This window comes from Adiantum capillus-veneris, chromosome 20, assembly GCF_014529385.1.
Source record: "Adiantum capillus-veneris isolate H3 chromosome 20, ASM1452938v2, whole genome shotgun sequence".
Classification (NCBI taxonomy): Eukaryota; Viridiplantae; Streptophyta; class Polypodiopsida; order Polypodiales; family Pteridaceae; genus Adiantum; species Adiantum capillus-veneris.
In genome coordinates this window covers 45,520,775-45,664,953 of record NC_140950.1, presented here as the reverse complement: position 1 = coordinate 45,664,953, position 144,179 = coordinate 45,520,775, and the positions used below count along the sequence as shown (strand labels likewise).

Below are 144,179 nucleotides of genomic sequence, written 5' to 3'. Positions count from 1 at the left end.
CGGCTTTTTCTGCCATAATCACCTCTCAAAACTGCTCCAAAAACTGACTCTGCAACCTTTGCCATGATTCTTGATCACTGCTCTTTAAGCTATCGAACCACACCTTGGCTCGTCCTCGCATCAAGAGCGGCACCATCTGCAACCTTTTTGCATCCATCGACATACGCATCGACAGAAACCATAATTCAGAATTTTCTAACCAATCCTCGGGATCTTCAATGCTCGTAAATACGGGGCCAAAACCTGGTTCCACCATCTCTGTCAGCTTCGAACTTGACGATCCAACACCTCGGCCATCAGCCAACCGCTTTGTCGGCTAAAAAACACCGATTCGAACCTCAAATTGGAGCATCAGAAAACTCCTCAGTGGGGGCACTAGAAGATGGAGAGGGGGAATAGGGAACTCACCCAGCACACAAAATACCTGCCTCTCTATAGTCCAGAGATTCCACAGCACCCCTAACCTCTCAAATAACACCTTCAAATTGGCTAATTTGCACTAACAACTTCACTTTAGCACATAGAACAACTATCTCACACCTTGCAAAAAACACCTTGCAGCACAAATGCACCCACACTGCTCAACTCACCCTTTCCGACTCACAAAACACTCCTATTCTACCCTCTTGGTAGCACCTTTCAAGCTGCAGGCAAGCCCTCTGCAAGCAATGGCCAATACTTGCAGAGGGCTTGCCTGCAGCTTGAAAGGTGCTACCAAGAGGGTAGAATAGGAGTGTTTTGTGAGTCGGAAAGGGTGAGTTGAGCAGTGTGGGTGCATTTGTGCTGCAAGGTGTTTTTTGCAAGGTGTGAGATAGTTGTTCTATGTGCTAAAGTGAAGTTGTTAGTGCAAATTAGCCAATTTGAAGGTGTTATTTGAGAGGTTAGGGGTGTTGTGGAATCTCTGGACTATAGAGAGGCAGGTATTTTGTGTGCTGGGTGAGTTCCCTATTCCCCCTCTCCATCTTCTAGTGCCCCCTCTGAGGAGTTTTCTGATGCTCCAATTTGAGGTTCGAATCGGTGTTTTTTAGCCGACAAAGCGGTTGGCTGATGGCCGAGGTGTTGGATCGTCAAGTTCGAAGCTGACAGAGATGGTGGAACCAGGTTTTGGCCCCGTATTTACGAGCATTGAAGATCCCGAGGATTGGTTAGAAAATTCTGAATTATGGTTGCTGTCGATGCGTATGTCGATGGATGCAAAAAGGTTGCAGATGGTGCCGCTCTTGATGCGAGGACGAGCCAAGGTGTGGTTCGATGGCTTAAAGAGCAGTGATCAAGAATCATGGCAAAGGTTCCAATGGCCAATACACGAACCGGCCACTACCTCACACACCGACAATCGCCTCAGTGTACCGTGCGGAGCGCACGGCAGGGCCTATCCGCCACACGCCATCGCCATGGGAGGGAGCTCCCCTCTCTCCCCCTCTTGTGTACACTAAAGAGCTCACGCTCTTGTATATATACCACAGCCATTAAGCGGTGAATTCGCCTATGGGTTTAATACCCAGCCACGTGGCAGCTCCGGTACAAGGGTCTCAAAGGCTCCAAAAAAAAAAAACATTTTATCTGTTTAAAAAAACTCTTTTTGGCCTTCCTTTACCGGGCTCTCTCCCACTACTCCAATGTCACACTACCAAGCCGCAAAGCCCGGATGAAAGCTTGCAATGCTGGCTTGCTTCAACATAATCCTTGTTGCTTCTCGACTTTTCCAGGCCCGCGATTCGAGGCAAACACTTCATCTTCATCTGCCCAAAGTTTTCCCGCGCCATAACTCGGTGCTCGAGAATCGGAATCACATGCCGTGACTTCGTGCTAACTCCACATGATGTACACTATCATCGAGAACTTTGGCAAGGCCCCAAAGATGCCAGATGGTACGCCCTTCAATGCAGCCAAGTGGGCTCAGACCCGGCCCCCGGAAAAGTTTCAACTAGCCCTAAAATGCAAACCATAGCTCCGATCCGCAACCTAAAAAGACGGGTAGACTCCATGACTTGAGCTCTACACACCTGTACCTCGACTTCCACTTGGATCACCTGTCACCAGCTGCCTTGTCCGGCAAGAATCTGCAATCACCTGGAACTTCAACCTTTAATAACTTGGGCTCTGTAGCTCGGTTTGATATGCCGTTTGGACCTGCTCCTTCAGCACTTCAAGCTCTTCATTCGTGGACCCAAACGACGCACTTTGCATCTCCTTCACCTGCTACCCAAATTAGCCCATCATGGAGCCTTCCTTGGCCTATAAGCCGCATTAGGCATACAATTCCATTGCTACATGGAATCCCCTGATCCTCCTAGCTGCTCCAGCCCTTTGCCATGCTTCTGCTTGCCTGCATATATCTGTCCATGCGACCTTCTAGAGTTGACACACTTTGGTTGCACCAACGTATTTACACACACATCCATTGTTGCTAAAATTTGAGTCTACTCAAATGGCTCAAACAAATGCTTCAGAAAGGGTTCAGGTACATAGGCTTCACTGGGCAATCCCTTTCTAAGATACATTCTTCTCGTTTTAAGCTCCCGTTTTCTGAGGCTCCACACATCCAAATAGGCGTGTCTTTGTTTAACCAAGATGGAAGCTTCGTTTCAGCCAAAGAGATTGAGTCAAATTCTTGTATGGACATTTTTATGACATTTTATAAGTGTGATCTTTTAGATTAATCCTTGTTATTGATCCCACTTGCTTCAAGTATAGGAAATTGTTTCCCCAATCCTAGAAGAAATGTACCTGTCGCATGAACGGTCTTCCCAAGATGATTTCATAATTGAGTTTCTTTCCAAAGTCCGCTATTGCAAAATTATGTTGATAATCAATTGCACAAGAACTATATTACTTTTTCAAGCAGTCTTAAGGGTCTTTTGATGTGTCCATCAACCAATTGCAATTCAAGTTTGTGTAATGGCTGGTTTTCCCCATGATTCCCATACTGCTTTCGTGGCTATGGCTATGCCTACCCCACTATACAGTATTGCCATGGTTTCTATATCATTATATCTCACTGGAAGGGTTATGTTTCCTTCTTCCCCTTCGTAGTATTCTTCGACTTTGTTCATTGCGATGGATCTAATCTCTTTGTTATCCAATTCGTGTTTCAATTTTCCCAATTTTTTTGCAATTAGCCCTGTTATCTCCATCTTCTCTAGAGTTTTCTATAGATCATTCCATAAATATGGTCTGATTTTCAACAGTTCTCCTAAAGTAAGAGTGCATTGAATGGGTGTAGACATGATTGAATGGATGTTGTCTACCTCAAGCGTCTGTTTCGCTCTTTTTATCTGAGTGGTTTTACACACTATGGATTCGTCTTCGTTATCTCCCAAGTAAGAGGGTAGTGTTTTCAGAGTCATTGGTTTAGACATTCCTGAAGCTTCAAAGCCACAATTCCCATACAAGCATTGTACATCCATGTCCATATCAGGAGGTAGATTGTCCAACCAAACTTCCTCTATAGGAGCTAACTTTAAAGTTAGGCTCCCATCATTAATCTCTCTAACTTTTTCCCATAAGTGTTATGGCCAGTCTTCTTCCACGAACGAAATTTCATCTAAAGCATCTTCACTGTCAAGCACTATGAGTTCTGGCTCTTTAGTTTCAAGGTGGGGTTCTACCACCACTTTGGATTTCTCTTTACTGGTTCCTACCACAAGCTCCTCAAGTTTTGCTATACTCTCGAGCTTGGGTTTTTGTTTTTCCAGCATCTCTTGAGTAATTCTTACTAGATTTTGATAAGCTTCAAGCTTAGCTGCTTCCATATCTTGAGAAGGATAGTTTTTTCATTTGTTTTCCATGTTTTGGCATGCTTTAAGTCCCGCTTGGTAAGCTTCCAAGGCTGCATTGATCGGCTCAAAAATTTTGTCTACCAAAATAGATTCTCCAGATTTCACCGTGATTTCCTTGATTTCACTTCCAGTTTCTTTCACTTTTTCCTAGAGTAGTTTATTGGCTTTCTCCTCAATTTCATCCCTTTCTTTCTATTTTCTTATCTCATACCTCTGGCTTCTTCTTCTCTTGGTCTTTTGAGAGGAAATTTTAGTATTCTCTGAGTCATAAGAGGAGTTATGTTTCTTTTTCTTAGCCTGGGCTCTGATGATTACCTTGATTGGAACAATAGGTTCACTCTCCGATGAGCTTCTAGGTATCACTTGGACTACATTCACTATTGTTTTACCTTTGTTTAAAGGATTTTTTGGAAAATCTTCAGGGAAGTGTCCTCCCTTTTTGCAACATTGTATAATAAAAGCTTCAACTAGCTTAATGCTCTTGTCAGGCTCTGGGCATTCATTTTTCCAGTGATCATCTGCACCACAGTTATGGCACTTTTCAGTTCTTGGCTTAATCATGGGTCTTACAATTGGAGGTCTAACATCTTGATTAGCTACATAGTACATCGGTGCAAGATCTAGTGTAGCTACGTCACAGGTTCTTCCATTGGTGGTGTATGTGAATTATACCACTCTCCTTCTACCATTATTGTAGATGGACTAGGCTCAACATAGGGTGTAACAGGCACTAGTGCTTGTGCATCTATGATTCCCTCTGAATGCATGTACTCTACAGGCACTACATTATATCCAGGATATGGAGGTTGTTGACCCAACATGGGTTGAGGTCTTTCCATACCCATTGGTGGTCTTTGAGCTGGGGCCATATTAGGCTGATATCTGTACATGGGTTGTCCTTGTGGCCTCATAGGCACATATTGAACATTTCCATCATACTTTGGTCAGTAATAGCACTCATTAGTCTCATGGTTGGTCCAGTTACCCTCGATTGCACACCATTTTTGCGGCCTAATTTGTTGTCCCTGTTGAGGTATCCCTTGGTCTGGTCCGCTCATAGGTGCTTTTTGCATGTTATTCATCATTTCATTCATCCTTTTGATCATGTCTTCTATGGCTATAAGCGGTGTTGCAGCAGTTGTTCCTACTTGTGTTGGTTTGGTGGATGCTGCTTTATCACTTTGAGTATCCTTAGGGACATCTTCTTCATTGAAAATATCACAATTGTCTCCCAAGTCAATGGCATCCGATACACACTCTTCTAGGGTCATATATTTCTTGTTATACAATATAGCATGAAGTTTTTTGTTTAGCAATCCCTCTAGAAACAACGATACTAATCTTTCTTCTGCAGGTATTTCTAGTTCTGGGCATCTTGCAATGTATTGCTTCATTCTAGTTGCACAATTCCTAACAGACTCACCTTGTTTCTGTTTGAAGCTATAGATTTGAGCTACCATATTATGTTGAATTTTCGTTTTGAAACATGCACCTACAAATCCTTGAGCTAATGTATCAAGTCCATGATTGACCTCGGTGGAATGTTTTGGAACCATGTCAGTGCTTTTCCTTCTAATGTAATTTCAAATGCCTCAAATTGAGTATGGAAATCAAATATGCGTTCAGCTCTTAGCACTTGCTTGAAGCTTGCTAAGTGGTCATATGGATCCCCAGATCCACTATATTTTCTAATCCATTTTTGAAAATCGGCTGGTCTAACACGTCTATTTGACTCAACTCCTGGTCTCCTGGCAGTTGGTCATGTCCCGAGTCCTTGAAACCAGTGTGTTGGAAATAGTGACAAGCAACATGGGTAGCCTTGGGACAAGTGTCCCCCTTTCCCCTTTGAGAGAGAGGACTTGATAAATGCAAAAACAATTACGCGGTTTTCTTTGTGAATGGTAAGTGGGAAAGTTGACCACCAAAATGTTAAGAATGGAGCTTGATTTACCCCTTGTAATTTCTGTGGTAAAAACGCACATTTGTAAGGCCCCCATTATGATGAGAAGCCATCGTGCGTGAAGGAAAATCACTCGCCGGAAACCAAAATTTTCACGGCCAAAATTCCCCCGAGATTTTTTTCCCCTCACCGGAATATTCCTTTTTGCCAAAATATTATGGCCGGACGGCGGCCGAAAAGTGGTCGAAAAACGATTGGTCGGTTGGCCGATGACCGGTAGTCAATGGCCAGTGGTCGGAAGGCAATGGCCGGTGGCCGAATTCTAAAGCGGATTTGTCTACACAAGGGCGGCCACACATGGGCGGATTGGAGGGTGTCCGATTTGGACTTATTCACACAAGGACGGCTACACATGGCTGCCTCTCATGAGAGAGGGCAGCCCTTTTGGCCTATAAAAGGAGGCCATTTCTACACACATTACATAGTGTGAAGTTGATGCAACAAGGTGAGTGTGAGGTGGTGAGAGTGAAGCAAGGCGGGAGCTCCATTAAGGGTATAATCCCTTTGTAAATTACTTCTTGTTTTGAAGTACTAAAGCCATTGAGTGGCTGCTTTCCCGTGGACGTAGCTCACATTGGGTGAACCATGTATATCGTGTGTACTCTCTCTCTCTACTCTATAATCTCTTGTGTGTGAAATCTATCTCTCTCTATTAAGTAATCTACTCAAATATCTATTTAGCTATGTCATATTTCCTAACAACTGGTATCAGAGCAAGGTTTGCTCGTAGCTAAATTATCTCAAGGAAAGGATTCCTTGAATTGAGTGGGAGTTATGGCGGAGGAAGGGAAGCTCAAGATTGAGAAGTTCAACGGCAAAAACTACCAACATTGGAAGATGCGGATTGAAAACTATCTCTACCAGAAGGACCTCTATTTGCCACTAGGCGGTCTTGCGAAGAAGCCCACAACAATGCCAGATGAAGCATGGATTGTCCTTGATTGGCGTCAACAGTGGCCTTCAATGTTTTGGAGATGAAGACCACGGAGGACTTGATGAAGTCACTTGACGACTTCTACGAGAAACCATCGGCATCCAATAAGGTATTTCTTATGAAGCGCTTGTTCAATCTAAAGATGGCAGAGAATGGTTCAGTTGCAGAACACCTAAATGACTTTAACGCAAACATAAGTCAACTTCGATTGGTGAAAATCAATTTCAATGACGAAGTGCGAGCTCTCCTTATACTATTATCTCTACCGGATAGTTGGGATAGCCTTGTGATGGCTGTAAGTAATTCTATTTTTGGCACAAATACTCTTAAGTTTGATGATGTTGTGGGTGTTCTCCTAAGCGACGAAAGAAGGAGAAGCACGTGAGAATCATCAAGTGCTACACTGTGAGTGGAAACAAGAGGAAGGCCTAAGGAGAGGTTCAAAAACCAAAAGGGTCGTGATCGCTCAAGACGGAGCAAGTCACACACAAAGTTAGCTCTTGAATGTTGGAACGACGGCAAGAAGGGCCACGTCAAGAAGGATTGCTGGTCCAAGAAGAAGAAGGAGACTGAGTCTCAAGACAACAAGCCAACATCGGAGGCCAATGTGGCAGGTAAAGTAGAGCAAGATGCTCTAATTCTCTCATTAGACAATGTGTCAAATTCCTGGATAGTAGATTCCGGGGCTTCAATCCATGCGACACCACACAAGCAACATTTCCAAGATTACACCAAAGGTAATTTTGGGTATGTACACTTGGGAGATGATGAAGCTTGTGAGATTGTCGGCAAAGGTACAGTTTATGTCAAAACTGCTAACGGAAATGAATAAAAGCTTAAAGATGTTAGGCATGTTCCTTCTCTTCGAAAAAATTTGATCTCTACAGGACAATTGGATGATGAAGGTCACAACATTGCATTCGGAAACAAACGGTGGAAGATCTCAAAGGGATCTTTGGTGGTTGCCAAGGGAGAAAAGGTCGGTACACTTTACTTGTGTACTATGAGCACACAACCTTCAGCTTGTGCAGCAACTACACAAGTTGACACTGCGGTGTGGCACTACCGGCTTGGGCATATGAGTGCCAAAAGAATGCAAATCCTTCAAACAAAGAAGCTTTTGCCAGGTTTGAAAGAAGTGGACTTAGGGTTCTGTGAAGATTGTGTTTATGGTAAACAAAAGATAGTAAAATTTCAAAAATCAGGAAATGAAAGAAAAAATAAAAAACTTAAGTTGGTTCATTCTGATGTTTGGGGTCCTGCAAGTACACCATCACTTGGTGGCTCATAGTACTATGTAACATTCATAGACGATGCGACTAGAAAAACATGGGTTTATATCATGAAGAATAAGTCCGATGTATTTTCCATATTTCAAAGGTGGAAAGCCTTTGTGGAGAATGAAACACGTACCAAGGTTAAATGCCTCAGATCCGACAATGGAGGCAAATATTGCATCCAAGCTTTTGAAAGCTTGTGTGCTAGCAATGGCATTCGGAGGCAAAGGACAACCCCAAGGACACGTCAACAAAATGAGATTTTGGAAGGATGAACAGGACAATCATGGAGCGAGCACGAAGCATGCGGCTACATGCAGGTCTACCGCTTGAGCTTTGGGCGGAAGCTGTAAGTACGTCTGTGTACTTAATCAACCGGTCACACTCAACGGCATTGGATGGGGGAGTTCCAGAAGAGGCATGGACAGGTAAACAGGTGAATTACACATTTCTCAAAGTGTTTGGGTGTGAGGCTTTCATGCACATAGATAGAAGCCTAAGATAAAAGCTAGATGCAAAGTCCAAAAAGTGTTTCTTCATTGGCTATGGAGAAGGTGACTTTGGGTATCGCCTATGGAATCGTGAAGATGGTAAAATCTTAAGGAGTAGGGATGTAATTTTTAACGAACAAAATATGTACAAAGATTACTTGGAAAGAAAACAAAGAAAAGAAATAGGTGATGAGTACATGGAGCTTGAGGACGGCAAAGACTCAAGGACTACAAACGGTGACAATGTGCAACAACGTCAACCAAATGAGGAGCCACAACCCATTCCCGAAGATCTACAAGAGCAAGTAGACCTCCAGAAAGGTTTGTTCCTTCCTTCAACCATCTATTGATCTCAGATTCTGGAGAGCCGGAATCATACGAAGAAGCTATGCAACATGAATCCAAAGAAGAATGGACAAAAAGCATGCAAGTGGAGATGGAATCACTACATCACAACCAAACATGGGAGTTGGTTGAGTTGCCTAAAGGTAAGTGGGCACTTCAAAAAAAATGGGTGTACAAACTGAAGGAAGAAGAAGGTGGGAAGACAAGGTACAAGTCTAGGCTTGTGGTAAAAGGGTTTTCTCAAAAGAAAGGTATTGACTTCAATGAAATATTTTCTTCTGTTGTTGTAAAAATGAACTCAATTAGGCTTGTCTTAAGCCTTGTGGCTGCTCATGATCTAAATCTCAAGCAAATGGATGTAAATACGGCATTCCCTCATAATGACTTAGAGGAGGAAATCTACATGCTTCAACCAAAGGGGTATGAAGTAAAAGGTAAGGAGAAAATGGTTTGCAGATTAAAGAAAAGCTTGTATGGATTAAAGCAAGCATCAAGACAATGGTATGTGAAGTTTGATCGATGGATGTTAGATCATGGATTCAGAAGATGCAACTCAGATCATTGCATCTACACGAAGAATTTGGGAGATGGGAAGTTCATCATCCTCATGTTGTATATTGATGACATGCTGATTGCAAGTGCTAACATGCAGGACATCAAAGACCTAAAAGAGGAGCTGTCTAAATATTTTTCAATGAAAGATCTAGGTGCTACAAAGAGGATACTTGGTATGAAAATATCAAGGGACAGGACGAAGAAGACAATAAAGCTATCTCAAGAGGATTACATCAAGAAGGTACTAGAAAGGTTTGCAATGCAAAATGCAAAAACGGTTTCTACACCTTTGGCGGGTCATTTTAAACTAACCAAGGATATGTGTCCAAAGAACAAGAGGAAATAGCCTATATGTCTAAAGTTCCATAGGCTGCAGTGGTAGGTTCTCTTATGTATGCTATGGTCTGGATAAGGCCAGACATTGCACATGCAGTGGGAGTTGTAAGTAGGTTCATGGACAACCCAGGTAAAGAGCACTGGCAAGCTGTCAAGTGGATACTTAGGTATCTAAAAGAGACAACAACAAATGCTTTGTATTTTGGAGGAACTGATATTTTTCTAGAAGGGCATGCTAATGCAGATATGGCAGGTGACAAAGATACTCGAAGGAGCACTACTGGCTATGTCTTCACGGTTGGAGGCACAGCAGTAAGCTAGGCTTCAAAGCTGCAGAAAGTGGTCTCACTTTCTACCACGGAAGCAGAGTATGTAGCAATGACGGAGGCAAGCAAAGAAATTCTGTGGCTTCACAGATTCTTACAAGAGCTTGGATTCAGAGCTTGGATTCAAACAAGACAATTGTGTCTTGTACAGTGATAGCCAAAGTACTATCCATCTTGCAAAGAACTCAGCCTTTCATTCAAGGACAAAGCACATTGAGGTGAGATATCACTTCATACGCACTCTTTTGGAAGAGGGACAGCTAAAGCTAGGAAAGGTGTATACAAGTGAAAATCCTGCAGACATGTTTACAAAGGTAGTCAACAAGGAGAAGTTGAGCTTTTGCTCATCTTCAATCGGCATTCAAGGATAAGAAGCCAGGATGGAAAGCAGTCACAGGTTTGGAGATCGGTCTCCAAGTGGGAGATTGTTAAGAATGGAGCCTGAATTACCCCTTGTAATTTCTGTGGTAAAAACGCACATTTGTAAGGCCCCCATTATGAGGAGAAGCCATCGTGCATTAAGGAAAATCACTCGCCGGAAACCAAAATTTTCACGACCAAAATTCATTTTTTCCCTCACCGGAATATTCCTTTTCGCCAAAATATTATGGCCGGACGGCGGCCGGAAAGTGGTCAAAAAATGACTGGTCGGTTGGCCAGTGGCCGGTAGTCAATGGTCGGTGGTCGGAAGTCAATGGCCGGTGGCCGGTGGCCGAATTCAAAAGCGGATTTGTCTACACAAGGGCGGCCACACATGGGCGGATTGGAGGGTCCGATTTGGACTTATTCACACAAGGACGACTACACATGGTTGTCTCTTATGATAGAGAGCAACCCTTTTGGCCTATAAAAGGAGGCCATTTCTACACACATTATATAGTGTGAAGTTGATGCAACAATGTGAGTGTGAGGTGGTGAGAGTGAAGCAAGGTGGGAGCTGCATTAAGGGTATAATCCCTTTGTAAACTACTTCTTGTTTTGAAGTACTAAAGCCATTAAGTGGCTGCTTTCCCGTGGACGTAGCCCACATTGGGTGAACCACGTATATAGTGTGTACTCTCTCTCTCTCTCTCTCTCTACTCTATAATCTCTTGTGTGTGAAATCTATCTCTCTCCATTAAGTAATCTACTCAAATATCTATTTAGCTACGTCATATTTCCTAGCACAAAAGCCAAGCCTTGTTTTTAGAAAAGTCCCAAAAGCTATGCAGCTATTCCAAGCAGAAGAGGTAGCGCTACCTTCTGGCTTGGGGGCTACTCCAGCGTGCTGCACTTACCTAAAATTTATCGGTTAGTGCTCATTTTTCAGTGTCATCTATTGCATCTACTATCGCAAGGCTATACATATCAATTATACGAAGTGGTGCAAGCTCTTCATCACCATCTCCATAAGCTCTTCTCTTCTCTTCTCTCTCTCTCTCTCTCTCTCTCTCTCTCTCTCTCTCTCTCTCTCTCTCAAGACACTCTCTCTCTACTTGCTTACTATCTTCTCTCTCGTTTCACGGTGTGCGCGCTCTCTGGAAGCTTTCGTGGTGAATACCTCTACGTAGCTCTCATCACCGCTCTCTTGTGGCAAAGCAAGAAGCCTTTTGCAAAAGAGGTAGCGCTACCTTCTGGCTTGGGGGTTACTCCAGCCTGCTGCACTTGCCTATAAATTGCCGATTAGTGCTCAGTTTTCAGTGTCGTTTGTTGCGTCTACTACCACAAGGCTATACGTATCTATTATACGGAGTGGTGCAAGCTCTTTATCAACATCTCAAACCGTATATGTAGATATTATTAAAGTGGCTTTCTTTTGGGGTTACTGTTTGTTGTGTGAGTATCATATGGGTGAAGTGATGTGATAGAGTGATAGTCTATATTATGGAGCTGAGCTTGATGCATTGGTTTGATGTCAAATACTTTCATTTGTATGTTTTGCATGCTCTCAAAAATGCCAAAAAGTTGTTTTTGCATATGTGTGAAGTTATGGTTTATAGTTGACCTAAAGGTTGAAGTTGTTTTGCATCGTGTTTATGGTGATGGAATGTTATCATATGATGTATGGGAACTCATGGATTGATGTGGATGCCTCATATGCATGGTTGTGATTGCTTTCCACCTTTCTACTTCAAAACTAGCTCTATGTGTTAGGGAGGTGAAGTGCAGATGTGATGCATCAACTTTGCATGGTTGGATGTTGTCAAAATTGGATTTTTATATTATGATTAGTTGCTGGTCGAATTCTTTTTATGCATGAAAGAATCACGTCTTAAGAGTCACATGTGTGTGGACTCTAATTGATTACAAGGGATATGTCAAACTCCAAGTGTGGGAGTTGGTTCAGTGTGATTATGATTCATGGTTAAGGGCTAAGATTTCCTTATGGATTATGGTTGATATTCTATGGTGTAAGCCGGTGTGATTCATGGTTTTTTTTTGGATATGGTTATGCTATCGAAATGCTACCTAAACTTTTACAGCCATGTTATATTCTAAAGTGGTTATGCAAGATTGGTCGTGCCTCACCCGAGTTGGGTGGAGTGCTCACCCATGTGAAGTGATTGGATTATGGTTTATGGTTTTGGGATTGGATCATGAAGTAATTTGGATGGTTTATGGTAGACATGTAAGGGTAGAGACCCTGTACAGTCTAACTGCTTGGAAAACATTGTTTGTGCATATGGGAAATGCTATTGTGATTGAACTCACATGTTATGTTTCTCATGGTAGCGTCGCTACAAGACTAGGATCACCTACATCGCTTAGCCTTAGAGTAAAGGGTCATTGACCCGGGCCTTTGCTAGATTTGGGGTGTTGCCTAGGTCTTCTTCTTTTCTTTTGTTAGGCTCATCTACACGGTTAGTTCGTCGGGGGTTGAATGACCTACACGGGTAATGTGTCAGGGACCTAATTAATACCCGGTGCTGAGCATCGAAGAGGCGTGGCGCCTAAACTAGTATGTTTAGTGTTGATACCCTACCACCTACTGATACTAGGGATCCTTTCAGAGCTCGGGTTCATGGAGGGAGGCGAAGTGGCCTCAGTCTATGTCTGGCTCAGGTAGGTTGGAGGTGTTATGGCTCGCTCTCGTCGAAGTGAAATTCTCTCTGTCCGTAGTAGAGTAGAAGTGGATGGGTTGACCGATCGATCCCTACAGAGGGTCTGGTGCTCTGCTAGTTATTTTGTCATAAACTTTTTGATGTTATAGTATACCCAGGTTTTGTCATTGCATTAATGCATGGTTGCCCGTTTCATTTAGATGGGCATTTAAAGATTCTTTGTTGTCATTTTCTCATGTCTCTCTATGTACTCTATTTCACCATCCACTATATTCTCTCTCTCTCTCTCTCTCTCTCTCTCTCTCTCTCTCTCTCTCTCTCTCTCTCTCTCCCCTTCTCCTCGCAACGCGGTGTACATATATATTCACCCTCCACAATGTTATATTTTTCTTGAGAACGCTTTCATTCATAACACCCATTCAGGGGTAGCACTAGTCGCTAGGTACCTCTGGATGTAGTTTGGCTCATGGCCTAAACTCCATGCTTGGTCGGGCGCTGAGAACTTCTCCCCTATGTAAATCTTCCGCAACTCTAATGTATATTGAAAATTGTATAAAACTGTAAATTGTATATTATGTGCATAGATCCCCCGGGAGGGGTATTTCTCATCTGGTATCAGAGCCAATGCTTAAGGTTATGGGGATAGCCTAAAGCCTAATACTAGCCGGGTTAGTTATGCATCATGCACGCATTCATGCATGCTATTTGATAAAACATATCGTATTCATGATGCATCTATAAGTGACATTGGTTGGTGATACTTGTTTGACTTGTCTTCTCAAGTAAAAGTGTTTGGTTTGAGTTGTGGTAAGTGGTTGAAGTGTTCAAAGGACGGCGTTGTAATTTCTTTGAATGTTTGTTTTGTAGTAACAAATGGCTGCCAGAGTGACGTCTAAATGCTTTTGCCAGGGGAATGAGGTTTTGGCCATAGTGTTCAACAATATGGAGACACAATTGTCTAGGGATGAACGGGAACTCTTTTTCTTAGAAATTGGGACCAAAGTCTTTAGCATGCCAGGAAGCACAACTTGTTGGAAGAGTGTTGACCGAAGTTACCTCACCCATCACCAAGAACTCTTTTGTCAATTCTTCATCTACATTACGACAATCCAAGAGATTGGTTTGCCAACCTCAGACTAATTCAACTCCGAATATGGTTAGGCCTAGAAGACATGTTCTACTACTTGGCGATGCGTTTACAAATATTAAGGATTGCCAAAGTCACCAAGAAATTTGAAGTTCTTGCAGCTATCATAGGAAAAGAGAAGCTAGAAGATAACTATAGACCACGTTGCCGCGTGGGAGGTTTGAGAGAATATCTTGTTATGAGAGTTCAAAGAATATTTAAAGAATTAGCTCCAAGACACCAATAAAAACATAAAAATCAAATTTTGATGAATAAAAGAAGCGTAGACTTAGTTTTGGTTCACATGTGTACTAAGTTTTCTCTCTCTCATTGTCTTGTTTTAAATGGATCTTGATGCATGGTTTTTAGGACCCCTTCTGAAGATGCAATAAAGGCACAGTCAGTTGTTGGGGAGATGAGGATACTCTAGTCCAAGGGATCTCGAAAGAGAAGAAAAATCTACTTCACAAGCACCAAAGAGTAAAAAGTGCCATGGACAGAAGATACGTGGGAACGAGCTCTTATGCATGCCTACAACCTATATCTTACAGAATAGCCCATTCTAGGTGTGAATTTCTAGTGACATTTACACGAGGATGTTCCTGTGGACTCACAGCACAGCATACTCCGTTTTTACTTTTTTACCGACAGTAAATATTTTTTACCACAGTAAATATTTTTTACCTACAGTAAATATTTTTCACCTACATGGTAAATACAAATTACTTTTTACCTACAGTAACTTTTTTTACCCATGGTAAATATTTTTTACTGCACCATAAGTATTTGGTAGGTAACAGTTCACTGTTACTAGAAGCAGTGATTGGGCATCAACAATGCAGTTACAGGAGGAGAAAAGGGGAAAATCTTATGGTAAAGGTGAGTCAACAGGGATAAAGACTTTTAAGTTGAAAAGAGACATGCTGATTTTTTCAAAGAACACATGTCAAAAGAAGCCATGGTTGAGGATTTTTTGAGAATTTGATATTCAGGAGGACCCAGCTGCCACCTCCCCCCCGCAGGTCCCCCCTTGACATGTGCAGAACCTCCAGTTTCAACAGCCACCTACCTGCTCTTAAATGCTGGTCAAGGCCTTATCCCCATGTGTCACAATCAGAAAAATCAGCATTCACCCTCCCCTCTCACATCACTCTAGAGAATATCTTGATGGTGACATATCAGGTGACCTCAATCTGTTGACCACCCTAAGCAAAAAGTAACCCCAATCAGCGGATTTAAGCATGGTTATCCCTAATCCTAAACCCTCTCAGAAACCTATATAAGGAGGCCTTCTCTCACTCAAAACCAACACTTCACCCACTTCACCAAGCAATGAAGCTATGACGACATTGCTCACAACGAGGAGCTATGGATGGAGCTCTACTCTCTCTCTCTCTCTCTCTCTCTCTCTCTCTCTCTCTAGTATGCTACATTACTAGCCCTAAAACCTAAATAAGGAGTCTTCTCTCATGCTCCATGGCCACCATCCTCGCCATCATTCTCTAAGGTATTGATGTGTTGCTAGTAGGATGTCAAGGCTAGGGACTTGCTACGCGCCGTGTGCGAGCCACAAAGGCTCCTAGCACACAGTCATACAACAGACAAGCTCACAAGGAAAAATGTTGTGTCACTCACCTTCCTGCGTAGTTGCGAATGAAGGATTCCCACGCCGCGAAGAAGAGGGAGACGCCGCTACGCCGCGCTCAACCACCTCGCCGCCGTCGTGCCGCCGCAACGTTCGATCACACACACACTCTCACACTCTCTCTCTCTCTCTCTCTCTCTCTCTCTCTCTCACACACACACACACACACACACACACACACACACACACACACAAGGAGATGGTGAAGGAGAAGGTGGAGATAGAGCAAGAGCAGCTTCCATTGCACAATGAGAGAATGACTCAATTTTAGGTTTAATTGGCTTTTATGTGAGCTCACTCCATTCACACTTGGGCGCCCATGCTTAGCCAACTAACCCTAGCATGTTCGTGTTAGAGTGCGCCTCTCATCGGCGATCACTCTACCTTTCCCTATTGGACCGACAAGCCTGGTGCCTGACTCTACTTAAATAAATAATACGGTTACGGTGTCCGTCGTAGGCGATAGGGTGTCCGTGAGCCACGAGGGTTAACATTGCCCCCCTTCCTGATGTAGATTCCGTCCTCGGAAGCTATTGAGTTGAAGCTTGGTATGTCCATGTTGTAGAGCATCTAGATTTGAATCTGCAAGGCAAAGTCACTGTTTTAGCAAGCGGAATTATATTGCCATAAATCATGAGGGGAATGTAAAGTACATGTGGAAATGAGTAAATGCAAGATTTATGAAATGTTAGACTGCCATTAAGGACAAATAAATTGCACTTTGAGTAAATTAATTAAGCAAGAGTTTTGAGCTTATGGGTGAGTCTATCAATTAGTTAGCTATGACTAAGGTTAAAACAACTACTCTAGTACTAGCTAAGCTAAGAAGATTATCTAAATGCAAGATTCCCTAATTATGCTTTTCAGCTTTGATTAGCCAACTCGCTCTCACAACTGCAAACAAAAGCTTGAAATGTTAACTGTAAGCTCAATGGAAGTCTTTTAATTTTTCTTCTTTTTTTTTTCTTTTTTTAAATACTTTTTTATTTTGGGTCACAATCATGTGACGTGTGTGCTTATTTTGTATGTCCGGGGTTTTTTGCTTCTCAACGAAAAGCGCCCACACTGGGAACCTCTAGGGTTCTAGTACCATAGACAATACATGTGAGTGAAGTACCAATTCAAGCCAGGATTTCTCTTCCAGCGTAAGATTTTTCATTTGTGGCACTTATGTTTTTTTTTGCTTCCATTTCCTTCGTATTCGCACTAGTGTTTTTTGTTGTTTAAGTGAGCAAGCCTTTCTCTGCCTAAAACATTCCTAAGGTCTCAAATACTCGGATAATTTTATTAGCTAGGCCTTGTGGTCAAGTAAATGAGTTAACCTAAAGTAACGGTCTCCTAATCTCCAGGCTCATCCATAAGATTAAACTGGAGTTCAATCAACTTAAGCAAAGACAAATTTATACATCTATAATGGCAGATAACAATCATAACTATTGCACTCAAACAAAGCATGAAAAATCATTATTAGCAATTACACATATCCACCAACATGAATCATGGAAAGTAGTACACCTGGAGGTATGGAGTGGCTCATTTCGTTGAAGCAGATGTCCTCAGCCATGTGGATGGAGATCCATATAAGTCCTACCTAACACATCCAAAAACAGGCACTATACCTCTAGGAGGCATGTCAGTGTGAAAAATTAAAACTCCTAAAAAACAAACTCAAAACACAATCTAGACCCCTAACCTACCTATCTGTCACCCCTTTTAGAATCAAGGAAAGAGGATATTATATAAACCGGGTGGCCACCCTAAGGCTAGGCCTCTATCCTCATCATCTAGATAAATAAAATCGTTGTCCGTGAGGCCATAGTCTTCCTCGGTCTCTATTAGTTCCTCTTCATCATCCTCTTGTGCAAGCATGCTAATCAAGAACCTCGCGATGCGTGGATACTCATCTTGTGCAAAAGAATAAGCATGTGCCACTGGAGACACATTCGCTACTGGGTAGGGATCACTAGTTAGCCATAGACGTATCAGCCATTCTAACTCCTCAAAATTTCTCTCACATGCAAGGCTCTCTATCAAATCCCATTCGCAAGAAAGTATAGGGTAGCATACGTAGAACACTTGAGGAAAAGACAAAGGGTACCTTTCATCAAAAATAGAAGTGCATGCCTCTGGTGAAGTAGCCATTTCTGACAATACAGATAGATTTGGTTAGGCCTTTAAAACATAAGAGTTGTTTTTGTGTGTTGCTTGAATTGACACGGTGAATTTGGACTTATATGTAAGATCTGATAGGGTGCTCTCTCGTTGCTAGTCGCTCTTGCTCTTTACTATTTTTGTTTTTTGTGAGTATAAGGCTATATATATACATTCCCTAAGATTGGAATTGAGAGGTCAGGGAGGAAGGTTGAGAGGGGAGCGAGTGAATGATTGATGTTAGCAAACACTCCCCCCTTCCTTGGGTAGATCATACCTTTTGGAATGAGGTCGTCACCTTTTGAAACCAATTGTTCCAAGTTGTTATGGGTGAAGGCTTTAACCAATAGTTTTCGACCGCCTATGCATTTCATCTAGTTGCAAGGGTGGTAAGGTACTCTCCCATGATTTGATTTGCAAGATTGTTGTAGGTGGTGAACTTACCCCGGGAGGTGCAAACTCTTTCGTGCTTGTATGGATATGTACAGTGGTAGGTGGAGGTTGTGTCGAAGCTTCTATTTGTGTATAGGAACTACATGAAGAGCAAGAAGCTTCATTTGATTTCCCTGTTCCTGAGCTAGGTGGAACAAATCGTTCTTTCTTTGGTACCCAAACTAGCTCTAGAGCGGGTGTGTAAAATTCCATGATTTTTTCCTTTCCGCGATTTTCAATTTGTTTTGGAGCCACAGGATTGGGTTTACATGGGCCAGTTAACAGGTAAGAGTGCACTTTACGTTTGGGCACCCAGATTTGATCATTTCCTTCATAGTATCCTTGGGCTTCCAATAGTCGTTTAGGAATCCAACGCAACGTTTCTTTACATTTCTTGGAGTGAGTGGGACGGTTCTTACGAGGTTTCCGTTTTTTTGCATCAACCATGCTCACTACAAAAGCTTTAGGGACCCACTTGTATGTTTTCTCTGTTATATTAGGATGGTTCTTGTGTGTCTCAAGCTTTCTTTCAACTACATCAGTTGAAGCTTTAGAGAGTTGGGCTATGGGGACGTATGGTTCAACCTCCTGGACATGCAATGTCTTGGGTTTTATTTCCTTAGGCAATATCTCAGGGACTATGGCTTGAGTGGTAGGGCTAAGAGTTGGTTTTTGCGTTGTAACACCCCCGGTCCCCCAATCAATAGTGCATTTGGTGGCTATCATCCACGTGCGGCCTAGGTTTACATTACCCTCCATAGTTCCAGTAGGCATGACCAAAAAGTCTTGAGCTACAATTCCATTGTCATAACTGACAGAAGTGTGCCAGATTCCAAAAACCGTAGTTTTTTTCTTGTTGACACCCTTGACTTGGATAATACTCTCAGATAGAGGTGGCTTCCCTAACTAACACCACACCCCATAGGATAGCAGATTATATTTAGCACCCGTGTCAAATAAGGCGTTATATAGCACTTTTCCATAGGCACTATTTAACTCAATAGGGTATCGTAGAGGTGTGTCAAAGTCCAACCAATCCTCTTCGATTTCCACGTGAAATGCATTTGTGACTCCAAGGTTAACCTCTCGTTTTTGTCTTATACGTTGTTGTCGCTCCTTAGCCTCAGCTTGAGCTTGTATCTTCTTTAACTCGGTTTGTGCTTTGGCGGCCTTCTTTTGATGAATGGCCCGTAGTTCTTCTTGGCTTAAAGGATCATAATATCTTTTGAATTTACTCCCATTGAGGAATCCAATGGTTTCAACTCCATCAAGAGTTTCCACACGAAGGGTACCTTGTGGGGTAATTGCACATACTCTATATGGTCCTTTACCAGCATATTTCAACTTTTTCTTCTCTTTACGTACTCCATACATAAGGACTTTATCACCAACTTTGATGTCCTTATCCTTCACATGGCGATCAAACCACTTCTTTCTCCTATCCTTTTCCACAAGAGCATTTTGCACAGCCAACTGTCTCTCTTCGTCTAGTTTTTCTAAGATATACAAACGCTCGGTTAAGGGGTTACCATTCCATCCTTCTTGCGAAGCTACCCTAAGACTAGGAATGACAAACTCCCAAGGCATAACCGCTTCTTGGCCGTATACCATTTTGAATGGCGTACAATTAATAGCCACTTTATAAGCAGTACGATAAGCCCATAGAGCAGTTGTCAACTTCAAATCCCAATCAGTGCGATGAGCTTCTACCGTCTTGGTTAAAATAGAGATTAGAGTCTTGTTGGTGCTCTCGGCTTGTCCATTTGCTTGCGGGTAATAAGGTGTAGACTTATGGTGGGATATCATAAAGGTCGTGGTAAGCTCTCTTATTACCTCATTTATAAAATGGGTACCATTATCACTAACAATTTCAAAAGGGCAACCAAATCTTGTGATAATGTTCTCAAAAAGAAACTTAGCTGTTGTCCTCGCGTCAGCTTTTTGTGAAGCCTTAGCTTCAGCCCACTTTGTTACATAGTCCGTAGCAACTAGAATATATCGAGATTGAGTGTTGCGAGCTGCGGGACTAATTGGACCTACAAAGTCTAAGCCCCATTTTTCAAATGGTTGGGTTACTTTAATAGGATGTAAGGGCATTCTGTCTTTGCGCTGTGTGGTCTTGTAACGTTGGCACTCATCACACCCTTTTGTAAAAAGTGATGCATCCTTAAATAAAGTTGGCCACCAATAGCCTGATTGCAGCACCTTTCTAGCAGTCAAGTCTCCTGAAAAATGTCCTCCTGCTATGCCCATATGTGCTTCTTGCAAGATATACAAATATTCATCCTTGCGGGCACAACGCCTAAGAATATCGTCCTTGCCTAGTCTATACAGAGTTCCGGCAATCAAACAATAGGGTTCACATTCTTTTACTAGCCTTCGAGCGATATCCTTACGAAGTTCCTTGGGTGGAAAACCATTAACTAAAAAGTTAACAATGTTCTCACTCCATTCAGGCATAGTCTCAACTATGAATAGGGAAGTATCGGGTAATTCATCATCAACTCCTGTAGGGGCTTCACCATTGGGTATGCGAGACAAATGATCAGCCATGACGTGCCTTTTACCAGGTCTCACTACAATCGTGAAATCAAACTCCAGAAGAATTAACAACCATCGTGTGATTCTTCCTGTGGAGCATGGCTTGTTTACCAGATACAGCAACGCTTGATGATCCACATAAAATACAAACTTGTTTGCCAGAAGGTAGTAGCGAAATTTCTTTACTGCATAAACCATTGCCAAACCTTCTCGCTCTGTAGTGGTGTAGTTCCTTTCAGCATCGTTCAATTGACGGCTTGCAAAGCTAATGGGATAGTCCAATTTATGTTCTCCTGGTTGAGTGAGAACACACCCAATAGCAAAGTTTGATGCATCAATATGCACATGGAAAATGACATCCCAGTTAGGTGTCCTTAAAATCGGAGCACTTGCTAGTGTTTTCTTCAATTGTTCATAGGCCTGGTCACACTCTTCAATCCATTTAAATTCAATGAGAAGCTTGTACAAAGGACGTGCTATCTCAGCGAAAAATAAAATAAACCGTCGATAATAACCCACGTGTCCCATGAACCTTTGAACTCCCTTGTAATTGGTTGGTGGTGGTAACTCTAGAATCACTTTAATTTTGCTCTCATCGGTTGAGATACCATTCTTAGATACTATATGCCCTAAAATAACTCCATGCTTGACCCAAAATTGGCATTTGAACGGGTTCAATGAGATACGATATAACCTACACTTTTCAAACACCTTCCGCAAACATGATAGATGTTCTTTCCAAGAAGAGTAAACACAAAGGTGGTCTAAGAAAGCTTCACAAAACTCTCTCAAATATTCTTTAAAAGCAGTGTTTATTAATCGTTGGAATGTAGCAGGGGCATTTGTTAAGCCAAAAGCCATCACACAAAATGCAAACACGCCAAATTCTGTGATGAAGGCAGTTTTAGCTTGGTCCTCTAGCGCTATCGTGATTTGGTTGTAGCCTGAGTACCCATCTAGAAAGCTATAAGCTTCCTTGCCTGCAACTCTTTCGAGTACATGTTCGGAATATGGTAGGGGGTAATGGTCTCTTCTGGTAGCTGCATTAACTTTTTTGAGGTCCACGCACACCCTGAGTTTCCCATTCTTTTTTGGCACGATAACTATTGGAGACACCCATTCAGAGTGTTCAATAGGATATATGAACCCACATTTGATAAGCTTTTCTAGTTCTTCTTGAATGATCTTTGCGTACTTAGGATTCATCGGGTAGGGTCTTTGTTGTACGGGCTTCGTAGTGCTAATCATAGGGATTGTATGTTGGACCACAGAAGGTGGAACACCTTTCATATCATGGTATGTCCAAGCGAATATGTCCTTGAATTCCTTCAGAAGCTCTTTGAGGACCGCCTCTTCAACTTCTGTGAGGTCTTGGGCAATAAAAACAGGTTTTGATTCTTCACCGGGGTCGGCTAATTCTATTTCTTTAACTATTGCCGGACCATCATAGATTCCATTATTCCCATCGATAGGTATTCTTTGGGCTTTTGTGTACACAACCTTTGCTTCCCCTGTGGTGTAAGATTTGAAATTTTCTGGTGCAGGATGCAAGTCTGTGGATTCTGGTTGTGCTTTGGTCTGTGCTTCTATTTCTGCTTTCTTGTGTTGTCGAGCTAACTCTTGGTTTTGACGCCTCCTTGCAGTGCGACTCAACTTTGGCTTGTCTATGATCTCTAATTGGGCTATGTCATGGGGTCGTGGTCTACACCACATAACATTTTGGAGATATTCACCCCAATCGTCTACAAATTTTCGATGAGCATCACATGCTCCTATATAACTGAGCCATTCTGCTGAGGATCTCTTCTTTTTTATCCTAGCACGTACATTGGCTCGATATCGACGCCTCTTAAAGTTTTTCTTTTTCTTATTTGAGACCTGCTTTTGATTTGCATTTAGATCTGGCTCATTAAAGGAGTCCTCGTTCGTGTCCTCTTCACTCTCGGAGGAGCTATCATGGGTTGATGTGCTCGGTCCTTCCGAATGTTTTGACTCTGAACTTGCTCCACTCTTTAATTCATGAGATTCAGAATCCGTTTCACTCTGGAAGTCAGTGTCTGAGTCGTGTTGGTCAAAGTCTTCTATTGAGCTGTCGGTGTCACTGTCAGATTGGTCTACAATTGCCTTGCCCTTAGAAGATGCATGTATGGCACTTATCATGTTCATAGGTGCAATTTGTGGTACCTCTTCCCCTTCTGGTGTGACCCAAGTGGTTCCTCTATTTCCCCAGGTATCTATGGTTGCAGCTAGGTGTACCCAGTCCACGTTGTCTGATTCCGTCATACCCGGTAACACATCCATGTAAGGAGAATCTTGGCCAATGTTTGTATCCTTCTTACAAGTGTAACAATATTGTAGTGGGGCCGAGTGAACTGTGGTGTCAGAGCGATGATCAATAATGGTTTTACTCCCTAAGGGGTGTACCTTACCAGTCACCAAATCCACTCTAAGGACAGAGTCTTGGAATTGCAAATAGACATGATTTTTAGAACAATCATGAACCATTTGTGCTTCCCTCATGAATGGTCGTCCTAAAATCATTTCATATGACATAAGGTGTTTAGAGAAATCCATTACAATGAACGTATGTCTTACCTTGTGTCCTAGAACTTTGATCTTAAGATCCTTGAGCATCCCCATAGGTTTGGCTATGGTACCATTTGCCATCTTTACCACAATGTTAGTAACAATGAGGCGGGGTTTTCCCATGGATTCCCAACAATCTTTTGTAACGATGCTAACTCCCGCACCACCATCAAGAATTCCCTTTATAGTTAATCCCTTGGTAGTGATGGGTAGGGTCGCATTAGACTCGTCGCCTTCAAAATACTGCCCTAATTCGTTAACGGGTACCTCGATCACGGACTCGTGTCCATCTAAGTTAAGTGATTGCACATGATTTTCCTCATCAATCATAATTGAGTCAGGCCTATTTGGTTGCGCAAACTGCGGTAATCCCGTTCGTAGCTCTCCGTTAAGGAATGCTCGAAGTGCAAGGAATAACTCAGGATCTCCATACAGCTTTGCTATGATCGTGGTTCGGACCTCAGAAGACATGAAGTCCACTAGTTTGGCAACATTCATTGGCATTTTGCAGGGTGTAGGTCCTTGACTAGGAACTGGTGAGGATGGAATCTCATATTCCTCAATGGGATCAGGTATTCCTTCGTTAAACATCCTTTCCAACAAGAAAGGTGTATGCTCACTTTCTGATGTCCCGTCCTCACTTCCTATTTGGATGATACTAGATATGGCTAACGGTCTATGGTTCATGTGGGGTGGATGAACTTGCGTGGGAAACACTGTGTCATGAATTTTGACATGCATGGGTTCTGGTTCTAGTTTCCTTTGAGTCTCCTCCACTAAACCTCTTAGTTGTTTCACCTGCTCAATCTCGTCTACTGGGTTTGGGTACGTCCCAATCTTCTTTTTACGATTCTTCCCTTTTTGCCCCTGCGGTTTATCTTGGGGGTCTTGGATTGGATTTGGAAACACTTGTGGTGTTTTCAGAGGCTCTTTATGGTTTTCTCTTATTCGGTTTTCATTTGGTTCCATGTTACGGTTTTCTTTGTCGGTCTTTCCCTTTGTGGTATTGGTTCTAGTCTCCATTGTCTCGATTGAATCTGAATCATCCTCGAGGTCATTCATATACACGGGGTCATCTCCTGTTCCTATGTTTGTTTTGGAACTTGGCTTTGAATTTCCCGTATTCTGCGACCTCTTCCTTCATGTCTTCTTTTTCTTTGCTTGGATAACTGACGCGGTATCTCTCTCTTCGAGGATATGGCCTGGCCCTTGAAGCATGGACCGTATAATCGCATAAGCGGGTGCGACGGGTGGTATTGGCGATGTCACAATAGCAATTTCGACCAAATTTAGGGGTGTGATTTTAGGCGCATTTGGGTTATAGGGGCATTGGGCAATCAAGTGATCTATGCCACAACGATTACATGTGAATATTGGCATTGCAGACGTGCTCCCTTGATTCATTTGCATCTGTGCAGCATTCTTTTGCAGCCTAATAGGGCACTCCGCTGCCCGATGTGGTCCACCACACTCGTAGCATTGAAGAGGTGGCCTCCTAGCCTGGGTGTTGATATTTTGACCTCTGGATGCGAGAGCAGCAGCTTGATAAACCGGCTTGACTTGCCCCCAACAATCTTCCATGTAGTATATAGGACACTCTTCCAATGTATCAAGTCCGTAGGCAATACTAGTGTCTATTTCCTCCTCACAGCCATCTGCATAAGCATTAGATGGCTCGCAACCCACTTGGTTCATAGGGGCGACTCTTGGATGCGGGGTTGCGGTCCTAGCACAGGAGGTGGTAGCGGTGTAGCTTGTACAACATTTTGAGATCTAGGAACCATGTGTTGCGGTAGTTGCTCAACAGGTGGAGCAGGCATCAATACAGGAGCTCGAGGTGCATCCGTCCAGGCTACAGATGGTCTATTTGCCATCATACGTTTGATCATTAAATAATCCTTAGCTTGGTGACCATACCTACCACATGCGTTGCAAGTTCCATTAAATTTTACTCTAAACGTAGGGCACTCACTAGTGCTATGTGGACCTAAGCAAATGGAACACCATTGTTGCTCCCTTCTTGGATACATGTGACTATTTTGAGGGGGTCGATTATCCTTAAGAGACTCTTGGATTGCCTTGGTGAGGTCTGTCAAGAATGTCTCAAATACCTTTGGCTCATTGGCAATGGGCTTTGCAGTCATGGGTTCATACTCAATGGCTTGTGAGCTAGTGGATCTCGTGTCAGTAGACACCCTCATGCCTGCTATCATCAAGTTGTCCTCTAATTGGATTGCATTGGCAGTGACATCTTCCCAGGTTGTGATACCTCTAATCACTAGTCCATTATAGATTCCTTCATTCCCAACCCTCGGATGAATCGATCAAGCAGTTGGTTATTGTTGAAGCGCTCATTTATAGGGCAGCGAGAGTTTAAGTGCTTTAGACGACTAATGAAGTCCCTTACTGACTCTCCTTCCTTACGTTCGGCCTTCTGTAGCTGAGATGCTACACCCCAAAGCACACCTTCTCATATGTACTCCTTTAGAAACAACCTTCGAAGGGTAGGGTAGATTGTTTTCTCATCCACCCTTAGGGTTCTATACCAATCTCCAACCTTCCCACTTAATGTCAAGCTTAAGGCATTGCACTTATGTAGTTCGTTGCGTTCCCCTAAGGAATCACATACTTGTTCAAACACTTCAATGCGTTTTCTAGCATCTTCGTCCCCATTGAATTTTTGCGTGAGTTTGGAAATTTGTACTGCCTTACTTCTAGGCTCTCTATCAGATGCATGACGCATATTTTCCGCGATAGATCGACCTATGGTTTGAGCAAACGCTGCCAAGTCACCTATGTGAGGAGGCAGGGCCAGTGGAGGTACTCTTGGAATCATATGTGGGAGAGGGACGGGTACCGGTCTTGGCATATGTGTGGATGATGCAGGATATGGAACATAACCGGGCATAGGTCCACTCGGATAAGGGCTAGGGAGAGGCACTCGAGGAGCATAAACAAGTGGTACCATTGGAGGTGTGGGGGCCATGTGTGCATAAGGGGCTAGAGGCACATACGGTGGAGGCCCCATATTAGGTACTACGACACTAGGTAGTGGCACTGCGCTAACCGTAGATGTCATCGGTACATTCTCTGTCAGGCTTATCCCTGGAGTGAGCACTGTGTTTTCCTTAATAGAGGGTTGAGTCAAGTTAGGGAAGCTAAAGTTGTCGCTCAGAGGCTCAGATTGCATAGAGACCCCAGGTGAAATGACGTAAGATGGGTCCATGGGACTCATTAGAGGAGTCTCCATTTGTGATAGAGTAGGCTGTTGAGCCTTGCTCGTATCCAGAAATCTCATGGGGCCAGTTGAGAGTATATTTACCCCTCGGTTTTGCCTTTCCGATTGAATAATGCCATGGATAACATTACAGATCATTTTCTGTTGATCTTCGATGCTCGTGGCACTAGAGGTGGATTGTACAATCTCTATCCATCCTACATGGTAGGCGTGGCCAGAGTGTAGATCCGTCAACACCTCAGTGTGGAGGTCGTATGTCCAATGATCGTTAATGAACAATCCTTCTAGAGTTGACGTGTTAACGGTTTCTTGTGAGGTAGAAGCAATGTTGCTCCCCGTGGTTTTACTTGTCACCAACAGTACTCTAGAGGGAACTTCTGAAGGAGGCAGCTCAACAGGGCCTTCTTGGTAAGAAGTTGGCAGGATATCCACATGGACACTCTTTGGTGGTGTGGGGTCCACGTGCGATGTGAAAGGAGAGTCCACTTCCCCACCCCCTTCGTGTGCTTCATTTGCATCAGGTTCCGAGCGAGTAGCTCTACCTAATGTTTCCATGAAACGGCTAAACATACTAGTACTAGGCTGTGGAGCTTCGGGAGGTGCATGGCCTTCCCTCTCAGTGTTTTGGGTAGGGTATGCTTCCATGATTTCTGAGTCGGAGGAGGAATCACTAGCGGCTATTTTAGGGTCTTGGGTGGTGCTACCTTGTGTCCCCGCTGAGGGTCTAGAGCCTATCGTGGATGGGTAATGGGTGTCCGTATGAACAGAGGCACCCTCAATATGCTCGTGTTCTAGCACCCGCCCAGAGCGTAAGTGCATGTGCTTTTGATACCCTCAGGTGTCAAAAAGCTGCTCTAGGAGGCCTTGTGACTAGTTTTTGCGTGTTTTTTGTTTGTTTTTTTGCTAAATTTTTTAGAGCGTGTCGTGGAATGGGCCGTGTGATAGCTCGAAACGAGTGTATCGCTAGGAGGGACGCGTTGTGCTTTACAGCCCACCGTTTGGTTCTATTTTGCTCCAGAAAAGCCCGAAACAGTCTTTTCCTAGCTGGGGAACTAGGCTCCAAATAGCAAGTCTAAGGGTGCAAGTGGGAAGAGAAGGGAGGAGAGTGGAGGACTTGCCCCACATGCTCTCATTCCCTCTTGAGGAGGTAGGGTATATATATAAGAGTGAGTCTAGTATATATCATAAGACTGAGGACTAAGGCCTGGGCTTGGGCTAAGGCAAATGATCCCGATCCCGATCAAAATTTTAGTGATCCCCCCAGTCACTCACGTAGAAATATTTTCGATTTTTTTATAACCTCCCCCTCACTCACGTTTTTATTTTTCGGTTTTTATTTTTCGAATTTTTCCTTTTATTATTATTTTTATTATTTTTTTGGGGATATTATTTGGTACGCGTTTTGGTGCGCGTTGACCTCATCTGACTATTTACTGTCCCACCTACCTACTTACCTGCTAATCAGTGGTTCACCTAATTACTAACCTGCTTAATTAACTAACTGTGCGCCTAACTGTGCACAAACCAAAAAACACAGAAAATGCAGAAAATTGAAACTTGACAGAACTGTGCAGTGCAAACCAGAAAATGCAAAAAACGCAGAAATGCAAGAAATGCTAACTGTGTAAGCTGAAATCGGAGCTTAATAGAACTAACAAAACAGAGCTTAATAGAACACAGAAAACTTGAATGCAGTCAACAACATTGTGTCTTTCTCTACTGTTTTTGCATAACAACAATGATCAAACTTAAGCCGCGCCTTTCCTACATAAAAAATAGCTTCAATACAATTTACAGGTCGCCATTGGAGCTTCACGCGCAGCAGCTCCCCGGCAGCGGCGCCAAAAATGTCAAGGCTAGGGACTTGCTATGCGCGGTGTGCGAGCCACAAAGGCTCCTAGCACACAGTCATACAGCAGACAAGCTCACAAGGAAGAATGGTGTGTCACTCACCTTCCTGCGTAGTTGCGAATGAAGGATTCCCGCGCCGCGAAGAAGAGGGAGACGCCGCTACGCCGCGCTCAACCGCCTTGCCGCCGTCGTGCCGCCGCAACGCTTGATCACACACACACTCTCACACACTCTCTCTCACACACGTACACACACACACACACACACACAAGGAGATGGTGAAGGAGAAGGTGGAGATGGAGCAAGAGCAGCTTCTATTGCACAATGAGAGAATGAATCAATTTTAGGTTTAATTGGCTTTTATGTGAGCTCACCCCATTCACACTTGGGCGCCCATGCTTAGCCAACTAACCCTAGCATGTTCGTGTTAGAGTGCGCCTCTCATCGGCGATCACTCTACCTTTCCCTATTGGATCGACAAGCCCGGTGCCTGACTCTACTTAAATAAATAATACGGTTACGGTGTCCGTCGTAGGCGATAGGGTGTCCGTGAGCCACGAGGGTTAACATAGGATCATACCTACTTGCTGGGTTGATTGTTTTTGACAAGGGATTATGCCATCCTTGGCTTGCTTCTCTATATCCTTGTTATGTATGATCAGATGCCGTTGTATTGTTAAGCTTATGTCTTGTGTATATATATGCTATATAAGGTCCCTAAGCTTCGTTTCTATGTGTTTTGCCATATGTTTTGATGCCATCAGAATGCCATAAGTCTCACTTGCCTATGTGCACTATGTGTGAGGTCCCTAAACCTCTTAATTTAGGGTGGTGCCCCCTTTGTTTTGTTCTTTGCTTGTTTGCATGAGGCGTGGTTTGTGGAGTGTGCACGAGTACAGAGGCCACCCGATTGCACTGCTCTTTTTCCCGCCATCATTTTGGTGCCCCCACTAAGGAGGGCTACACAGACCTTCAGTCCACAAGCAATGAAGATGTGCAATCTACAACATGGACGAATGGCGTGAGGATTTTGCAAATTGGAGAACAGAAGAGGAGGAGGCTTTAGAGGCCTTAAAAGCTTTCATCGAGGTCTTGTTACCAGGTTGCAGTGAAATTCAAGAAGTAAGTTCTTCTACATGCCTTGTTCGTGATCGTCGCCAATGAAGGAGAGTAAGAAGAAGAGCTTGATATACCTCTCCTCTCAACCTATGAGTGCTCCAGAAACCTCCAACGCACACGAGCTTGAAATATTCTACATCAACATACACGAAGGTACTGTGACACACATTAAGGGAAGAGAAAGCATCACCAGACCTCTCTTTCCTGAGGAGCCGACTAAGAGGAGGAAGATCACCTCTACACCTAAGTGGCCCAAGGCCGCAGCGCGTGCTCAAGCGTAAGGTAACATTTGGCTTAATCTCATTAATAAGGGATTACATGACCACTACAGGCAAGAAAAAGGCTAGTGAGCAACCAACTTCAACCTCCAACTTGCAACCACGACTCTCACCCCTAAATCCTCCTGAAGCAAAGAGGCAAAGGCTCGCCTACAAGATTGCCACCCGTCTGCGAGTGCTCCCAGTGCACTTTGTGAATCCAGACACCGCCAATCCCAAGCCAACCTCCTGTCCGCGTGAAGATCACTTTGGATATTGTCCAAAGTGCTTTGGAGACCGGGTGAAAAGCCTCCCTGCCCTACCTTTGCTGCTAATTTTCAAGAAGTTATCTCAATCTAAGGAAATTATCTTAGTTGATGATGTGCTGCACATTAATGGTGTCACTTTCATTCGCCATGCTGATTATGGTAATAGCATCCAATTGTTGCTTGCTAAAAGGCTCAGCATTGTACAAAGTGTTGCCATCACACCTTACGTCTTCACAGATGCATCAGGAAGAGTCGAAGTGATCTGAGGTGCTGACCTTCTGTGGCTGATCAGGCTCATTGGTCCCAAGGTGGTGCAACTAAGCTAGGCTCTTGTGTGTAAGTATGGATGCCAATAATGAGAATGATGATCCCCTCATGTTTCCTTTCCATTTTGTGCGTCATATCCGTGTGAATATTTGTATTGATAGAAAAATCTTTTATCAGCAAAGAATAGCCCTGCTGTTTGGAGCCGAGAGACTTGGGGAAATCTTGCGCTCTCCTCATCCTGTCATTCTACCCTTACTAGACTATTACCATTCCTTTGATGTGTCGATCTTCATCCTATTTTGAGCTAAGTTGTGCTAAAGCTCCAAATTGTAATTACCATACTCTATTTTAAAATAAATTGGAGCTGTTTGTGTAATTGTTTACTCTCTCACTTATGGCCTTCCCTAATTTTTATGGTAAGCCTGGGGAGGTTGCTCTAGACTTTTTGGATAATTTGGAAATGGCCTTTCTGGTATCGGGAAGGGATGACGAAGCTACTAAGTTAAGGGCCTTTCCTTTGGTCTTGAGGGAAGGTGCAAAATTATGGTATCAAACTTTGGCACCTGAAGAAAGAAGAGACTGGGAGTCCTTAAAGATGGCCTTCATCGAAGAGTTTCGCCGCCATGAGCCTCCAGAGGAGATATGGAGACAGCTCTTAGAGCTACGCCAAACATCACCCAATGACTATAGAAGCTATGAAGGAAAGTTTTCCAACCTGTGGGAGAAATGGTGTGCATCACTAGGTGAAGGAGAAAGGGCGCCAGAATGCCTAAAGAAGGATTGTTTCCTGCCAGGGCTTTACCCCATCCTTCGAGAAAAGGTAAAAGGTAAATTCCCAGATACCTTTGATAAAGCTATGAATTATGCAAGGGAGAAGGATAGGAAGTTAAAATTCCAAGCTCAAATACAAGGGGGAATGGAGCCTCCACCGCTAGCTCAACCTACGGTAAGGGTAGTAGCAGGGACAGGAGCAACAGACCAAGAGTCCTCTCAACAAGAATTACTTCAACAAATCACCAATCAACTAGAGAGCCTGTCCATCAATCTGGTTCAAGGTGTAAGGGCTCCCCAGCCAGGAAATGAACGAAATAGACAAGAGGACCAAAGACAAGGCATCAGCAGGCATAGTAATATTAGGTCCAGAGAAGGAGAAGATCTTTGCAAAAGGGTTTCATCTAAAAGAGGTTCATTCTAACAATGAGGCATAGTACCATGCCCTTGTTTTAGGGTTGCAATGTTGTCTTTCTCAGGGCATCACAAAGCTAAATGTTTTTGGTGAATCCATGTTGATTGTTAAGCAAATGGTTGGTGTATGGGCCTGTAAAAATGACAAATTGTCCGTTAAGATGAGGGAAGCAAAGGCCTTGTTGAAGGGTTTTAAAGAAGTTCGAGTGCACTTTGTACCTAGAGATCAAAATCGAGAAGCAGATGCCTTAGCAGGTGAAGAACTACAAACTCTCATAGTAGGTGCTATCCTTGTGAAAAGTCCTTTATACTAGGGAAAGGAGGAGCTGCATGATTTACTTTACTTTCTTGAGCATTGTGAAGCACCCTGTGGTATGAGTAAAAGTGAACGTAGGTGGTTGGCAAAAAAGGCTACCAGCTATAGCTTAGTGAATGAGGACTTGTATTGTAGAGGGAAAGATGCTGTCTTAAGGAGAGTTCCTGCATCCCAAGAGATAAAGGATATTTTGTTTAGTTGTCATGAAGGTGTGTGTGGTGGCCACTTTGCACAAGAGATTACTAGCAGAAAGATTTTACAAGCAGGGTTCACGTGGCCAAGCCTCCATTGAGATGTACAACATTGGTGCTGCACATGTGAGGTTTGCCAAAAAGCTGGACCAAGGCGTCTTACCCATGAAAATCAGCATCCAATCAAAACCTATGGGCCATTTGAAAAATGGGGGATAGATGCAATAGGGCCACTACCTTGCACTCAATCAGGGAAGGAATACATCATTATGGGGGTGGAGTACATGACCAGATGGGCAGAAGCTCGTCCCACAAAGCGCATCACAGCCAAGGGCGTGAGTGATTTCATTTTTGAATGCCTTTGTTGCCGTTTTGGCACACCTTTGGAGATTCTCTCGGATAGGGGACCGGGATTTCGAGCTGATTTAGTCGGGCAATTGATGAGCAAGTTAAAAATCAAGCGCATGCACTCTACACCATACTACCCTCAGTGCAATGGTCTTGTGGAAAAGGTAAATGCTCTTATATGTAAAATCATCACTAAGCAAGTGCATTTACATCCTAAGACATGGTACAAACACCTAGATGTAGCACTTTGGGCCTACAGAACATCCTTTAAAACATCCTTGGGGTATACACCTTTTCACTTGGTTTACGGGCAAGAGGCACTATTGCCTATAGAAGTGGAGCTAGCGAGCCTCCGAGTTCTAAAAGCACATCAAGAGGATAGTCAAGAGAAGCAGGTGGAAGGAAGAATCATCGATTTGGAGAGGTTAGGGCTAGATCGAGAGTCAGCAGTGAAGTACTATGCAGCCCAGGCAGAGAAGAAACGAAAGAAGTTCAATCGCACCCTTGTCAAGAAAGGTATCAAGGAAGGTTCTTTAGTGCTCAGATACGACAATCGCTTTGATCGCAGGAAGGGTAAGTTCTTGCTTAAGTGGGAAGGCCCTTTTGTAGTGATACAGAAGTTCTCAAATGGTAGTTACCAACTAGGTGACCTAGATGGTAAGGTACATCAGACCCCGGTAAATGGTTGGCGATTGAAGGCCTACCAATGTCGTCTTTCACAACCATATGCTGGTGAAATCAATGCTAAGGATGGTTCAGAGGAGAGCTCATCATATTCGAGCTCCAACTAAGGTAACAATCATGTACATAGTCGTTTCAAAAAAAAAAAAAAGAGAAGAAAAAAAAGAAAAAAAGAGAATGCTACCAGTGAAAGCGGATATTGACAATGGATGGGGTATGGCTTTCAAGGGTCTAGGAGACTAGTTGTTAGTCATGGATGGATACAATCATTCATCAGAAAGGACTAAACAGGGTGCATCAGCTAAGAAAGCAGTAACATGGCAAATTCAATTGGTACCAGGTGGGTAAGTATTCAAGAGAACCCTATTGTAGCACAACCTACAGCTAGAGGCATCAAATACCTCTAGCTTAAGGGGGAGGGCTATATGATGCATGGTTTTTAGGACCCCTTCTGAAGATGCAATAAAGGCACAGTCAGTTGTTGGGGAGATGAGGATACTCTAGTCCAAGGGATCTCGAAAGAGAAGAAAAATCTACTTCACAAGCACCAAAGAGTAAAAAGTGCCATGGACAGAAGATACGTGGGAACGAGCTCTTATGCATGCCTACAACCTATATCTTACAGAATAGCCCATTCTAGGTGTGAATTTCTAGTGACATTTACACGAGGATGTTCGTGTGGACTCACAGCACAGCATACTCCGTTTTTACTTTTTTTCCGAAAGTAAATATTTTTTACCACAGTAAATATTTTTTTACCTACAGTAAATATTTTTCACCTACATGGTAAATACAAATTACTTTTTACCTACAGTAACTTTTTTTACCCATGGTAAATATTTTTTACTGCACCATAAGTATTTGGTAGGTAACAGTTCACTGTTACTAGAAGCAGTGATTGGGCATCAACAATGTAGTTACAGGAGGAGAAAAGGGGAAAATCTTATGGTAAAGGTGAGTCAACAGGGATAAAGACTTTTGAGTTGAAAAGAGACATGCTGATTTTTTCAAAGAACACATGTCAAAAGAAGCCATGGTTGAGGATTTTTTGAGAATTTGATATTTAGGAGGACCCAACTGCCACCTCCCCCCCGCAGGTCCCCCCTTGACATGTGCAGAACCTCCAGTTTCAACAGCCACCTACCTGCTCTTAAATGCTGGTCAAGTCCTTATCCCCATGTGTCACAATCAGAAAAATCAGCATTCACCCTCCCCTCTCACATCACTCTAGAGAATATCTTGATGGTGACATATCAGGTGACCTCAATCTGTTGACCACCCTAAGCAAAAAGTAACCCCAATCAACTGATTTAAGCATGTTTATCCCTAATCCTAAACCCTCTCAGAAACCTATATAAGGAGGCCTTCTCTCACTCAAAACCAACACTTCACCCACTTCACCAAGCAATGAAGCTATGACGACATTGCTCACAACGAGGAGCTATGGATGGAGCTCTCTCTCTCTCTCTCTCTCTCTCTCTCTCTCTCTCTCTCTCTCTCTCTAGTATGCTACATTACTAGCCCTAAAACCTAAATAAGGAGTCTTCTCTCATGCTCCATGGCCACCATCCTCGCCATCATTCTCTAAGGTATTGATGTGTTGCTAGTAGGATCATACCTACTTGCTGGGTTGATTGTTTTTGACAAGGGATTATGCCATCCTTGGCTTGCTTCTCTATATCCTTGTTATGTATGATCAGATGCCGTTGTATTGTTAAGCTGATGTCTTGTGTATATATATGCTATATAAGGTCCCTAAGCTTCATTTCTATGTGTTTTGCCATATGTTTTGATGCCATCATAATGCGAGAAGTCTCACTTGCCTATGTGCACTATGTGTGAGGTCCCTAAACCTCTTAATTTAGGGTGGTGCCCCCTTTGTTTTGTTCTTTGCTTGTTTGCATGAGGCGTGGTTTGTGGAGTGTGCACGAGTACAGAGGCCACCCGATTGCACTGCTCTTTTTCCCACCATCAGATCTTCTTAATTGTCTAGATGAACTCTCAAGTGACTTTGCACAAAGAGTTTTTTTCAATTATGCGGTTGGATTCAATTTCCATTGGGGAATTGAAGTGGTTCGAGTTTCAAAGGGGACTAGAGACCACCTTGTACCAAACACTTACGTAGCATAGGAGTTATATGTTGAAGCTCAGCCTGAACATCGAACACAAGTGCCTGATAGGTTTATGACTAACCCACAACTTTGGGTAAATGAAAAGATCCAAGAAGGCGATGTTAAAATACAAAGATATGTTCTTTACCTTAACTTATGCTCTCTTTTGGACATGCTGAGTCGTGAACTCATACTTAGTAAGAAGGCTCTTATGCTAAACCAAAGATACGGCTTTTGTGAGAAGGTCATAATCAGAGTATGGAAGAAGTCAAATGGCAGCAACCAATTCTATTATGTATCCCAGGATTGGTTCAATAGAGTCTATGGACCTATTTTCAAATACAACCCTCACAATGTCATGGTTACCTTTGATGACTACGAGAAACCAAGGTGCATTGGTGACTTTGCCAAAGCACAACCAATGGCAGTAAACTCGAGTAGATACTTCTACAAAAATAATTAGATGAACGACATGCTCATGTAAACTTTTAGTGCACAAGTTGAAGTTCTAAACTTTGACACCCGGGATGTGAACAAATATAGGGATAGAACCTCAGTTTTGCAGGAACCAAGAATTGGTTCATTGGACCCTATTGTATTTATGCATCTCCCTAGAAACACTTTGTATCTTTTTGGTCTTCTGCGACTATAAAAATTTGATTTGATATAACAAATATTTTTTTGAGGATATAATATTTGAGTTTGAATCTTGGGTTTATCATTCTAACTAACTTGAGTGATGGGGTGTGTATTGTAGATGACTGACATGTTACCTCAAGGGATATGGGCGGATATACTCACTCGCCTTATGATGGAGGAACATTTCCAAACTGGAGTGAAAGTACATGGATTGTCACTACCACACATAAGAGGAAGATAAGAAAATGTTGATGTCTACGGATTTTATTGTACCAAATACCTTCCGAGCTTGGTATCGTTATGCTGCAGGGAACCGCGAGTTTAAACCACTTGAGCATAAACCCTTGCCAGTTGGGAGTATCAAGTGGATACAATCCAAGTTGGGAACGGAGATTGTAATCACTAATCAAATATTGTACATAAATGCTTATGAACTTACCCTAAGACCGACAAAGAAAACATGGATGGCCAGGAACATACTTCCCTTAGTAATAGCTACGGGATGCTTTGATATTGTTATGTTAATGTATGGGCACGACAATGTGAAAAAAACGATTGACATTCCTTTAGCCCAATACTTTGGAAGTTATTCTTTGACTTATTTGGGAAGTCACTAATCTACAATCCTCGCAATGTAAAAATTTTATATAATGCCTACAGTAGACCTCAGTACCTTGCAGATTGTGCGAACATTCACAGCTCAGTGGTATGGGACACATCGAATGTGTTTCCAAAATAATCTGCTTTCTTTGATGACTACTTCGGGACAAGAAGGCAATTGTTCACATTGAAATGGGGATACCTGTAACAAACAAATCTCTTACTCAAGAATGGTATGACTCACATGCCATCGAAGAGATGTTCTAGCCAAAGATCACAAAGGATTATTGGAATCGTCCATTCGACATAATCAAGGAATGGGACAAGTATGCTCCATTAGAGGAAGGATGTCACAATGGATATTACCAAGTGCATTATGTCAGAGCCATTAGGATTTATTAGGGACTTTCAAGACACTTTGTAGACTTTTCAGAAACCCAAAGTTTTGCGATATAGAAATTGGGTTAATAATTATTTGTTTTTCTTTCTCCTATTTCTCTCTCATCTTATCTTCAACAGTCTATTTGATTTAAGGACTTCGAGCGGATTATAATATTTTACTAAGTGTGACCTTGGTTGATATGGTGTAGTAAATTACCATGCCTCCTAGAGGAAATGCGACTGTTGCTAACGCAAATGCGCCTATTGTTCCTCAACACACGATCATTGATAGAGACATCAATGCTATGCTTTGAAAGTCTCAACCTGGAAATTGTAGCGGGGAAAGCAAAGATGTAGACAGAGTTCTTGAAGCTTGGATTGGGCGCATGGATGACTACTTTGACTTAGCCCATTCGTCAGTAGTAAACAAAGCTATCATCACTAAATTCAAACTAGAGAAAACAACCAAGCGTTGGTGGAGAGACCATTGCACAAAAACAACGTTGATCCTAATGCTACAACTTGGGATTACCTTAAGACCCAGCTTAAGAAAGAACTATTAAAAAAAAGTCTATCATTCACACCGTATGAATGAGTTTCTTGATTGTACTCAAGGAACCAAAGATCTAAAATCATACTATCAACATTTCTTAACCCTTGTAAAGTATGCTCCAGCAGGGATGACTCAAGAAGTCAAGGTAGTTCGATTCGTGTTAGGGTCACATAATCCAATGAAGGCTAGACTCTAGAGTCTTCGTCTTACCAATTTTGCAGACATCCTTGATGCAGGCAAACCCATCGAAATAGAGTTATCTACTACTACCGAAAAGAGGAAACTAGAACCTGTTCCTTTTCGTGAAATCAAAAGACATCGTCCTAAGGAGGAACAAAGATCTGAAAATCCACAGCAAAGAAGAGAGAACTTATTACGTATGAAAGCCAGACATGATCATTTGTGCTGCACTTGTCTTGATCCTGGTCATCAATCCAAAGATTGTCCATTTAACAACTCAAGCTTCACAGGATTGGTAGACAATTATGAACATAGAAATTTCAATCCGAATCGGAATTTTGGAAGTTTTAGACCTAGACCATTGACAATTCAGAGGAACTTCAATCAACAAAACTTTAACCAAAACCAAAGAGGACCTCAAAACCAAGGGAACTTTAGACCAAGCAATCCACCTTTTGTTTGAAATGGACCGCTTGTCAACAATAACAGTAACGAGAATGTTAATCGTCAACCTCGTCCAGGAGGAGGAGGAGGAAATCAAAGACCTCAAGTTAACAGAGCTCAAGGGGCTAGAGGTGAAAGAAATCAAGCAAACATGTATGTTCATGCTGCAATTGAACATCAGGAAGTGAATGAACAATTTTCAGTAATTCAAACCCCAATAGAGTATCAAGGTAACCATTTTACCTTATTGATTGATTGAGGGAGTACACATTCTTTCATATCTCCTAAGTGCATCAGAAACCTCATTTTGCATGAAGACCCTGATACAGACCTTATAGTAGAATTAGCTACGGGTAGGAAGGTTAGATCTTCTACTTCAGTGGGTAACTTGAATTTTGTTTTGGATGGTCATAATACTTCTGCAAACTTCAGAGTCTTACCCATAGGAATCTACGATGGAATTCTAGGAATGGATTGACTTAAAGCCAATGATGCTCACATACATTGTAAAGACGCTTCATTGACTTTTGAGAATGATCAAAACTCTAGAGTTACAGTTATTGGGGGAAACGGGGGAAGCCTAAGCTCAGACTAGTGAACTTTATCAAACTTATGAAGAGTAATAGAAGAATAAAAGGATTTACACAGTAAAGCTTAACCCTAAGGAGAAGAAGGTAGATTCACTTGAACCCGAATGGATAATGGAATTTGATGATGTATTTTCTGAAGAACTTTCACAATTACCACCCAAGCGTGATGTTGATCATGCAATAGAGCTTACTCGAGAAGCTCAACCAATTGCTCGTAGACCTTACAAAATGTCAGTACGTGAATCTGCAGAACTCAAGGAGCAATTAACTCAACTCCTTGAACATTCGGCCCAACCTTTCTCCATGGAGTACTCCTGTTCTCTTTAATTGAAAGAAGGATGGTACTCTATGTCTTTGTATTGATTATCATACATTGAACCAGGTAACGGTCAAGAATAAGTATGCAATACCAAGAATTGATGAACTACTTGACCGATTACATGGAGCTTCTATCTTCACAAAGATTGATCTTAAGTCAGTGTATTATCAAATCTGAATCAAGGAGGAGGACATAACAAAGACAGGATTAATACTCATTTTGGACATTATGAATTTACAGTTATGCCTTTTGGACTTATGTTAGTAGCAAGCTAACTTGGATAACATTTTCTTGTGAAAACACTTATTATTTTGATAAATCGGGAATGTTATAACTCCTACTTTGCAGATAAACAATGTAAATGATGAGTTGGGGCTACAAGCTTCCAGATTGTATCAACCTATCTTTAGTTAGAGCTCCTAAATTATTAGTTTTGATCATAGAAACTTTGGCTAAGATATAAAAGCCAATTTGTGTAAGTATTTTGGACAATAGAACACAACGTGAGCTAACGACACTCACTTCTCTCCTTCTCGCGCTTTCTACTCCCTTCCCGGTTGTCACATTGCAGTGCCGTTGTTGTGTTGCAACCGTAGGTAAGAGCTCTACGCGTTGACGTAAGTATTTTATGGGAATTTGTAGTTTCTAACAGTGCCAACACGCGGCCTAATTTCATCATAAGTAGGAATTTAAGTTTAAAAATCATAAAGTAAGTATATGCGAGTGACCTAAAGTGATATTTGAGACCATAAGCATGTGTGCTTAGGTCTTATAAACATGTTTTAGAAGTTTCGTAACATTTGGATGTCGTTTGATGCTATAACGATTATGATTTGTTTTTCGATTAGCTACTAGCTCTTGGTGATTTCTGTCATTTGAGTGTAGCTTGAGTTAGATGCGAGTTATCTGTTATTTTCCAAGAGATTGACAACCTCTTGTAGCCTCTATGCACTAGTCAAGTCAGCTTCGTCCCATGGATTGACAATTATATTCGTGGTTCTCGCTATGTTTGCAAATAAGATAGGAGTGAGATTAGACACCCGTCCCACATTTGGCACTGCTGCCTGGGATCAAAGAGACCTAAACTAGGAAAAACATGAGCATCTTGTGTAGGTGTCCTTTAACTTCCTCTAGGATCACCTATAGTTAAAACTTTCTCTTTAAAATGGCATAGCTTAAGATTGTCGTCTTTTGCTGTGTAAAGGTAGCTTGGAAGTAACTGTACTTGCTAAGTATCTTTTAGGATTGTAGGATTGTAAAACTAGAGAATTTTGAGAATGGCTGAGGAATGAGACAAGTCTTAAGATCAAGGCTCTAAAAACCATAAAAACAAGAAAACGAGTGTTTGTGGACACTTTCCACAACCCCATTGCAGTAGAATCTAGGAGTAGGGTAAGTAGAATCCGAGGTGATATCTCAAAACATTGCTTACTCTAGAAGAATCAATTGTGAGTTGTTTATGTGAAGCTGCTGAATTTCAGGTCTACGACTTGAAACAACACCAAATGACTGTCAACCACTGAATCCGATTGGAGATTATGCTTTAAAAGTTGTATGAACCAGTGAGTAAGCTTACGGACGCATTTGAGGTAAATTTCTAAGAGTTTGTAAAAACTCAGATTATTTACTTTTTCTTGACATTTTAGGCCAAATTAAGTTTTGACTTGACTCAGAGGCTTAAAATAGATCCTGAAAAGACTGTCCACTGAAAAAGTTGAAAAAAGTGCTCATTTTAGGCCAAAAGTAAATAATCGCAATTATTTACTTTCAGCTCAAAATTGACCAAGGTTGATACCAGAGACTCTATGCATGTGTACAAACATCTCTGGTAAAGGCCCATAGAATTTGGATCACCAAATAGTTGGTAAAAATTGAAATCTATACTGATTGTCAAGAACTTGAGTGTGAGTTGAAAAAATCTTGTTCAAACTTAGTGAAACTTGACTCAGAGGCTTATATTGAAGTGTTAAATAAGTGTACATGCTTTGTTTAACAAAAAGATGCAAAAATTTACTAGAAGTAAATAATCGTGATTATTTACTTTTGTTCCATTTCTCAACTTTTTTGACCAACCCAGCATACTACTAGTTTTAGCATGTTATATTAAGCCCACAAATCAAATGTGGTAAGATTTGGATCATTGAAGTGAAAATTGTGGCCAAATTTATAAAGTCGGTTTGCAGACACAAAACTGTTGACCATTTGAATAGGTATTATCCAAACTTGATGAAACTAAGCAAGTTGATTACTTGGCAAAACAAGCCTAAAAAGTATGAAAATCGAGAAAAGTAAATAATCACAATTATTTACTTTTGATACACAGAGACAAAATTTGGACTTTTGAGCTTGTACAGTGTTAGAACAACCTAATACAAGACCACCGGTCAATTTTGGATTCAATCGGATCCAAATTAGTACATGTTCACTCAGATTCCAGGTTGTAGATTAGTCCTTTGGCTTTTTGTAAAAGTTGAATTTGAAAGTCTCAATTGCTTACTCACTTAGCTCAAATTGAAGTGATATACATAGACCGATCACAATAGCTAGCAAAAATTGTATAGTCTTTGCGAAATAATAGCTAAGTTGATTAAAACTGATACAAGAATCAGGTTGCAGACAAGAAATTGAAAGCTTGACAGGAGTTGCAATCAAGTCAACTGGAAGAAATTGATAACAAGTCAATCTGATGGTAAGTACTCTATCCAAGGCTTCACAAGTCTATATGAACCTTAGATCTGGTCGTATACTAGCAAATCAAGGCATATTTGGAGAGACCGCTAGTAGAGTATCCACCAAAGAGAGTGTGAATCAAGGTGATCACTTGGACACTGTCTTTGAAGAAGTCTCCGACACTTTTCAGAATCAACATCTAAAATGTCTTCCAATTCGACTCATTCAGGAACCGGAGCACATACTCACATTTTATAAGACGAATGACCATGGAGATCAAGTTTACATGGATCCTAACGAAGAGTATGCTATTTCGTATTGATGACCATGACATAGAGTTTGAAGAGAAAAGAAGAGCAAATAACCAATAAAAAATGTATATAGATAGAAACGGGACTCAATATTTAAAAGTTGGAAACCTTGATGTGATAGACAAATGGGATTAGAGGAGAACACACTCATTTTGGATATGGCAGCAAAAGAAGGACCACCAACTTTAGAGTGCGAGGGATACAATCAAGTTGATTTGAAGCCTTTGAAAGGGACTAGCACGGATAATCCTAGGATCGGAGTCTATTTGTTGGGAGGATAGAAACGTCAAAGATCTTCTATGGACTTCTCATGCCAAATTAGGACAATTAACACCCATGAAGATCATCTATATCTTCAAAATCAAAGACAAGGGTTCAACAGATCTACCAACCTACCTATTTAGGGAATTTTATGACAATAATTTTGTTATGATGAGTCTTGAGTAGGTAGAAAAAACCAAATACCAAGGGTACTCCATAAGAGATTGGATATTTCCTTTTGACCACATTAGGTCCTCTTTTCCCCATATATTCAGCCATGAGCTCTCCCTACATACCTTCCTCTCCCAACCACGATGTGGACTCTCTATTGCGACGCTCGTTTCAACCATTTTTTAGCATCGAGAGTCACTTATGACCTCCACTCACACCACGTGACATGTTCATTTGGTCCCATAGGTCATATTTGACCTTCGAGGATGATAATAGAACTATCTAACTATCTAACTATCTCTCTCTCTCTCTCTCTCTCTCTCTCTCTCTCTCTCTCTCTCTCTCTCTCTCTCTCTCTCTCTCTCTCAAAGCACTGGAAGCAGTGTTCGAGAAAAATGTGTCTCAGCTTAATATCGTGCCGTTTTCAATTTCAAAAATGTCGATTGAGGGCAAGGGGAAAGGGACAAATTTCGACCCAAAATAGAGAAAAATAGTGTAAAAAACTGAAGAAAATTACCTAATTATAAAAAAGTTTCTCTTGACAAAATCGAGGAAAGGAATATTACATGTTTGGATAAAATGATTTTCCTCGAGCACTGGATTCCGCACTTTGGAATTCGTCTCTCTCTCCCTCTCTCTCTCTCTCTCTCTCTCTCTCTCTCTCTCTCTCTCTCTCTCTCTCTCTCTCTCTCTCTCTCTCTCTCTCTCTCTCTCTCTCCGTAGATACCAACGCATAGCTAGAAGTAAAATTCAAGAAAATAGAGTTAAAATCGTAAAAAGTTGGTCTATTTTGAAAAATTTTCTCTTTGAAACTACCCCCCAAATGAAATTTTGTATATTTATGAAATTGATTTTTTCTGAACATTGCTCTCTTTCTCTCACACACACACTCGTTGGCAAGAACAGACGGGTTGCTCTCTCTCTCTCTCTCTCTCTCTCTCTCTCTCTCTCTCTCTCTCTCTCTCTCTCTCTCTCTCTCTCTCTCTCTCTCTCTCTCTCTCTCTCTCTCTCTCGCACAGTTGGCACGTGCAGGGACACTGGCCGGAGGATTCTGCTTTCGCCACATGTATGGGGTGGGAGCCGAAATCCCTTCCCCCCTTATACTTTACTAGTACAACGGTGCCGCCTTCGACGGCCGCATGGCCCCTTTTACCCTCAAACCCCTTGCTCTTGCCAAATTTCATAAAGGCAGATCAAGAAAAGTACTCTCTCTCTCTCTCTCTCTGTGTGCATTTTAAAGAGACGACATCCCGGTCAGGAGGCTCCTCACGCACTTTTTGTGCTTTATGAAGTGCACCACATTTATAGATATATGTCAACCAAGGCACCTCACTCCTTTCTCTGATTACCTTGTCAAGTACCACACCATGCCTCTTGCACCGCAATGTCTCGTGTTGTGGAAAACTGCTTTACCTCCAAACGGCGAGGCTCCATTTGAGGCCCGCTTCTCGACAACTCACCATTTGCAGCGAGCGGCCTGCAACGCGTCCTTTGGATCCTCTATTGAGGCAAGGCATCTCGGCCCCACGGTTGCTCAGACTAGCTTGTGTTGCTCTTCTCTTAAGTCACATACCATTCCTGCATGTGGAGTCACTCGACAGTCCTCGCATTTTGTAGTGCACTGGGTTGCATGGTCGAGCCCCGACGTTCGTGCTTGCCAAGTTTAGGTCACCAATAGTCTTCGCTTTCAAAAAATTTCCCCTTGAAATGGTCCGCATCGGCATGGACCATTTGGCAGCTCTTTTCACGACCTATGCATATCTCTCTCCTTAAATCCTATGAGCCGAGCCACACAAGGTGAACCCTTCATAGCATGCATGTTTGGAGCGCCTGGCACCGCTGCAGACATATGAGAGAGAGAGAGAGAGAGAGAGAGAGAGAGAGAGAGAGAGAGAGAGAGAATTGATCGACAACAACTGACGTGTAGACCTACACGATAGAAAGAGGAAGAGATCAATCCAAAAATTTATCTCACTCACTTGTGTCTCGATCAAACAATTCGCGGCGGTCCAAAAAAAAAAAAAAAAACTTCGGATTCCCGAAACAGTCCGCGCCGGCGCGAACTGTTTCAGGAGGTTTTTTTTACTCCTTTTTATCAAATGACAAATCTGTGTAGCTGTGCCTCCTACATAATTCACTGCATGCAATGGTTTCCAAAGTTACTGAACAACTTCATCGTGAGACTCGGAGCATAGGTTCTAACTTCTAACCTGCATTTGCATCACCAATAATGAATAACAAGCTGTAGTCTAGATAGCCGATATTGCTCAAGACCATGGTTAAAGCTGCATGCTCTGGACAAAATCAAGTGCTCCCCGTGTAGCTGACCTTGCTATGCTTTTTGATGAGAGCATATGTATCTGCTTCCCTACATAAAAGCGACGGCCAAGCCTCAATCTTGCGAGCAATAAAGGAGATTTTTTTTCTGCCTACAAGAACCATCAACTAATGGCAATGTTGTGAGTCTTTGTGCAAGTAGTTGACCGACTTATTTGAAGGCCACTCTTCCTTGCAGCAATGGACTGTAGTCGCAGAGCTGCCCCGCTGTCCCTAACCTACGAGTGGAACTTGCGTTGTTGGACTCCCATGGTCGACTAGAAATCATGTTAGTCACCCTCAAACAGTCCGCGAAGATAGTGCCTCCTGAAACAATCCACACCGGCGCGGACTATTTCAGGATGTTCTAGGATGTTTTTTCTTTTTTGTTTTATCGGTACAAAAAATCATATGTCACCTGTGTCTTGATTAAACAATCTAGGGCCGATGCTCTCGACTCTTGTTTCTGAAAACACAAAAAAAAAACTTCATGAAACAGTCCATGCCGACGCCAACTATTCCAGGATATAAATGAAGGGCCAAGTGGGTTGATAACTTACGGGTAGTGTTGTATTTTAATTGGTTGAAATTTTGAAATCCAAGCTAGATTCTACGCTTGCCTTTAAGAAAACTGGGAAATTTACACAAGTTTAGTGTAATTATTAGCAGAAGCTTGTCACACAGGTCTCAACCTGAACACAGGGTTGAGAATTCCAAGGCCACCTTGGACCAACGGTCGAGCGATACAGTCCCACTTTGCCCATTGCCACTGCGACTAGGCTTTAGTGTTGTTCCTCCATAAGATTAATTTAACTGGTTTCAAGAACTCCTTCCAGTTACATTTGGCAATTTTGAGGAGCGGGCTGATGAAGGCAATATAGGGAAGCATAAATGAATTGATCACTATGAACCGAATCTGGAAGGGAAGAAACACATACTCCCACCTTCCCATTTTCCTTTGAATCTTCTCAAGGACTCACTGGAACCTTTGCTTATGAGTACATCCACTCCCAAGGGGGCCCCCAGATGCCTAAAGATCCTACCTTTAGACATAATCTCCCCTAACCAGACCGATGGGTCAAATGAGTTGTTTTCCGTCAGGGAGATCAATCTAGACTTCTCAATACTACACTTTGATCTAGCTCAGCAGCAGCTTCGAGTATTATTATCAGAGGATGTGACCCAATAGCAAAGAGAAGATGGGCCAGGGGGCATCCTTGCTTGATCGATCTTTTGGCTTCAAAGGAGCCCACAATTCTATCATTGAATAAGAGTTCAGATTTGGCTGCCCTCACCCAAAGTGTGTATAAGCCGACAGAGGTGTGACCCAAAGCTCAGTGAATGCATGACATCTTCAATGAAGGACCATACAATCCTATCATAAGCCTTGTCCAGATTAAGCTATAGCAAAATGCACTCTTGCTTCATGAAGGCTGCATGCTCGATGCCAACCATTGCTGTCAAGATGTCGTAGTAGATTGACCTTCCTTTGATAAACCATTGCTCATGAGGAGAGATGACTCTGTCTGCTAGGAGAGGGACCATTCTAAGATTGATTTCCTTGGCAATGATTTTATATGCCACAGACATCATAGGTATGTGACGCTAGCGCTTCAACTGCGAGCAGCACACCTGTTTCAGGATGGGCTTGATAAGCCCTCTTTTCACATTGGGATCCAAGGACCCCTTGACTAAATCTTGATTAGCCAAGCACGTGACCGGGACCTTGAGGTCCTCCCAGAACTCCCTAAATAATTCAGTAGTCAAACAATCCCAACCAAGGGATTTCTCCTTGCCAAGAGCTTGCAATGCAAGCGAACATCCATCTTCAGAAAAGGCCATCTCAAGGCGACCGACTTTAGGTTGGGAGACTTTCTTGTTGACACTCTCAAGCAAGATCTTTCTGGCTTCACCCACTTTTGAGAGTCGATCTCTGGTTGGCCAATGATTTGTGGCTTAGGTGATCAAGCATCATCCTAGCCATCACGCCTTGGTTTTGCGTATCATTCCCATTATCATCTTTGAGCAAGTGGAGAGAGCCGCAACTCTTCTTGATTTTCAAGGCCCTAAAAAAATGTGTGTTTGATTAGTAGTCTCCGCCTAGAGGAAGGTCTCCGTGGATATCAAAATCGCCCTCTTAACCTCCTTGAGGTGTTGCACAACGAGGTTGGCCTTCGCTTCCAACCACCTTATGTGTTCTTCTTCGGAGGCCAGTCCAACATTTTTTTTGGAAGTCACCTCTTCTTCGAGTTGCTTCCAATGCTCTTCTCGAGCCTTTTTCATCCGAGGATCTGAGCATTTGATTGTTTTTTTTATACTTTGAGTAAAGAGATCCCAAGATTTAGGTTTTTCCAGCTTAACATCTTGATTAAGCTTACTCAAAGATTTTTTTGGTAAGCCTTCTAAATAGAGGGTCTTTGAGCAAGTGTTCCCCAGTAACAAGTAGCTTCTTACTTCCCTTCGGGGTTTGCCCCTGTCCATTGGCTTTCCTGAGTTTCAAGCGTAGCGATATATGGTCCGACATGCTCTTTGATGACAACACCTTCACGTCCAGTAGCGACGAAATCCAATCAGCTTGGTGAGAGCGGTAGTACCTGTCAAGCAGGTAAACCGTGCACGCATACTGCAAGCTTGTGTATGTGCCACAGGTCCATCGTAGCCCATTTCTCAGAGAGACCCAACCATTTAGTTTTTTCAGAGCCTGCTAACAGACTGACTGAGCCTGTTCTATCCTTGCTCTTCTCCACCATATTGAAGTCAACTATCAGTAGCCACTCACCCTCAATAGGGGAGTCTCTAAGGTGCATCCACAATTTGGCTCTTTCCTTCACATTGCAAGGGCCATATATGTTGACTATAGTGATAGGATGATCTGCCCACCTGATTCTCACTCCCAAGGCTCTCCCAGAGGAGTGATTGAGGACCACCTGGGGCTCCGGGTCCCTGTCCACAACAGAGAGGACGCCGTTGAACCCGTCCACTCCCTCTCCATAAAACACCAACTTCTTTTCCAATGACTGCTTTCTTTTGTTGTGAGCATCTAAATGATGTTCTTGGATGGCCCATAAATTAATTTCCTTATCCTTTCTGTGACTTCCTCCCAGAAGAGGGAATGTTTCTTTCTGGTCTTCAATCCTTTCACATTCCATGACTGAATAGCTAAGACTTCCAAAATGTTAGAAGTTTTAAAGACAAAGAAATCATGTCCTTTCAAATGCTATTTTCCAAAGATTCCATTCATGTTTTTGGCATGTTGAAAATGGCTTTAGAGAACAAAGGATTAAAGAGTGTATTCATAGGAGTTTGATCCATAATGTGAAGTATTTTTTTAAATATTTTTTTTAATGTTCTGATTTTGTAAAGAATCCTTTCATTTAAAGACTTTACAAAGATTTATATCATTAAACTATTTTATTATTCTCTATGCTTATTAAATCCATCCTTTTTTTATGAAGGTATTAAAATATTCTTTTGTTTTTGTTTTTTAATGTATTTTTTCTCATTTTTTTCGTTTTCGAATGATAATGTGCAACGTGCACCTTTCACCTTATCATTTTAGTGGAGCCTTTTTTAAAATATAAACCATTGATGTTTATACATGTATGATGTTTGTATAATAAATAATAATAATAATTATATATATATATATAATATAATATTATATATATATGTGTATATATATAATTTTGTTTTCAAATAAATAATGTGCAATGTGCATTTTTCACCTTATCATTTAAATGAAGCTTTCTTTATAATACATAAACCATTTGTGATTATGTATGTAAAATGGATAATATAATTTTATATTAAAACACAACAAAAATTTTCATGTGACTGTAGGCACTCATTCAAATTTACTCTCCATAAATCTCATCCCCTCTTTAACTTAGCAGGTCTTTGTGCCTCTTCACCTTGTTTTATGACATTGATAATCTGCTTGCTCTACAAAATTTTTATGGTGAGGAGTGGGGTGTAGGAGGGCATGTGGCCTAACAAGAGAAAGAGTACATTGCCTTTGCAAGTTTTAACTTTTAACCACCCTACCCCACTGTGGTTAGGGTCGGGGTGCATATGTTCAGGCTTTCCAAATTCCAAACAGTTTAAGCTATAGGAGGCATGTGACCGAGCAATCAAAAGTACATTGCCTTGCAAACCACTTATGGGCCATGGCAGGCCAAAAGGTTCAGAATGCACAAGATTTTCGGATTCTCGGAGAGCAATGTATTAACAAGTTTTATAAAGAACGTTCCAGGCTGGCGTAGATGAAAGGAATGTAATCAGAAGAGGAACCGATCTACGCGTGGAGATCAGCCATGGCAACACGCCCTGGTGACTACACGCATTTCAAATCAATAGTTCCTCTCAAACGTGTCTCGGTAAGCGCACGCTCGCTCGCTCTCTCTCTCTCTCTCTCTCTCTCTCACACACACACACACACACACACACACACAATGTATATTTCGGACACAGACAGCTCGTTTCTTCTGTGCCATTTTTCTCCTGCTTATTTGATTATCTTGCTGAAACAAAAATGCATTTGCTCATGGTCGACATAAATCATGACAGATTGGCACCAAATACTGGCGGTACTACGATTATGGTCCAAAATCTGTCCCACCACTCATCTGCATACCAGGAACAGCTGGAACTGCTGAGGTCTTTTATAAGCAAATCCTTACCTTGTCATCGAAGGTGCTTTTGCTTTTCTCCTATGCATAATTTATGCCTTGCTTGGATGGTCTCTATCTCCATGATGCTAAGAGTGTCTCTCCGAAGTTCTTTTTAGTTAATAGACTGCAGGCAATGAGTGTCTACATAGGTGCGAAATTAATAGGGTTAAAGTTTGCATCAAGCAGATACTAGGAAGGTGCAGCACGGAAATGCAGCAACACTTTGCTGCTGTTGATGCAAACCACTGCGGTTTAGAAGTGTTACTGGGTGGAAAAGTTATAGTACCAAAACATGCACTGCAGGTTGCTGCAATGTGGTAGTCAAAGGTGTGGCTCTTTAGATGCTGAAGTGAATCTTAAGCTCAAGGTATATGATGTGACAGAATGAAGGTGATACCTGCACGATAGGTAGCAATTCATAACCATAAGTGTAATGTGAGGGTCTTTGGTTGTAAGGCTGGCCACAACTGGTGCATGAACTCCCTCTTTATGGGTTGTGAGTGTTCATATTTCTTCCTTTTTTACGTTGTGGGCACTTTTATGAGGCTGCCAAAAGCTGCCCTTCCTATGGATAGGGAGTTTTTGTCTCATGGCATTGTATTGTATAGGGTAAAGCTGACGCATGCATTCCTCTTCTCTCTCTCTCTCTCTCATATGTGAATACTTCTGAATTTTTCCATTTATTGTTTATCTTCTTTTTGTGAACTCTTATTATGGTAGAAGCAGTGATTTGATTGTGCAACAAATGTCGAAGGGGTTGGGTTTTCTTAATTAATGAGAGCACGGTAGTTTTGGCCATCTAGAGGATTTAGGTAGAGGCGGTTAGTGCTGTGTTTTCATCTTGGAGCTTTTCGTTTATGTGTATAGTTTTGCAGATTGGCGAGCCGGTAATGTGAGTGGACTCACAGTAAGAGAACACTGAACAGACTGCATTCAAGGCTGTGATTTCAGCAAGGGAAGTGTGAGGCAGTGTGGCTGACAAACGTGATAAACAATCAGATAAAACACTAAGTTTAACTCCAATTCTTACTCGTTTGCTTAGCTACTTGGGTTCTTTTTTTACTTTAGAGAATGTTTCTTTACCCTTTGGTGAGAGATAAAGAGAGACAGAAAGCGAAGATTATGTAAGGATCCAGAGAGAAAAGGAAGAATCTCTAGATAAGCCCAGAAAGCTTCGAACTTCATGGACATTCTTTAAGTCAGGCCAATCACGAATAGTCTCAATTTTGGCCGCCAAGTGTTACGGGTGTGCCCGGGACACTCAAGGTGACACCTTCACCAAGAGGCCAAGGGCCCGTAACTTAGAGCAGGCGGGCTGGGAGGCTCCCGTCTACTGACTTGAGTCCCCTTTGGCGGCTCGTTGATGGGCTCGCCCAAAAACCGGCCCGAGATCACGTCTAGCTCGACGCGGGCGGGAGCCTTCTTGGCACCACGCGTTCATGAAGTTTAGTTGAGCGCGAAAGCGTCTTTAGGATCAATGTTGAGCGAACAAGGCTATTCGGGCCTTGAGCGCATGCCTAAGAGGTCCCCTTGGAACTCTTTCAAGCCACTTTGGGCTAACTTAAAAATCATCGAAAATGCCCCGAACCGCCTCGGGCCAGGCCGGGCCCCCGAATCTACCCGAATAGCCTCGTTCGCTCAACATTGATCCTAAAGACGCTTTCGTACTCAATCAAACTTCATGAATGCGCGGTGCCACGAAGATTCCCGCGCGCGTTGAGGTAGACGTGATCTCGGATCGTTTTCTGGACGAGCCGCTCAACGAGCCAGGTCATCTGTACTCCTGCTAAGACGATGTGCCCCAAGAAATGTATCTCGAGCAAGAAAAATTCACTCTTCTTCACGTTGATAACCAATCTATGCTTCCAAAATGCTTGAAAGACATGTAGCAGATAACGTCTGTGCTCTGCTTCATTCTTGGAGAAAACTATATTTTCGTCAAAGAAAGTGTCCACAAAAGATCGATACTCTTGGAAAAATCCTATCCATCGTTTGATTAACTGTTGCTAGAGAATTCGTAAGTTCAAAAGGCATAACTAAATATTCGTATAGACAAAAGGTTGTCTGGAAAGCTATCTTGTAGACATCCCCCGGAGCAATTTGGATTTGATGACATCCACTCTTCAAATCAATTCTGCTAAAGCACGAGGATCCTTGTAGTGTTTCGGCTTAGTGTTTGAGTTTGCAGGTGTAATCGAGGGCGATTACAATTCTTTCAAGAGGAGGTATGTCGCAAATTGATGACGTGGCAACTCGGACAAGGTGACGTGGCAATATGGAATCTCACAAATGTCGTTGACTTGCTAACGTGGCAGCAAGCTGCTATATGGATTTCCGCGTTTTGTGTTGTGCCACGTGGCAAGTTGTATTGATTTCCACGAATTACGCTGGTTGCTTTTGGGCTAGTAGCTTTTGAGTTAGAAGCTTTTCATGTAAATTTCTTTTGAGTTTGTACCGTGGCCAATTGTAAGGTGCAGCGGAATGAATGTTGAACTTTGCTCAAGATGAGTGCTCCGAACTGTGCTCAAGGTTCCTTTTACTTACGGAAGGGAGAGCCTTCCGTTCCTTTAGTGAGAGAGTGCAATGGACACAAACAAAGTGGTGAACATTGTGAATGAAGGTGCTGAGACTGAGAGATAAGAGAGAGAAGAATACGACACCAGAATGTTGTCAAAACCCTCCTCCGAAGGCCCCACTCTCTATGGCGAGAGCGGTCTACTATTGATTGCACAAATCTCTACAATGCTTGGACTTGCCGACGATGTCAACGACGGGCTGAAATCTAAAAATGCTAAGGGCTGAAATCTGCAATCTTTATCTGCTGAATTCTGACTCTATGTCGATGACGATGTCGATGGCGACGATGCGACGACGACGCGTTGAAAACGCAGATGCTGAAATCTGCGTTTTCCGGGCTGAATCTGCAAACTACATCTGCTGAATTCTGACTCTATGTCGATGATGATGTTGATGGCGACGATGCGACGACGACGCGCTGAATCTGCAAACTACGCAGGATCTGAATGTGCGGCGAGGATCTGCTGCGGGAAGGTGAGATCTGCGAGGTTCGGGGGTTCTATTGTGGAGTCTGACTGCTGAAAACTGAAAATGCTGATGCTTGTGGATATTCCGTCGCGAAGATTTGCAAAAACGCTAGAGTGTCTTGCAGATGCAAAAACGCTAGGGCTGAAAATGGTCTTGCTGTGGAGAATCTGCTAATGCTGGGGAGTCTGCTTGGTGTGCTGTCGCCAGAAATCTGCAAGAGCAAAAACGCTGGCTGATCTGGTCCAAAAACGCTAGCCTTCTGCTGTGATGCAAAAACGCTAGGGCTCTTGGGGGTTCTGCTGAAAAGTTGCTTGTTGAGCGAGTGCTCTTGCTGCCTCTTCTGCCAGAAAGTGCTAACTTTGGTTTGCTTATGTATTATCTTAGCAAAATTGCCCTACCTAGTTCCCAACAAAAGTCACTTAATAAATAAGTAAAAAATGTCAAAAATAGGGAAAATAGGTTTAATGCACTGGAAAATTCCCCCGATGGATTCTGATGGGAATATTGATGATCATGCTGTGTGCAACCGGAGAATTGCATCTAATCTAAGCGACTGGTCATGCACGGTCTACGAACAGACTCACATAAGTGCCAGATCACTTCCTATTCTAGACTTTACTTGACTGACTGAACCCTGGTCATGCTGTAGCTTGTCGGCGGACACATAGGGTTGGATGTGTCACGTGACATCCCCTCCTTTTCAAAGTGAGGTATTGGTACCGAACTGTATGCTGGCGAGGGAGATCGCCAATAACATCTGGAATCCTGGAAAGGACTCTTGCCGGCCCACTTTGACGTGTGGGTCGTGCGATACTTGAACTTCATAAAGGTCTGCAACGCTTGCTTCTTTGGGCCGTGTCGAAAGTGACACAAAGTCTTCTGTGGCTCCTTCAATGCTTCAACTTCGTCCATAGTCATGGTTCTACCTTCAAGAATCTCTGTGGCTGAAAATTCCTGAAACTACTTCCAACACAAAAACATGAACATACCCATTTTTCCATGTAAAGTGACTGGAAAAAATCTTGTCTTCCTCAAAGACTGTGCATGCAATGTAGATGAACAAAGAGACGGAGTGCCAAACCGTTCACCACACACACGCAAACAATGAGATTGAATCTTGTCGTTTTGATCTAAATCAATCAACTGTGGCAAAACACAATGGAAATGCCCATGCTTGGTGCTCATACTTTCTTGTGCCCTTGCTACAACTGTGTCGTGCCAAGGAAGAGACATGAAATGTGACTTCCTTGAATGCATAATTTTCAGCTTTTCATGAATAATCCGCATACATCCGTGCTCATTCATGAGTGAAACGCGCTCAACGTACAATGTCATGCGTAGGAAAAGGGATCACATAAAGATGCTGACTAAAATACAGAAAAGCATCACGAATGAAACACTCGAACAATGCATGCTGACTTATCATTGGAACACATAATACTTCCTGTGAGGGTTCTTTGAATCTAGGCTCGAGAGCTAAGATCGGTTCCTCCTGAGGGGGTTCTTTTTGAGTGCGTTCTTTCTGAGGGGGTTCTTTAGACCTCGACTCGAGAGCCAAGATCGGTTCTTTGTGGTTGATCGAATCTGCAATGAGGTTAGCTTCGCTAGAAAAAGCATCAACTAAACCATCATCCCGGTGAACAATCACATCATCTTCATGCAAATCATCATGCTCGTGAAAAATCAGATCTTGATCATTCAAATCATCATGCTTGTCATTGTCATGCAATTCTTCATGCTTGTAATTGTCATTCAAATCATCATGCTTATCATTATCATTCAAGTCATCATGCTCATCATTATCATGCAAATCATGTGTGTCTTGCTTTGGAGAAGTAGAGACTGAGAGAGTCTCCTTTTCCTGATTCTGTGCAGAGTGCACCCGCACTCGAGAAAAGAGTCGCAACAACTCTTGCACGTGTCGCGCTTGTTCATGCTCGCTCTATGGCTGCCTTTCTTTCTGCTTGTCTGCGATCCATTTCTGTGTTTCTTTCTTTGCATTCACGATCCAATTTTGCCATTCTTTCTGCTTGTCTTGCTTCGCGTTCTAACTTCCTTTCCATAAACATCTGGTCCATAGCCTCCATAGGAGTTAGTGCAATCCTTGACGTAGATGGGGAAGGGAGAGGGTCAGAAAAACCTCCTTCTGAGGAAAACTCTTCTTCGCTACTCCCATGCTCACCACCTTCATGCGAAGTATCCATTCTGCGTTGGGTGATGACCATTCACTGAAGTCTTGGGTTCTTAAGTTCACGAGGAACTTGGGTTCTTGTGGGTCTTGGTTCTTGGGTGTCTTGAGGTTCTTGGGGTTCGTGAGGTTCTTCTTTCGCTTGCAATTTGTGTTGGTCTTCTCTTCACCCGAGTTCTGCTCTTTTCCGCGGGCGCAACCCTTGGCGGCCTTGCGCTCACACCAAGGTTCCCACCTTACGTCGATTAGCCCGGGCCGCTAAGTGCACGGTCCTCTCTCGATGAGTGAAAAGAGGCACAAGGGGAGGTTGGACGAGCCCTTCTTTCTTGGATTTCTTGTCACTCTTCAAAAGCACGATTAGGAATCGACACGCCCAAGAGGACTTGGGTTATGTGTGACCGCAACAAGTAAAAAAAATTGTGGTTCTTGTGGTTCTTTCCTTGAGTGATACAGAACACTACCAAAGCTCTGATACCAATGTAAGGTGCAGCGGAATGAATGTTGAACTTTGCTCAAGATGAGTGCTCCAAACTGTGCTCAGGGTTCCTTTTACTTACGGAAGGGAGAGCCTTCCGTTCCTTTAGTGAGAGAGTGCAGTGGACACAAGCAAAGTGGTGAACACTGTGAATGAAGGTGCTGAGACTAAGAGAGAGAGAGAGAGAGAGAGAGAGAGAGAGAGAGAGAGAGAAGAATACGACACCAGAATGTTGGGGGTAAAGGCCCATGTGGCCCCCTTTGGTTGTTGGGGGTAAAGGCCCCCTGTGGCCCCCTTTCTTGTATAGTGTACACATACTTATACTTAAAACTCACTTATAAGTGAGTACACACATTTTTTATTAAGTGTCCGGCCACTTTGGCCGGACAACTTATAAGTGTACTTAAATAAAACAAAGAACCCTCAAAATGAAGAATCGTGGGTTTCTTACGCTTGAGCTCTCTCTCTCTCTCTCTCTCTCTCTCTCTCTTTCGATCTGCTGCGCATCCTACTTCCTGCAGTGTGTGTCCATCTCCTCCTGCTCTTACACACTCCCTGCGCTCAACAAACTGGTATCAGAGCAAGGCTACGTGCCTTGGGCGAATCTCTCACGCGTAGGAAGGAGTTTCTCTCTCCTGCACAGATTTTCTCTCTCTAGAAACAGCAGCGCAGCAGCTTTCTCTCTCTTCTCCAAGTACGGTACGTCGACTACCGTTGCTTACACGCTAAAAACAGGGAATTACAGGTCCAAAACAGGTGTTTTTGGGCTGAAAACAGGCCATTTTTTGCATATTCAGGTGTAAAAACAACAAAAACAGGTTTATAGGTTGTCACAGGGCACTTTGGGAACCCATTTTCACGTTTGGAATTGGGGTTTTCTACCACTTTGCTGAAATTTGTCAAATTTCAGCAATTATTCGCGACAAAACTTGGGGCTTTTGCTAATTTCAGCAAAAACTACCAAGTTTACTCCTTATAGGTGCAGGTGGCAAAGCTACAGTGGAGAATTGAGGAGTGAGAATTTAGGGGTTTTGCTGAATTTTGAAAAATTCGGCAAAATTTCACTTATGTACTTACATTTGTGGTCAATTTGAGCAGAGAGATTGAGGCTTGTGGAGCCTACAGGTGTTTATTCAATTATTTGAGCAACTTTCACCTCTTATGTGTATTGCCAAATGTACTTTATGCAGTGAAACTGTGGCATGTACAACATTGGGGTCATTGCGAATGCATTTGGTGATGTATACTTGATGTGAGGTTGTTCTATGCGTTGAGTTTGACATGCTCAATATGTCATCTTGCTGAAAATTTTACTTTTGAAGTAAATTACAGCATTATATTTGCTCTTGTAGACACTTTTACAGTGTATATTTGCATTTGCTTTTGCGGTACAGTGATTGTACTTCTTGGCTGAAAATTATCAATTTTTGTTTTGCCTCATTATGGCTAACACTTCGTCATCCTCGGACTCTAAGAGCCTCTTTGAGATCCGTAGGTTTGATGGTACAGGTTTTGATTTGTGGAAATGTTGCATACAGGGCATTCTTTTCTTGAAAGAGTGCGATGATGCATTGTATGCAAATAAGCCAGAGGGTATGTCAGATGCAGATTGGACTAAGCTTAACAGGAAAGCCATTACTTACATCAAGATGGCTGTGACTGATGATATCCTTGTTGACATCAAGGGACTTGACACAGCTATGGCTGTGTGGGATAAGTTTAAAGCAACTTATGAGAATACGACTCCTGTAAATCAGGTCCATCTCATGAGGAAGCTTGTAAGCTTAGAGCTTGATGAGTCCAAATCTGTCTGATCACTTGAATGCCTTAGGTGTCATTTTGAGTCAGTTGAGTGATTCAGGTTTGAAGGCTTTTGAGGATGATAAGCTCAAGGCTATCTTTCTACCTATGACATTGCGAGAGTCTTGGGAAGTATTGGTTGTTTCTTTGAGTAACAACTCCAACTTGACCTATGATGGTGTGCGTGGTTCTATCCTCAATGAGGAGATTAGACGCAAGTCAAGTGGGAGTGGCAGTGGATCAGTCTATAATGTGCGTGGACGCAAAGGCAAAATGTTGCAAATAAGCAAAGAAATCGCAGCAAAAGCAAGGAAAAACAGCAAGACATCACTTGCTATCAATGCGGAAGAAAGGGGCATAAAAAGCCTGATTGCAGGTATTTTAAGAAAGAGCAGGAGCGCAAGAAGCAAAGAGGGCAGCTCTACCCCTAAGGAAAGTGAGCCTGAAAAGGCAAATGTGATCTCTAGTGTTGTCATTAAAGAGATTGATGAAAATGAAGACACTAGTGATCTTTATGTTGCATCTTTAGATCCACATGTCATGACTGTTGAGGATATGCATATCACTAAGCATGATCTGATAGATGCTTTGCTTTCTACTCATGATGGCCTGTCACAATCTTGGATTGTTGACAATGGTGCCTCTTTTCATGTAACTCCCTCTTTGGAGTGTTTTGTTGCATACACTGCAGGAAACCTTGGAAAAGTGTATTTGGGCAATAACTATGCTTGTGACATTGAGGGAGTTGGCACCATACACCTGGCACTTGATAATGGCCAGGAACTCACTCTTCATGATGTTAGATATGTGCCGGGTATCAAGAAGAGTTTGCTTTCAGTTGGGCAGTTGGATAGCAGAGGCTTCTTCACTACATTTGGTGGTGGCATGTGGAAGATCCAAAAGGGATCTATGCTTGTGACTAGAGGCAGTAAGAAGGGTACTTTATACTATCTGCATTGCAAGGCATTACCTGGTCGTTTTGTTGCAATTGCAGAAGTGCAATCACACATGGAGCTTTGGCATAAGCGTCTTGGACATATGAGTCATAAGGGACTGCAGACTCTTTCCTCCCTTGGTAGGATTGATGTAAAAAGCTCTAAACTTGATTTTTGTGATGATTGTGTACTTGGGAAGCATGTAAAAGCTTCTTACTCTCATGGAGCCTCTAAAAAGGCTAGTATTTTGGATCTTGTACATTCTGATGTATGCACAATGCCAATAAAAACTCATGGTGGTTCTCATTACTTTGTGTCTTTCATTGATGATTGTTCACGTAAGCTATGGGTTTATTTGGTCAAGGACAAGAGTGAGGTTTTAAATGCTTTTAAAAAGTTTTATGCCTTTGTTTGTACTCAAAAGGGTTTGAAACTTAAATGCATACGTACAGATAATGGGGGGGAGTATGTTTGTAAAGATTTTAATGTTTTTTGTGATGAGAATGGGATTAAGAGGGAGCTCACTGCCCCTTATAATCCATCTTCAAATGGTGTGGCTGAGCATATGAATCGCACGTTATGTGAGAAGATTCGGTGCATGCTGTCTACAGCTAATCTCTCGCAATTGTTTTGGGGAGAGGCACTTAAAACCGCGGTGCATATATGCAACCGATCTCCACATCCTGCACTTGATGGTGGCATCCCTGAAGAGGTTTGGTCTGGCAAACCGGCTTCATATGACCACTTGAAAGTCTTTGGTTGTGAATGCTATGTACATGTGCCTGTTGACTTGAGGACCAAACTCGATATGAAATCCTTGAAAGGCATCTTCTTGGGTTATAGAGATGAAGGTGAAATGGGACATAGAGTTTGGATTCTGGGGTCATATAAGGTAATTCGCAGCCGGGATGTGGTATTTAATGAACCTAAGCTGCTGAAAAATGCCACATCCAGTGACTTTGATAAGAAAAAGGTGAAATTTCAGCATGATCAGTCACTTTCACAGCCATTTTCTATTGAAAATTGAGCTCCTTTTGATGCTGGTCATGAGGGTCAGTGTGTTATCATTGAGCCAGATGATAATGGACAGCAAGGGGATGCTGAAATTTAGCCTGAGGGTCAAAATCAGCATGCTGAAAATCAATTACAGCAACCTGAAAATCAATTACAGCAGGGTATAAATGCTGAAAATCAGCCTCTAATTGATGGGGTTAATGTTCCGCATGATGTAGAACCCTTGCCGGTTAATGTAGATCATTGGGTGAGGCGGTCTACACGTGTAAGAAGACAACCAGAGAGGTTTCAGCCCTCTTTGGATTGTGTCTTGTTGACGGATGAGGGAGAGCCTCTTACATACAAAGAGGCCCAGTCATGTGAAGATAAGAGTAAGTGGGAGCTTGCTATGAAATCTGAGATGCAATCATTGTATGCAAATAATACATGGGAGCTTGTGCCTTTGCCCAAAGAAAGGAAAGCTATTCCTAACAAGTGGGTTTATAAGGTCAAATGTGTTGATGACAAACCCAAGTACAAAGCACGTCTAGTTGCTAAGGGTTATGCACAGAAGGAAGGCATTGATTTCCAGGAGCTTTTTTCACCTGTGGTGAAGATGTCCACTCTCCGTGTGCTGTTTGCTTTATGTGCTATCTTGGATTTGGAGCTGGATCAAATGGATGTGATCACTGCTTTCTTACATGGTGACTTGGATGAGGAGCTGTATATGCAGCAGCTTGAGGGTTTTGTCATTCCAAGGAAAGAGCATTTGGTATGCAAATTGAAACGTAGCTTGTATAGGTTGAAACAATCCCCTAGACAGTGGTACAAGAAGTTTGATACTTTTATGCTCAACCATGGGTTCAAACGCAGTCATGCAGATCACTGTCTTTACACTAAAAAGGCTGAGGATGGAAGCCTTATCGTGTTGGTCCTTTATGTGGATGATATGCTACTTGCAGGAAAGCATAGAGCGACATTAGATGCATTGAAGAAAGAGCTGAATTCAGCCTTTTCTATGAAGGATTTGGGTGCAGCTGAAAATATTTTGGGCATGCGCATTAAGCGAGATAGAAAGAAACGATTGTTGTTTCTCTCACAGGACAAGTACATCAAGAAGGTACTTGAACGTTTTCATATGGTTAATGCTAAGCCTCTTGGTGTGCCTTTACCGCCACACACAAAGCTTAGCAAGCTTGATTGCCCAAAAGATGATGCTGCCAAACAAGTCATGAAAGGGATTCCTTATGCATCCGCCTGTGGTTCTTTGATGTATGCCATGGTTGCTACACGTCCAGACATTGCTCATGCAGTGGGAGTTGTTAGCCGGTTTATGTCCAACCCTGGCAAACCACATTGGGAGGCAGTGAAATGCATCTTTAGATATTTGAAAGGTACACAGGACATATGTATATGCTATGGTGGGAGTACACTTGCGCTGCGGGGTTATTGTGATTCGGACATGGCAGGTGATCTTGACACTAGGAAATCTACCAGTGGGTATGTCTTCACACTTGCTTGAGGTGCTACTTCTTGGTGTTCAAGGTTGCAAAAGATTGTCGCACTGAGCACTACAGAGGCTGAATATATTTCAGCCACAGAGGCTTCTAAGGAAGCCATATGGCTTGGCAGGTTGGTCAGGGATTTTGGTCTTCCTGCACATGCTCCAGTGCTTGGTTGTGATAGTCAGAGTGCTGTATGCCTGGCTAAGAATGCCATGTTTCATGCTCGTACCAAACACATAGATGTGCGGTACCACTTTATACGACAAGTCTTGGATGATGGTCTTGTCTCATTGACAAAGATCAAAACACAAGACAACCCTGCAGATGTCCTCAGTAAAAGTCTTGCAAAGTCTCAACATGAGCATTGCATACGCTTAGTGGGAGTTGCTTAAAGGTACCACAGTGGGTCTTTAAGTGGGAGTTTGTTGGGGGTAAAGGTCCCCTGTGGCCCCCTTTCTTGTATAGTGTACACATACTTATACTTAAAACTCACTTATAAGTGAGTACACACATTTTTTATTAAGTGTCCGGCCAAAGTTTGGCCGGACAAAGTGGCCGGACAACTTATAAGTGTACTTAAATAAAACAAAGAACCCTCAAAATGAAGAATCGTGGGTTTCTTACGCTTGAGCTCTCTCTCTCTCTCTCTCTCTCTTTCGATCTGCTGCGCATCCTACTTCCTGCAGTGTGTCCATCTCCTCCTGCTCTCACACACTCCCTGCGCTCAACACAGAATGTTGTCAAAACCCTCCTCTGAAGGCTCCACTCTCTATGGCGAGGGCGGTCTACTATTGATTGCACAAATCTCTACAATGCTTGGACTTGCCGACGATGTCAACGACGATGAGGACGACGACGAGACTGGCTGAAATCTGAAAATGCTGAGGGCTCAAATCTGCAAATCTTTATCTGCTGAATTCTGACTCTATGTCGATGACGATGTCGATGGCGACAATGCGTCGATGATGCCCTAAAAACGCAGATGTTGAAATCTGCATTTTCCGGGCTGAATGTGCAAACTACGCGGGATCTGACAGTGCGGCGAGGATCTACTGCGGGAAGGTGAGATCTGCGAGGTTCGGTGGTTCTATTGTGGAGTTTGACTACTGAAAAATGAAAACGTTGATGCTTGTGTGGATTCCGTCGCGAAGAACTGCAAAAACGCATAAAGTGTCTTGGAGATGCAAAAACGCTAGGGTTGAAAATGGTCTTGCTGTTGAGAATCTGCTAAGGCTGGGGAGTCTGCTCGGTCTGCTGTCGCCAGAAATCTGCTAGAGCAAAAACGTTGGCTGATCTGGTCCAAAAACGCTAGTCTTCTGCTATGATGCAAAAAAGCTAGGCTTCTTGGGGGTTCTGCTAAGAAGTTGCCTGTTGAGCGAGTGCTCCTGCTGCCTCTTCTGCCAGAAAGTGCTAACTTTTGTTTGCTTATATATTATCTTAGCAAAATTGCCCTACCTAGTTCCCAACAAAAGTCACTTAATAAATAAGTGAAAAATGTCAAAAATAGGGAAAATAGGTTTAATGCACTGAAAAATTCCCCTGATGGATTCTAATGGGAATACTGATGATTATGCTGTGTGCAACTTGAGGATATGCATCTAATCTAAGCGACTGGTCATGCGCGGTCTACGAACAGACTCACAAAAGTGTCAGATCACTTCCTATTCTAGACTTGACTTGACTGACTGAACCCTGGTCACGTTGTAGCTTGTCCACGGATACACAGGGATGGATGTGTCACGTGACACCAATGTCCTTTAAATAAGAACCCAAGGCCACTCTTTTTTCTTGAGTTAGTTGACGAGCTTCTGAGCTGAGATGGCCCGCGGGAGTTGTAACTTTATTCAAGCATTAATATAAAAATAAATACCGAAAGGGGCGCCTGATTTTGGGGCTAATACCCCCGGGCATGGAACTACTCAGGGCCGTGTTGCCTCTCTATTCAAGTGTGATTAAATTTGGGAAGTATTTTAAGTGATTCTCTCGTGTGTCGTGCCAGATTTCTGACTTGGGGTGTCCAAGTCTGTAACAGTTAATCATCTCCATATCTCATGGCAAATAAAGAGGTCCTCCTAGACCCCATCCTCTTCCTAATGATTGATGGATCATGTTGTGGTTGGTTACAAACTTATGAAAGGAAAATTCGAATTTGTTACAGAAGAGCAACCGACCGACACTAACCACAAAGAACAAATTCTGGAGGTTCTTGTGACAGCTCGAGTCAATCGGCAAGACCTTGCTTGACTCAAGGCCAATGAGACACCCTACTACAAGAAGGTCAATGCTTTGAGTGTTGTTTAGAAGGGTCACTTTAGTAAGTGTCCTACTAAAGGGGATACGCCTCCAGAACAACCACCAACAAAGAGAACCAAAATTGCGGTGCGACTTGTTCCAGAAATTTATGGCATCGCTCTTGAAGGTACCAATGAATTATGCAGAGCTTCAGGAAAGATCAATGGCTTCCTAGAATTTCTGAAATAGATGTATTTTTAGTAAGATCAACTCGCTGGAGAACTTGAAACCGAGCTAGCCACAGGGCAAACTCAAAGAGTTCTACCCCTCATTGGTGCTTTTTCTATCACCATCCAAGGGCACCATGGCAAAGCAGATTTTCACATCATGCAGTTAGGTAAATGTGGCGCTCTTTTGGGCATGCCTTGGCATAACAAGAACAATTGGCTCCGCTATGAGAATTCATGCCTCACATTTTCGTGGTTGAGGACAAAGGAGACCAAATGGTTCGCCTCATCAATGGTAGGTGCAATTCATGACAATTGCCCCTATGTTCTTGAGAAGGTTGGTGAGGCAATGCAACATGCAAAATGAGAAGGTGATCCGTAGGTACATGCGCTCGATGATAGCCTTGGCTGCCCTATTTGATGCCTTTCCATCTAGATCAATGCCCACCACATTCTCGGGCCAAATAATCTCAACGGTCCTCGCCCATTTGGCCACGTCCATTTGGCTGCAAGCATGCAATCAAAGAGCACTTGCAATGTTGCATAGAACTTGAAGTTTTCTACTCACCCCAAGGTGGTACCAAACGTACTGTACGTGGCGTATATGTATGTACTGTACGTTGCTCCATATAGGAAATTTTTTAATGTACGTAAAAATACGTACTCTTGTAAAAAAACCGCAAAGTACTAAATTTTCTAGGACATTCCCAATAAAAAACAAGGGAGAAGTCAACAACTTATAGAGACATTCAAAGACACGTTTTACAAGACAACCACATACTGTGTAACTACTGCAAGAGACTTAGATTTTTATTTTAAATCAGCACCGTACGGGCTTCCCACCCAAAAAAAAAAAAGAAAAAAAGAAGAGAAGAAAAACGTATGGATCGTTCCGTACGGTAGGATCCGTACAGACGTCCGTACGGTACGGAACCAATCCGTACGTACGTTTTGATCCAACCTTGACTCACCCTGCCCCATGAAAGGCAATGTGGTCGTGGTAGAAGAAGAGGACTACCGACCTATTTACTCTTCCTTCAATCGTGGATTTTAATTCTCGTCGAGGGTGGATTTGTGACGGGGACAGTTGGCAACGGAGACCCCTAATGCGGAAGGAGCATGATGATGTGCTTGAGAACCCGAAGGTTTTGCAAAATTGGAGCCACCCTCCATCTCCTTCAACACCGGCTGCTCTCACGGTCTCGTTATGGTGGAGGATCAATGGCAACTCGTCGGTCTCTCTTCGCCGCCTCGACGGCCTCAAACACCTTGAGCTTCTCAAGAGGCTCCACTCTTTTTTGGGAGGTGACGTGTGTGCAAAACTTGACTTCTTGACCTTCTTCACGCAAAAAGTGTGTGTGATCTTTGTTGGCATTGGCGGCTCTCTTATAGGAGCAAAGCTTGCAAGTCCATGCTCTTTCATTGCCACCCTTGGCCTCAACTGCTTGAATTCACCTCATTTCGCTATGCCCATGTTTGAACGGCGGGCTGTCTTCGAAAGGTGTCGACCTGAGAAGAGGCCATTGATGTGAATCCGGATAGAGAGTTTAGGCATCTCTGACATTGCCAACATTATCTACACTGACAGTCAGAGCGCATTGGCACAAAGCACATTGAGGTGCATTATCACTATGTCAGGGAGAGACTCTCATCATGAGAGATTACTTGGCTTATGTGCCGACAGAGGACAACCTTGCAGATCTGTTCACGAAGGCATTGCCTCGTGATAAGTTTGAAGCGTTCCGCAAAGCTTTGGGCTTGCTTCCCTTTGTGGATTGATCATGTCCTTAGGGCACGATACTTCCCTATACACAATGTGCCAGCTCTCATTCACCCTATCATTCCCAGGGGGGATTTGTTTCTATATATGTGGTAGTGATGTGTGTGAACACACATAGGATCACCAGGGCACTTTTTCCCTCATTATGAGGTTTTTGTTGGGTTTTCAAGCCCAAGTTACCAATCATTTGGTGGCCGTGGGAACACTTCCCTATAGCATGCAGTGCATCTTCAGTGTGCATGGAGTTTTGCATGATAACTTTGCTTTATATATCTTGTAAAGGCTTTTTACAAACTAATACAAGCAATAGCGTGTTATCTTTTGGTCTCTCTCTCTCTCTCTCTCTCTCTCTCTCTCTCTCTCTCGCTTGCTTGCTCGTTTTCACCTCCTTTTCAGCCATACACGCCATCTCCCATGGCTTCTATTCGCTGGCATCCACCCTAGCCATCTCCTTACAAGTGGTCAGGTGCTCCCATTGGCAAGGCAAGCCCACACGGTGAAGAAGGCGATTGCAACATCTCAAGACATCGCTAGTTGTGAGGCTCATCAACGACAAATAGAGCCGCTCTCGTTGACAGTTGCAGATCCCAGGAGGGTGTTGGTAGGTAGCGCAACAAATCAAGGCGTTCTAGCACGCAGGCACCTGTGGACAGTTTCAAGGCCTTTTAAAATGTTGTGTTTTGGAGAGTGCTTTCGAGAGCATATCAAAACGCTCTGCATGTTTTGGTGAAGCTTGTACGGTGGTGCTGCTTGGCAAAAGGTGGTGCAATTAGAGCATTTCAAAACTCTTTCTTTGTGCTTGTGCTGTAGAGCTACAAACAAAGCCTCTCAAAACGCTGCTAGAGAGCAAGGCTTGTTAACGAACAACATATCAAAACGCCATTGCATAGAGTGCTTCTTGACTAGCATATCAAAATGCTGCAGAAAATCAATGAGCCGCCGAGGATGCTTTTCAAAACGGCCTTGTCAATGAAGGTGTTTGTAGCCTTCAAGGTAATGCTCAGCAAAATGGTGGTGATCTTGGTGGTTTTGCAAGCGATCGATTTGGAGTACACAGAGATACTCCGTGTCGTTTTTAGTGCGCAACGTGTCCAAAGGCACATGGTTGTCTTATGATTGCTTGGGATGGTGTGCACTTGCATATATCCATTTTCATCATCAACTCTCCAAAGCTTCACGTTGGATGTGTATGCCATATATGTCAATTTAGTGGTTTTTCTTGTCTATCGGATACAACTAGCATTGAGGCAAATGATGGAGAACATGATAAATGAAGATCTGCTTCAAGAACGTGGTATGCGACTCCAAAAACTGTTTTTCCTTGTTCAGTGGCATAGGCTTATGGTTTGTTTGTTGTCAACAAAATTACCTTTTTCAGTCAAAGCCTTCTTTTAACTTATCAGCCAGTTGTTGCCGTGAGAAATAAATTTGTATGGGTTATAAAGTTATAAACACTACCACGAAAAAAAGTGGTAAGACCTCCCATTTATGTTTGGTTTGAATTTTTGTTCTCTCACTCTGATTGTTTTCTGAGGGAAGTGCACACACACAGCTATGTTGTTGTCCGGGGGGGGGGGGGGACCTTCTACTCATAGTTTTAGGTGATTGAACTCTACCATGGTCTGTACCAAGTCCATTGTTAGTGGTTTGGGCTTGAGGGGGGGATTGCTCGGTTTTCAAGCCCAATCTCCAATCATTTGGTGCCCGTGGGAACACTCCCCTATATCACGCAGTGCACCTTCAGTGTGCATGGAGTTTTGCATGGAAACTTTTTTTTTTCTTTCCGAGAAAAAAATCCTTCTATTAGTTAATGAAAATTGCCCATAGGGCTACAACCACCTCTACAAGAGAGGGCTACAACAAGCATGATGGGGAGACTCTCCCAATGAAAAAACAACATATATACAATGTGGCTAAATCAAGAGATGGGAGGAGGGAAGAGCCACACAGGTGGACGGTAGTGCCATCTGAGCACACCCTGGACAATGGTGTAGAAAGGCCCAGGGCGCCAGAGTCGGAGGAAAGCCTCGCGGCGCTCCCGCATGCGGTCGGAGATGCTCTGTAGTCCCTCAAGCTGTCCTCTGAGAGTATGGATCAGCTCTAGCCAAAAGTCACGAACAGTCTCTGCTGGTGGCACAGGGCGAGCCTCAAAGATGCGGAAACAGCGGGCCTGCCAGATGAACCACAGTGTCAGGCCACTGATGAGCTCCCAACACTCCTCTCTCTCACTGCACCACTCTTGTGGAGTACGCTCTGTAGCAGGTTGGAGTGTAGGTCGCTCCCCCTGTATCACTATTATCCTGCTGGTGGAAGATAGCTCAAACTGAAGTGCCGGGCCCGTGAGAGTGGACCAAGCCGCTGGCCCCCAAGTGTACTGTCGAGCCATGGAGAGAGTAGGCATCAGCCGAAGAACTCGTAGCCACACCTGCTGAGCCGAGGGACAGTCCCAAAGACAGTGACGCTGACTCTCCACCAAATGGTCACAGGCTGTACATGCGGCCGAGAGACCACTATGCACTAGCCAGCTCCCCACTGCTGTAGCTCTGTGTGCGACCAGCCACTGGAACAAGGTGACGCACCTCGGCTGTCTGGAGTCCCACAACCTCTCCCAAAAGGCTGCCAAGAACTCGACTGTGAGACCACCCTCCTGCCAATGACGTGCTTTTGCATGACAACTTTGCTTTATATATCTTGTAAAGGCTTAACACAAGAAATAGCGTGTAATCTTTTGGTGTCATTCTACTCTCTCTCTCTCTCTCTCTCTCTCTCTCTCTCTTTTTCGCCTCCTTTCCTGCCCTGCACGCCATCTCCCATGAGTTCTATTCTTTCTACCCTAGCCATCTCCTTACAGTTTTTTCCCCCGTGCATTGTTTATACACCCACCACTCTAGGGCTAACTTATCTTCCTATTTGCGCATTAAGCAATACACTCTTTGTTGTGTGCCTTGAGCGTATTCATCTTCTCCAAGTTGTGTGTGCATGCCTGCAACCCTAATTCCAACAGGAGCGTCCGAACTTGCGAGAGTAGACTCGAGAGGCTTGCCGGCTGTTGTTACTAGATAAGCATGATTTCAATTCTGCTGTTTTTAATATTGCGGATCTGATCGTACCAACCTGTTTTTTGTCTGTTGCGGCTGTAGGGCTATCGTGTAATTGCTGCAGATGCTCCACCAGTGTGGAGTCACCAAGAGTGGGTCAACTCTTTCGAAAAGTTTTTGGACACAATTGGCGTGCATCATGTAAGCTTTGGCATCCACCTACATTGGCTTTTCCATTTTAAAGTAGAATTTTCAACTCTACCACAAGCATCATGTTGAACAGTTAAGAGAGGACAGCTGTAGCCATTGTTACCTATTCTTGATCTCTAATGGTGGTTGCATGCTTTCAAAACATTAATATGCCTTGTCTATGCTCAAATGGCCAATTCTTCGCAGTTGTTTTCTTTGAATGGGTAGAGTAAGCATGATCTTAAGGTGCGGAATTGGGCCTGGAGTTGGAGCGTTACCTGTGCATTATAATCACTGAGCTACAATCTAGTTTTCATCTTTTTACATCTGGCAATAGCTGTAAGCGAATGGATGATCTTTAGTCTTGGACATAAGGCTAGGCCTTTGCTGTTTTTCATGTAGTCATGCTCAAGTCCTGGGATTTTTCGTCCGCTTCTAGGCTCTAGCAAAAGCCTAAGGAGAACCAGTTTGTGATCAGGACATTACTTTCACCTTTTGCATGTGGGGAGTTTCTTCTTCTGGGTCACACTCACAAGAATAGTACTGAAATTTGGTGAAGCCATACAAATTGATTGCTCAGGATGGTTGGATCCAGGTACATATTTATGGGACCTCTCTTGGTGGATTTCTTGCACAACTCTTTGCACATTATCGTCCACGGAGGGTTCAATCTTTAGTACTCTCTAACACATTTCTGGATACAAGAGAGTTTGCTGCCGCAACAACTTGGTCTTCATTGTGGGTATTGGGTTTTTTTATAAAAAAAAAAGTCAAAATCTGCATAGGTTCACAGCTTTTGAAAGCAGCAAAGTTGAAAGGGAATTTTTTTTGGCTTATTCAGGATCACTTGGACTCCAGAGTTTCTGTTGAAGCGATACATCTTGTCAGGAATTCGTGATGGACCACAGGAACCTCTCATAGCAGATTCTATTGACTTTGTAGTTAGTCAGGTGATTTCTTCTGTTTAAAACAGAGCACATCTGTCAGTAATCATATGACCTTTTCGAAGCTGCTATTTTTTTTAACTTCAAGAAAAGGGTCCTTCTATTAGTTAATTCCAAGCTGCTAATTACCTGTTTTTCCCCAGCACTCTCTCTCAGCATGAACAACTCCTCAGTAAATTTGTGCAGACAATACTTAGTTCTGAACCACACATAGATGTATGTTTTATTGTATGTAAACACTTTATTTATAACATAATGCTGCATTTCCAGTAAGGAAACCTCGCAGAGAGGGAAAGGTGTGCACAGGGAAGGAAGACATCCATCAAACCGATGCATGCTGAAGGGTTGCAGTTTGCTCTAGAAACAATTCAAGAATGCCACCAATGTATTCCAAGTAATCTTCCACCATATTAAAGGAGGTTTGTAAACTTTAGCCTAACTGCACCAAAAATGTCAATGGGAGTCTGCCAAAGCATTGAACAGTTCCAGCAGTCCCAGATGCTCCAACACATTGGTCAAAGCAAACCCATGTGAAGAACACAATGTGTATTCTCAGACTAACAAGAAGTACTCCAATTAGCCAAAAATGTCTTCCAAACTTTTGTTAAAGCAGTGCATTCAAACTCTCAGAAACTAAGTGAATGAGATCTTTGGTATCTGAAAGCCACAGCAAATGAGCACGAGTCTTAGAAAAAAAGAAGGGACAAGAACTTCCTTTGACAAGAGGGGAAGATTGTTGCCCTAATGTGTTGTTGGGTTAAAGGCCTAAATAACCCCGTTTTGTACATTTTTATACTTTGTCCAGGTTCACATTTTTTTAAAGTCACTTATAATAAAAGTGGGAAAACCCAAAACTCACTTATTGAGTTTTTCCCAAAAACATGAGCTCTCTCTCTCTCTCTCTCTCTCTCTCTCCCCCTTCCTTCAATCCCTAGCGCTTCCTCTCTGCTGCACTCCGCCTCCTGCATCTTGCCCCAATCCTGCACTACATCGTGACGCGCATCTACCGGTACCCTTTGCTTCGCGCTTTCAATTGGTATCAGAGCCCTAGGGTTTCACAAGGACCTGCGCAGGTGGCCGGACAGCAAGCAAAAGGTGTTTTATTGTGACAATCTCCACTTCTATCGCGAACCCCCTTGCTTCCGAGGTCACCGAGGATACCTAGAGTGCCAAAGCAGCCCAAAACAGGCTGTTTTTGGGTCAAAAACAGGTTATTACAGCAAAGTGCAGGTTCTCTCATGATGAATAAGTTGTGGGAACACTTGTACATGGTCCCTACTACCCTAAATCAACCAATTTTGTTGAAAAACAGGTTCTAAAACAGGTTTTTACAACAAATTATAGATTTACGCAGGTTTATGCAAATGTACATTTGATGTATTTAGATTAGGGAAAGTATTAAATGCTGTAATTCCCGAGCATTAAGCAAGTTTTGGATGCAAAATGCCCTTTTCAAGTCAATTTTTTGCACTTCTATGCTAAAAATTGGGGCTTTTGTCCATACATGCTCCCAAAGGCTGTGTTTTTACATTATGTACATTCTTAGAGGTTAAAAACAACAACATATGTTGTTTTTGGGCATAAATTTCCTTGCTGAATTTTCTGCACAAAAAGTTCAGAAATTGCTATTCTTGCCTAAACTTGCATATTTTTGGCTCAAATTGCTTCTGTGACACTTTGGAGCTGTTGTGCACATTGCGGTGAGGTTATATTTGGTGCATTTTGCCGAAATTTTTTAGCATTTAAGCCCTCTTGTTTGTGCAACTATGGCATCGACTTCCTCTGACGTTAAGAATCTCTTCGAGATCAAGCGGTTCGAGGGAACATGTTTTGATCTTTGGAAGGATAGGATTCAAGGAATCCTCTTTCTTAAAGATTGTGATAGGGCACTTGAAGCAGAGAAGCCAAAAGATATGTCAGATGCAGCATGGCTTACATTGAACAAGAAGGCCATTACCTACATTAAAATGGCCGTCTCTGACGAGAATTTGGTAGATCTCAAGGGTCTTGTCAATGCGTTTGAGTTGTGGGAGAAATTGAAGGCAACGTATGAGAATACGACCCCAGTTAATCAGGTGCATTTGATGCGGAAACTTGTTGGCATGCAGTTAGATGAGTCCAAGAGTGCTGCAGAGCATTTGTCATTGTTTACAGGCGCTCTATCTCAGTTTACAGGACTCAGGTTTGTTCCCTTTTGATGATAAGCTCAAAGCCATCTTCTTGCTGATGACTCTATCTGCTTCTTGGGAAACATTGGTGGTCTCATTGTCAAATAATCCCAACTTGACTTTTGATGGAGTTAGGGGTTCAATATTGAATGAAGAAATCAGGAGGAAAGCAAGTGGAGAAGGAGGTGGCTCAGCCAACATGGTTAGAGGCAGGATAGAGAAGAAGAATGCCTATGCACAGAGAAGTAAGAGTAAGAGTAGAGAAAGGGGAAATGGCAGCAAAGGCAAGGGTGATGTGACATGCTATCAATGTGGCAGGAAAGGTCACAAGTGCAGGTACTATAAGGCAGAATTGGAAAGGAAGAAGAACGGTGGAGACAAAAAGAAAGAGAAGAAGGAGATCAAGAAGATGCACAGGACAGTCTAAAGGACAAAGAGAAGGCAAATGTGGTCTCTAGTGTTGTTATTGAGGAGGTGTCAGATGTTGAAGATATCTTATGTGCCACTTTGTCAGTTGATGATGCTCATAAGTCTGATGCCTCTCTCAATGTTCATACACAGGATATACAGATCACCAAGAGTGATCTAATTGATGCTTTATTGACTGTTAATGATGCATTATCCTAGACTTGGATAGTTGATTCCGGTGCTTCATTTCATGTGACTCCTATCAAGGAGTGCTTTTCTACTTTTGTTACAGGCAGCCATGGCCATGTTTACCTTGGAAACAATCATGCATGTTCCATTGAGGGTATTGGCACTGCGCATCTTTCTATAGATTGCACAAATGAGCTTGTCTTGCATGATGTTAGATATGTGCAAGGAATCAAGAAGAGTCTGCTTTCTTTTGGTCAGATGGATATGCATGGTTATAGCATTTTGTTTAAGAGAGGATCATGGAAGATGACAAAAGGTCCAAGGCTGATTGTAAAAGGTACAAGAAAAGGACACTTTACTCCTTGCATGGAAAGGCCTTGTTGGGCAAATTTATTGCTTTGGCTGAAATTAACTCACATATGGAGTTGTGGCATAAGAGGCTTGGCCATATGAGCCAAAAAGGCCTTATTAAGCTTTGTAATTTGAACAAGCTTGATGCTAAAGACACAAAGCTTGATTTGTTAATGAATGTCCATATGGCAAGCAAGTGAAAAGTTCTTATTACTTCCGTGTCTCTCTCAAATCTAATGTGCTTGATCTTGTACATTCTGATGTTTGTAGCATGCCCACTAAATCTATGGGGGGTGCATATTATTTTGTCTCTTTCGTTGATGATCATTCTAGAAAAATATGGGTTCATTTGCTCAAATCTAAGGATGAAGCCTTTGCTACGTTTAAGAAATTTCATGCATTTGTGACCACCCAGACAGATAAAAAGCTTAAATGCTTGCGTACGGATAATGGGGGTGAGTTCACAAGTGGTGAATTTAATAAATTTTGTGAAAATTTGGGCATTAAGAGGGAGCTTATTGTTCCATACAGCCCCTCTTCTAATGGTGTGGCTGAAAGATACAATAGGACTTTATGTAAGAGGGTGAGATGTATGCTGTCCATAGCTAATTTCCCTCATGGATTTTGGGGAGAAGCTCTAAAAACTGCAGTGCATATATGTAATCGATCCCCTTACATGTCTTTGAAAGGTGACATCGTTGAAGAGGTTTGGTCTGGTAAACCTACTTCATACGATCACTTACGCGTCTTTGGTTGCGACGCGTTTGTGCATGTAAGACCTGAGTTGAGGAGTAAGCTGGATGCAAAGTCCATTAAAGGCCTCTTCATCGGATATGGTGAAGAAGGTGAAATGGGCTACAAAATTTGGTTACCTCAGCTCAAAAAGGTTGTACGCATCCGGGATGTTGTTTTTAATGAGGCAAGGCTGCTTAAAAACAATTGTGTGCCTTTAATGGTGACCATAAGAAGGTCAAATTTCAGCATGTACAGCCACGTATTAGGCCTAATTTTGACCCTCAGGATGCACCATATATGGCTAAAAATGTTGATGAGCGAGTGGTGTTTGAGCCAGATGATGTTGGATAGCAAATGAGGCTCCTGAAGGGCATGTGCAGCCACATAACAATGCTGAAAACAGGGCTGAAAATGATGTACAGCAGCCCTTTGTTGATGATATCATTGTTTCACCTGATGTAGACCCATTTTCAGATAATGTGAATCATTGGGTGAGGCGTTCTACTCGTCCAAGGCGGAATGTGAGTAGATATGATTTCTCTTTGCATTATATTATGCTGACAGATGAAGGGGAGCCTCTCACTTATAAAGAGGCTAAGACATGTGAGTCAAGCAGTAAGTGGGAGCTTGCAATGCAAGAGGAAATGAAATCCTTGTATGCAAATGATACTTGGGATCTTGTGCCATTGCCTAAAAGGAGAAAGGCTCTTTCTAACAAATGGGTATACAAGATTAAGATTGTGGATGAAAAACCCAAGTACAAGGCAAGATTGGTTGCAAAAGGATATGCATAGAAAGAAAGAATTGATTGTCAAGAAATCTTTTCTCCTGTTATAAAGCTTACAACTTTACGTGTCCTTTTTGCTCTTGTTGCGGTGCTTGATTTGGAATTGAATCAAATGGATGTAACGGCGTCGTTTTTGCATGGTGACATTGAAGAGGACATATACATGAACACAACCTTAAAGGTTTTGTAGTTCCTACACGTGAGGAACTTGTATGCAAACTGAAAAGGGCTTTGTATGGTTTGAGACAATCATCACGGCAGTGGTATAAGAAGTTTGACAGTTTTATGTTGTCTCAAGGCTTTAAACACAGCCATGCAGATCATTGTTTGTATACAAAAAGGGATGAAGATGGTATTCCCATCATACTTGTTCTCTATGTTGATGACATGTTGCTTGTCGGGAAACATAAGACTAGTCTTGATGCTCTGAAACGTAAGCTAAATTCAGCATTTGCTATGGAGGATTTGGGTGATGCAGAGCATATTTTGGGCATGCGTATTAAAAGAGATAGAAAGCTGAAATTGCTCTTTTTATCTCAAGAAAGGTACATTGCAAAAGTACTTGCCAGGTTTAATATGACTGATGCTAAACCTCTTGGAGTACCTTTACCTCCATACACTAAGCTTAGCAAAGCAGATTGCCCAAAGGATGAGGTGGCATTGAAAGCAATGAAGGGAATCCCATATGCATCAGTTTGCGGTTCTCTTCTGTATGCTATGGTTGCCACTCGTCCTGACATTGCTTATGCAGTGGGAGTTGTTAGTCGATACATGTCGAATTTTGGCAAAGTGCATAGGGAAGCTGTCAAATACATTTTGAGATATTTGAAAGGTACACACAATCGAAGTGTATTTGTTATGGAAAAAGTGATTTGAAGTTGCAGGGATATTGTGATGCAGACATGGTAGGTGACATGGATACAAGGAAATCTACCAGTGGATATGTATTTGCGATTGCTGGTGGTGCAGTTTCTTGGTGTTCTAGGTTGCAAAAAATTGTGGCATTGAGTACTACTGAGGCTGAATATATTTCAGCCACAGAGGCTTCAAAAGAGGCCATTTGGTTGGGCAGACTTGCAAAAGAACTTGGCATGCTTGCTTATACACCCATGTTGGGTTGTGATAGCAGAGTGCTGTCTATTTAGCCAAAAATGCCATATTTCATGTGCGTACCAAACACATAGATGTGCGGTACCACTTCATACGTCAGGTATTGGAGGATGGTCTAGTCACCTTGACTAAGATCCATAAACAGGATAACCCTGCAGATGTTCTCATCAAGAGTCTTGCTAAAGCTCAACATGAGCATTGCATACAGCTGGTGGGAGTTGGTTAACTTAAAGGCGTCATTTATGCCTTTAAGTGGGAGGTTGTTGGGTTAAAGGCCTAAATAACCCGGTTTTGTACATTTTTATACTTTGTCTAGGTTCACATTGAACCTGGACACATTTTTGTAAAGTCACTTATAATAAAAGTGGGAAAACCCAAAACTCACTTATTGAGTTTTCCCCAAAAATGTGAGCTCTCTCTCTCTCCCTTCTTCAATCCCTAGCGCTTCCTCTCTGCTACACTCCGCCTCCTACTTCTTGCCCCAATCCTGCACTACATCGCGACGCGCACCTACCGTTACCCTCTGCTTCGCACTTTCATGTGTGACATCTACCGATGACACTGGGTATCTTCTTTGCGTGCTGGCTTACATCCACATTTTGCTTAAGGGGAAGGCTTTGGAGTTATGTACCAAAATGCGTTCATATTAGCAAAGAGGAACAAATTATCATAAAGAGATCAAAGAGTAGCTTTAAAATTTATGAACCCGGACATATTATATGAGGCAATCAATAAGCTGAAATCTTATGCTTTGGAGCCTATTTGCATACCACAACCTTAATGTAAGATACATGAACAATTTTCAGTCTCTCCTAGGGAGACCACTGTATTGTTGCCAATTATAGAGGAAGGATCCATGATATCATTACCAGATGTCGGGCGAGGCCTACTTCTTTCTAGGGTGTAGATAGATAGCATATTATAGAGACCCATGTGGCCGTTCATGGGGTGACGCCTCCCTCCTTGTATTGTACCCTCCCCTTTGCAGCTTGATTCCTTGTTTGTACCTTCCTTTTATGGTTCGATTCCCATTGTCACACTTGTTTTATATATTTTATTTTACTAGTTTTACGTAAGCTTCTATTTGTTCTAGACAGTTGTATCACATGTATGATGGTTGTAACTTTTGGTCTCATCTCTCTCTCTCTCTCTCTCTCTCTCTCTCTCTCTCTCTCTCTCTCTCTCTCATACACATACATGAACTGGCAGCTAAGAACGATTCTTAGGAAAACCATAGCAATACACTCAAGGATTTAAAATCACCCTATATAGAAAGTGAGCGATCGTAAGAGAGCTAAGTCTTAATAATAAGGGATCCTAGGTATCGAGATTAAGACTTGGCTGTGTTCTGCATGGCGGAAGCCTCATCAAAACGAAGAGAAATGGAGGCGATTTTTCAGAAACGGGAGCGCACATGAATAATCGATAAGCTGAAAATAAATAGAATATTGACCAAAAGAGACGAGGGAGAAGATCGATAGGATTGGGGACTAGAAGATGGACTTGTCCCCGCCCTTAAAGAGAATCTTTATTCAGGAAGAATCTTTTTTACAAACACAAGAACCAGAGAAAACCCTGCGTTCTAGATCTTAGACTCAATGGTCGTCTCCTTCTCGTTAGGGAAATTCCGAGAGACGAGCTCCCAATTTTTTTCCTTTGTGTATTCGGAGCGTAAAGCTTTGCAAACCGTTCTTGATGAATCCCAGAGCGTAGGCTGAAGCCTCCTTGCTCTCTTCTCCGAAGTGGAGTACCTACAAAGCAAAAACATAGTAGCAAAGACTTGCAAAACTCATGAACACTATTCACCTGTTGCTCTTGGCATGGAAAACAACCTTCCTTCGCAGAGTGGTCACAAACACTCGTAGTTTCCCAGCGGCGGCAGAGTCTCCTCCAAGTCCTAGCGCCAAGTCCTAGTGCTGGCTTCTTGTGAGTATAGAGAGGGGGCGTTGGCTGTTTTAATAGGCCTTGAGGGCATGTAGGAATAGGGGAAGGGTAGGTGCTTTTCCTTGTGCGGCTAGAAATAGGCCTAGAGAGAGAAGAAAGGGCTGGCGGCAGATTTAGAGAGAGGAGAGGGAGAGATTGCAAGCGGCTGCCCTATTTTTGGCAGATTTGGGGGCGCCTCTGTAATGGCATGGCACCATGTGCCAATGGAATAGAACAGACTTTAGACGCTTCAAAACAATTGAAGTGAAAGAGATACACAGCACACGAGACACAAAGTGTTGGGAGTTCCATTCCGAGAGAGCACTGACCCAAAATGATTGCGTCTCTTTCGGTATTTCTTTATATTGCTTCAACACGGTACAACTATGGCAGCACTCCTCTGCACCTCCACGCGATAGGATGCCAAAGAGTAGGCCCTCATCTCATATTTTAAGGCCCTTGGCCCTCAAAAGCAGTTTACATGAAAAGTTGATTGTCTAAAAGCATCTGGTCTCCCAAAAGCTAACGCTCATGGTGATTGTCCATACAGTGGCGCCACATTAGCAGTCATATAAAACGTGAAATAGTCTGTACAGTAGTGCTATGTGGCAGTCATCGCAAGTTGCGGCGTCAGCACTGCCACGTCATCAGGTAGTCAATGCAAGTCATGGTGTGTGAGTGTGTTTGCTCTATTTTAGGCCCCATTGGATGGGGTCCTATAAGTTGCTGGGGATTAGGGTTTTAATCCAAACGCTATAGGCCACTAGGCGAGGATCTGTAAGTTCGTGAGAACTTTGTCTTCTTCTACTTCTGCTAGGATCTAGGCCCTTCGGCCAGGATCTGCAGGCTGGCTAGGATTAGGGCTAGGGTTCCCAACCCTCCTTGTCTTTGGTGGCTTGACACGTCAGCAATTTGTGACGTCCCCCCTTCTTGGAAGAAGAGTAATTGTCCGCGATTACATATGCAAAACACCTTAAGTTATCAAAAATATCTGAGGGTCATTAAGTTTTCCATATTGGAGTTCTTGATATTCCGGCTAGCAAAATTAACCATTACACCCAAATCGTGTTGATTTGTAACGACTAAAATCACATACCTCGGCAATCTCAGTCAAGCAGGATAGCACATCACAATGCAACACAAATGCTTATGTAAAGTGCAGCAGAAGTGAATGTTGAACTTTGCTCAAGATGAGTGCTCCGAATTGTGCTCAAGGGTTCCTTTTACTACGGAAGGGAGAGCCTTGTGTTCCTTAATGAGAAAGTGCAAGTGGTCACAAACAAAGTGGATAAACATTGTGAATGAAGATGCTGAGACTGAGAGATACAGAGAGAAGAATATGACACTAGAATGTTGTCAAAACCCTCCTCCGAAGGCCCCACTCTCTATGGCGAGAGCGGTCTACTATTGATTGCACAAATCTTTACAATGCTTTGACTTGCCGATGATGTTGACGACGATGAGGACGACGACGAGACGGGCTGAAATCTGAAAACGCTAATGGCTGAAATCTGCAAATCTTTATCTGCTTAATTCTGACTCTATGTTGGTGATGACGATGCAACGATGACGTGCTGAAAACGCAGATGCTGAAATCTGTGTTTTCCAGGTTGAAACTGCAAACTTCGATGGATCCCACCGTGTGGCGAGGAACTGTTGCGGGAAGGTGAGATGTGCGAGGTTCGAGACTTTTTCTACGATGTCTGACTGCTGAAAACTGAAAACGCTGAGTCTAGGGCTGAATCTGTCGCGATGGAATTGCAAAACATTGAATATCTTGCTGCTCCAAAAACGCTAGGGCTGAATTCTGCTGTCGCTGGGGAGTTTGCTAACGCTAGGGCTGATCTTCTATTTGCGGGGGAATCTGCTAACGCTGGGGCTGATCTAAGGTCGTACTGTTGCCACAGGCTACTGCAATGCAAAAACGTTGGTTGATCTGGGAGCAAAACGCTAGGTCAATGCTGATGCAGAAAACGCTAGGCCTGCTGTCTTGTGGGGTCTTGAAGGTGCCTGTTGAGCAAGTGCTCCTGCTGCCTCTTCTGCCAGAAAGTGCTAGTGCTAGGTTTTCTTATGTATATTCTTATTGAATTTGCCCTATCCAGTTCCCAACAAAAGCCACTTAAAAATAATAAGGAAAAAATGTCAAAAATAGGGAAAATAGGTCTATGCATTGTAAAAATGCTACTGATGGGTTCTGACTGGAATCTGATGGTCATGCTGTGTGCAACCAAAAATTATGCATCTATTCTAAGTGTTTGGACATGCACGGTCTGCGAACAGACTCACTTCCTATTCTAGACTGACTGAACTGAACTGAACCCTTGTCATGCTCATGCTATAGCTTGTCCACGGACACACGGGGTTGGATGTGTCACGTGACGTCCCCTCCTTTTCAAAGTGAGGTACTGGTATCGAACTTTATGGCGTAGAGGGAGATCACCAACAGGGTCTGGAATCGTGTGAAGGACTCTTCATCGGCCCACTCTGATGCGTGGGTCATGCGATACTTGAACTTCATAAAGGTCTGCAGCGCTTGTTTCTTTGGGCCACGCCGAAAGCGACACAAAGTCTTCTGTGGCTCCTTCAATGCTTCATCTTCGTCTATAGTCATGCGTCTACCATCTTCAAGAATCTCCGAGGATGAAAATTCCTGAAACCACTTCCAACACAAAAACATGAACATACCCATTCCATGTGAAGTGACTGGAAAAATACTATTCCTTCGAAAAAACTGTGCATGCAATGTAGATGAACAAAGTGACGGAGTGCCAAACCGTCCATCAAACACACGTAAACAATGGGGTCGAATCTTGACTTTAGGATCTAAATCAATCAATTGTGGCAAATCACAATGGAAATGCCGATGCTTGATGCTCAATCTTTCTTGTGCTCTTTCTGGTACTGTGTCATGCCAAGGAAGAGACATGGAATGTGAATTTCTTGAATGCAAACATTTCATCTTTTCATGAGAAATCCGCATACATCCGTGCTCATTCATGAGTGAATCGTGCTCAACGTACAATATGTCATGCCTTGGAAAAGGGATCACATAAAGCCGCTGACTAAAATACAGGAAACGAGCACGAATGAAACACTCGAACAATGCGTGCTGACTAATCATTCGAACACAATACTTCCTGTGAGGGTTCTTGAGACCTAGGCTCGAGGGCCAAGAGTGGTTCTTCCTGAGAGGGTTCTTTTTGAGGGGGTTCTTCTTGAGGGGGGTCTTTGGACCTCGACTCGAGAGCCAAGATCGGTTCTTCGTGATTGATCGAATCTGCAATGAGGTTCGCTTCACTAGAAAAAGTATCAAGTAACACATCATCCTTGTGAACAATCACATTATCTTCATGCTTGTGAGAAATCATAGTTGTATATGGTAGTGCCATGGCATACCTAAGATGATATCACATCCCTCGATGGGTGCCATCAAGAATGATTCGTTGTCCTTGTACACGCCGATCCGAGGATATATATATATATATATATATATATATATATATATATATATAGAGAGAGAGAGAGAGAGAGAGAGAGAGAGAGAGAGAGAGAGAGAGAGAGAGAGAGAGAGAGAGAGAGAGAGAGAGATTTATATATCTATGTATATATATCACACACGCACGTATGTTTGTATGTTTCAGATATATGTGAACATTTGCGTACGTGCACCTATACATTTATTGTACACTTGAAATGGAATGTATGAAATGATGTATGGATTTGTCATTCAGGCTAGATTTGGTCCCTAGACTTTTTCTTTCTTTCTCTTATCTGTCATGAATGCTTCACAATAGTTTTCCATACTGTTTATTAACAAAATACTATTTACAGACAAGATCATCGTTGCATAAGTGCGCTTAATTGTAAGGTCTCCATAAACTAGCCTAGCCATCTAGACCCAAAACGTTACGGTGTTAGAGACATCGGGTCTAGCCAAATTTATGCAAGCCTTGTCACAAGTTGGGATTACCCAATAACTGCCCCCTTAAACCAAACTTGGGACGCTCATTCATTCATATTTTTCACACGGGCGTTATGTGCCATACAGGCTTTTAATGCGCCCAACCATGGCTTTGATACTAGTTGATGGCGGGGGAAAGGGGGGGGGGGGGGAGACTTCTTGAGAAGTCACCCATCTTAGTATTGTGGCCACACAAGCACTTGTGCAACCAAAGTTTGTCCGTGCTGGGAAGTGTACAATGCAGTGCTACGTATACTGACAAGTGCATGGTCGAGGGCTAAAGCTAGTGTGGGAGACCTAAGCAGGAGAGTTAAAGTGGTTTTTTACGCCGGGGGGCCTCCAAAGTGAGATAATGATGACGGCAAGTGTCACGAGAAACATCCAACCCTATGTGTCCGTGGACAAGCTACATCATGATCTGGGTTCAGTCAGTCTAGATTAGAAGTGATCTCGCACTTTTGTGAGTCTATTCGTAGACCGTGCATGCCCAGTCACTTAATGTAGATGCATATCCTCTGGTTGCACACAGCATGATCATAAGCATTCCCATCAGAATCCTTCAGGGGAATTTTCCAATGCATTTAGCTTATTTTACCTATTTTTGGCATTTTTTCACTTATTAATTTAAGTGACTTTCCAACAAAAGTAGGTAGGGCAATTTTGCTAAGTTTGTATATAAGCAAACTAGAGCTAGCACTATTTGGCAGAAGAGGCAACATGAGCCAAGCTCAACAGGCAACTTCTCATCAAGACCTTGGCGGTGACAGAAGCAAAGCGAACCCCGAGCCCTGATGGCCTCTAAAACGCCGGGGACCGAATGGCGCGCCTCGAGCTTGCCACGGTAAAGCGAACAGGGGGCACCACCTAGCTTTGAGCGGCTAGGACGCAAACCACGATTATGAACACCGCAAACTTACACATCGCGAGAGAGAGAGAGAGAGAGAGAGAGAGAGAGAGAGAGAGAGAGAGAGAGAGAGAGAGAGAGAGAGAGAGAGAGAGAGATTTGCAAATGATGAAAACCCTCGGGGGTGTGAGAGAGAATTATTTCTGCAGTATTTACAAATGGCACGCCGTGGTGGTAGAGAGGTAGGGAGAGGAGGTGGTGCAAACTACTTGGTGCGTTCTCTAAGACGACTCAATGATTGTGAAGCTTGCTACCAAGAGCGTGCATACGTGTGTGCATCGACCATTGGAGTCGAGAGATGGATGTGGTTCCCTTCACATGGTGCAATCCTCAAGGCAACCCAACACACAAGCTCCCTCCCCGTGATGGTGATAGTGTCAATTCTTCCACTACACTCTACCAAATGTTGACTCCTCATGGATTGCCCCCCCCCCCAATAGTGACCTCTCAGTGCCAATTTATTGGTTTGGTTGCTTGGATTATGGTAATCCCAGTGTGATTAGGGTAAAAGCTTAATCGGGGAGACAAAGCAAGTGGTGGGCCCGGTGTGGTTTACCCTTGCTTTGTCTTGGGAGGTTATTAAAAGATGAGAATCTCTAGGTGGGTCTTTGTGACCATCAATTAGAGAGAGGAAATTTACAAAGTGGGATTTTTACAACGGCTTGGTGAAAACTAAAGAATACCCTATAATTTACTAAAGATGGTCGTCGTGGTTGCGTGTTGCTTGCAAATGGTGTGTTTCCGGTGCGTCTGTGTAGAGCGTACTTCTTTTCGGGGTCGGCCGGGGCATGCCTTCGGCGCATTTCTCTTTTTTGTTGTTGGTGGCGCGTGCTTTGGGTTCCTTCCTTCTTTTGTCGATGACGTAATCGTAGACCTTTGTTTTCTTTTTGTATTTGTGGTGCGGTGCGTATATGCGTGTGTGTGTACGTATTGGTGCATGAGGGCGGATGTGTGTGTATGTGCGAGTGCGCAAGCGTGAGTGTATGCATGTGTATTTGTATATGTATGTGCGTATTGGCGTACGGTGGGAATTGCTTGTATATATATATATATATATATATATATATTTCTATATTTCTATATTTCTATATTTTTTTTCGATTTCGGGCAGTGCAGACGACGCAAAAAATGGGGAAGGGAGGGGAGGATGGTGAAAAAAAAGGTGTGTGTGTGTGCGTGCACGTGAGCGTGTGTATGCGCGCGCGCGTAGCGAGTTGTGACAGTGGCGGGTGCGCAGCTTGCGGTGCTGTGGAGCCGGTCAGGGCGCGGACGAGAGAGGACGCGAGAGGGAGTGGGAGAGGGGGGAGATGGTGAGGGGGGGGGGGGGGGATGAGGATAGGGTTGGGGTGTTGCAGAACCGTGCGCAGCAGGAGGGGAGGAGCGCAAGGCCTGGGGGGCGGGGTAGTGGACAGCGGGCGCGACAAGAAGGGAAGAGGGGGGGGGGGGGGTAGTCAACGAGAGGAGGAGGAGAGAGAGTAGATAGGGGGGGGGGGGGTGGGTGGTTCCCACCAAGGGAGGGAAGGGAGAGAGAGTGAGGGGGTTGGGAGGAGATAGGGTAGAGAGAGAGGATATGATGGGGGTTAGAGGGGAGAGAGAAGAGAGGGTGAGAGATTGAGGGAGGGTGAGGTGATAGTTGCCCTAAGGCCCGCCGTGGTCACTTCCAAGAGAGAGGGGGGGGAAAAGAGGGGCTAGGTGTAGATAAGGGGGGGGGGGGGGTGTGTGTGAGGACGAGCGGAGGTGGGGGTACGGCCCGTCGGGGTTGGAGGGTGAGAGAGAGAGAGAGAGAGAGAGAGAGAGAGAGAGAGAGAGAGAGAGAGAGAGAGAGAGAGAGAGAGAGAGAGAATATTTGGGAGAGACAGGGAGGATACTATCATTGGCGGCCCGCCGGGCTGAAGTGTGGCAGAGATACCAACGGTGCCTACCGGCCGGATGATGCAGCATGTGTGTAGGAGAGAGGGAATATAGGCGGGGCCGGACAGTGAGAGAGAGAGAGATCGTCTTGTGGTGATATTGGAGGGGTGTGGCCAACCTGGCGGCGCCCCACTGGTGGTTAACTTTGGGAAAGGGGTATGGTAAGTGGCAAGGGCCTTTTCTTTGTTTTTTTTTTTTCTCGGTAACAAAACCCCTCCCTTCCTTAGGGTGTGGTTCTCACGGGCATGGTTTCGAAAGCCGGCCATCATTAGCCCTCCCATCTGGCTAGAGGCATTCATGCTTCTAGCCCTTCCTATGTATCTTTAGTTGTGGAGTTAGAGGGTTCTCCCTCTTCTAGAATGTCTAGCATAAATTCTGGATCAAACCTAAGAAAATACCTTTTCAGTCTCCATCCGTTGACCCTAGTCTTGTGAATCGTCCCATCTGCTTATAGCTGCCGTTGTCATAGCGTTTCTTGATGATGAATTGCCCTTCCCATCTGGGTTGAAATTTCTTGTCCTTCCTGGTATCAAATCTGTTGTCGTATCTCAATACTAACATATCTTTTTCCAGTCCCTTTTCTTTAAGCCTTTGATTGTAAACGAGCCGGCGTGGTTCTGCCTGCGCTGCATAGTGATTGATTGCTTCTTCCCTATCTAGTTGGAGTCTTTCCAGATCCAAGATGTGGTTTCGGAGATTTACAATCGGACGATGTATCTGGCTAGCCAAAACTTGTAAGCTGGCTATCTGTACCTCAATGGGTAGAATTGCCTCCTTCCCATAAACTAGATGGAAAGGGGTGAAACCTAGTGATGTTCGGAACGTTGTTCTGTAGGCCCAAAGAGCTGCCATGAGATGTTTATCCCAGTCCCCTGTGTGATTGTTCACCTGCTTTGTGATGATTTTGCAAATCATTCCGTTTACCTCTCTACAAGACCATTGCACTGTGGATAGTATGGTGTGGAATGTTGGCATGTGATGCCTAACTTCTTCATCAGTTCTCCCACCAAATCACCTCTGAATCCTGGTCCTCTATCTGATATTATCTCAAGAGGAGTGCCAAAACTGCAACAGATATGCTCAAAAATGAACTTTGCCACCTCTTGGGCTGTAATGCGGGTGGTGGCCGTTGCTTCTGCCCATCGAGTCATGTAATCTACATCCACTATGATGTATAGTTTACCTGATTGGGCCCTTTGGTAAAGGACGGATTGCATCTATTCCCCATTTTTCAAAAGGACCATATGAGATGATAGGAGTTTGTGGCTCGTAAGTTAACGCACGATCATTGGCCACTTGACAAGCCTTACATGTTTTACACCAATGGTGTACATCCCTGTTCAAACTAGGCCAAGAGTATCCTGCTTGTAGAATCTTCCTACTGGTGATGTCTAGAGCAAAATGACCGCCACAGACGCCATCATAACAACTTGAAATTACCTCTGTGATCTCACTGGAGGTTGGCACCCGCCTGAGAATTTGATCCTTGCCCTTACAATACAAGTGGTCGTTTACAAGGCGGTACCTAGTAGCCTTCCTTACCAGCCACTGTTTTTGGCCTTTGGTGTATCCTTCCGGACATTCTCCTGTATCTAAAAAGCTGACGATATCAGGCATAGAATCACTACCTTGAAAGAGGGGTAGCTTCAGTTTTATTGCTCCTACGGGGACGTCTTGTATTCGTTCTTTGGCTAGAGCATCTGCCTCCCGATTTTCTGCTCTGGGGTCATGAAATAGTTTCACTGCTTCAAACTTTTTTAGAAGGTCCTTAACTTCGCGTAGTTGACCAAGTAAAACCTGATTCTTACAATCCAGGTGCCATTTATGTGCCTTATCAAAAGCAAAGCATCGCCAAACACATTTAGGCGTTGAATTCCTTGTGAAATACATTGTTCCAACCCAAGTATTAGGGCTGCATATACTGCTTCATTGTTGGAGTGGGAGTGTAATAACTGCCCAATGGAGAATACTCTTTCTTGCCGTTCATTGAAAATGACTATGCTTGCTGCAGATTGATCTATTGTTCTTTTGTATGCTCCGTCAAAGAAAAGAGAGTGAGCTCTTTCTAGCTTAGGACTCTCTATCATTGGTGTTTCCTCCTTTGCTTCCGTGTTAACCTTCAGTCTCTTCTCATAATGGCGATGAGTGAGAATTTCCGCTAAACTAGCCCTGGTGGAGTTTTCTACTTGCATGGTGTAGTCAAACTCTTGTAATCTAATCAACCACTTTGAGATCCTAGATGAGACATCCATGTGTCGCATTACATATGGGAAAACCTCTTCCATTGTCAGGATTACAAAGGGTCTAGGCAGGAGATAGGAGCGGAATTTGGTGGTAGCGAACATTAGTGCCAGAACCATGTGTTCTACTTCGGTAAATCCCTTTTCTGACGGGGTCATGATACGACTAGAGAAGTAAATAGGACGCATGAAAGAAGTTTTGGGGTCCTTTTGCATTAGCACGGCTCCGAGTGTATCACTTCCCACACTAGGGTTCACATAAAATGGCTCGTCTCACTTAGGAGGTGAAATAGTGGAAAGCTTAGCTAGGATTTGCTTTACCTCAATAAACTGTTGCTCATTCTCTTCACTCCATGAGAAGACATCCCTCTGGGTGAGTTGTTGTAGGGGAAGGACCACTTGAGATAGCAAGTGAATGAACCTGCTTAAGTATCTTACCTTCTGAAGGAAAGAAACCAGTTGCTTAGCGGTGGTAGGTGACGACAAAGATACTAGGGCTTGAATTTTGCTAGGGTCAGCCTCGATCCCTTTTGCTGAAATTACATGACCAAGGAGAGTGACTTTGCTTTCACCAATGTGACACTTATCCACGTTGAGCTGGCCAGCCAAGGTTTGCAGCCTGGTTAAGCCATCGTCGACTTTGCTTAAATGAAGGGCTCGTGAACTATAGATGCAAAAATCATCTATGAAAATCCGTATTGATGTTCCAAAGTAGGGTTGGAAAACAAAAGTCACATAGCGCTGAAATGTGGCCGGGGCGTTAGTGAGGCCAAACGGCATCACTCTGTAGGCAAAACATCCCCAAGGTGTGATGAAAGTTGTCTTCTTCTGATCTTCCTCCGCAATGCTAATCTGGAAGTATCCGGAGTAGCCATCGCACAGTGTATCGCTCGTGACCTGCCACTTCATTGAGTATTTCATCCTGGAATGGGAGGGGAAAGTGATCCCTCTCGTGGCTGCATTGAGAGGTTTATAATCCACACAGACTCTCCACTTACCATTTTTTTTTGGTGTGACTACTACTTGGGAGACCCATTCCGAGTCTTCGACGGGGTAGATGAAACCTGCTTGTAGCAAACTTCTCACTTCTTTAAGCAGTGCCTCTTGTTGGATTACTCCAAGTCTTCTGAGCTTTTGTACTACGGGTTTACTGCCTTCCTTGAGTTTTATGTGGTGTTGCACTAGTGTAATTCCTGTGATCTTATCATAGCCATCAATGAACAAAGTAGTGAAGTTATCTAGCATAGAGACATACTTCTTCCTTTCTTCATTGGTTAACTCATTTGAGAGCATTTTTTGTAACTTACCTGCATCCTCCAAGGACTGCATACCTGATGATCCCTCTTGGTTTGTCAAGGTTGTTTCAGATTGTGTCAATCTGTTTGGGTCTTTAAGAATGATCCCCATCACTTCGATGCTACTGTCACTTCCGTCGGTGGTGGTCGTCTCTTCTCCTGAGATAGACGAGTAGTCGTTGGTGGACTCATCTTCTGAAGCCTCCAAGATCATCTTGCACTGCTTTCCAGTCCTCATGTCGTAGAATATGGACTTCCCTTTAGCGTCCTTCATCTGAATCATCCCGGTGCTCCAGTTTTGTTTAGCTTCCATAGCCATAAGCCAGGGCCTCCCAAGAATGATGGGGTAGCCCTCCCCTTTGTGTGGCATGACGAAGATGTCTACCTCTACTTCTGTATTGAATGCTTTTACTTTGACCGCATTTACAATGCCTACGCATTTCACTCTTACATTGTTTGCCATCTTGGCTCGGCAGGGTGCCGGCCTACTTACCTCTAGACCTAGATGGTGCATCATCTTTTCACTCATGACGCATATTTGCGCGCCACCATCTATGTAAACGTTTGAGATTCGTTGCCCCTTGATGTGAGCGTCCATGGTTGGTAGGATGTCGTCGAGATCTCTCCCAGAGATAGCCCCAACTATCGTGGGCCTTGATTTCCTGATACTTACCATTTTTTTCCATTGTCTCCTCATTCTGGGTGCTAGGTGGAGTAATTGGGGCCAAGTTATCTTCAGGCCCTGCATTAACACATCCTGAACTAAGTCATAGGGTTTTGCATACTCACCTAGTGAGAAGTCCACGATGTCTATCTTCCGCCGTGGTTTAGCTGCTTGCTTGCTAAACTTGGCCTTCTCTTTCATCTTCTCTTCTCTTTGAGATGCTTCTTCGTGCCTGGCACGCTTCACTCCCATAGCATCTACTTCTTCTACCTTCGCTTTCCCTTTGTGCTTCTCTCGAACTGATTCTTCTATCTTCGCCTTCCCTTTAGTCTCCAAGCTAATAACACTCACCGCTTGGTTCACAGCAGGTGGTGGGGGTAGTGGCGGAATGAGAGGTTGGGGTGGTGGGTGCTGTTGTACAGGTGGTCGAAGGATTTGGACCGGTGGGATTGGTCCTGGTTGCCTAGGTGGTGGTGGTCTTGCTCTTGGCGGAGAGATCTGATTCTGTCTCCCCCCTCTATGGAAATTCTGTCTCCTCGGGTGTGGGCAGTAGTACATTCCATGGCCATCTACCCTGTAGTTGTAACAGTGGTACTCTTGGTTCTGCCTTCGTTGTCCTCTTCCTTGTTTTGGATTCCTGCCAGGTGCATGCCCTTGCTGCACCAGATGCACAGATAAACTCTCTAGTTGAGGGGTGATGCGACTTAGCAGGTCTTGCTGTTCTTCTGATGCCTCCTGTGGTTGGACTCTATGATTGGTTGTTGCAGTCACTGGGGTTGGTCGGGCCGAGCTTGTTTCCTCTCACTCGTTTACCCTTGCTTGCATGCGCAGCTTCTTGTCTTTAAGGCGGGCTACTTCGACTGCCAACTCATATGTTGCAGGAAACCTTCCCTTCACCTTCTCTCTAAGCGGCGACGATAGACCAGCAATGAAATGGTCCTTTAGGAAATTAGGCGCTCCTTCGCCTTCCTCCAGTGAGGCAACCCATCTCTCCCATAAGTCCACAAATTTGGACTCGTAGGTGGCATACTCCAGCAGACCTCCTTGCTTTAATTCTGTCAGTAGTTGCCATAGCTTCTCCGAGGTTGTGCCTCCACCAAACCTCTTTACAAAAGCAGCCCTTAACACATCCCATGCATTCTTGGTAGCTTGGGGCAATGCATTATGCCAGGACTTGGCCTCTACTTTCATCAGTAGAGGAAAAATTCTAAGTCGTGAAGCGTCGTCATCTTTGTTGGAGACGACACAAGCAATGTCGAAATCATCCAAAAAGTCGGTGGTGAGATCCTCTCCTTTCTTTCCACTAAACGTGGGAAAAGAAACACTTGCCATGGTGGTGACTCAAGGAATTACAAACTTTTTTTTTTTTTTAACATTAACAACAGTAGCGGCTCATAGCGGCTTTTACAGGGGTGGGTGGATAGGTTAAAACAGGATAAAGATAGAAACATTAAAGGAATGATGGTAATCCAATATGGGGAGAATGATAGGGTTCGGGGAATTGAGGATTTCTCCTAGTACCGCCGCACCGAATAGGTATACGATCTTCTGTTGGTAGAAGACTTTCCTATCTACACATGCATATGCTGCAGGAATCTGAAAGGGAATGCCGTCAGCCCGTTTTCCATCATGCACAGAGGGTGGAATACTTACTTATACTCTTACAGTGCGAGTGTTGATGAGTCGGCACATCCACAAGAGGTCGTCGCCTTTCATGGGCTCTACCTTTCCTTCGTTGCTCAGCACGTACGGGGTGATGGCGACGCGTCTGACCACTCGTAGCCTCTTGGCTAACAGCAATTGCAAGTAATTTCCGTAGTCGGCGTGTTGCATGAATTCTACTCCATTCAGTTGCAACTCGTCCCCAATCCACTGGGTTTCTCCCGTGGTAGAAAGCTTCTTCAGGATAAGTTATACAGGGAGAGGAGGAAGATCCTCCACTCGCTTTCCAAAACAGCGAGAGCAGTAACAGAATCACTCTTCTCTATGACATGGGAATCTTCTTACCACTTCTTCTTCCGGAGTGTCGAAGTGGATTGGTAACACTCGCATGCGTCGTGCAAAATGGTAGGCGACATTCCGCCGCTGAGCTTCGGATGATTTCCTCTTTGGCAAGCTGGGTACAACTCGGCTTTCTGAGCTTGAAGCACTTGCTTGGCCAGATGCTTCTCCCTTCGGGGTCATGTGTTTCCAGACTGGCTTATCTTCTCCTTACCTTTGGCTCAAGCAGCCCCTTTAGGCCACTTTGGAGTTATAAGTTTGACTGTAGTTTCTGTAGGGAAAAGAGGCCTCACCGTTTTCTTCCCTTCTTTGATGTGAATGACTTCTTTGCGATGAATGTCGATGTAGACGATTTCAGCCCTTTCGCTGCCTTCGTTGCTGGCACTCATTGACAGTGTGTCTTGGTTGACAACAGTGATGGCACTTCACCGACCTCCCACTTGATGCCCTCAATTTATGGTTAGAACGAGCGACACGAGATGGAGAATTTACCTCTTGAATGTTGACGACATTGCAACCTGGCAGTAGCACCTCAATGAAGGCGGCTAGTGCCTCCTTCGTCTCCTCTTCTTCCGTCCTCCAGTTAGAAAATTCCTTCAGCCATTCGTCCATGATTGATAGTGGGCGTCGCTTTCAGCATTGTAAACCGAAGGGTCTTAGAAAGCCCTCCTCCATGGGGGCACCAAATGACGAGAGCAAAGCGAACCCCGAGCCCCGACGGCCTCTAAAACGTCGGGGACCGAATGGCGTGCCTCGAGCCTGCCACGGTAAAGCGAACAGGGGGCACCACCTAGCTTTGAGCGGCTAGGACGCAAACCACGATGATATGAACACCGCAAACTTACATACAGAGAGAGAGAGAGAGAGAGAGAGAGAGAGAGAGAGAGAGAGAGAGAGAGAGAGAGAGAGAGAGAGAGAGATTTGCAAATGATGAAAACCCTCGGGGGTGTGAGGGAGAATTATTTCTGCAGTATTTACAAATGGCACGCCGTGGTGGTAGAGAGGTAGGGAGAGGAGGTGGTGCAAACTACTTGGTGCGTTCTCTAAGACGACTCAATGATTGTGAAGCTTGCTACCAAGAGCGTGTATACGTGTGTGCATCGACCATTGGAGTGGAGAGATGGATGTGGTTCCCTTCGCGTGGTGCAATCCCCAAGGCAAACCCAACACACAAGCTCCCTCCCCGTGATGGTGATAGTGTCAATTCTTCCACTACACTCTACCAAATGCTGACTCCTCATGGACTGCCCCCCCCCATCGATAGCGACCTCTCAGTGCCAATTTATAGGTGTTGGCTGCTTGGATTATGGTAATCCCAATGTGATTAGGATAAGCTTAATCGGGGAGACAAAGCAAGTGGTGGGCCCGGTGTGGTTGACCCTTTCTTTGTTTTGGGAGGTTATTAAAAGATGAGAATCTCTAGGTGGGCCTTTGTGACCATCACCTAGAGAGAGGACATTTACAAAGTGGGATTTTTACAACGGCTTGGTGAAAACTGAAGAAATGATGAAAATACCCTATAATTTACTGAAGATGGTCGTCGTGGTTGCGTGTTGCCGGCAAATGGTGTGTTGGTGTAGAGCGTACTTCTTTTCGGGGTCGGCCGGGGCATGCCTTCGACGCATTCCTCTTTTTTGTTGTTGGCGGCGCGTGCTTTGGGTTCCTTCCTTCTTTTGTCGATGACGTAGTCGTAGACCTTTGTTTTCTTTTTGTATTTGTGGTGTGGTGCGTATATGCGTGTGTGTACGTATTGGTGTATGAGGGCGGATGTGTGTGTATGTGCGAGTGCGCAAGCGTGAGTGTATGCATGTGTATTTGTATATGTATGTGCGTATTGGCGTGCGGTGGGAATGGCTTGTATGCAATATATATATATATATATATATATATATATATATATATATATATATACATCTATATTTTTTTCGGTTTTGGACAGTGCAGACGACGCAGAAATGGGGGGGGGGGGGGGGGGATGGTGAAAAAAAAAGGTGTGTGTGCCGCCAAAAGGAGGGGGGGGGGGGTGGGGGGGAAGAAAACCGGGGGGGGGTGTGAGGACGAGCGGAGATGGGGGTACGGCCCGCCAGGGTTGGAGGGTGGGGAGAGAGAGAGAGAGAGAGAGAGAGAGAGAGAGAGAGAGAGAGAGAGAGAGAGAGAGAGAGAGAGAGAGAGGGAGGATACTATCATTGGCGGCCCGCCGGGCTGAAGTGTGGCAGAGATACCAACGGTGCCTACTGGCCGGATGATGCAGCACGTGTGTAGGAGAGGGAATATAGGCAGGGCCGGGCAGTGAGAGAGAGAGATCGTCTTGTGGTGATATTGGAGGGGTGTGGCCAACCTGGCGGCACCCCACTGGTGGTTAACTTTGGGAAAGGGGTATGGTAAGTGGCAAGGGCCTTTTCTTTGTTTTTTTTTTCTCTCGGTAACAAAACCCCTCCCTTGCTTAGGGTGTGGTTCTCATGGGCATGGTTTCGAAAGCCGGCCATCAGCGGTTTCCCCCACCAAGCAAGAAGACCATCGCCAGAAAACCCCTTCCACTAGCGTTTTTGGAACTGTACCAGCCTGGAGTTTTGCATCAGCACCATCGCCAGCAAGTCACAGGATATAGCGTTTTTGCATCAGCAACCTCGCCAGCAGAAACATCAGCCTCTAGCGTTTTTGGTCCCAGATTCAGCGTTTTCAGATTCAGCAAGGCAGCGTTTTTCAGCATTAGCAGACCTGCAAGATCAACCCTAAAGTGTAGCAGATTCAGCCCGGTAAGAACCTCAGTTTTCAGCCCTAAATCTGCAGAATTTCAGTGACAAATCCTTACAGAAACAGCCCCCAAAATGAGCGTTTTTGGATTGTAGCAGATTTCAGCCCATAGCGTGTTTGGACAGCAGTTGAAAGATTGCAGATTTCAGCACTTAGGTCGACTTCGTCATCACCGTCGTCATTGTCGACATAGCCTAGACTTGCATCAGTCTCATGCATACAGTTTGTACCAGATTGTGCAATCATAAGTAGAACACTCTCGCCGACGAGAGTGGGGCCTTCGGAGGAGGGTTTTACAACGTCTTTGGTGTCGTATTTCTCTTCTCTCTCTCTCTCTTAGTCTCATACACTTGCATGCACAGTGTCCATTCACTTTGTTTGTGATCATAGCATTCTCTCATTAAGAACGGAAGGCTCTACCTTCCCTAAGAACAAAAGGAACCTTGAGCATAGTTCGGAGCACTCATCTTGAGCAAAGTACAAACATTCATTCCGCTGCACCTAACATTGGTATTAGAGCTTTGGTAGTGTTCTGTATAACTCAAGGAAAGAACCACAATAATTTTTTTTTTGCTTGTTGAGGTCGCACGAACCCAAGTTCGCTTGGGCGTGTCGATTCCTAATTGTGTTTTTGAAGAGTGACAGGAATCCCAGGAAAGAAGGGCTTGTCCAGCCTCCCCTTGTGCCTCTTTTCACTGATTGAAAGCGGACCGTACACTTAGCGGCCGGCCAATCGACGTGAGGTGGAAAAAAGCAACCTTGGTGTGAGTGCAAGGCCGCCAAGGGGTGCAAAAAAGAAGAACTCGGGTGAAGAGAAGATCCTTCTCAAACACAGATTGCAAGCGAAAGAAAACCTCAAGAACCCCAAGAACCCAAGTTCCTCGTGAACTTTTAGAACCCAAGACCACAAGAACCCACGACTTCAGAATGGTCATCACTCGAAGCGGAATGGATACTTCGCTTAGAGGTGATGAGCATGAGAGAGGCGAAGAATTTTCCCCACCAGGAGGTTTTTCCGACCCTCCCCCTTCCCCATCTATGTCAAGGATTGTACTAACTCCTATGGAGGCTTTGGATCAGATGTTTATGGAAAGGAAGGTAGAACACGAAGCAAGAAATGGAGAAAGAAAAGCAGAAATGGATCGCAGACATGCAGAAAGAATGGCAGAAATGGAACGTAGACACGCAGAAAGAAGAGCAGAAAAAGAAGCAGAAAGAGAAGCTGCAAGAAAGGAAGCCAAAGCAAGACAAGAACAGAGCGACCGACAAAACAAAGAGTTATGGCGACTCTTTTCTCAAGTTCAGACACAGATGCAAGAGATTTGGGGAAAGGAGACTCTCTCAGTCTCTTCTTCTCCAAAGCATGACGCACAGGATTTGCATGATTGTGAGAAGCATGATGATTTGATTGACAATGAGAAGCATGATGATTTGAATGACAATGATTTGCATGATGTTTTGATTGACCATGATAAGCATGATGATTTGGATGACAATGACAAGCATGATGATTTGCATGATCAAGATGTGATTTCTCACAAGCATGATGATTTGGATGACAATGACAAGCATGATGATTTGCATGATCAAGATGTGATTTCTCACAAGCATGATGATTTGCATGATCAAGATGTGAGAAAATGATGAGTTGCATGAAGATGATGTGATTGTTCACACGGATGATGTGTTAGTGGATGCTTTTTCTAGCGAAGCTAACCTCGTTGTAGATTCGATCAATCACGAAGAACCGATCTTGGCTTTCGAGTCGAGGTCCAAAGAACCCCCCACAGGATGATTCGATCATTCAGGAAGAAGCGATCTTGGCTCTCGAGCCTAGGTCCAAAGAACCCTCACAGGAAGTATTATGTGTTCGCATGATTAGTACGCATGCATTGTTCGTGTGTTTCATTCGTGATCGTTTCCTGTATTTTAGTCAGCGTCTTTATGTGATCCCTTTTACTAGGCATGACATATTGTACGTTGAGCACGTTTTATTCATGAATGAGCACGAATGTATGCGGATGATTCATGAAAAGCTGAAAGGTATGCTTTCACAGAAGTCAGATTCCATGTCTCTTCCTTGGCATGACACAGTTTCCGAAAGAGCACATGACAGTATGAGCACCACGCATGGGCATTTCCGTTGTGAATTGCCAAAGTTGATTGCTCTAGATCAAAAGAGAAAGATTCGATCTCATTGTTTGCATGCGTTTGCTGAACGGGTTGTTACTCCGTCTCTATGTTCATCTACATTGCATACACAGTCTTTAGAGAAGATAAGATTTTTTCCACTCACTTTACATGGAATAGGTATGTTCATAGTTTGTGTTGGAAATGGTTTCAGGAATTTTCAGCCATGGAGATTCTTGAAGAAGAAAGAAGCACGACTCTCGACGAAGTTGAAGCATTGAAGATGACTTCGTGTCGCTTTCGACGTGGCCCAAAGAAGCAAGCTTTGCAAACCGTTAAGAAGTTCAAGTACCGCACGACCCACACATCAGAGTGGGCCGGCGAAGAGTCCCTTCCAGGATTCCGGATGCTATTGGCGATCTCCCTCGACGCCATACAATTCGGTACCTCACTTTGAAAAGGAGGGGATGTCATGTGACACATCCAACCCTATGTGTCCGTGGACAAGCTACAGCATGATCACGGTTCAGTCAGTCCAGTCAGTCTAGATTAGAAGTGATCTGGCACTTTTGTGAGTCTATTCGTAGACCGTGCATGCCCAGTCACTTAGTGTAGATGCATATTCTCTGGTTGCACACCGCATGATCATAAGCATTCCAATCAGAATCCTTCAGGGGAATTTTCCAATGCATTTAGCCTATTTTACCTATTTTTGGCACTTTTCACTTATTAATTTAAGTGACTTTCCAACAAAAGTAGTTAGGGCAAAAGAGAAGTCTGGAGAGAAGTCTAGAGAGAGAGAGAGAGAGAGAGAGAGAGAGAGAGAGAGAGAGAGAGGCAGGGAGCATTAAGACATCATGGAGCACTTGAAACATGCACTTCTAGAAACATATATAATGAGTGTTTCAATGGAAAAACAATTTCGACAATAGTGACATGGGAGACAATCTTGGGCATCTTTAGTTTTGGCATGACTCTACAACATATAAGAGCGTCAACAGCTTTCGTGACAATCTTCAACCGAGAGAGAGAGAGAGAGAGAGAGAGAGAGAGAGGGGGGGGGGGGGGGGGAGAACATAGATTGACATGTGTAAAAGAGGAACAACATGTGAGAGATATTTAGTACATGGTTCAGGAGTGACATGCAAGAGGTTGTTTAGTTACTGGTTCAGGAACTGAGCTTCAGTGAGGAAGAGGAAGAGTGAAGTATGTGTAGCAATATCAACAAGTACTTTACCAATTTCCAAAGACCATATCTCCCTTCTAATACACAAAATTATCCCACTAAAAGACAACAAAATTCCCGAGTCTAGAGGCGGCATGTGTGTTGTACATATTACTATGATGAGTCGCTGACCATTGATGAATAGATTGTGCCTTCATCACTCAATTTAAAGATTAGAGTGCTCTTACTCTCGTGCTCTCCATTATAGCTCTGCAAGTTCAGAAATGCGGTGAGATGCTCTGCAAATCCCCGTAGTATGAGACACAAGGTCTAATCATAGTTGGACAATGCTTGTAGTTTTCAACACGAATGCTAGCTCTCTCTCTCTCTCTCTCTCAAAAAGTCAGGGCTATATTTAACTATGTACAAGAGAATCCCCATCATATGCTAAAAGCAGTTTCGCACGGGCAGGGGTGCGCGCGCGCGCACACACACACACACACACACACATAAATGCATACAAGCTACTAGCATAGTAGAACAGGTTTCGGGGTAAAATAGGTGAGTTACTAAGGAAAAATCACACTCAATATCATAACAAAGTTATACAACATGAGGGTTTCAACACTCTTAGATGGAGTACTGTAAGATTCTTTAGAGGATCTGATGATCTTACAGTGGATGACTAGCTTGATTTAGATCTTCTCTACATAATAAAACAACCTCCTCCATCAGGAAACATGCCTTCATGATGTCGACTGGGTGAATTGTGCTTGCCGATTCAAGTGTTGCAGCTGCTGCTGCCTACTGATCATCTCGGCCAGCATTAACGACGACGCTGTACTCAATTGCATTAATTAAATCAAGTTCATTAATTAGGAGTGAGGACGTAGTTATATAGCTTCTAATGTACAAGGAAGCTGCAGTTATTAGTAGTAGACATTAATTATATACCACGTGAGCACGTGGTACTAATTGAATTGGGTGTATTGATGAAAATATATTATTGATGATGATGAATAGGTGGGGCCGTGCCAGCTGGGGTGATCATCGATGCAACAACCATATTCTTCATCCTTGTTTATCATCATCCGCATGACATTGTTGTTTTGAGCTCTATGTAGAGTGTGCATACTTAGCTCCATCTCAAGCGCTTTTTTCACAAACGACGCATGCTCTTTAGTGTTGATAGAGTTTGTCTTGAAGCCTTGCACGCAAAAAACTTACTATCAAAGCCTCTTCGATTGGCAAGCCTCTTTGAACCTTTTCTGCTCGCATTGGAAAGCAATGCAATAAGGGTAATTTGTCGCAACCTTTGCTTGCATTGGAAACCACTGCAGTAAGGTTAAAACCTGTCGAAACCAATCCGCGCCGGCGCGGAACGGTTTCAACAAGGTTTTTATTATTATCATAAGGTCGTCTCCAGCAAAGCAGAGAGGACTGTTCGCATGGTAAAGTGGAGTTGGCTGCTGATTATTGGGCCAAGCATGGCAGGCGCAACAGGTAGTTGAAGGGGAGTTGACGTAGGCCGTTGCACAATTGCATCTCCGTTTCATTGCTGCTGCAAGGGTGACGAGGAGGGGGATGGGGGGTTCTCACACTACGGGAACAGACAGGCCAGGGGCTCGAGGGAGGGGAAGGGTTCTAAGGGGGCGAGCACAGGAGATTTGATTTTACACCCGCATCCAAAGCATCTGATGAGGTCAACCCCCAACGTGGCCATGCGCGTCAACAGTACTCGAATGTAGCCTGTCCGCAAACCCCAAACACTCTTCAACCCCCAAAACTCCAACGGATTTTCCTGAACGCCGCCGCTTGAATAGCAAAGTTCTTTATTAAGCTCACCCTACCCTCACGACCCTTCTCCTCCCTGTTCTATTGTTGAAACCAGTCCGCGCCGGGTTCTTTATTAAGCTCACCCTACCCTCACGACCCTTCTCCTCCCTGTTCTATTGTTGAAACCAGTCCGCGCCGGCGCGGACTGGTTTCAACAAAAGACTAGGGAGGGGTAGGGTCATTCGAGTAGGGTCATTTCTTTTAAAAAAATGCCAAGCAGACCAGTGATCTCTTTTAGCATGCAATGCCACATGCAAAGAAAACCGCACATCAGGCAAAGAAAGTGTCACCACAGACATATAATATAATTGCATGCCTCTTGGCCAAACAATGGTGAGGTGCCATGATATTGAGGTGTTGGCAGTGGATGACAGTAGTACAACGACACCTGCAATGTAATGGCGAGCAATGCGAGGGATTTTTTTTTGCCATGATTCAAGGGCCTAGGGCATTGGATTGTAGCCACAGACGTCAGTGTGTAGAAGAAACATTTATGCTCCTGTGATGTTGCTCTTGTTTACGTGCCACTGCAAAGGATCCTGGCAAGCTTTGGAAGCTTTAAATGGCCATTATGTGAGTTAGGCAAGCCTCGATATCCTAGTACCTTGGGTGTTTTTAACAATGAGAGCACTCATAGTATAGGAGCTTTCTAGGAATTGTTGCTTCATGATTTTATCTCTGCATCTAGTAGGCAAATACACCTGAGACTTGGGCTTTTTCTATGCAAAAGAGCTTGCCTTTGGCTCTGGGTTGTATCGCTTGTGTTTAATGATGATGATAGACTCATTAGGCAAGAAATTGTCCTCACAAAAAGTGGTTCCAAAAGCAGCCTTTTGGAGGTCCTTACAAGACACCTCTTCAAGCTTTATTTTATCCTTGAATTTTCAATGAGAAGATCTCGAAAAATTAAGAGGTAGCTTAGAAGCCAATGCTGCACAAGCTGCAGCATTCTTAAGCGAGATGAGAACTTTTTGTAATTAGTAAACTGTAGCTTGCCACAACCCTTTTACTAACTCTTATCAAAATACCTTGCCACTTTGCTATTGTCTTGGACTACTCCCTTAAAATATTTCCTACGATGTCATGCATGTCAGCAGCCATATTCACAAATCCAGAAGACAACAATCAAATCCATGACAGCTAGACATGTTAACCTCTCAATCAATTTTACTTGCTTGTACAAGCACCTTCTAAATTCTTTGTTGACTTTTTTGAAAAATCTAGGTGCCACATTTTTGGTGGGCTATTTTTGAGAGGAGATGTGCCACATGGAATAGAATCATATATTTTTCAAGTATGAAGAGATTGCTTGTCTCTCGAGTATTCAGTTTTCATAATGGTTTTAAAATCTCAATTACGTCAAGTTTTTTGGTAGTGAAAGTAATGTGCATGTCTTTCACCATTGTTGATCTTGTATCAATTTGCTCGGATTTATCTTCGCTCGGTCTTTTTTGCTCGGTGATTATGAACCCTCGTATATAAGCAAACTAGAGCTAGCACTATTTGGCAGAAGAGGCAAAAGGAGCCAAGCTCAGCAGGCAACTTCTCATCAAGACCTTGGTGGTTCCCCCACCAAGCAAGAAGGCCATTGCTAGAAAACCCCTTCCACTAGCGTTTTTGGAACTGCACTAGCCTGGCGTTTTGCATCAGCATCATCGCCAGCAAGTCACAGCATATAGCGTTTTTGCATCAGCATCCTCGCCAGCAGAAACATCAGCCTAGCGTTTTTGGTCCAACTTCACCCTCTAGCGTTTTTGGTCCCAGATTCAGCGTTTTCAGATTTAGCAAGTTAGCGTTTTTCAGCATTAGCAGACCTGCAAGATCAGCCCTAAAGTGTAGCAGATTTAGCCCAGTAAGAACCTCAGTTTTCAGCCCTAAACATACAGAATTTCAGCGACAAAGACCTACAGAAACAGCCCCCAAAATCAGCGTTTTTGGAATGTAGCAGATTTCAGCCCATAGCGTTTTTGGACAGCAGATCAAAGATTGCAGATTTCAGCCCTTAGGTTGACTTTGTCATCACCGTCGTCATTGTCGACATAGCCTAGACTTGCATCAGTCTCATGCATACAGTTTGTACCAGATTGTGCAATCATAAGTAGGCCACTCTCACTGACGAGAGTGGGGCCTTTGGAGGAGGGTTTTACAACGTCTTTGGTGTCGTATTTCTCTTCTCTCTCTATCTCTCAGGCTCATACACTTGCACGCACAGTGTCCATTCACTTTGTTTGCGATCAGTGTATTCTCTCATTAAGAACGGAAGGCTCTACCTTCCATAAGAACAATAGGAGCCTTGAGCACAGTTCGGAGCACTCATCTGAGCAGAGCGCAAACATTCATTCCGCTGCACCTAACAGCAAGTCAAGGTGTTTAAAATGCGGGGAATGTGTCCCAAAATGTGGTATTTGAGATGCTTTAGAAGCTCGTCTAGATGGCTCGTCAAATGGGGCTTCAGTGTGAAAGATATGCCAGTCCAAAGTTAGAAGGCTTTGCAAGTCCCGACAGACAGGGCACGTACAGACATGTGGCCAAAACTGGGATCATTGGATACGCATGTAAAGCTCAAGCTGTGGAGCATGCCGGTGTTTTCGGTTTGCCATTCGGAGCTCAGACGGGCAAGTTATGGCTTGTGGAATATTTGCAGGGGGTTGGGTATGTGCTCACCGGGCCATGTTGGTAGGTGCGCCGACATAAGTTTTTTTGAGCTCTCCAGAGTTCTAGAAAGTGGCATGCGATATGGAAAGTCAACCCGAGTTTACGGCTCGCTGATCAGAGTTGTGGATGTCGGGATACGTCCAAGCCAAGCTCGCGGGACTGAGAAAAAGAGGTGGATTTGGGTTTTTTTCTAGGTAATGGGTCACCATTTGAGGATGCGAGTCAGCTGGATATGGCTTCGACGAGATGGAATTTGGTATGGCAGGACCGAACGGGTGGCCGACAAGCATGTGCGAGTAAAAAGCACCGATGCATGGAAGTGAAGACTAAAACCCCTTTGCTTGTGAATTGAAAAAGAAAGGTAAAAGGGTGGCTGGTGTCACCAGCGTGTGACTACTATCTATCCTTTTTGTTGATTTCTTTCTTATTATTTATTTACTTTCACTTTTTGGAAACACCCCTCGGGAAATCTAACTGCCCTGCATTGCATAGCTAGTGTGGAACTGTTCAGAGGAGTCCAGGCCTGAGGGCAAGAGAGCACTAAGGTTGGACAAGAACTATGGTTAGCCAAAGTGGGGTCATTGACTAGCCAAAGTGGAATCCTTTGCTACAGAGGCTACATTTCAGTTTTGGGTGTGGCTGCAGTGTACAAAGGGGGTCAGATGACCTAGAAAGATACAATGGCAGCATCTCCTAAAATTTAGGGAACTGCTATTTTGGGACCTGAAAATGTGTTCGCGTCATTACCTCCGGAATGACAAGGAGAACATTTTATTACTCTGCAGTGAAGTCAACCGGGCAACCGGTCAAGAGATTTTTAGGCGGCAACCCCGAAACGGGAAATAGCTTGTAAATGTGCCAAGTGGCACATTTCTGTGCACTTTCCTCATGCAAGAAGAAGTGGCGCTGAATTTATAGCAGGGAGGCTCATTTTGCAAGTTCCTGTCACAGGTTAAGAGCTATGGAGTGCTTCCTTTCCCTCCTATGTACAGTGCGGTGCCAGGAGTGATGCCCTGCACACTACGCACTGCCCTCTCTCTCCCCTATGGCAGTATGTTATGCCCCTCTAGTGGGATTGTCAATTGACCAATGTACAGGATTGTGGGTTCATGCACGATTGCCGAGGCAAGAGCCTCTTGCACAGGTACTGGATTAGCTAGCGGCTAATCCCCCGCAGGTACAGGTGAATTTGGAGAGGTTTCACGCCAGAAATCTCGTCCGATTCAAAGAGCATGTAACCCTACAAGTGCGGGAGCTCGAGGACTTGCTACGGATGTGACTGGCACGCGAAACGGAGCCCGAAACAGTAAATTACAGCCTGCTGTGTATTTTTGCAGGTTTAGGGTTTTGGCCCTAAACGGACCCTAATACCCCCAGGAGGTTCGGGGACGCGAGGGGACCGCTGTACAGGTGATCTGGCGCATTTTCGGGGCTGAAAACAGAGAATTCAGCGTGCTGCAGATTCTCGCCAGGTTTTGCAAAGTGCCCGTATGCGTCAGGAAAGTCATTCAATGCGTGGGAATACTGACTGTGAAGGGTCCTAGTACAGTTATGTTGCCGAAATTGGGCCGGAACAGTTGAAATTCAGCCAAGCTTGTGCGGGGCAGCTTGTAGGGAACCACAGTGTTTATTCCCTCTTTTAAACAATAAAGAAATACCGAAAGGGGCGCCTAGGTTAGGGGCCAATCTGGTGTCGGTCTTCTCATACAGGTGCATTCTAGCAGCCTGTATCCCTTTCCCCTTTGTTGTGTCTTGAAAGAATAGGTAAAGTGGGCGACAAATTAAATGGGTGAAAGCAAATAAGGTTTAAGTCTAAAGTCTACTGCCCTTTTTGAAAGTATAGGCCAGTTTCATGGTTCCATCACCGGGATTAAATCACTTTTTCCCATAGAAGTGAGCCTTGGTCAGTTTGGGCTTGAAGACACAGGGGATCATAGACCAGACACAGGGAATTGCAATTATGGCTGACAGACTAGATGATGTGACTGAAGTGGTTTCCTCTTCACAGGGTCAACAGACACATGAAGTGGGTGAGTCTTCAAGACCACCACAGACGGATGATGATATATTCAGGACCCAGTTGGCTACTGCTGTGGCTATGTTCACACAAGTAATGCAGAACCCAAGGTTTTTAGCCTTTCTGCAACCTCCTCTTCCGTCTCAGCAAGTTGGGTCACTAGATTATATTTAAAAGCGTGTTAAGGCTCGAGCACAGGTGATTCATACCGCACAGTCAATGGAAACACCTGTACACTTGACGGAGAACATGCAGTCTCCACAACTTGTGCTTAAGGTGCAAGAACAGGTGGCTGAGATGCCAGTCTTTCAAGCTGTACCAGTTCAGCCAGCCACTTTTTAGCAGCCTATAGCTGGTTCTAATGGGCAGGGAAGCAACCTACAAGCTATGCAACAGGTCTTCCCACCACCTTCAGTACACCCTGACTATTTTGGAGGTGGATCGGTATTCCAGAGCATGGCTGGTCATGCACCTGGAAATCAGTTTTACACGCCAGGAACAATATTCGGGGGTGCTCAAACGATGATGCCTAACCCCATGTATGGTGTCACGGACATGCTACCAGGCTTTCAAAGCACTCAGGGCCAATTTGGGATGCCACAGGCAAATTTTGGTATGGCTGGAATTACAAATCAGCAGCAAAATATGGCATTTCTAGGTCAACTTAATTCCGGTCAGGGAACACAAATGAACCCTAACAGTGTTCCCATGTTTCAGTCACTTCCATATGACAACTTAACGTCGCTGGAGAGGCCAACTCCGTACAAAGAAGGTGGCAAAGGTGTGACATTCATGACCTTTACAGGGTTTGATGACAGGAAGAAGGCTCTCTCATTCCTCCAGCAGTTTGACAAGGCTTATGCAGGGGGAAACTTTACAGAGGCTTCAAAGGTCCGCAAGGCAGCCACTTTCTTGACAGGGAATGCGGGACAATGGTGGACAACTTTATTGCTTCAAGGGCAAGCTCCGTCTACATGGATTTACTTCAAGCAGATTTTTGCAGTAGCATGGTAATCTGATGACTTTGAAGCAGATGTCATGACAGAATGGCACCAGCTTAATGTTGCCACTTGCAAGAATCTGGATGAGTACAATCGGAAGTTTTGGAAAGCTCTACTTCCAGTAACTTCCTATAGATTTGTGTCATTGACAGAACAGATTGAAAAATACTGTTGTGGCCTACCCAAAGGATTGAGAAAGTACTGCACGAAGACCAAAGTCACTACTTTGACGCAGCTCATCGAGGTAGCAAACACTGGCAATGGTTTGCTCAAGGGAGAAGATTGTGAATTTAATTCTGGCGTCATCGAGGTAGCAAACACTGGCAATGGTTTGCTCAAGGGAGAAGATTGTGAATTTAATACTGGTGTCAAGGAAGGATCAGCCAAGAAATATTCAGCGAAGAAGTATGTTCCCAAGGAGGTTCCTAAAGTGACTCGGGAGCCGGCCAACGCAGGGAAAGACAAAGCTACGGCTGAATCAGAAAAGGGACCAGCGAAGAAATGGAAAAGACGTTTTCCTCGCAAGTCGGAAGAGCAAAAGAAGGTCCTGAGGTGAGAGAACAAATGCTTCATCTGTGAGCAGCCTGGCCACATTGCTTACAATTGTCCTACAAAGAAAAGGCCTGCTGATTCTGAAGACAAGGAGGACAAGAAAGGAAAGAAGTCCATGGTTGGTCTAGTGCCAGATATGGTGGGCGACAAGCCAAATTCAGATGCAAGTGAGCTTTGCAGAGCGTGGAGAAAGGTCAGGGATCAAACAGTGCTTATCTTCTTTGATCCAGGTGCCAAAGCCAACTTCATTTCCCCAGAATTGGCTTCAAAGTTGGGAATCAGACCTGAAGAGATGGGGTATACAGCAGAGGCAGGTTTGGCATGTCCTGGCCATACAGAGTCTGTCACACCCATCATCGGAAAGTTGCGCCTACGTATCCAGTCCTATGTAGATGCTGAAGAATTTTACATCATGCCACTGGACGGATGTGATGTGTTGTTAGGTATTCCTTGGTTATTTCGTGTACAGGGAATCATGGATGCCTACAACAAAAAGATCACTGTACAGAGCAGAGGAAAGACTCACATTCTGGATGTAAAGCTTAAAGGGGAGTCTATTCCCACTGTATCAGCTTCTGCTATTACTTCTGTAATGAAAAAGCATCTTTTTGCGTACTTGATTTTTGCACGTGAAGTGTCAGATTGTGATGAATCAAATTTATCTGTGCTAGATAAAGAAACGTCAATTTTTTTACAACAGTATAGTGACTGTTTTTCCGATTCATTACGGTCTCAATTACTGCCAGAGAGACCCGAGGACCATGCGATAGATTTGGTGCCAGGCAGTAGCCCACCAAATAAGCCTCCGTACAGGGTTAGTGCGGCTTAGCAGAAAGAGATAATGAGCCAAGTACAAGAGCTGTTAGAAAAGGGGCTGATTCAGCCCAGTTCATCTCCATTCTGTTCTCCAGTGTTATTGGTGCAGAAAAAGGATGGCTCATGGCGTATGTGCATCGACTATCGTGCATTGAACAAGAATACCATCAAGAATAGGTTCCCTATACCTAGAATTGATGATATTCTGGACAAATTAGAAGGAGCAGCTATGTTTAGCAGGATAGATCTAAAGAGTGGGTACCATCAGATCCGCATTAGATCAGAGGATGTGCACAAGACTGCTTTTAGAACGACGTTTTGCCTTTACGAATTTTTAGTGATGCCCTTTGGTCTCACAAATGCTCCTGCTACGTTGAAGTAAAGTCTACCGCCCTTTTTGGCTAATCCCCCGCAAGTACAGGTGAATTTGGAAAGGTTTCACGCCAGAATCTCGTCCGATTCAAAGGGCAAGTAACCCTACAGGTGCGGGAGCTCAAGGACTTGCTACGGATGCGACCGGCACGCGAAACGGAGCCCAAAACAGTAAATTACAGCCTGCTGTGTATTTTTGCAGGTTTAGGGTTTTGGCCCTAAACGGATCCTAATACCCCCAGGCGGTTCGGGGACGTGAGGGGACCGCTGTACATGTGATCTGGCGCATTTTCGGGGCTGAAAACAGAGAATTCAGCGTGCTGAAGATTCTCGCCAGGTTTTGCAAAGTGCTCGTATGCGTCAGGAAAGTCATTTAATGCGTGGGAATACTGACTGTGAAGGGTCCTAGTACAGTTATGTTGCCGAAATCGAGCCGGAACAGTTGAAATTCAGCCAAGCTTGTGCGGGGCAGCTTGTAGGGAACCACAGCGTTTATTCCCTCTTTTGTACAATAAAGAAATACCGAAAGGGGCGCCTAAGTTAGGGGCCAATCTGGTGTCGGTCTTCTCATACAAGTGCATTCTAGCAACCTGTATCCCTTTCCCTTTTGTTGTGTCTTGAAAGAACAGGTAAAGTGGGCGACAAATTAAATGGGTGAAAGCAAATAAGGTTTAAGTGTAAAGTCTACCGCCCTTTTTGAAAGTACAGGCCTGTTTCAGCTGGACTCAAGGGGGGAAGAAGGAGGAGAATTGAAAATTGAGAAAAGAGAGACTTCGTGCGCTGGGCGTCGGCACACGTTGTCCGTGAAGGGGCTCGAAACAGCGAGGGCCTTGCAGAAGAAGGAGCCAGCGAGCGTTGTCAAGAGGAGGAGCTGTTGCCGAAGTGAAGCCAGTGGTGGATGTTCCTGTCGAGGTATGTGCCGAGGAGTCGAGTAGCGAGGGAGGTGTGTGCCCCTCTGTACGGATAGGTGATGGCCATAGGCCATATGGATGTTGTACATGGCGGTTTTTTTCTTTGAAGGAGAAGCCGTCATTGCCGATTTTTGGCGTCGTCTCTCTCCCCTTCCCTCCTTTCTTCTTTGCTCGTCTCCAAGGTGTGTGGTGCCGGTGTGTGTGAGCGTGTGCGCCACCCCGGGCCCCCTGTGTGTGTGAGAGAGAAAGAGAGAGAGGTGTTCAATTGTGGAAGAGCTGGAAGCGGGCAAGATCGGTGTGATCGTTGTCTGAGGATTGTGCAAAGCGTGTTCACCACCCCGGGCCCCCTGTGTGTGTGAGAGAGAAAGAGAGAGAGGTGTTCAATTGTGGAAGAGCTGGAAGCGGGCAAGATCGGTGTGATCGCTGTCTGAGGATTGTGCAAAGCGTGTGCACCACCCCGGGCCCCCTGTGTGTGTGAGAGAGAAAGAGAGAGAGGTGTTCAATTGTGGAAGAGCTGGAAGCGGGCAAGATCGGTGTGATCGCTGTCTGAGGATTGTGCAAAGCGTGTGCGCGTTGGGCGAAGTGCAGGCGAGGCCCTGCTAGTGTGAATCGTCTTTTTTGAAGGTGTTGTCGAGAGGACAGGGATGCTGTGAATACCCTGAGCTATATAGGGGCCACTGCGTGTGTGTCGGGTGTGTTCCCCATTCCCCCTCTCCAGCGCGCTTAAATGCAAGGTTTCCATAAATTGTAAGAGAAGTTGAGCTTACCACTTGTAAGTTGTCAGGACTCGGCCTTTGTTTTTAAATCAAAGTCATCAAACAAGAAGATATGTTCAGTAGTTAAAAATAACGGTGTTGCACATTTGTTTGTAATTGACAAAAACCAGCTACTGTTTCTTGAATAAATTCTTCCTGTTGCTCATGGTGCATAATGCCCTATCTACCACCATTGTTTTTAAGTACTTTTTTCTTATTGCTTTTGTTTGATGCTTCTCTCATATTCTATTGGGTTATAATTGAAACTCTGCTTGTAGGCATCCATATAAATGGATGCCCATGTGATAGTGTGTATTGGGGCGGGGGAGTTGATTTACTCGGTTCCACAGCCAACATTGGGCACTGATGAAGTTAGTGGGGATATCTTTGTTATTTTATATTATGTGCTGATGGCTATATTGTCTTGTGGATGACTGCCGTGAGCCTAGAATTGGCAATTCCATCAGTAGGTGTTTTTGGGCTTTTCCTAGATTCAGCTAAGTAAACTAATGGCTTTCACACTTTTCACGTCTTTTCTTTAAAAAAGGGAGCTGTATTTATTGTGAATTTGTTTGTGCTCTTTAGTGAGTTAGTGATGTCAGTTTCACTGTATTGACCAAGTTCTCCTGACTGTTACTGTCTTTCAGCTTGAAACTCTTTCAAAAAAGGAGCTTGCGGCACGTCTGACTTTGAACACGACAGTTGGTGCTATAGGACAAGTTCTAGTGCCAGACTCTGACATCACAATCATGGATGTATGTATCTTGTTTCTTTCTAGCAGGGGTACAATCATCAGATCTGAATTCTGTTTTTGCAAGTTGGCGATTCGTTTAACAGCAATCATGCCTATTTTTAAGTTATTTCAAAATTCTTTCACCAGCTGGTGCAAGGTATTTTGTATGCACTTCCAGGCATGGTCTAGGACAATGGATAATGGAGGGAAAGTTGTATTTTCACTGGATTACAGTTTTGTTGCTTAGAATCTTGAAAGTTTTGAAAGCACAACACCTGTCATACAGGTGTGTCACATGGCAGCCGAGTTATCCCATATGCTTTGCTGGTTGGCCAGGCCCAGTGGGGTGTATAAGCTACACAAGAAGATGGGCGTCACATCCCCCATAACTTTATTGGGTCCATACCAGATGTGTCAGAGGGGGTTCTTCCCGCCTTGGACAGTTCTATTCATTGCTCCAGCCATGGTAGCTCAGCTGGTGTTGCCCCTATGTGGTGTTAAGACATGGCAGTGCTCTTTGGCTTTGCTGCTTGAGCTGTGACGACATCTTTTATGGGTGATGGATCTTGCAGAGGGGTGTACTTGTGGTAGAGAAAGCCGGCTGTGAAGAGTTAGAACCATGATTTCAAGGGGCGGTTGGATGCACGATGCCTTAGCTATTAGGTATTCTTCGTGGGAGCTGGTAAACTCAGATACTTGGTGGCTAGGCACAGCAACAACGTGCTCCCTCTTATCCCATCCTCTTTATATACTTTGTACAGGGATTGGGAGGTAGGCAACCCTTGCCCAGCTTGGGCACTGCTACGTTAGTTGCTCCTGCCAATGCTGATGCAGCTGGAGTTCGGAAGGAGACCTATGGATATAGATAAGTGCATATCTTTTGTGCATGCTCAAGTGACTACAGTGCCTGACTATGAAGATGTAACACCAAGTTTTGTTTGCTTTTAAAATAAAAAACTTTAGGTCTAATTGTTCGTCTTTTTTTAAGTCTAAGCAAGCATTTCTTCTTTTGATGTGCTCAAGGGACTGCAACTTATGGTGATGAAGAGGTGACATCAAGTTCTGTGTGTACCACTCCGTAGAAGTCAGTCCCACAGAATGTCCTTTTTTTTTTTGGCAAGAAAATAGACCCTTCCATTAGTTAATAATAACTGCCCAAAGGCTACAAACCACCTCTAGGAGAGAGGGATAAATCATAAACATGGGGAGACTCTCCTAGTGAGAAAAAGTATGTACAATGAGGGCTAGATCACAAGATGGGAGGAGGAAAAAGTCACACTGGTGGCCGGTAGTGCCATCTAGGTGTACCCTTAACCATGGTGAAGAAAGGCCCTGGGCGCCAGAGTCGCAAGAAAGCCTCCGCATGCGGTCGGAGCTGCTCTGAAGTCTCTCAAACTGACCCCTGAGTGTATGTATCAGCTCCAGCGTGTGTGTATGTGTGTGTGTATAGAGACGTGTTGCCCTGCTCTGCGCGCAGATCTCAGCCATCCTCTGCAACCTGCCTTTATCTGCTGGGTGCTCGCTTTGTGGGGTGTGTGCGTGTGCGTGTGAGAGGTGTGTGTGTGTGTGTGTGTGTGTGACGGACTTGCTCCTACTCTCGAGTTTGCAGCGCTGTGTGCTCTATGCTCCTGCGCGCCCCTCAGTCCCTTGCAGGTTCTATACAGCTTGTCCAGTTTTCAGTTCTCGCTTGGGGTGTGTGTGTGTGTGTGGACGGTTGGCTATGGATGTAGTGAATCCTTCTGCCACTTGATTGTCGCGCGACTTTGCCCTGCGCAACTCCTACACTGCGCAGGCCCTTCTCAGCGAGCGGGTGATTGAAGATGTTTTCACCTGCACGTAGCCTTTCCGTCCTATGCTGGTGTGAGTGACTGTGGGTGTGTGTGCATTTACTTTCAGCAGGAGGTTCTTTTTGTTGTTGTGTTCAGCAGAGTCTTTCCTAGAAAGCTTGAAAAAACATAATATAAAGTGAGTGCTAGTCGAGTGTGTGCTCTAGAAAGTGCAGTTTTGATTGGTTATGGCAGAAGAAGCTGGATATGAGCGTAGGAAACAGGTGGATCTTTCCTCAATGGATGCTGCAAACATCATCAAAGAGTGTTTGTCGGAGGATTTTGCTGATGCTCAGAACGCTGGGGAAGGTCAGCAGCCAGCTACTGAAGTGGTTATTCCAGTTCAGCAGCTTATGGATCCGGTTGCACAGTATGCGTTGAATGCGGTCATTTTGTTCTTCCCTGGCAAGATGCCCTCGGCACAAGATATAGGTCAATGGGTTGATTTCCTGTTGAAAAGACAAGCTGTCTGAGGAGTGTATTGTGCCCGTGGTTTTTATGAGGTGTTATTGGTAGACATGGAAGCTCGCTTGCAATTATCGGAAACGTTGCCCTTGGTTTTCAATATGCAAATGACACATGTATTGCCATGGGCGCTTACTAAAGACTATCTGAGCTTGATACGACATAGGTGCCCAGTTTGGGTGGAAATAGTTGGATTTCCACAAACTTGGAAGCATTTCTTGCCTCTCCTAGCTGCTCAGTTGGGCAAAGATATGCCCCACAAACTTGGATACTAATTCCAATACATTTTGTGTGTTGTGGGATACGGATAAGCCAACGGCGTCAGGAATAACGATCGACTCTGGTGATCCAATGGTAGGCAGAAGGCCGTTTAAACTCAAATGGGGAAAATTTGCAGGTGCATGTTTCTGTTTTGGCAAATTTGGCCATATACAGTCCGAATGCCAGGAATCTTTGTTGAAACTACCACCCTCTGCTGTTCCTGCATCTGGAACCCATGTTGCCTCTCCATCCTCTTCATTTGTGAGACCAAAGATGGGGGATGCTAATGGAAGCATGCAGGCCAAACAAGGAAAAGGTCAAAATAAAAGCATGTCTAATGTGCATCGTGCTGCTAAGGCAGATACCAAAGGTAAATCCAAAATGACAGATTCTACTTGTTACGTGATACATCCAACCCTATGTGTCCGTGGACAAGCTACTTCATAACAAGGGTTCCATCAGTCCAGTCAGTCTAGATTAGCAAGTGTTCTGGCACTTTTGTGAGTCTGTTCGCAGACCGTGCATGCCCAAGCACATAGTGTAGATGCATATCCTCTGGTTACACACAGCATGATAATAAGCATTCCCATCATAATCCTTCAGGGGAATTTCCCAGTGTATTTTACCTATTTTTCCTATTTTTGACATTCTTCACTTATTACTTTAAGTGACTTTTGTTGGGAACTGAGTAGCGCAAATTGGGTAAGATAATATATAAGCAAACCAAGGGTATCACTATTTGGCAAAAGAGGAAGGAGAACACAGGCCATAGGTAGCAGGTTCCCCCCGCTCTCTCGCAAGCAGGACATTTACCCCTTGGTGGCGATTTCCTCTCAAGCAAGGCCTCCCAGCCCTTGGCGTTTTCAGCACAGCTCATCGCCATCACACACCCCAGCACTTGGCGTTTTTCATCAAGAACTTCATCGCCATACAACCCCAGCCTTAGCGTTTTCAGAAACCCAATATCACCCCCCCTTTGCCTAGCGTTTTCAGCATCGCCTAGCATCAGAATCTCAGCATTTTTGCCAGCTAAAAACAGCGTTTTCAGCCAGCGGAATTCAGCCCATTGGCGTTTAGCAGATAAAAGGCATCGGTTTTCAGCCATAGAGTCGGTCTCGTCATCCCTGTCGTCGACTTCGACATAGCCTAGACTTGCATCAGTTCTCATTCATCCACTTGTACGAGTTTGTGCAATCAATAGTAGACCACTTCCGCCAACGAGAGTGGGGCCTTCGGAGGAGGGTTTTAGAACGTCTCTGGTGTTGTATTTCTCTTCTCTCTCTATCTCTCAGTCTCATACACTTTCACGCACAGTGTCCATCATTTTGTTTGTGTCCATTGCACTCTCTCATTAAGAACAGAAGGCTCTCCCTTCCATAAGAATAAAAGGAACCTTGAGCACAGATCAGATCACTCATCTTGAGAAAAGTTCAAACATTCACTCCGCTGCACCTTACATTAAGTAAAAGGAACCCTTCAACACAATTCGGAGCACTTATCTTGAGCAAAGTTCAACATTCATTCCGCTGCACCTTACACTACTGATGGTTGGCAAACTCCAAAGAAGCCAGTTAAGCCTCGTGTTTCGCCTGTTTCAAGAAATTATGTGCCTGCTTTGGATGCGAGAAGTGGTGGACCTTCTACATCTGTATCTCATGATCACAAGTCGCTCGTTGACGCGTGGGACAGAGTGGTGCACTCATAGAAAGATGCTCTACTTGGATCAACATCTATGTCGTTGCCGCTGCATCAGAATCCTCACCAAGGAACGCATATGGAGTCCGCTTTATTGACTGTTAGTATGGAAGCGGATGTGCCCATGGGCAATACCACTTGATGATAGTACCTCATGCTTCTCTTGTAAATACTGTACAGATGCATTCTCCTCTTAAATGATTTACATATAATGTGCGCGTATTGTGCAACCACGACAAGTGGAAGTTAGTTTGGCATTATGTACATACAAATAAAGCATATATAGTGGTGTTACAGTAGCATAATCAACATGATTTTGTAGGTCAATCTTTGTATTATGCGGGATTCTGGATTGCTTATGTTGGTACTGGTTTTTTTTCGGGTGTTTTGATGATGGTGCGTCATGAACTGCAGGCGGTTTTAGCCCATAATGATCCGGCGGGGCGTTGGATGGTAGCTCAATGTCTTGTCCAAGGGATTATTCTGAAATTTGATGGTATTTATGCATATACTGTCGGCACAAAGAAGTAATCTTTGGCAAGAGTTGGTCAAATACCCCTTGCGTTCACATGCTTTTTGGTGCATGGATTTTAATATGCACCTGCAAACACGAACAACACAACTGGTCATTTGCATATGTTGAGCTCTGAATGCTCTTCTTGGGATGCCATGGTGAGTAATACGGGTGTCTTGGATGGGCCAGCACGCACTCTTCAGAGCGGGGTTATACATTTACTCATAATGCTCACTCTAGATATAGAGTACGATTGGATTGCTGGTATGTACTAGGCACTTCACAATATGATATGTTTGCATGTGATATGGGGATTGATCGCTCTTTCACCTTATCTGATCATTTTCCTCTTTGGCTCTGGGTCTATTTTGAGGCATTGGATGTAGATTTCCCGCTCCTTCGTAAGCGTTTATTGCATATTAATAATGCATATCTTTCACATAGAGCATTTCAAACTTTGATTGAGGCGGTAATTCCTCCACTGTCTCTCATATGCTTATTGATGTGGATGTGGCCTGGTATCGTTTTGTCATGTGCATCTAGGCAGTCATAAAGGATTATGGTTCGTGGTACATGTACCAGTTGAGAAATAAAGTGCAGGAAGATAAGGCGACGTGTCAAGCCTTGGGAAGTCTTGCAGATACTAGAGGGCTTACTGATTTAGAACAAGAGGAATTATGCGCAGCTAAAACCTCGTTGATACATAATGATAAGAGAAAACTTGAAAAATGGAAAATTAGATCTAGGCAATACGCTTTTATAGGTAAAGGTTGTTCATTGAAACAATTCTTTAAGCACTTGCATCATTCGAGGACATTTGCCTCTATCAAAAGCGCGAAAGACGAGGTTGGGCAATGGATGAACAAGAAAGGTCAATTGGCGGACTCAATGGTGGATCATTTTCAACGAGTTTTTGCCAAGCCTGACGCTCCCTCGAGGGAGGTTTTGCAAGCTTTGCATTCTCTCTTCTTTTGGTCTATTGCACGATCTCTCATGAAGTAAAGGGGGGCTCTCCCTTCATTTTAGTAAAAGGAACCTTGGGTACAGATTGAGCACTCATCCTATCCTAAGCATTCACCATCATTCACTTCCGCTGCACCTTACTGCGCTTTTAACGCTCTATATGATTCCCAAGTAGCAAACCTTTCAGATTGACCCTTCCATTTAATTAAATACTCATCATAAGCATTTCGACGCGAATGACGGGTATGATGATCTAGAACTGCGTTTGTTTCTCGAGGAATATACGCAGTTTGCATATTTTGCCTTACATTTTCTTCGATAGGCATGACAATGTCGACTTTACCTAATTTTTCTCTAAGGCGTCTGACATGAAACACTGGATATACACTAACATCTGAAGGAAGAGCCAGTTTATAGACAACTTGGCCAATTTTCTTTGTGATCAAGAATGGACAACAAAATGTAGTTGAAAGCTTATAATGCTTTCCAGTTTGCATAGTCTTGGAATCCTTGGGTATCTTCAGATAGGCCCATTGTCCCACCTCTAAAGTCCTTGGAGATCTCTTTTGATTAGCATAAGTGGTGACTCGATCACGAGTTGTCCTTATATTGTCCTTAGCCAATTCAAGCATTTTTCATACATATCATACCAGAAATTACGAGCTTGGCGATCTTTGACTTTCTCTAAGCCAATAGCAATAGGGGATTCAGGCTCAAATCCATAAATCAACATGAATGGGCTAAGTCCAATAGCAAAATGCTTGCTACTATTGCAGGCAAACACTAATTGTGGAAGGTATCTTTCCCAGTCAGTAGACTGCTTATGAGAGACATAAGCTCTCAACATTTTCTCGAATCTCTAACGTATGATTCATCCTTTCAGTTTGTCCATCAGACTCTAGATGATTGGAGGACGGCATACTCAACCTCGTTCGAAGGTGAGCAAAAACATCTTGCCAAAATCGCCCAGTGAATTTGGTGTCTTGATCACTGACGATATCCTCTGGCAAACCATATAGCTTATAAAGCTGATCGACAAATAAAACCACCAACTCATGGCTTTTTACTGTCGACTTTGTTGGTATAAACCTCGCTATTTTTGTGAGTATATCGACCACAACCCATGTGGCATCATTGCCACGACTAGTATTTCGCAAACCAACAATAAAATCCATAGAAATACCCTGCCACTTGGCATTTGGGATTTCCAATGGATGTAGCAAGCCAGCTTTCCTAAGGCGCTCTGCCTTATTGACCTGACACTAAGTGCATCTCTTCACGTAGCTCTCTATGTAAGAGTGCATTCTTGGCCAATAAAAATATTGATTGACCAATGCTAAAGTTCTCTAGATACTTGGGTCGCCAACGCTAGGAACATCATGGCATTCGAACGAAACCCTTTGTCGAATCTCATCGATTTCCGACACACAAGACCTTTCCATTTCTAAACAATAGTCCACCTTTAATGGAATATTGTTGTTGTCTCATCTCTCGAGCACGACTCACTTGGGTCTCTAGATCACCCAAGCCTGCATGCGAGTCACGCCCTACTTCGACCTCGTTCCATATCTTGCCAAAATGGCTATCGGAACGACATAGCCCTTGGAGAGAGAGAAATCCGTCGAGATTTCAATTATAGACAAGGCATTAATCTCAGGAATCCGGCTGAGTTCATGAGCAACTTGATTGTTGGATCCTTTTCTGTAACAGATCTCAAAGTAAAACTCTTGCAATAGCTCAATCCATCTAGCCTTCTAGCCTCCGAGATCACCTTGATCACAGATATAGCACAAAGGATGATGATTTGTCCATGCAACAAAGGTAGAGCCATACAAATAGTGCCGCCACTTCCTCAAAGTGTGGACCACGGCATAAAGCTCTTTTTCATACGTTGGATAACGCGAAGTTTCTTACTTTCAAACGTAACAAGACATCTATTCTGATACAACACTGCACCAATCACATAATCACTAGCATCCGTTTTAACTACAAAAGGCTTGCTAGCATCCACAATATACAATATTGGCGCATTAGTCACCAAGTACTTTAGTGTCTAAAAGCTCTTGTCGAGATGCTCATTCCAAACAATAGGAAGATTACCCTTACGGCGAGGTTTCGAAGTCTTCGGTCCTTTCACCCCTCCTTTTAAAATTTGAGCAGCAACTTTGGAGTTATCCTTGATAAATTTGCGAAAGAATCCCGTAAAGCCTAAAAACGACTTTACTTGGCGTACATTATTCAGAATGGGCCAATTTCGCACTTTATCCAGCTTTTTTGGGTCAACGCGAATTCCATTGCGAGTAAGAATATGACCCAAATACAGAAGCTCTCTCTTAAAGAATTCACACTTAGAGGCTTTAGCATAAAGCTTCTTAGATGTGAGTTACTCGAGAACAACGCGTATATGTGCCAGATGCTGAGACAAACTCCGGCCGGAAATCAGGATGTCATTGAGAAATACAACAACGAAGTTGCCTAGAAATTGTCTCAGGAGATCGTTTGTCATCTGTTGAAGTGTAGGTGGAGCATTGGTCAAACCAAAAGGCAAGACCAAAAATTCGTATGGAAACCTGTTTTAGGAACATCTTCCAGTTTGATGCGTATTTGATGATAGCCTGATCATAGGTCTATTTTTGTAAAATATAATGCTCCATGGAGTCGATCTATCAGATCATCCATACGTGGGAGTGAATACTTATTCTTGACAGTGAGCTTATTCAACCCCTTGTAATTCATGCAAAAGCGCATAGTGTTATCCTTCTTTCAAGAAAGTAACGCAAGCGCTCCCCACGGGGATTTACCTGGCCGAAAACCCCTGTCAAAATAATCTGTCAGTTGTTGTTGAATCTCGTTCTCCTTGGTTTTACCAACCGATAGGGTTGCTTCAAAAAAGCCTAAGTACCAGCCACCACTTCAATGGCATGATCTACTCCTCTCGAAGGCGGTAAGCCAGGAGGTAGATCATCCGAAAAAACATCAATGAAATCAATCATGATTCTTGGAGAAGGGTGGAATGTCAGAATCCGAAAGTTCAATAGAAGAAGTCGAAGAGATGTTTTGAAGAAGGATACATACTCCACTTGAATTTGCTAAAACATGGGAAATTATGTGCTCTCCACACTGTTCATAGCACTCAGAATCTAACCCAGCCGAAATTTGAAAAAACATGCATACAGTCGAAGTAATGGCAGAAGCACTCCAAAAAGCTAGAAAAATCGACCAAAATGTATCCCAAGGAAACGCATGCGAAGAGCTGTAGAGATGCAATCCACAAACTGTTGCGTATGAGAACAAGACTACAAGAAATGTGGAATATTTTCAATGCATGCACCACAACGAACACATCGCGAGAAGGCCAATCTTCTGGAGCGCAGAAATTTATCATTTGGGAGAATCCCAATGATGCATCTCCACATAAATAATCGCTCCTTTAGAGGAAGCTTAGCATGCCACACTTTCATAACTTTACTCCGCCACCATGTAGCACCCTTATTCATATTCCATACCTTATTACAGTGTTCTTGTATCCAGGAAGATGATTGCAAATGACAATACACCTTCTTTGCAGATATAGAGTGGTTGGAAGAACCAAGGTAATGCCAATCACAGATTCGATCCTCCGCAACCAACAACGGAATGGGAGCTATGGAATCAATTAGATCCTTAACGGTGTTGCACATGTGCCTGTAGTGCAGTCCAAGCCCAAAAGTAAGAGCAACCTGTCCAAACGAGAGCACTCGTCCATCAACGTAGATCACATTTGTCAATACCTTTCTAGGAGAGAAAATAAGCGTGTCTGGGAGATTGCCGAACAAGAGTTTGATCAAAAACCCAACTCCAATGCAAACTCTTCAATCGGAGTGATTTGCCACTTGCGTCATCTCTACCATGCCACAACAATTCCTGTGTGACTCTTTTCCAATCAACTACAAGACTGGAAGCAAGAGGGCATCCGGGTATTGTGGCTTCAAATTTACCAAAAACTACAGTGCGGTATGAAGGCTGCCAATGGCCAAAAGCTGCTGTAGAAACTGCACGAGAAGATAGAAATGCAAACATCTGCGTCCAGGGTCGAGGGCTGTTTTTGCTCTACCAGTACCAATAACAAGGTGACCTTCCTTGCTGTAACATGACAACACAAATGTAGAATATTCAGACCACCACAACGCTTTGGAGTACACAACTTATCCATCGCGAGCTATTGTAGGCCTTTTTTGTGGGAGCAAGTAGACTAAAAATGCCCCAAAATCCGAGGCATGAAGGCCCAAAGAAGACGTGGTGACCAATGCAACAAGAGCAGGAAAAATTGCATATGTGCCACCAAGATGGACTGCACTATTCTGAGTCTTACATGCAGTGGCCAAGTAGACAATTCCAGTAGTGCAATTTAGACCTAAGTTTTTCTCAACCCTATCCAATAATTTGGCATTGTTCATTGACCAAGCCAACGAGTATCCGAGATGCCTCACAATTTGATCAGACTTCACTATCTCACCTAGCCATAATATAGAGTACCAATCCATTTGGTGCAACGACAACAATTTATATTTTCAGAAGTTTACGTGCAAACCTGCAGCCAATCCATAAACTGTCACGTGACACATCCAACCCTATGTGTCCATGGACAAGCTACAACATGATAAGGGTTCAGTCAGTCCAATCAGTCTAGATTAGAAGTGATTTGGCACTTTTGTGAGTCTATTCGTAGACCGTGCATACCCAGTCACTTAGTATAGATGCATATCCTCTGGTTGCACACAACATGATCATAAGCATTCCCATTAGAATCCATCAGAATCCTTCAGGGAAATTTTCCAGTGCATTTAGCGAATTTTCCCTATTTTAAACATTTTTCACTTATTATTTTTAAGTGACTTTTGTTGGAAAGTAGGTAGGGCAATTTTGCTAAGTTTGTATATAAGCAAACCTAGACTAGCACTATTTGGCAGAAGAGGCAACAGGAGCCAAGCTTAGCAGGCAACTTCTCAACAAGACCCCTTGGTGGATTTCCTCCAAGCAAGAAGAATCAGCCCTAGCGTTTTCTCATCAGCAGATCATCGTGACGGAAGCACGCTCAGACCTAGCGTTTTCACTCAGCATCATCGCCAGAAGACCCCAGTGCATAGCGTTTTTGCATCAACATCCTCGCCAGCAGAACCCAACAAGCCAGCGTTTTTTGAAGACCTTCATCAGCGTTTTTGGAAACACCTCAGCCTAGCGTTTTTGCATGTCCCAGCGATTGCAGATTTGTAGCAGTAGAAGACCTTCGAGTTCAGCCATAAGAGTAGCAGATTCAGCCCGGTAAGAACCTTAGTTTTCAGCCCTAAACCTGCAGATTTTCAGCGACAAAGACCCACAGAAACAGCCCCCAAATCAGCGTTTTTGGACTAGTCGCAGATTTCAGCCCATAGCGTTTTTGGACAGCAGTAGAAAGATTGCAGATTTCAGCCCTTAGGTCGGTCTTATCTTCACCGTCGTCATCACCGACATAGCCTAGACTTGCATGAGCCTCATGCATTCAGTTTGTACCAGTTTGTGCAATCATAAGTAGACCACTCTCGCCGACGAGAGTGGGGCCTTCGGAGGAGGGTTTTACAACGTCTCTGGTACCGTATCTCTCTTCTCTCTCTATCTCTCAGTCTCATACACTTGCACGTAGAGTGTCCATTCACTTTGTTTGTGATCATAGCATTCTCTCATTAAGAACGGAAGGCTCTACCTTCCATAAGAACAAAAGGAATCTTGAGCACAGTTCGGAGCACTCATCTTGAGCAAAGCGCAAACATTCATTCCGCTGCACCTTACATTGGTATCAGAGCTTTGGCAGTGTTCTGTATCACTCAAGGAAAGACCACAAGAACCACATAATTTTTTTTTTGCTTGTTGAGGTCGCACGAACCCAAGTTCGCTTGGCGTGTCGATTCCTAATCGTGTTTTTGAAGAGTGATAGGAATCCCAGGAAAGAAGGGCTTGTCCAGCCTCCCCTTGTGCCTCTTTTCACTCATTGAGAGCGGACCGTGCACTTAGCGGCCGGCCGATCAATGTGAGGTGGGAAAAAGCAATCTTGTTGGTGTGAGCACAAAGCCGCTAAGGGGTGCGCCCGCAGAAAAGAGCAGAACTCGGGTGAAGAGAAGATCCTTCTCTAACACAGATTGCAAGCGGAAGAAAACCTCAAGACCCTCAAGAACCCCAAGAACCAAGACCCCCAAGAACCTAAGTTCCTTGTGAACTCAAGAACCCAAGACCACAAGAACCCACGACTTCAATGGATGGTCATTACCCGAAGCGGAATGGATACTTCGCATACAGGTGATGGGCATGAGAGAGGCGAAGAAGAATTTTTCCCACCAAGAGGTTTTTCCGACCCTCCCCCTTTCCCATCTACGACAAGGATTGCACTAACTCCTATGGAGGCTTTCGACAAGAGGATGATGGACAGGAAGTTAGAAAGCGAAGAAAGAATCGCAGCCATCAAGCGTAAGTACCAAGAAAGAATGGCAGTCATCGCCCGTGCGAGCGAGCAAGCCCGCTTGGAAGCCAAAGTAAGAAAAGCAGAAAGAAAGGCCGACTTGGAGCGTGAGCGTGAGCAAGCGCGCTTGGCGGCCGAACAGAGCGCTCGACACATGAAAGAGATGTTGCGACTCTTTTCTCTAGTGCAGGTGCACTTTGCACAGAATCAGGAAAAGGAGACCCTCTCAGTCTCTTCTTCTCCAAAGCATGACACACAGGATTTGGATGATGATAAGCATGATGATTTGAATGATGATGATAAGCATGATGATTTGAATGATATTGATAAGCATGATGATTTGGATGACAATGACAAGCATGATGATCTGCATGATCAAGATGTGATTTCTCACAAGCATGATGAGTTACATGAAGATTATTTGATTGTTCACAAAGATGATGTGTTAGTGGATGCTTTTTCTAGCAAAGCTAACCTCGTTGTAGATTCGATCAATCACGAAGAACCGATCTTGGCTCTCGAGCATAGGTCCAAAGAACTCCCTCAGGAAGAACCAATCTTGGCTCTCGAGCTAGGTCCAAAGAACCCTCACAAAAAGTATTATGTGTTCGCATGATTGATACGCATTGTTCGAGTGTTTCATTCGTGATCGTTTCCTGTATTTTAGTCACCAGCATCTTTATGTGATCCCTTTTCCTAGGCATGACATATTGTACGTTGAGCACGTTTCACTCATGAATGAGCACTGATGTATGCGGATTGTTCATGAAAAGCTGAAAAGTATGTATGTAAGGAAGTCAGATTCCATGTCTCTTCCTTGGCATGACACAGTTGTAGAAAGAGCACAAGAAAGAATGAGCACCAAGTAGGGGAATTTCCATTGTGAATTGCCACAGTTGGTTGCTTTACATCAAAAGAGAAAGATTCGATCTCAGAGTTTGCATGTATGTGGTGAACGGTTTGGCACTCCGTTTATTTGTTCATCTACATTGCATGCACAGTCTTTGAGGAAGACAAGATTTTTTCCACTCACTTTACATGGAATGGGTATGTTCATGTTTTGGTGTTGGAAATGGTTTTAGAAATTTTCAGCCATGGAGATTCTTGAAGAAGAAGGAAGCAGGTCTGTAGACGAAGTTGAAGCATCGAAGGAGCCACAAAAGGCTTTGTGTCGCTTTCGGCGCGGCCCAAAGAAGCAAGCTTTGCAGACCTTTATGAAGTTCAAGTACCGCACGACCCACACATCAGAGTGGGCCAGCAAAGAGTCCCTTCCAGGATTCCGGATGTTATTGGTGATCTCCCTCGACGCCATACATTTCGGTACCAATACCTCACTTTGAAAAAGGAGGGGATGTCACGTGACACATCCAACCCTATGTGTCCGTGGACAAGCTACAACACGATAAGGGTTCAGTCAGTCCAATCAGTATAGATTAGAAGTGATCTGGCACTTTTGTGAGTCTATTCGTAGACCGTGCATGCCGAGTCACTTAGTATAGATGCATATCCTCTTGTTGCACACAGCATGATCATAAGCATTCCCATCAGAATCCTTCAAGAGAATTTTCCAGTGCATTTAGTGTCACTTATTATTTTTAAGTGACTTTTGTTGGAAAGTAGGTAGGGCAATTTTGCTAAGTTTGTATATAAGCAAACCTAGACTAACACTATTTGGCAGAAGAGGCAGCAGGAGCCAAGCTCAGCAGGTAACTTCTCAACAAGACCCCTTGGTGGATTTCCTCCAAGCAAGAAGAATCAGCCCTAGCGTTTTCTCATCAGCAGATCATCGTGACGGAAGCACGCTCAGACCTAGCGTTTTCACTCAGCATCATCGCCAGAAGACCCCAGTGCATAGCGTTTTTGCATCAACATCCTCGCCAGCAGAACCCAACAAGCCAGCGTTTTTTGAAGACCTTCATCAGCGTTTTTGGAAACACCTCAGCCTAGCGTTTTTGCATGTCCCAGCGATTGCAGATTTGTAGCAGTAGAAGACCTTCGAGTTCAGCCATAAGAGTAGCAGATTCAGCCCGGTAAGAACCTTAGTTTTCAGCCCTAAACCTGCAGATTTTCAGCGACAAAGACCCACAGAAACAACCCCCAAATCAGCGTTTTTGGACTAGTCGCAAATTTCAGCCTATAGCGTTTTTGGACAGCAGTAGAAAGATTGCAGATTTCAGCCCTTAGGTCGGTCTCATCGTCATCGCCGACATAGCCTAGACTTGCATCAGTCTCATGCATTCAGTTTGTACCAGTTTGTGCAATCAGAAGTAGACCACTCTCGCAGACGAGAGTGGGGCCTTCGGAGGAGGGTTTTACAACGTCTTTGGTGGCGTATCTCTCTTCTCTCTCTATCTCTCAGTCTCATACACTTGCATGCACAGTGTACATTCACTTTGTTTGTGATCATAGCATTCTCTCATTAAGAACGGAAGGTTCTACCTTCCATAAGAACAAAAGGAACCTTGAGCACAGTTCGAAGCACTCACCTTGAGCAAAGTGCAAACATTCATTCCGCTGCACCTTACATAAACATGTAGAGCATCCATTATACATCGAACATCCTCAGGTTGATTTCTAGGCCAAAACATTGAGTCATTCGCATACGCTTGCGCCACAAAATGATTACGAGATGGCAATTACAATCCATTTAAATGGCCAGATTTTGTCAAGGAGTCCAGATACAACAATAGAGGATGTGTAGCAATACCATACAATATAGCACTCAAAGGGAATCCTTACCGTACCGAAGGACCAAGATATTATAATTGAGTCAGCTCACCATTAATTATTCCGGCAGATTGACTATGCTCATAAAGAAAATAGACCACACGACTCATTCTAGACCCAAAGCCCAAGGCCGCCATTATCTGTGCAATGAAGTCCAATGAATAGTGTCAAATGCTTTCTCTATATCAACTTGCATGATAAGTACATCTTGTCCATTATATTTTGCATTCTCAATTCCAATGAAAGCATCAGCAATATTATCCATAATTTGTCGGCAAGGAATGAATCCATATTCAACCGTATGTAGGCGAGAGAACAAATGATCTTTAATACGTGTAGCTATCATTTTCGAAAATGATTTGTAAATGACCGGCATAAGCGTGATAAGACGCCAATGTGAGAAGGATTCACATAGTGCTTGCTTGGGCAACAATTTCACTAGTCCTTTCCACAATTGCGGCAAAGATTGTGTAGTCTATGCATGATTTATCCCAAAAGCGGAGGAAAAATTCAACTATAAGACTATCCCATCTAGGCGATTTCCAATGGCATAGATATAACAAACTATTGTGCAATTCAACTTCAATAAAGTTGGCCTCAAGAGTAGCTACATCATCCATTGTCAATATAGAATGTACATATGACAATTGTAACTATTTGGCTTGCAAAACCTCACTTGAGGGAGCCTCTGGAGTGGCAGAAACCGATTGAAAATGATCCACCATGGAATTTGCTAATTGAATTTTATTTGCCGTCGATTGCCCAGTATCGTCCTTAATGCTTTTAATAGCCACAGATTGCCGCGAATGATGCAAATGCTTAAAGAACTGTTTTGACGAACAACCTTCATCCATGAAAGCATACTGTCTCGATCTAACCTTTCATTTTTCAAGTTTCCTCTTGTTATTATGTATCAAAGCGGCTTTAGCCGCACATAACTCCTCTTGTTCCAAATCAGTAAGCGGTCTAGTATGTGCAAGACTTCTTAAGGCTAGTATGTGCAAGACTTTCTAAGGCTTGACAACCTGCCTTATCTTCATGCACTTTGTCTCTTTATTGATACATGCACCATGAACCATAATCCTTTATGACCGTCTGGATCCGCATGACAAAATGATACCAAGCCACATCCACATCAATAAACATATGAGAGACAAGCGGAGGAATCACCGCTTCAATTAAGCTTTGGAAAGCTTTGTGTAAAAGATATGCATTATTAATATGCAACAACCGCTTGTGAAAAAGCGAGGAATTTGCAGTCAGTGCCTCAAAATGGACCAAAAGCCAAAGAGGGAAACGATTAGATAGAGTAAAGGAACGATCAATTCTCATATCACATGCAAGCATATCATATTGCGGAGTGCTTAACACATACCAACAATCCAATTGTGCTATATATCCAGAGTGAGCATCATGAGTAAAAGTATAACCGCGCTCTATAGAGTGGGTAATGGCCCACAAATCCAAAGCACCCGTATTATTGACGATAGCATCCCGAGAAGAATGCTCAGATCTCAACATATACAAATGACCAGATGTATTGTCCGTGTTTGTAGGTGCATTATTAAAATCCCCACACCGAAAAGCATGCGAACGCTAGGGGTATTTAGCTAAATCTTGCCAAAGGTGACTTCTTTATGCCGAGGGAGTATTAGCATAAACACCAACGAATTCCAGAATATTTCCTTATACCAGACATTGAACAACCATCCAACGTCCCGTTAGGTCATTATGGGCTAAGACCGACTGCAATTCATGTCGCACCATCATCAAAACACCGGAAAAAGAACTAGCACCAGCATAAGCAATCCAAAATCCTGCATAATACGAGGATTGACTAGCGAACTTGTGTTGATTATGCTCCTGTATTACTACTATATCTGCTTTATGTATATGTACATAATGCCATATTAGCTTCCACTTGTCGTGGTTGAACAACCCACACACAATATACGTAAAACATCTAAGAGGAGAAGACATCTGTACAGTATTTACAAGAGAACCACAAGGCACAATCATTAAGAAGAGTTGCCCATAGGCACATCTGCCTCCAAACTAACAGTCAATAAAACATACTCCACATGCGTTCCTTGCGAGGGATTTTGATACATAGACAATGACATAGATGTGGAACCAAGCAGAGCATCTTTATATGAGTGAACCACTTTATCCCACGCTTCAACTAGCAACTTATGATCATGAGATGCAGATGCAGAATTCCCACCAATTCTCCCATCCGAAGCAGGTACATAATTTCTTGAGACAGGTGAAACACGAGACTTAGGCGTCTTCTTTGGAGTTTGCCAACGATTAGTGGAATCTCCCATTTTGGCTTTACCTTTGGTGTCAGCCTTTGCACTAGAATGCACATTAGCTAAATTCTTAATTTTGTCTTTATCCTGTTGGACCTGCATGTTTCCATTAGAATCCCCCAACTTTGTCTTCATAGACGAAGAGGAGGGAGAGTCGGCGTGAGTTCCAGATGTAGGAACAACAGAAGGTGGCAGTTGCAACAAAGGTTCTTGGGCATTCAGACTGCATATGGCCAAATTTACCACAGCTAAAACATGCACCTGCAAACTTCCCCCATTTGAGTTCAAATGGCCTTTTGCCTAATACTCGATCACCAGAGTCAACCGTGATTCCTGAAGGCTTCGGTTTATCCGTATACCACAACACACAAAATCTATTAGAATTAGTATCCAAGTTTGGGGGGCATATCCCTTTACCCAAGTGAGCAACTAAAAGAGGTAAGAAATACTTCCAAGTCGGTGGAGATCCGACTATTTCCACCCAAACTGGACACCTATGTTGTATCAAACTCTGATAGTCTTCAGTAAGCGCCCATGGCAATACATGTGTCATTTGCATGTTGAAAAACAAAGGCAACATTTCCAACAATTGCGAACGAGCGTCCATGTCTGCCAGTAACACCTCATAAAATCCACGGGTGCCAAAATACACTGACCTACGTTTTGTGCCGAGGGCATCTTGCCAGGGAAAACAAGATAACCGCATTCAACGCATATTGTGGGAATAACCACTTTAGTAGCGGGTTGCTAACCTTCCTAGACATTCCGAGCATCCGCAAAATCCTCCAACAAACACTCTTTGATGATGTTTGCAACATCCATCGAGGAGAGATCAACCTGTTTCCTAGGCTTGTATACAACTTCTTCTTCCATAAACCAACCAACACAGCACCTTCTACAAACAAAGCTCTACTACAGTTAAAGCCCACTCCTTCAAGGACACACTAGTCGAGCACTTACTTTTCTTTTGGCCATTGCTGAGGGTTTCTCGAATAAGAATCCTGCACAACATTCAAGCAACTGCGTGCTGTTAGGATTTACGTCTAGAGGCATGCACGATGGGAAGGGTTCACCACATATAGGCTACCTATGGCTATTCGGGTTCGTGACGTGTAGCTGTTAGAGCTCGTGACCTATGGCTACTAGGGTTTGCGACCTGTGGCTCCACACACACACACACACTTTTTGTAAATCTTTGGGATTAATTTACAAGTGGTAAACCTTAAGGTGAGGAAACCCACAGAAAAGAGCAGATACAAAGGCGTGAACACAGAAGTGTTCATCTGCGAAAAAGGGCTAAAAGCATCCATAGGAAAGTTGATTCACCTCACGCTCTACCTTATGCATCACAAGACAGGTTGTGTTCCCTTTTTAATCGGCAGTCGTTCTCAGCCTACCCATTCTTTTTTCCTTCCATTCCACGCGACTCAGGAATGGTCCGAGGATCAGGTTCTACATTTTGTGCATGCACAAACTATGGCTCAGCTTCATTTATGGTTGTCTACTTCCGCTCCGGATGTATTGTCTCCACACTTCCCTTCATGTATTGGTGCTATGGAGTGGAGTGATGTTTATGCTTGCTATTCATTGCCTATGGTCATTCATGTATCCTCAGATGTGGTGCTTCCTATGTCTATGCGCATTTGGGGTGTCAAAGCTGCAGCATCGGTAATGCAATGTAAACAAGCTGAGGTCCGCAATTGGTGCAATGAGACACCATATTTTAGAGAGGGCTTGCGGGTTGCTTTCCTACCGTCCGAAGCTCACCCCTTGGATGGCCCAGCTGCCTCCAAGAAGATGCGCAGTTAGTCAGATGCTCTACAAATTCTTTCATGCAGACTATGGATTTACATGTAGTTTCTTGGAATGCTAATGGTTTACAGACTTCTCGGGTAAGAGGTTCCTGTAAGCTTTTACTTCGCAGAGATTTACACGCTCATGTAGTAGGCACTGTGGATATATTACTAGTACAGGAGCATAAGATTGCCACTCCCTTTGGTAATCTCATGCCCTCGGGCGCCCACACTTTTTGGGAGCCTGCTCTGGGCCTTCATGGACAGAGTTGCGGTGTACGCATCTCAGTGGGGGCACGTTACTTGGCCTCAGTTCAGCAGCATGGCACCCTTGTCGTTGGCAGAGCAGTCTATGTTTCTATTCGGATTCGGGACTCTATCATTGGTTTTATGTCAGTCTATGCACCCACTACTCCTCGGGAGAGGGCTACTTTTTGGTCCTCCTTGGCTGCTGATCTACCTGTTGTAGACTCTTGGGTTGTTGGAGGCGACTTCAACAACGTCGAGAGCGACCCTTATTGGCGATCCATCACACCTCCAGTTCTATCATCCATTTCTCCCGATGAGCAGCAAGCTTGGGATCGATTTCTTCTAGCTATTCAAGGTGTTGCCTGGCACATATCCTCTTTTGGTCACCACCCTGTTACACTTCATTACTCGTGGGGTTTCAGAGACAGTAGGGGAGATTATTAGAGCGACTTGATCGTTTTTACATTGGCCCTTGGGTAGCAGCTCTAGGTGGATTTACTACTATTTGGAGAGGGACCAGCCTCTCGATCATTTACCCATCTCATTGTTTATCTCCTTCACTAGATCCTCTGCACAGAGACGAGACTGCCGCATCCCTGACAGTGTTCTCACCACTGAAGTTTTGCAGCAGCAGATTCGTGACTTATGGTCCATGGGTGCTTCTTATTGTGGTCCCCCTGGAGAGTTCCTTGCTCATTACATTACTCAGTCTAGTATTTACTGCCGTGATCAGACTACTATTATTCATCGTCAGTTGAGAGTACGCGAGTCTGATCTTCACATTCCTCTTGGCTCCACTCAGCGCTTGCTTGAGGAGTGGCCTCAGGATGCTTATCTCGCTGCTAGACAGACAGAGCTCACAGAGGAGATTCGTCGCGTACAGGCGGCTAGGTCTGAGTTCACTCATCATGCTTCAGTATCTCGTTGGAAAGCTAAAGCTGATCGAATGAATAAAGACTTCTTCGCTGCGCATAAAGAGTGCCCTCCTGGCACCACCCTTCGGACTTTGTGCGATGCTCAGGGGACACTACATATGCATCCTGATGTTATTCTTGATATGTCTGTAGATTATTTTGAGACATTGTTCACTGCTGATGTATGCACTACTGAGGTTTTACTTGCCCGTGAGCAGATCTGGCATCACACCCGACATCGTTGTACAGACACTATGGCAGAGATCTTGTTGGCACCCTTCACACTTGCAGAGCTCCATGCCGCTATCGAGAGTCTTGATCCATCCTCCTGTCCAGGAGAGGATGGCCTCACTAGAGCTTTCTTTTTGACTTATTGGGATATATTGCATATACCACTGCTTCGCGGTTGTCAGGACATCTTTGCATCAGGATATATGCATCCGGATCTTTGTTCAGGTCTCATATCACTTATTCCGAAAGGGGGTGACACCACTCAGCTCCGCCAGTGGAGACCTATTACCCTACTCCCTTCGGTCTATAAGATATTAGCGTTACTGATCAGCCATCGCTTGCGACCGTTCTTACCAGATATTATTCATACTTCCCAGACAGGCTTTGTCATGGATCGATGCATACTGGATAATATCTTCACTTTTTATGAGGCGGTAGAGTGGGCCAGATCATCTTCTGAATCTCTCGCTTTTTTCATCCTTGACTTCGAGAAAGCATACGATCGTGTTGAGTGGGACTTTCTCGAAGGATCATTAGCCAGGATGGGTTTCCCTTCGAGATGGATCTCAGGCATTTCCGCTCTCTTCAGGACTACCAGCAATGCTATTACTATTGGTGGCCGTGTCAGTCGCAGTTTTGAGCTTTCTCGATCTATCCGTCAGGGATGTCCTTTAGCAGCATATCTGTATCTGTTTGTCGGAGAGACTATGTCCGACTTTCTTCGTGCTCAGAGTCATGCATTTCGTGGCTTGACCATGCCAGTACCTACAGCTCCGGACCTTATCGATCAGGAGTTTGCTGATGACACTATGTTGATGTTGCGCTATTTGCTAGCTGCTCTTGATGCCATGCGGGAGGCCCTAGAGGCTTTTTGCATTGCCAGTGGTGCACGCATTAACTGGCATAAATCCTATGGGTTACTAGTTGGCAGTGATGACATACCTACTTGGGGGGTAGCTGATGGTTTCACATGGTTGCAGCCGGGTCAGACATGCAGATATCTGGGCTTTCAGGTTGGATTTGACGTTTCCTCACAGCAGCAGTTTGCACCCGTACTACAGTCTATACGCAGGAAGCTATGTCATTGGTCTTCACGTCATCTGTCGTTGGCTGGCCGTGCATTGGTCGCCAACCAGGTCATGCTGGCTACAGTATGGTATACGGCCTCTTGTTGGATGCTACATTCTGGTGTTATAGCACAGCTCCGCCAACTAGTGCGGAACTTTTTATGGAGTGGCACAGATGGGACTACTGATACTTGTGCTCGAGTTCGCTGGTCCACGATTATTCGTCCTAGGTCAGAGGGAGGCCTTGGCATTATTGATCCAGAATTACAGAGCCGCGCCCTTCTTACCAAGCTTATTGTTCGGGGTCTTTTTCCCGGCCAAGAACCTTGGAAGATGCTTCTTCAGGCCGCTCTTTGCACAGCGACTCCACGCCTCGGCACTAGAGATGGTCATACTTGGCATACAGGGTATCGTTTTCTCTTTACGGACGCCCCCTTGTCCACCACCACCCTCTCACCCTTCATCCGATCGCTCCTTCAGATTTGGATTTCCATGCGACGGGCTATCATACGCTCACCTCCTTCATGTCGTGAAGAGATTGAGCGCCAGCCTCTCATTTGGAATGATGCAGTTCTTGATTCTTTGGTTAATCCACCTCGTCAGCTTGGAGAGAGGACTCACATTGATTGGGCTGCTTGGGACACTGGCCCTGCTGCCTCTATGCGGTTGTTTCATGAGACACGTATGCTGGATGCAGATTTTGTGGCAGAGCATTATGACATTGGTCGCGGGGTGACAGACAGACTGCTTGAGATTGACTCTGCCGTTCCTTCACAGTGGGATGCAGTCATGCGAGGCACGGTTCAGATGCCTCCACATTGTGGCTGGGAAGGCCTCTTTGCTTAGAGCACTCTCTTATTAGTTCGTTTAGACACCATGCTACTCACAGTTGATACTGACTACTCTCAGGGGATTCATGCTAGATTGACATATGATACCACCTCTCCGCACCTTGTCTACCCCGGCGCTCGATGGGAGGCCATACGAGTAGTTGGCTCCCGCGGGAAGCGTTGTTGTGTTGAGCCCCGTTTCACTTTCGCTGATGCTGTACTTTGGAGGCTTTGGGTGTGGGAGGGTCGTGCCCTATCTCAGCTTTATTGGGACCCAAGAGAATGGCATTGGCCTCACTCTAACCCCACCGGTGCACCTGTATCATTCTTTGAGTACACTGTCAGAATTGGAAGATTAGCATTGATGAGACAGCACCCAGAGCAGCCCACTCGTATGCATTTCTGGTTACATTCAGGTCTCTCCCATGCCTATCTACAGCAGTTTTGGTCAGCCATCTGGGATTTACATGCGGCTCGTCGTATTTCTTTTTTCATGTGGATGATTGCACATGCAGGACTTCCTAGCATCACTAGCATTACACTATGGAATGTTTGGAGAGCTCGTTGTCTTCACATTCTCAGTGCGGCTCCACAGCTCCTTCAGGATACCCTCACTGCCATTTGGCTGGACATCATTCACACCCTGATTTGGCAGTGGGATTCTTCCTCAGGTACATCTCGAGCAGCCGAGGCTCGCCACTTTGCCTTCCTTCGGCGTTGGGCCCGATCCCCACTCTTCTTTATACTCACAGGTGGCCAGATTACATGGCATTATGCCCCCCCTCGGTGGTTTCTCCTCCACTCATCACATCGACCACCATGAGATTGTTCTAGTCGAGTTGTCACTATAGTGGCTCTCATCCTTACATTCAGCTTGTACACCCCACGTGATAGGCTATTTTGGCATCCGCTGGGGATTATATTGTACTCAGTAATATACAGCCCTGACTTTTCCCCCAAAACAAGAGAGAGAGAGAGAGAGAGAGAGAGAGAGAGAGAGAGAGAGAGCACATCAAATATGAATTCAAAAGGGAGATTTTGTGTCAGACCAATGATTATTGCGCCACCCCTCAAGCATTGCGGGAAGAAGTTGGAGTACGCTATGGAGGTGCACGTAAAGCTGTGCTGAAAACAGGAGGGGATTTTCCTTTCTTGTCACGAGCAGATGAAGTCAACCTACATTTGCAGGTGAATTTAATCATAATGCTTCCCTGAGATAGATTTGAACTGCTGTATCTTGTTTCCTTTGTGATGTCAGGGCTCAATTTCTGAATGTTAAGTGGTGCCAATTTGGCATGTAGTTACATTTGAGGCGAGTTGGAGTGGAGGCTTTAGTGGTGACAAAAGGACCAGGTGGGAGTGATGATTCAGCACAAGGTGAAGATGGAAGAGGTTTCCTTCAACATCCAGACTTGGGAATGCCACCTGCAGAAGGTGGAACTGGAGAGGGTTCGTCAACATCTTCAAGTAACAGCTCAGCTTCTGAAGCTTACAGGCAGAAGGCTGGGCTAGGCAATGAATGGACCATGTGTCCATGTAATGCGACAGATTGGTATGGACTCAAACCCGTTGGCAGCTCTCCTTGGAATCTTTTATGGCCTCTACAGCTTTCACAAACATCAGAATATCCAGTCCCATCCTTATCAATCATGGTCCTGCAACTTAGTGCTTGTATGTGGTACCCTTTGATTGTAATCTGTTGTTATCTGTTGAGGTTTGCATATGTCAACCAACACAAGGTCCACTCGCCTGCGGTTGTATTATTGGAAGGTTAGTGTGTCTATGTTGGAAAGATAGCAGTGCTTGTACAGCGAGTTCTAGGTAAACAAAAGAAAATCAGAGCCTTACATCCTTGTCTTGATGAGAAATGTGACAGTCTTTGATGTTTTGATATCTGTTTTACAAGGCAGAAAGTTTTCCGTGATGTGTGCTTACTTTTGTCGGATAAAATGTGCTGAATGGAAACAAATCCAGTGGGTTTTCCAAGGACTGAAACGTATGTCAAGGAGATATATAAACCCTCTCTGGTCTTAGTCCTTGTGTGGTTTGCATGAGATTATGGGACAAAAATCAGGATTTGTTGATTGTAGCCCTGTGCCATTTTTAAAAGTTGCCTTCTCAATGCCTAAGCATGTTATTTTTGCATCCTTTTGATGTTTAAAGGCATCTTCAAAGCCATGGAGGGGATTGCTTCGAATGGGGAAGGATTTGTGTGAGGCAGCCATGATGAAAATGAATACAAAATTTACTGCAAGCCTCGTGTGCTTTGGCCGATTGTAAGTCCTGAATCAAGTCCCCACCCATAGCCAATCTTAAGACAGACTAGATAACATGTGATATAGAGGCACTGGACCTTTCTATCAGTAAAATGGTCGGTTTGAGAGGGTAGTGTCGAGAGCATCATAAGGTATTTTCTCCCCCCCCTCCCCCCCCTTCGTGATAGACGTCTGAGTGAACTCTGGCTACATCAGGCTTCCATCTTAGTAAGGATTCCTGTCGCAGCTAAAGTATTGGATTGTCAATGCTGACTTAACTCTTGATGCTTGAATTTTGGTTGTACCCTAATTCTTGATAGTCCCAAGTCTTAATATAGCCCTAGAACTGCAATCTGGACTCTTCCTAGCCTTTTCCGTCTCGTCACTTAAAAGAGTCTTATTTAACCTATTGTGCCAGGTTCATGAAGCTAGTGACACAATTGTGCAAATGTGAGTGTTTTGTCTCTAGGCTTATAGAGGGATTTAACCCCCTCTTATCTTCTATTTTAGGGACTCGAGGAAGAAATTCCCATTGGATCTTTTAGTGGCAGCTTCAATAGAGGCTACCATTCAGGGTCATGGCTTGCCTAATGACGGTCTTCTTGGGGGTAGTAAAGTGAGCATCATGAGGTATTGGCAACTAGCAATGTACAACCTATATTAGTTGAGATTTACGACAAGAAGCCACTAGTTGAGGTCGAGTTGGACCCAAAGCTATGTGGTACATTCAAGTACATGGTTTGAATTTTATGATGCATCTGTGTTGATATTATGGTACTCGAGATTTAGCGAATTCTTGGTGCCTTCGTTGTTGCATTGGCCATAGGTTGTCAAACCACTTGAAGATGAAACTTCGATGATGTTGTTACACAAGATATACCTGTGAATCTACAAACTATAATCAAATTCATGATAGTCGAAGAATCCTGTTTTGATGACTCTACAGTCTACTGGTGTACAATCTATCAGTCATAGTTGTTAAAGTCTTTCATTTGATGGTTGCACCGTGTTTCTAGTTGAGGGATAATTGGTGTGGATAGGCACTTTTTTGCAGAGATTATTCAGTTAGGGGTGTGTGTGTGTGTGTGTGTGTGTGAGAGAGAGAGAGAGAGAGAGAGAGAGGAAGAAGAAGAAAAAGAGAGATTCTAATGTCGTAGGAACAATCCCAAGAGCTCAACGTTTGTCCAATGAGTCTTGAACCCAAGACCTGATATGCCAGATGAAACTAAAATAACCAATCTACCACACTTGTGAGAGAGAGAGAGAGAGAGAGAGAGAGAGAGATCTTGAAGGTCTCTTGGGATAGTTTCCTACAACGTTCAAATGCTCCTCTCTCTCTCTCTCTCTCTCTCTCTCTCTCTCTCTCACACACACACACACAAACACACGCGCGCGCGCACGTTTTAAAAAATACATCAAGCAAAGCCGACGATAGCTTCTTATGAAATGTCAGCCATACCTACATTGAAGTCGGTGCTTGATTTTTTTTTTGAAGAACCTACATATGAGAACTTTAAGGAGTAAATTGATTATATGTTTATAGGTTTTTACACTAAATTTCTCTAAATCTTGTTACCTTTAGAGTCAAAATATGAAGGTAAATTTGTAGGTGACATTACACTAAATCTACGTTTTTGTCAAGCTCTGATTTGAGTACTATGGGACATTTATGCAAGCTTTTAAAAAGAGGTTAAATTAAGTTGGAATTTTCAGCATGTTTGGAATGTTGACGAATTTCATTTTCTTTTGCACCTACATCTACATTCTACATTTGGTGAACAAGCAGAAATACAGTATTCATGAAGGCAAAAGTTACTTTTAAAATTTTAGGGGATGCCATTTTCCTCATTATGTAGAAAATATATTTTTAGTTGTGGCATACAAGTTGGCACCTCCCAAGCTTTACTTTTTCTCTGAGGGAACTTTGGACACGTGATATTTGACAATGGGATGCTTCAAAAATTCAACTTAGCATCAAGAGATGTGATAGATTATCCAAGTACACACTCCTAGAAATGTGTGACTATGTCTTGCCAACATACATTATTCTCCTAGAGATGCACAAGTAGAGACCGACTAATCACACCTGGCTTCCCTTTAAATAGCCCCTTTCTTGCCAACTCTCCTCTGATTCTCCCATAAAACTCTTTACCTTGATTATGTAATATCGTATTCGAGAATGCTGCAAGAATACCTATGCCACTTGGCAGAATCCCATTGGAGAGATTTAATTATTATCAAAAAAGCGAAAGGGCGAAAGGCAGTGAGGTACTTTTGGAAAACGAGTGGGGCATACTGTAGCCGGGAAGAGAGAGAATAAGGTGCACGGAGACGGAGAGAGAGAGAGAGAGAGAGAGAGAGAGAGAGAGCGCAAAGCTCTGGACTATTTTTTGTTTGTCTACAAAATTAGTCTTATTTTTGTATGTCAATGTTTTGGGCAACCTGAAGTACCCTAACTATATTTGTAATCTTCATGCTATCATATAGAAACCCATTTCAACACAATAGTCACAACGAAATACCTACTCTCATAATGTTAGTATACATATTCTAATTGGTTTTACTGGATTTTAACAAAAAATGGTTATATGGCACTTATGACCACAATTGATACTTGCATCATGCTGCACCATGAGTAAGAAATCCATTGAATATCATAGTAATAACCGATTGTGGCAACTTGAAGTGAGCAACAAGCAACGTATTGTGTCCACTTCTAGTTGTGAAACTAATAGAAAGCAACTTTTATAGTTCTATTTTGAGGGCCCATTGGTCACATGCCTTATGATTGAGTGGGGTATTGATATTCAATGCAACCATCTTTGGAAAAGAGGGAGTACAAGAAAATTATGAAAGTGCTTCCATATTTATTCAAGTGGCACCCACCTTCATTGAGGAGAGCATGTAGCTTTACTGACTCAGCGAGAGATGGCAGAGATGAGAGACCAGTTCCAACGGGGGACTGCAAAGCGTCTAGCCCAACTCAAATCAGACCTAGGCATATTCTTCAGGGAGCTGCTGACAACCCCATCTTTGATGTATACCATACTACACCCCCAATTTAGTATAGGATGGAGCTAACTAGAGTGCATACTATACTTATATACCCTTTGCACATAGTCATGCATTCTGAGCCTTTAACGGTAGAGCTCCATCCTCCCTCCATCCACCATCATGGTCACCACTCATTGTATCCCCCAGAATACCAGTATATTGGTTAGCTTTAGCTTTAGTCTGTGATTCGAACCAAGCAAACTTGCATCTAAACATGTCTTAAGGAGAAGCCAGTCACTTGATCTACAACCAATTCCCGAAGTTCCGATCAACTCATTGGTACTCATAAGAATTGAACAAACAATAGTTTCAGAGGTAAAAGGGCCAATGATGCAAGTTGGTGGAAAGGGTGAAGCATAACAGTGATGGTATCATGAACATGTTTTCAATCTGGCGTGTAAAATAAAAGTCGGCCCTTGTTTGAATAGAGAGAAAAACATTAAATGTTGTGACAGGCAAAAATTGGCCTACAAGCCAACCTGTATATGGAGAAAATGTATGTCTATGCCCTCTGCATATTGTGACCACCGAGCTCCCAAAAATGGTCTAGGGACTCATCCAGTCAAGTTCTAGACAATCTTCGTCAAATACATTCAGCTCTCTTGCGATATCTTCGTGTCAGGTGCACTTGTTCCAGCGCCTTTAGCACTTGCTTGTTGAGCCTCTAAAGCCTTTTCAGCCCAGTACTTTTCCAAAGGTGGTCTCCAGATGTAGTTACCTGAAATTACTCCTATCCTGTAGCAAAACAACAAATCAATGCATACAGAAGGTAAGCAGCTTGCACATAATAAAAGATCATAGAAGGAAGTGAACCATTCTTTCAGGAATGGAGTTCTTTCAATAATGAAGATGCCATAGATTTTTCCTTCTAACTGAACCTGCATCATGCTTTGATCACTTTTCGTTAAACGCTTAACACACACAAGTGAACTACACAGGAAAAACAGAGGCCATCACCAGAGCAAAGCAATGATTTGTAACAGTTCATGTTTGAGTTCTAAGACAGCTGCTACCTGCAAAGCACCAGTTGCGCCCCCCCCCCCCCCCCCCCCCCCCCCCCCCCCGCAGCAAGGGACAACGTTTGATTGTCATCATGCAATGGGCACGCCAGTGCTCACATATCCCGGTTGAAATGCAAAATCCCGGTTGTAAATCGATCAGACTTTAATTTTCAAGGTAAAAAATTGATCATTTTAGTTATAAATCCAGGCGAATACCCTGAATTTTGGCATAAATTCCGGTTGTCTGACTAGTTTGCCCTTGAAAAGCATGGCTGAAAAAATAGTGTTTTTAAAGCAGTGGGGCATGCATAGGGTAAGGCAGGCATTTACGCAACACTTTACCGAATAAGTCAAAATTAAATCATTAAAACAACAACTTAGCAAAGATAAGAATAAACACCAAAAAAGCATTGTTCTTTCTTTTTGTCTGTATAATAATGTACAAGGAGTCCCATCAGCCTCTCTAAATGGGCAGTACAATATTGAAGAGCACCAAACTAGGGAAGGTTCCCTAGGGGGATACTATAAGCCACTCTGGGTATGTATTATACCACTGTATTGGCCAGCTAAAGGAAAAGAATAATTCTTAAGCGCGACCAATGTCTGATAAAAGCAAGTATACGCTCCACCGCTGCTCTGGACAAGCCTGCTGCTGTGCCCCACTGACAACAAAGAGTAAAAAAAAAGCTTGAGAAAAGAAATACTGATCTTCATATTTAACGTTTACTTGTTTGATCTAAAAAATTTCTTAAGTAGAAAAAGTTAATGGTTTGGCACGTCTACTGTGGAAAGACGAGAAAGCTCACACCACCACAAGTAAATGAATACATACTATCCTCTAGAGAAAAGGTTTCTTAAGTGGAAAAAACTAATGGTTTGGCACGTCTACTGTGGAAAGACGAGAGAAAGCTCACACCACCACAAGTAAATGACTACATACTATCCTCTCCTCTCCTCTAGTTTTACCCCATGTCCGTCTCACAAAAAATGCAGCAGCTTCAAGTGGATTATAAGACTTATATTGTGTCTGCAGAGTCTACACAGAATTGGAAAACCATTGGCTCCTGTCACTCCTCCCCAATCACAGTGCTCAGCCTCCCAAGGAATCTAATAATATGTCTACCCTAAGCACACGAAGGAGAGTGTCCCTCATATAATACCATTTTCAATGCAAAGAAGCCAGTTAAGTACTAAATCGTCTATAGTTTCAGATATAAAATTCAATTAAAACTATAGGTGGATCCACAAATGAGGGGGCATATGCTGGATCCATCCTCAGAAGGGTGACTAGAGCATCGTAGGTGGGATATCGCTAAGACCACCCTAGCACACTAAGATAAACACCCCAACGTTGAGTCCGGTACTTGCACTTTTAGCTTTGAGGCGTACTTTCGAATCAGTTCGTACCTTTTGATCTTTCCTTCATATCTCTGTGAAGTAAGATATCCATTGTCATGACTCATATAAAATCACTAGACCACAAATATAAGAGCCCACAAAGACACTAACATTGAAAGAGAGATAAAAAGACAACAGAACAAGGTAAAACGAAAGAGAAAAGACCCCATACTCATTTCCTCGCACTTATACATAGTGACGTACAATTTAATTCAAGATTAAATGTACACATTTCAGCGGTGACATGGTGTTTGGTGAAGAAAAAACATGCTTGGTTTGGATTTAGGATTGAGTAGCTGGGAATTTAGTGTATATTTCCTTTGGTTCTTTCAGTTCCATGTTATCAATGTTACTTGACAAAGAAAGACCTTGTCACAAACTGATGACGTGGCAGATCCTGGATATGCGCCGACAGGCTGACACGTGGCACTGTACGGACTCCGGGATTTTACGGCGCAATCTGCGCTGACAGTGATGATGTGGCATTTCCGTGCGGAAATTGCGTATAAAATGCTGGCTGATTTACGGCAGCTTTTGGGGCTTTAATGCTTTAATTTTTAAAAGCTTTTGGGCTCAATGCTTTTGAGTAAGAAGCTTTTAGAATAAAAAACTTTTGGGGCTCTGCGTTTGGGCATCCCTTGTACTTATAAATAAGTGGGCAGGGCCTCACTTCTTAGGGCATCTGGACGCAGAGTCTGAGAGTGAGCACCTGCCTACTCTCTTGTACTTTGAACTCAGATTAATACAAAAAGAATTACCGAAAGGGGCGCCAGTCTTTGAGGCCAATACCTATGGGCACGGAACTACACTGGGCCGTGTCAATTTTGTGAACCGTTTTGAATTGAATCTCTGTTGTGTCGCGATAGAATCTTGACTTGGGGTGTCCAAGTTTGTTATAGTGGTATCAGAGCGCGGCTGATTTCTCTTCTATCGGGAAATCCGATCCTTTTCTTGCGGCACTTATGGACTCCAACAAGAAACAATCGACTTCTTCTGCATTTGCCAATGCAGGAGGAGATCACAAAGAAGATTCTCACGAGCAATCAGAGGAAGAGTACGGCCTACTCAGTTCGAGATTGAAGAGATGGAACGTCGACAATTGGTTGACCAGGCAACAAAGCAGATGAATAAAATTGCAAAGGATCCAAAATTTGTAAAATTTTTGTCTCAGCAATCCCTTGCAGAAGTACACGCCCAGTGGCAGAAAGCCACAAAACCACCCATCAAACCGGAACCGGCAAAGAAACCTCCTTCTCCGAGGATGTTTACAAAGCAAGAACTACAAGAGGTGGTTCAGACACAGATTAGCCGGCTTTTGGACGCAAACAGCAAATCCAAAAAGCACGATAAAAAGCACAAAAAGGGATTGACTTCCCGGGTTATTCGGGTCATCAATCTTCTTTTGCATCGGCAAGAAAGCAGAAGAATCATGTACGATTTGACTAACAGTTCTTCTTCTTCTTCTTCTGACAGTTCTTCTAGCTCTTCTGACTTGAGCGAAGAAGACAGAAAAGGCAAAAAGCGAAGCAAAAAGCAAAGCTTCGGAAAGGGCAAGAAAAAGGCAAAGAAACCTAAATTTCGCCCAGTTTTTGACAGTTCTACAAAGGACCCATCCTCAGGCAGTTCGGACTCTGACGATCACATGTTTTATGCAAAGAAGAAGCAATATGACTTCCTCGAAGATAAAAGCAAGAAAGTAAAAGAAATCAAAGAAGGTGGACAGTCAATTAAGTTTGACTCTTTTTCTGGATTTTGAGATGCTCCGAGGGCTTTGGCCTTCATACAGCAGTTTGATATAGCTTTCTCTGGAGGGCATTACTGAGAGCACTCCAAGATTAGGAGGGCTACATCAAGAAAAATGCTCCAACATGGTGGTCCACCCTTCTTCCGAGGAAGGAAGCTCCACTTAAATGGTTGAAATTCAAAAGGCTTTTTATTTCTTCTTGGCTGACTCGGGACTAGGGGCCTTCGGAGGAGGGTTTGACAACATTCTGGTGTCGTATTCTTCTCTCTCCATCTCTCAGTCTCATGCACCTTCATTCACAGTGTTTATCCACTTTGTTTGTGATCACTTGCACTCTCTCATTAAAGGAACGGAAGGCTCTCCCTTCCATAAGTAAAAGGAACCTTGAGCACAATTCGGAGCACTCATCTTAAGCAAAGTTCAACATTCACTTCCGCTGCACCTTACTGAAAGCGTGAAGCAAAAGGTACCGGTAGGTGCGAGAGAGAGAGCTCACGTTTTTGGGGAAAACTTAATGAGTGAGTTTTTGGTTTTCCCACTTTTATTATAAGCGACTTTTAAAAAATGTGTCCAGGTTCACTATGAACCTGGACAAAGTATAAAAATGTACAAAAAGGGGTTATTTAGGCCTTTAACCCAACAACCTCCCACTTAACGGCATAAATGACACCTCTAAGTTAACCAACTCCAACCAGCTGTATGCAATGCTCATGTTGAGCCTTAGCAAGACTCTTGGTGAGAACATCTGCAGGGTTATCCTATGTATGGATCTTAATCAAAGTGACTAAACCATCCTCCAATACCTGTCGTATGAAGTGGTACCGCACATCTATGTGTTTGGTACGCGCATGAAACATGGCATTTTTGGCTAAATAGACGGCACTCTTGCTATCACAACCCAACACGGGTGTATGAGCACGCATGCCAAGTTCTTTTGCAAGTCTGCCCAACCAAATGGCCTCTTTTGAAGCCTCTGTGGCTGAAATGTATTCAGCCTCAGTAGTACTCAATGCCACAATTTTCTGTAACCTAGAACACCAAGAGACTGCACCACCAGCAATGGCAAATACATATCCACTGGTAGATTTCCTGGTATCCATGTCATCTGCCATGTCTGCATCACAAAATACCTGCAACTTTAAGTCACTTTTGTAATAACAGATACACTTTGATTGTGTACCTTTCAAATATCCCAGAATGCATTTGAAAGCTTCCCAATGCGGTTTGCCAGGATTCGACATGTATCAACTAACAACTCCCACTACATAAGCAATGTCGGGACGAGTGGCAACCATAGCATACATAAGAGAACCACAAGTTGATGCATAAGGGATTCCCTTCATTGCTTTCAATGCCACCTCATCCTTTGGGCAATCTGCTTTGCTAAGCTTAGTGTATGGTGGTAAAGGTACCCCAAGAGACTTAGCATCAACCATATTAAATATGTCAAGTACTTTTGCAATGTACCTTTCTTAAGATAAAAACAGCAATTTCAGCTTTCTATTTAATACGCATGCCCAAAATATGCTCTGCATCACCCAAATCCTTCATAGCAAATGCTGAATTTAGCTTACGTTTCAGACTAGCATTTGCATCAAGACTAGCTGAATTTAGCATCAAGACTAGTCTTATGTTTCCCGGCAAGCAGCATGTCATCAACATAGAGAACAAGTATGATGGGACTACCATCTTCATCCCTTTTCGTATACAAACAATGATCTGCATGGCTGCGTTTAAAGCCTTGAGATAGCATAAAAGTGTCAAACTTCTTATACCACTGTCGTGATGATTGTCTCAAACCATACAGAGCCCTTTTCAATTTGCATACATGTCACGTGACACATCCCAACCCTGTGTCCGTGGACAAGCTACACCACAGCAAGGTTCAATCAGTTCAGTTAAGTTTAGATTAGCAGTGATCTGGCACTTTTGTGAGTCTATTCGTAGACCGTGCATGCTCAGTCACTTACCATAGATGCATATCCTCCGGTTGCACACAGCATGGTCATCGGAATTCCCATCAGAATCCATTAGCATCAGTTAGGGGAATTTTCCAGTGCATTTAGCTTAGCCTATTTTCCTATTTATTGGTATTTTCACTTATTATTTTTAAGTGACTTTCCAACAAAAGTAGGTAGGGCAATTTTGCTAAGTTAATATATAAGCAAACCCAAGTTAGCACTTTCTAGCAGAAGAGGCAATAGGAGCTTCCCACTCAACATGCAACTTCTCAGCAGTACCCCCCTCAGCATCAGATCCATCGCCTACAAGTCCTCTTGCCTGGCGTTTTCCATCCTCGCCATAAGGATCCAGCCTTGGCGTTTTACCAGATGCAGCCATCGCCAGCCCAACACCATTGCTGGCGTTTTTCCCCCTTCAAAGCCAGTGTTTTCTGGATAGCTAAAGCATCAGCCAGTTCAGCGTTTTTTATCAGCATTTCAGCCAAGTCACTAACGCTAGCAGGACAAAATCATCAGCATTTTTGCTCAGCATTAGGAGTGCTGCCATACCAGCGTTTTTCAGCTTCAATTAGACCTGCTGTCCCGCGTTTTTCAGCATAAGAGGATGACCTAAAAACGCAGCCAAAGAAGTCCCACAGTTCAGCGTTTTACCATTAGCAGGAACCCCCGCAAGCTCCATCATTTTCAGTCATAACCACAGCAAGAAAACAGTAAATTTCAGCCTCGAAACAGCCACCCAATTCAGCCCATAAAAGATCACAGTTTTCAGCCACGAAGTCGCCGTCGTCATCACCGTTGTCGTCATCGGCATAGTCCAACTTGCATCAGTCCATTGCATACGCATTGTACACCTTTGTGCAATCAAAGTAGACCACTCTCGCAGACGAGAGTGGGGCCTTTGGAGGAGGGTTTTACAACTCTCGGGTGTCGTATCTCTTCTCTCTCCTTCTCTCAGTCTCATTCACTTGCACGCACAATATCCACTCACTTTGTTCGTGACCACAGCACTCTACAAGACGGAAAGCTCTCTCTTTCCCTAAGAACTAAAAGGAACCTATTAGGAACCGCCACGCCCAAGTAAACTTTGGGTTCGTGCGATCGCAACAAGCAAAAAAATTCTTGTGGTTCTTGTGGTTCTTTCCTTGAGTAATGCAGAACACTTCCAAAGCTCTGATACCAATGTAAGGTGCAGCAGAATGAATGTTGTATTTTCTCAAGATTAGTGGCTTGTCTAGCCTCCCCTTGTGTCTCTTTTCACTCATTGAGAGTGGACCGTGCACTTAGCGGCCGGCCAATCGACGTGAGGTGGGAAAAAGCAACCTTGGTGTGAGCGCAAGGCCGCCAAGGGGTGCGCCCGCAGAAAAGGGTAGAACTCGGATGAAGAGAAGATCCTTCTCCAACACGATTTGCAAGCGAAAGAAAACCTCAAGAACCCCAAGAACCCAAGACCCTCAAGACTCAAGAACCTCAAGAACCCCAAGATACTCAAGAACCTCAAGACCCTCAAGAACCAAGTTCCTCGTGAACTTAAGAATCAAAGATCCTAGTGCATGGTCGTCACCCGAAGCGGCATGGATACTTCGCATTCAGGTGATGAGCATGATAGAGGCGACAAAGGATTCTCCCCACCAGGAGATTTTTCCAACCCTCCCCCTTCGCTATCCACGCCACGAGTTGTCCTCACTCCTATGGAGATGATGGTCAAGTCGATGTTGGACATGATGGCACAACAACAAGAAACCAATCGAGTTGCATTGGCACAAGTCGCAAGCAAAGCAAAAGAACAAGCAGCAAAGGACCGTGCACAAGAAGCCAAGGACCGCGAGCGCGATGAAAGAAACGCCACACTTGCCGCCAAACAAAAAGAAAATCGCCTTGCTCAGGAACGTGAGCGCATTGCTCTTGCCGCAAGACAAGAAGAACATCGACTTGCTTTCAAACGCGAGCGCGATGAACGAGAGGCTCAAAGGGAGATTCGTCATCAAGAATTTATTTCCCACATCCTAGCCTCGAAGACCGAACCACCCAAAGATCATGGGAGTTCGTCAAGTGGCGCAAGCCACGACGCGGATTCCAACCATCGAGTTACAAAAAAGTTGACTTTCAGTAAGTATGACGGTAAGATGGATGCTACAGTTATTCATTCTCGGTTGCATCAATTTAATGCTTATTTTGCGACAACTAAGAAGACAGGAAATAGCAAAGTTTTGACGGTAGCTATGTACCTTGCCGGTGATGCCATCAATTTGTACCACGCATGACAAGAGGCACAGCTAGCCGCGCACCTAGAGGCAGCCGACGATTTCACGCCCCTCTCTTTTAGTTGGGTTGATTTCCAAGACAAGCTCAAGGCGCGGTTTATGCCACCTCAGTACCTTGCACGATTGAAGGATGATTGGTGCGCTCTCAAGCAAATTGGTATGCCGGTTATGTCTTTTTCTAATCGTGTTTTGCAGCTAGGTACCCAACTATGCATGTCGGATGATGAGCGGTAGCGATTGCTCTCGCACAGGAGATAAAGCACAACAAGAGAAAGCCTAAGGAGAACAAGACTTCCACGAGTACCTTGCAGACTTCTCAGAACCCGTAGAACGGTAAGAACGGTAAGAATGGTAAGAATGATAACTCTTCTAACCAATCTTCCAACAGTCTCTCATCAAAGAATTCTTCAATGAATCTAAGGGTAAGGCTAACACAACTGCTAAACCTAAGCTTACTCCAGATGAAAAGGTAGCACAAGCAATTGTAGGGGGATACATCACGTCGGAAGAACAAAGCACTTATTCTAAGGAAGGTCGTTGTTTTCATTGTCACATTAAGGGTCACATAAAACGAACATGTCCTAAGCTTGAATCGAATGAATCTAAAGAATCCACAGCACCCACTACATCTATCAATGCAATGAATGATAACACGGTTGTGCCCAAAGTTTCTCAGGACCCTCCCATTGATGATTCTCTCATTAAATGTTATGGTCGTACGTCGGGGCACCGTTTTGTCATATTGTTTGACCCAGGTAGTATGCATGATGTGATCAGTTCCTCTCTTGTTGAGAGAGCCCGCCTCGAAGTTAGTCCGAGATCTCCTATCGAGGTCTCTGGCTTTCGTCCCGATATGGACGCTCTCATCACCGAGGAGTGCCTTGATGTGTTGTTTGCAATTCAACAGACTGCCTTCACTAGAAGATTTGTTGTTTCTCCTCTCTCAGGATATGATATGATTTTAGGCATTCGATGGTTTCGTGAGACTAACGCTCTCATTGATTTTGAGGCTAAACTTTAACTCTCAA

General features: G+C 43.7%; 1 protein-coding gene and 1 long non-coding RNA gene across 4 annotated transcripts in view; one reads left to right on the top strand and one right to left on the bottom strand.

Annotated features, from left to right (window-relative positions):
* The first annotated feature begins 48,896 nt into the window (after positions 1-48,896).
* On the top strand, positions 48,897-131,401 carry LOC147432452 (alpha/beta-Hydrolases superfamily protein). Of its 2 annotated transcripts, none has more exons than XM_086492401.1 (8): positions 48,897-49,172; positions 49,363-49,488; positions 67,787-67,885; positions 68,469-68,611; positions 68,715-68,823; positions 107,076-107,183; positions 130,525-130,665; positions 130,736-130,864. In XM_086492401.1, the coding sequence occupies exons 1-8, from the start codon at positions 49,110-49,112 to the stop codon at positions 130,754-130,756; spliced, it is 810 nt and encodes a 269-aa protein (XP_086348527.1). In that variant the 5' UTR covers positions 48,897-49,109; the 3' UTR covers positions 130,757-130,864. The 2 variants fall into 2 exon arrangements, with proteins under 2 accessions (XP_086348527.1, XP_086348526.1); XM_086492400.1 differs by having other exon boundaries at positions 48,903-49,172; positions 130,779-131,401.
* A 4,732-nt stretch (positions 131,402-136,133) lies between these two features.
* Positions 136,134-144,179, bottom strand: part of LOC147432451 (uncharacterized) — a 20,766-nt gene continuing 12,720 nt past the window's right edge. The window contains exons 2-3 of one of the 2 annotated variants that reach the window (XR_015185558.1): positions 137,195-137,217; positions 136,181-136,449 (exon numbers count right to left, since the gene is read on the bottom strand). This is a non-coding gene — a long non-coding RNA (uncharacterized LOC147432451). Of the gene's footprint in view, positions 136,450-137,194; positions 137,218-144,179 lie in introns of both variants that reach the window. The other variant, XR_015185559.1, reaches the window with a different exon arrangement.

What these genes read in the sequence shown, in the direction of transcription:
- LOC147432452 (XM_086492400.1), top strand. Translation starts at nt 49,110, where the DNA reads ATGGCAACACGCCCTGGTGACTACACGCATTTCAAATCAATAGTTCCT. An exon ending in TTCCTCTCAAACGTGTCTCG is followed by an intron (nt 49,173 to 49,362) that starts GTAAGCGCACGC and finishes AAATCATGACAG; the next exon opens with ATTGGCACCAAATACTGGCG. An exon ending in AAGTCAACCTACATTTGCAG is followed by an intron (nt 130,666 to 130,778) that starts GTGAATTTAATC and finishes TTTGGCATGTAG; the next exon opens with TTACATTTGAGGCGAGTTGG.